Source organism: Poecile atricapillus, chromosome Z, assembly GCF_030490865.1.
Source record: "Poecile atricapillus isolate bPoeAtr1 chromosome Z, bPoeAtr1.hap1, whole genome shotgun sequence".
In the NCBI taxonomy this organism is placed as follows: domain Eukaryota; kingdom Metazoa; phylum Chordata; class Aves; order Passeriformes; family Paridae; genus Poecile; species Poecile atricapillus.
The window spans coordinates 39261138-39405316 of record NC_081289.1 but is presented as its reverse complement, the minus strand read 5'-3'; the positions used below and the strand labels follow the sequence as shown (position 1 = coordinate 39405316).

Here is a 144179-nt window from a genome sequence, read left to right as displayed (position 1 = left end):
CTGCAGTATGAATCCTCCACGGGCTGCAAGGGATATCTGCTCTGGCACCTGGAGCATCTCCTCCTCCTCCTCCTGCTCATATGATGTTTTGTGTTCTTTCTGCCTTTTCTCAAAATTTTTGTTCCTTCCTCCTCTCCCTGTGGCATTCTGCCCTTTCTTAGAGATGTTTTTTCCAGAGGAACCAACAGCTTGGCCATGTTTTGCCAGGAGGTCGGTTGGAGTCTGCTGGGATGGGCTGTGTAGCCCCTGATCTCAGAGGCCACCTCTCCAGTTCAACCCCCACTTTGACACTTACACCCAATACAGTGACTCATTTCAATCTGAGACATCATATTAATGAGATTCAGCTCACTTAACTTTCACCATTTAGAAGTTTTGCTACAAAAGATGTTTTTCTTTTTGATGAGGATAACTTCTTCACAAAGCTTTGAATTATTTTTAGCAATCAAAAGGCCAGACACATAGTGAAAGCTAGTCATCTGATCTCCTCTACAGCTGATGGAGAGTCAGTACCTTGAAAGGTACTTAAACCCCCATCTTTAGATGGAAGGCATGACCCTTCTCAAGTATGAACTCTTTCCCTTGTCTATAGAGGGTATCTTGGTGACTGAGATGACTAAACACCTCTTCATGATATATGTCATCCTTAAATTTCAAGAACATTATGCTGAAATTAACATGCAGTTCTCATTCTATATCAGCCTTTGTAGTTTATCTGAATGTTGTTATTAAAAGAAGAGTCTTACAGGTGAGGAAGAAAAGCATTTAGTAGAAACAAAATTTGAAATGGAAAGTCAGCTAAAGAGCTGGTATTCTTCAAGATGTGGCTCAGAGAAAGCCATCATGTCATCCTGCAAATCTCTGCCATCAGGCCAGAAATATAGGTGAGAGCAGCCCCTCTTCAAACCACAGAGCATAAAAAGCTCATCCTGGAGAAACCCCACCCAGAATATTTTACAAATTGTAGCTCTGTCTTTCCTTAATCACCAGTCTTTACATGTAACAGCTAAATTGATTTGGTACTCTAGAATTTAGATATTCTATCATTCTCTTTTAATCAGTTGAATATGCCTGACTAATGCTAGAATCTCAAAATAGAATTACTAGTGAGTCTTTATGACAAGAGCACCTGGAACACCTTTGCAAGGGATGCACTACTAAAAAAGATACCAAATCTGTGGCTGAGGCTCTTTCTCCCTCTACATAGATATTCTATGATTATATTTAATAACCTACATAGAGTTTTGATGATCAAGTGTGTTAAATACTCCAAAGTTTTCTCATCAGTGAACATTCAGGCCCTCTGTTGTGTTAGCCCAATACCTGATGACACAGCTTTCACACCTTCAGAATAAAGTGTTGAGTTGCCCCAATTTCAATTATAGTTGATAATGATAGCAAAGTACTTGTTTCCAAATGTTCTTTCTGAAGAGACAAATCCACAAAGCCTACCATCCCAATGTTGATGCTCCATTGATTTTCACTCTTTCCTGGATGTCAAGGCAAGTTTCCATGAACTGGTTTTCAACATGTTAACTTACTCTGTATCTTAAACAATATATTACCTTTTAGTAAAGTTTCTGTCATTCTCCCCAGGATTTAATACCACACTTCATGAATTCTCTTATAATTAGCAAGAGCTACAATTTTCACAACTCAAATTTTATTGCATTTCTCTATGCACAAATTCTCTCCTACCTGTAAGATACCAGCAGTGTTTTTTCCCCATTGTTCTATAAATATCTGTCTCACTATACTTGAGGTAATCTAACATGTTTAAACTCTAAGATCATACAGCCCCTCCAGTTAATGAAATTTTGATGTTTCTCCTGTGCTGTTGTACTAATCAAAGGTGAAGAAGAATACTGATCTATTTTAAAAAATAAAAACAAAATGAAACTTCTTCAGCTGGTGTGAATTTTCTAATGGTTTGTGTGATTTATCTCCTTCAATTTATTCTTTAGACTCTCCTGTGGTTATTTCTGGGTATACCCAGTGGTGAAATTAGTGTGCATTCTATCAAAGGTATCTGCTTCTGAAAAAAACATACAGGCTCCACTCCATTTAAAAATACTTTCTATTCCACAGCCATAGAATGTGTCACTTCTCAAAATCTTGGCTTATGCATTTGTTTTTTCAGGTTATGTAAAATACTGCTCCCTACACAGTGCCCAGGATGGTTCCTGTGCCTTAGTGCACTGGGCCTGCCAGTGACCAGCAGGGCTGTACAAATCATGGGCGAAAACACAGTAAATTCTTTTTTCCCCCATCTAATTCTCTATCTACCAGTGATCTGCAGGACTGTACAAACAAGCATTGGAAGACTAGTGACTGCTTTTTTCTTCTTTTCTTAGGATGGTGCTCCTTCTTGACTCACTCCATGGTTTCAGTTAGATGCACAATCTCGTTTTACTTCTTATTACACAGCATTTCTGTAGGCTGATAAACAGCTGTTGGATATTTTCTATGCCAAAGAAGTTCACAGCAGTGATGGGAAGAGTGTAATTCTTAAAAATAAATGAGACATTATGTAAATAAAACATTTTTAAAGCCTCCAGGCTGCAAGGTGCTATCCAAATAAGTATCACCCACACCCTCATGTGCTGCTAAAAAAAATCAGGGTTAAGTGTCAGTTTAGATGTGCATTTCAATGAGGGTTAATAGTTCCACAATAAATGACTCACGCAAAAGCATTTGTTTGGGGGCAAGGCAAGAAACACATGAATTTCGCCTCCAAGAGAGACATGTTTGGGGGGATTATTTTGCACATAAGCCTGATGCTTGAGCAAAAGGACTTAGAAATTCTCTGCATGTTTGAAAAACATATCCAAGCAGCTTAAAGCAATTTTTTCAAATACCTTTTCCAAAATACAATTTAAATAAGATGGCAAAAATTGTAGCTTTTCTTAGAAGATGAGGCATAGGACCCAGTATTTTTCCTTTGAACCCACATGCAGTTATGTGCTCTTCCCTAAATCTTTCAACTTTCCTGTTTTTCTTTCTGGTTCTCACTGAATGGCTTTCTCATTTTTATGTAAGGATTTTACTTCTTTGATGTGTGTAAACAGGATATATTTCAATAAGTGATCAGGCAGGCAGAACAGCGTATCACTGTTGCACAAGGATGGGCAGCAATGATTGCCCCCACTTTGAAAAGAATTTTGTAGTATAGATGCTGTGTAAGAACTTAGAGGCATATCCTTACACAGGCCAAGCTGTAAAATATATTTAAATATGTGGGTGTTGGTCCTGTTTGTTAGATGCCAAGAACACGAACAGGTTTAGACACTGAATGCATAATGAAAAAAACCTGTACTCTGAAGGACTGGTGAGAGGAGATACAGTCAGGAGAAGATTCCAAGTGCTGGGTGTCAGTTGAATAATAACTGCAAAAAGAGGCCCGTGTTTCCTTTCCTTTTGTGACTAATACTAGCAGGTTATCATGATGGTGGAAAGCTTAAATACACCTAATAATTTACAAAAATATGTCCATGGTACCATTAAAGGGCTTTGATAATTACACCATCTTCAAAGGAATCTAAAGCAAAATAGAGCTCATGTCTATGAGTTACACACAGAAGATAACCATGAGGTATAGCAAAAGTGAGATTATGCCAGCTGGTGAGAAAGCATAGGAGTTGTAATAAGGAAGCAGATTATACTTGAAGCCATCATGAGCTAAAAGGAAAAGCAAACCTGTGTTCAGCCTGATGTAAGGGCTCCTACTGAGCAAAGAACAGGCCAGGAGAAACCCTCACTTCAGTAGTAAAAAGTTGTAATAGTTAATCAGCAAGAAAAGTTTATGTTATTGCTATTTTCGTGGGAATGTATTGCACTGAGACCTGAAATAGCTCTTCATGGCACTCTGCCCTGCTGTCACAGACGTCTGCAAGGTTTTCCTTCCAGCAGGGCACTGCCGTTGAGAACAGACAATAGTGGGCTGTTAGCATTTTCCCCTGAAATAATATAAGCCAGCCACATCTTTCTGCTAAGGAAGCATTTAAGTTTCTGCAAAATGTGCTTCTTATCACCCAGGTGGAAAGCAGCTTTGCAGTAAAGGACCTGGGGGTCACAGTGGGCACCAAGTTGAACACAAGCCAGCAACATGCTGTTTCTGAAAAGGTGATTAAGAGTGTCTTGGGCTTCAGTAGCAGCAGTGCTGCTAGCAGGCTGTGGGAGGTGATTGCTCCCTCCTACAAAACACTGGTGAGGCCAAACCTAGAGTGTTTGGTCCTGTTCCTGGCTCCTCAGTACACAAGGAACATGGACCTACTGGAGAGAGCCCAGTAATGAGCTACAAAGACAAGACAACCCTGGAATGACAAACAACTGGCAACTAAGTAGCTTTGCCCAAATCCCATCATATTTCATGACAGCAAGAGAGTTATTTTTTGGAATTAAAAATAACTTTTTCCTTAACATTTTATAAAAAAAAAAAAAAAAAAAAAAAAGAGAATTGTCTGACTGAAAAGCCTCTAGATTTCCAGGGAAGAGATGTAGGGGAGGCAGGTATGACTATCTGAAGGAGTAATGATTTTTACAGGGCTATTAAATATTATGGCACAGGTTTGAAATAGAAGGGAGAAATGGGGTCATGGTTTGTAGTATGACTGCAGTTCTAGCTTACTAGTCTGAGCTCTTGTCCTCCAGCTCCCTGGTGCTGCTGCCTCAGCTTGAGGTCTCAAAGAAAAACACCACAGTTTTCCAGGTTGCTTGCAGAAGAACAGGCACATCAAGACAAACTTTTAATCTGTTCTGATATTTGCTACTCCTGGGAGAAGAAAGCACTTAATTCAGAGTTAGAAAGTACAACTGGAACCAAACAGCTTCCCTCTGAAGTTCTTCAGAACAGTTACCATTGCAGCTTGTTAGATGGTGACTTTAATTTCTAGGAGCAGGAACAACAGTGTACAAGTTACATGTAGTGTTGCATTAATCTGCCTTGCAAATCTGAATTTTCCTTCTCATCCTCATTTTTATGGCCCATGTCTGCTGGTGTCATGAGTCCTGATTTAGGATCCTGCTGACTATGACAAATTGTATTGAGTGAGTGATATAGTCACTTAAAGGACCACTTTCAAAGAGACTAGAAAAAGTGGTTTTAAGATCATGTTGCAAAAGCATGATTAGACAAATTCTGATGGCAAGTTGATGGCAAGATGGATGCTTCCATTAGCTGCTACATGGAAGAAACATACAGATGAAAATCAAATTATAATCAAGCTAGAATGATTTACACACAGACCAGAGATGCGAAAGCTTCAATGCTCACTGTGTTACTCCACTTCTTTCTGTGTTTCCTAGAGAGGTTCTTGGTCCAGCTACAGAACATGGCTTTACCTCCTTTGGAGCTTGTACCAAACTACTGCTGGTTTGGTTAAGGGGTTGAGTGCATCCATCACAGCTGGTGCTTCATTAATACTCAGACACAGTCCTGTCCATCTTTAAGGAAAGATGATACTACAAACTGGATTTAATTCACTCACCAAAGACAGAAAAAAAACGATAAATCCTTCATAACAACCTTCTTCTTACACTTTTAGCTCTGTTCTAATACTGTAAATACTTACTGCATGCACCAGCTAAGGGATTTTTTTTGTATTGGATCATAGTGAGAAACTTGCAAATCAAATAGATTCATGAACATTTAGAAGTGTAGACGTATCACATACACAAATTTAAGTACTTCCTTGGCAATGCAGCTTGGGTTTGTAAACTGGTCCCAACAACCTGCTTCAAACAGTTCAGCAGTACTTGATTGCCTCCTTCCTTTCAATAAAAGTACTAAACCCAAAGTTTTTAATGACATTATCTTCAATGAGACATCACAATTTTTTCCCATTGCATTTTATCTATTTAAAAACACTTAAAATTAACCAACCAAAGATTTTTGGCAGTAGAATTGTAATGAGCAATACCAACGACTTCCATGTCGATTATTGTTTAATTTATGGGTTATTTTATATAGTTTTAAAAGCTTGGTTAGCTGGCAAGTTCAATTAAGAGTATTTCAAATCAAAGCATTTTATTTCAGTTAGAATTAATTACATTCAGGGCAACAGATCTAACATGATAGAGGGGAAAAAGCCTAGATCAAGAAATTAAATGACATTTCTTCATTAAATCAAAATAATTTCATTCCGGTCTCTGTCAAAAGGAAATGTTTTCCCAATTTACTCTAGGATCATGTAGTTTAGTTTAAAAAAAGTGAGTTCCTATCTTGCTAAAGAAATGGAATGCTTAATATGGTCCGCCTGTATAGAAATGATATAATTTTGTTCACTCTTCTCTTTTTGAAAAAGAAAAATATTTATGAACATATTTCAAAATATCAACAGATGCATGCCAAATCTAATTTAATGATATGATTTTTTATTGCCAATGGCCAGGTTGTTGAAGACTAAAGTGAGTTGTCAATGTTGTGCTGAATTGCCTTATTTTACCATGAGGAATGTTTTCTATTTTGGAGTATTTGCTCTCAGCATAGTTAGAATCTGACAACACTGCTGGTGATAGCAAGTACAACTTTCCACCAGTTAGAGCACCTGCAATGTCTGAATCAATGGTTTGGAATTTGTGAGGCTTTACTTTGGTTAAAACATTTTTACTAAGACAGCCATGTAGACTATTTTGGAGGTTCTCCAACCAACACCAGATCCAAGCACCAAACCAGATATGCATTTGAGGACTGGCTGAACACTGATATCCCCTGTTACAAAAGTATTCTTGCTTTGAACGGGGAAAACGGCAAAGATTAAAAAAAAAAAAAAAAAAAAAAAGAAATTACTCAATCACTTCTACTGCTTATTTAAAAGTTCAGGCACACTTCAGGTCTGTTTTCCTGCCCTGTGCATGGTTTGGGAAGGTTCAAGAATTACGGTTGAAAGCTTCAATTCTCAGAGCAAGGGCAAAAGTCTGTCATAACATAGCCCAAGATGAATCCAAATGAAGAGCTCTCTCTGATCTACTTTCTAAGGACTATACCCCCCTTAAACAGGTTAGGGTTCAATATTCAGAAAAGGATCAGAAAATACAGTTTTCACAACAGAAAAAAGTTGGGTGATCTGATTAAGTTGCTTCTTCCTCAGTTCTGCTCATCACCTAGGATCCAAAACAAGAATTTGCATTTAGAAGACCTACAGCCTGTGGCTTTACTTTAAGGGCTGCTTTTGCCATTTGTTTCAACACTAGAGAGTATTTTATTCTCTAAAAATGAAGGAGTGTTCATATGTGCTATTTTGCAAGGGTGGCCCGCAGTCAATTTCCATCCATTAAGACAAGTGCTGTCACTCACTGTGGAATGCACATTTCCAGCTTGTCATACAAGTGAGCCAAAGGTGAAAGGAAAATAGGGGAAAAATACAGCACCACAACAGAAAATGATGACTCGTGACCCAATGAGATCAAAATATGTAGACTAAAATTGAAAAATCCTTTCAGAATAGTTGCAATTAACTGAATGATTGCTCTATGTAAACACCAGACATCAGCCTTGTGTTAAGAGTCTTGGCTTTCAGCCACATCAGGAAGGACATGTTAGTTTCTTATTTTCCTCAAATGGATGGATTATATAGACTAACCCTTTAAGTTTGTTTTAGGATATTAAGATTAATATTACAATAATATCTTCAGCCTATTACATGCCTTTGCATTGGGTTTGCATGGCCAAGTTTTGGTAGCATGTGGGCTACAGGGGCCGCTTCTCACAGAAACCACCAGAAGCTCCTTCTGTGTCCAGCAGAGTCAATCCCTGGCAGCTCCAGAGACAGATGTGCCACTGGTCATGGCTGATCCTATTAGAAATGGTGATAACACCTCTGTGATCACAGATTTAAGAAAGAGAAAAGTTATTGTTCAGATGTAACTGTGGCCAGAGAAGAGCAGGGTGAGAACACGTGAGAGGAGCAACCCTGCAGACACCAAGGTCAGTGGAGAAGGAGAGGCAGGAGGTGCTCCAAGCACTGGAGCTGAGATTCCTCTGCAGACTGTGGTGAAGACCACGGTGAGGCAGCTGTGCCCCTGAAGCCCATGGAGATCCACAGGGATGCAGAGATCCACCTGCAGCCCATTGAGAAGGTGGATGCCTGAGAGGAGGTTGTGATCCTGTGGCAGGTCCATGGAGAGAGGATCCTCAGCTGGAGAAGCCTTTTCTTGAAGGACTGCACCCTGTGGAAGAACACCACACTGCTACAGTCTGGGGAGGACTGCTGCCCATGGGAATGACTCATGTTGCAGCCATACATGGAGAAGTGTCCTCTGGGAGGTACCCCACAGTGGAAGAGGGGAACAACTCTCCCTGAGCAGCAGGAAAAACAACAGGTCATAACCCACATTCCCTTCTCCCTGTGCTGCTGGGGAATGAGGTAGAGCTGGGAAGGAGGGAGGGGTGGGGGGAAGGTGTTTTGAAAGGTTTATTTTACTTCTCATTATCTCATTATTTCATTAGCAATAAATTCAGCTTGTATCTCTAATTCAAGCCTGTTTTGCCTGTGACTGTATTGATGAGTGATCTCTCCTTACTTATCTCAACCCATGTACTCTTCATTATATCTTCTTTTCCTTGTCCAGCTGCAGAGGGGAATGAGAGAGTTGTTTTGGTGGGTGCTTGGCATCCAACCAGGGTCAACCCACTACAGCCATCTATTCCTCTGCTTGAATACTGATAAACCTAAAACACTGTAGGAATTCACTGTACCTCAGATTGAGGAAAATCTCATTGGTTCTCAGTTTCATTAGTCCATATGTCATTTGGAAAAAAAAATAAAAATATATAATTTGTGTTAAGCCTGCCCTGCATTTAAAAATTCTGTGCCTACAGCTTGGTCTTTTACACCACTGCCAAGACCTGCCCTATGAAGATGCCTTTGTACCTCTCAGTGAAAATCTTCTCTCATGTGGTGGTACAGCCAGTACAGAAATGTTTTGAGTCAAAGGAGTCAGAAAGGAATTTGTATTTATAAAGAAAGAATATTCAGTTGTTAACATAGAAGAAACATTAACTTAAATATCATGACTCAATACTTTATAAATATATGTGTGAGTTTAAAACAGATTCAGTGATGGATTTTGGAGTAATTCCTCTAGTGACTACTGCTGTGGTTGTCACTCATCTTGTTTCTGACAGATGAGACATATGAGAAACCCCTGATGTTGTTACAAATAATTTTGATGTTGGCTGTGAAGACAGTTCACTTGTTTGAGAGCACTCTGGTTGGATACATGCATTCCAGGAGAGAGAAAAAAGATGGAAGCTGTGCCCTGGGGCACTGACACTCTTGCACTTTGAACAAATACACAGTGTGAGACAAGCTGTTAAATCTCTTTTTGAGAAAGATGGACTTACCAAGAAATCTTCTTCCACAATCTGAAGATTTCAGATCTCCTTGAAGAAAAGACAAATTTCACCAAAGTATCTTTCAGATGCATTTTCGATAAAACACAAGGCAACCAACAAATAAATATTTGCAGATAATGCTGGAACTTAACGAACTTCAGGAAAAATACCTACATCTCTGCTGAGTTTTCATAACTGAAATATAAAAGCTCTGAGAAATGCTTTATTTCAGGCATCCAAACTCATCTTGTAAGAAAACACACATCAGTTCAGTCTAAAAAAATCTGTTACAATATTAAAAAATATCGTTACATCAGTAACTACTTACTAACTGAAACATATGGATAAATATACAGACCTTCTCTCTTTGTGGCAGTGTAGTACAATGTCTTAATATTTTGGATGTTTTCTGGTAACTTTCTCTTCTGAAATCATAGAACAAACAGATGTCGATTTAATACCTACCCTTCCTAGCTGCATAGAATATCTGGAAAATCCCAGCTGCTTAATAGGGGAAAAATAGCACATTTATTACTTTTAAGTCCTCATTTTTAAGACATTCAAATGGTTTGGATTCTGATCAATGAATTCTGAATATTTAGCTAAGTTAACCCAAGGGCTTAGACATTGTTTCAAGTAGCAATGGGCAACAATGACTTCAGATGACATTATTTGTCTCTACCATGCGTTTTAGTCCAACAGGAGAGTAAGCAGTAGAAAAGATATGTGATGACAATTTTAGCAAAGTCAGACATCTCAGAGGCCAGGTCAGGCCATCAGACTTCACAGAAATGATTGACAAGTGCTCGCATGGCCACAGATGGCACTGCAGGCACAATGAGTGCCATCAGGGGAACTGGAACAAGCAGCTCCAGTGTGCCAGGCTCAGAAAGCACCTCTTCCCCTTGCTGTGTTGATGCAGCTGTAAGCCCGAAGAGAAGCATGAAAGCATGCAAAGAAATAAAAGCAGGATACCAGAATTTGCATAAGGTTTGTTGATCCTTGTTACCTCTGTCTCTCTTTTCTTTGCCTCCTTTGGGCTCTGTTCTCTGTGGATATATCTTTTCTTTAGTCTCTCAGCCTTCTCTGGGCTCAATTCTCTGTGAATACAGCTCTCTATAGTCTCTTAGCCTCCTCTGGGCTGAATTTTCTGTAGATACAGCCTTTCTATAGTTCCCCAGCCTTCTCTGGGCTGAATTCTCTGTGAATACAGTTCTTCTCTAATTCCCCAGCCTCCTCTGGGCTGAATTCTCCCGGGATCCTCCCTCGTGGGGAGTTCCACTTATCTCAGTTCTCATTATTCGAAGTAAACTCTCGAGCTCGTTAGAATCTTGTTTCTCGTGTTTATTGCAGGATCCTTACAAGAGTTAACAGGTTTCTTCAGGCTGGTTACAAGGTTAATCTTTGCAATTTGGTACATTTCTTTCTTCTGATGGTACAAACAAGGCCTTGTGGCACACTTCATGTCTGATACACAAAATGGCCCCGAACTACGCAGTTCTTTTATCTTTATACCTATTTTTACCCAATTAACAATAGACACGTATATTATTTTTCTTAATGACCCAATGACCCATCACCTCTGTGATGCACTGCGGCATTTTCTATCCAATTACTAACTATTACCCAAAAACCTCCAGGAGCAGAACATGAAGAAGAAAGAAGAAGGACAAGGGACAACACCCTAAATCCTCCATCTTGTCTCCTGTTCTCTAAACTACTTTTTCACCCAGTGATTTAAGAAACTTTCTAATCTACACACCTACCTTTCTTATCTAACTTTAGCATTTGTTTTCATGTATCACTATGAAAACATGCTCATGAATTTCATGTTATATGAAATTCAGTGTTTTCTTGAATCTCAGAACTAAACATTAAAAGCAAGGGCACACAGTCTGTATTTCAGACTCCAACAGATCCTGATCCTGACCTCACCGTCATTAGGCTGAGGGAGGATGCAGAAAACAATATTCAGATGGCAGCTCGTTTCAGAAAATAATGTGGTTACATATGATCCTCCAGTTAATGAGATCCCAATTCAATACTCTGTAGTGTACCATCATAACTACGTAGTAGTAAACAAGTCCACATTTCTGAGTGCTGATAAGGAAGGCAGTGGAAATTTAAGCATCTGAATCTGTGCTGAGCAATGTTCTGTTCCAAGATGCACTTCAGTGCTGGACAGGAAAGCTGACTTTGCTATCACAAAAACATCATTCTCTTCTAGTTCCAAACAGTCATTGACTGAATGATTCAAAAAAACAGTTTATTACAAAACATTTTATATGTCTTTAGGTGTTTCTATTATTTTCAGTCAGCTAAGTAATCAGTAAGACTGATTTCCCAGTACATCAGGGCAAGTGACATTTTATTCTAGTAATACGCTATGTAAAGGTTGAAAATGAGACACTGAAAGGCATGCAGAGCTCACATAGAGACAGATTGACATCCAAACAGTTGCACATAGTGGGCATGAGAAACTCTTCGCCATTACCTGCATGTCTTCAGCACTGCTGCCATAAGCAGTGTCTGACTGTTGTGAGGTGTTTTCCATGAATGTAATTAACTGTAATGATGGTTGATAAGGCTGGATGCCTAGCTGTCATCATCTTAAAGTCAGACATCTGGTCTAAGGTACATATTTCTGTTTTTTAAATTCAGTAACATGACATCTGAAAGCAAGTCATCCCATTTAGCTTCAATTCTTTCCTTAGGGATGGCATGAATTGCCACAGGAGATGCCAATGTCTCTCCATTGAGTCTAAAGAGCATCTTTGTAAGTGGCCATTCTCATTCTAGTATTATTTAATTCATGAGTAAGGAATGTTTTACTTGCTTAGTTTTGAATGTTTAAGCTTGATGACTTGTTTTGGGTTTGATTTTGCTTTGTTCACTTGTTTCTTTTTGGGGTTGTTTTTTTGGTTTTTTTTTTTCCTGAAAGGAACATAAATGATTGCCATTGAAAATTCACATTTAAATTTTGCTAAAATATGCTAAAATATTAATATTTTCCTTCAGCAATGGGAAGCACTTTTGCTAATAGATAACAGTAAAATGTGACTATCGAGGCTGATGAAAGCACATGGACTGAAAAATGGCTGTAGCTATTTGAACATCATTACTGTGAGAACGCTAATATTATCTATGTATTACCAGTATTTTGATTTTAGATCCAGCCTAAATAAAACTTACTAAGGGAATGGAGACATGTAAAATGAATTGTTTGCTATAACAACTAGTTTAAGAGTAAGATGAAAAGTAATACAAAAATTAGTGTTATAAATTCAAAATAAGAATTGCAAACTCTCTTATGTCCTGTTCTACAGGAGAACAGGTCTGCAACACTGCCATATTTCAAGAACTTAATCAGGAGAAACTGCCCAAGTTTCTGCCCGGTGTTAAAATACAGAGTCATCATTTTACATCATGACTTGAAATTTGGTAAATCACAGAAATAATCTGTCATATTCCATCTTGTCAGAAATGTTTGTGCTGTGACCTCATATGAATGAGGAATGTTTGAAGAGCAATGAAGGGGAAAATTTACTTTGTAGCCACTCCAATTTAGGCTTAGTACATTCCCCAAACTCATGTATTTCAGGTGGTTGCAAGTATAGGCTCTACAAGAAACACCCCCACCTCCCAACTCCCTTCTCACCTTCTCTTTAGCCCTTGTAAATGCTTATTTTCACCCTAGCAAACTTGGGATTTCCTCTTCCAGATAAATCGATGCAGCTTATGTATGTGTTCAGCAAACATGGCAAACGGGTCGGCAGCTGGATGAGAAGACTGTCATTAATACATGCTGTGCAAAAGGGGGTGTGAGTACAGAAGTGAAGATCTCTGTCCATGCCACATCTACAGGATGAAGAGGGGTGTGAGAAGGCCCTGCAGATGCCAGGTGGAGACCAGCCCCTCTGGCCAGGGCAGTTGTCCAGCGCAGTCCAGACCACCACAGCGACTGTGGCTGTGGCTCTCCTTGCCTTGAGGCTCTCATGGGTGCTCCATCCTACAAACCTCAGCCCAGACAGGTGGTAGCTTGGCTTCTCTCCATGCTGAAAGAGCTCATGATAATGGTACCTAGCTGAAAACTGGGCACACAGTTGGAGTTTGATGCAAGAGAACAGATTCTCTCAACTGGAATTTCACAGTTTCACTGGACAGATAAGCTTGATAGATAAACAACCTCCTGAAATATTGTTTGCGACCTCTCCAACAGCACCCTCTGTGATGTGTGCTTGCAAACCAATAATTGCTTTTGGCTATAGAATAAAATTTGCTGAATTTTTCAGTTAAGTTAGAAGCTATGCATTTTACTAAGTCTAATTATGCCTACTTTGTTTCTTACTTATGATTCTTTCTTGAAAGGTATAAGATTTGAAAAGTTCAGCTAATTTGTTTACAACCAGATACCACAACTTTTCTTTCAAAACATGCTGGCTTGTTGTGACTTATCAAAGAAATAATGTGTGACACTCCTTCTTCATAACAAAATTTTAGCATGGACTGTTCACCATTACAGTCCATTTTCTGCCTAAAAACACCCAGATGAGTGAGAGATCATTATTTAGACATGAAAAAATTAGGCTTCTCTGTGGCTTTGACTCTTTAAGTGGCCTGAATACTCTCCCTGTAAAATTAGAAACAGTAGATCAAGTAAGAGGCTCAATTTTAAGTCCAACTTTATCCATTTGTAAAGAAATTCAAACAACATTAGTTTGCAGATTCCTAAATCAACTGGCTACAGAAGTTGTTGTCTAAGGTGTCTCCATGCTGACATCTGGAAAACAGTGAAGCTGAGGACCCAGTGGTTTCACAAAAGAGTATATGACCAATTTTTTTCTGATTTTCTGTAAGTTTGCATTTGATCTAGACTAACTGCTGTTAGAGCTTTTCTCTCTGAAATTTACATAAAAGTTTTGCTCATGAAACCCTAAAGCAATCTACTAAGAAGATCTGAACCAGTATCTCTGTTTTCACAGATACAGAAAATTAAGGCATAAGTTACTTGGGCTGTGTAATTGAACAGCTCAAGGCAGATACAAGCTTCCTGAGCATTTGAGATCTGGTTAGCCAAACCTGAAAAACAGAGTTAGCAATGTTACAAGTTATGACCCATTGTCTGGAAACCAGGCCTCTCATCTAAGGCACAGCACCTGCCTGTAATCTGCACACAGCCCATTGCCATGCTCAATAAAACAAATTAAGTGGCTGGCACTGAGGATGGCTGGGGCTGGAAGGGTCAATAACACCAGCTCAAGAGGCAGAAGCTCAATTAAAGGCAATAACTTAATGACTTGTGGCTTCTTGGTCTTTCTGTGCTCCAGATGCGCTGTGGGTTCAGCACCTGTCCCCCATGCTCTGCTCCCACCTCTGCCCTGGCATGGATAGCACAGTGCACCTCCAGGTCCCTTTCTTTTTATTAACACTGCGAATTCTGGTGCATATTTTAGGTTGTTGTCAGCCTCCTGGGTAAGGACAAATATCCTCCCTTTCCTAGCCAGGCTTTTCTGGCAAAATTCAGCTCTAGACACATAAATTCAGGTTATTTACAGGGTGCCAATTTATCTTATTTCCCAGTATAGCCAGTGAAGAAAAGACAAACAGTGGTGCCTAGGCTGCAGGATACAATTTCAAATGGATTTAACTGCTTCAACTTAGCCTTCTGGTGCCATCTGAGATGGCCTTGGGTATCTTCTTTGCCTCCAGCAGTCACTACAAGTGACCTGAGGTCCCCTGTAGATCCTGTGACATATCTGACAGCCCAATGGAGATGTCTAGATTTCTCAAAGGCATTGTAAATGACATCTGAATCATGCCTTGTGTTTTCTTTGGAGATAACTGAATCATTCTCTAGGCTCCACTAACTGCTGACTAGTTCTAAATCAACCAGCGTGGGAGCTCCAGCACCCCACTCATATGCAAATGTCACATGAAACCCAGGTTTCTGCTGCCTTGTCTAACTCTCACTGCTCTGTTATCTTTACTGAGACACATACTTGGACTTTGCTTAATTTATTCTGCTGTTCTGCCAATTAACAGTCAAGTATGGCTGCTTTATTTTTAAATAAATTTCAGGGTTCTTACAAACATTTCTTCAAAAAAAATAATAGGGCCATTAGAAGCTATCAGAAGCTGTGCCAATAGCTTGCCAGGACTGCACCTACAAAGTCTCCACATTTTCGTCTCAGAAAAAGGCTCTCTCTAGTTCAAGAGGTCTGTGTGCTCTGCTGAGCTATAAAAGTCTGCTTTTCAACCCCAATACTCTTACCTCCCACCTTTTCTTTTTCAAATTAAAAGATGAAAATCTTGGTAGTGTCTGTAGGAGGCTGGATTTTTTTTTTTCTGTTTCACAACCACTTAAGTTTGTGTGGCTCCTTTCCATCCTCTGCTCCTGGGCCAGGATGCTGCTACCTACACCAGTGCCCAAGTCTTTGAAATACTGAAGGAAATGCAGCCTGGGACTCACATCACCATTTCTGCCCATCCCAGCTCAGACATGAACTGGGACTGTGTCACTGCAGTTGGACATCCAGGGCTGAGGCAGAGCTGAGTTGTTTGATGTTGATGTCTCTCCCACCTCTGTGTGGAGGTTTTTTCCTGAAAAACTCTGCAAAGGTTATAATTTCTTCTGCTTTGTCTTTTCATCTAAGTCATTTACTTCCCTTAATTTGGAAGCAGTGTTTTCTTCCCTGGCTGCTCTTACAGTCTGTTAGCAGTAGAAGGCCTGGAAAGGGACGACCATGAAAAGCAGAATATGTTATTGGCATGGGTGTTATTTCCCCATGTACTCAATGCAGAAATCCAAGTGAGGGCAAAGTCAGATCAAACTTCCAGCTAAAGAGAGCACCAAAAGGAGAGGGGGAGGCACACCCTGCCTCTTCTCCTGCATCCAGGTCCTGCGTAAAGATAGCATCTCTGAAAACAAAAATGGACCCTTATAACTGGGAAAACATTCTCCCTGCCCAACCATTTCTGATCCAAAGTGAAAGCCGAGTGAAAATAGCCAGAAGCTCTAAGGCAGGGAAGAAATGTCCAGAAAGGGGGAATATAATTCTTTTCCTAGCAACAGCAACTGAGGGAGGAAAATATTTAGTTGAACACGGGTGTCTTTTTGAGGCTGGTGATGCTCTCCATGCTCAGTAGATCACAGCAGTCTCTGAGTGATACGGAAGCTGCCATTTTCTTAGCCTTTGCCACTCTCTGACCTAAATTTAGGGAAACAGAAAGGCACTGAATGGTGGGCAGGCATTCCAATCATTTCTAAGGGCCCAAAGCCACCAACATGGCTCAGGCAGGAAGCAGGAAAGGAGTGTCCTGCCAGCATGAAGCATTCACACTTGGCAGAAGGGAGGTTACAAGATCAAACAAAATTCTTGATGGCCCTCAAGCACTGTCTCAACAGAAAGGTATGTATGTGGAAGGACAGGGACCAGAGTTTGTGCTCAGAACTCCAAAGCTGCTCTAGTCTCTCTGCAGGGAGAGGATCTCTACTACACCTCTCCTGGGGGAAGCAGGCACCTTTATCACTCTAAGGGGCAACTCTGTTACCCAGAGCCCCCAGGCACGCTCCTGAGCTGAATTTCGGGGTCTGGGGAGCAGAAAAGATATTTTATACTCAGGAGGAGATTTTTAAAGTTAACTAAGGATTTAGCAGTACTTGACCTCCAGCATAAACAAATCTCTTTTCCCTCATGAGTACCAGATGTTGCCTGCTACCATTTCTTCTATTTCCAGGGCACAGGTAGAGCTCATTAAAACCATCTCTATGCTCTGTACAGGTTTGGTGGGTTGATGTGAGCTAAATGTCTGGTGCCCACCAAAGCTGCTCTATCACTGCCCTCCTCAGTTGGACAAGGGAGAGAAAATATAATGAAAGATTCATGAGCTGAGATAAGGACAGGGAAAAATCACTCACTGAATACTGTAATGGGAAAAGCAGACTTGACTTAGGGAAATTAGTTGAATTTATTACTAATTAAAATCAAAGCAGGATAATGAGAAGTAAAACAAATCCTAGAAACACCTTTCCCCTACCTCTCTCCTACCTCCTGGGCTTAAGTTTGTTCTTGATTCTCAATGTCCTCCCCTGCAGCAGCACAGGGACACGGTGAGAATGGGTCAGTTCATCACACATTGTTTCTGCCACTGCTTCTTCCTCAGGGAGGAGAGTCATTCACTGACCTTGGTGTCTGCACAATTGTTTCTCTCATGTATTCTCACTCTGCTCTTCTCTGGCCACTATTACTTCTGAGCAACAACTTCTGTTGTCTTCCCTTTTTTCCCCCCATAAATATGTAATCACAGAGATATTACTAACACCTCTGATTGGCTTAGCCTTATTCTATGGCAGGTTCAGCTTGGAGCTGGCTGGCGCTGGCTCTGTCAGAGTCAGGGGAAGCTTCTGGCAGCTTTTCACAGAAGCCACTTCTGTAGCCCCACAACTACCAGTACCTTGCCAAACAAGCCTGATACCACAAGAAAAGGGTTATATGGAAGGTTTGGGACAAAGGGAGATATGCAGGCTCTGAGGGAATTGGAGCATGTGCTGTTGTGACTACATCCCTTGTCTACCTTTCCCAGCCTTCTAATGGAGGAGGAAAGATTTGAAGAAATCCCTCTGAATACCACTTGCAACCCATCATCCTTAAGGTTAAGCTCAAAAGTGAGTATCCAGAAAGCTTCCACTACTTCATGTATTTTTAATAAGATGAGTGGACTGGATTCCTGGGGACAATGTTACTTCGGTTAGAGGTCTTTAATTCCAGCATCAACAGTTTTTCCTTTAAAATCATTGGACATATTCCTGGTGATTTTTGGACCTATAAGCCACAGCATATTTTTTTATTCTTCCGTCACCAAAGAGATGATTCTGAGGCTGGAGGTGGAAGTGCAGAGCTTAGCAGTAGGTTGAGTTCCCTATGATATGCCCTGTGTAAGCAGCCCTGTCATTGTTCATAATTTTTTCTCAACACAATTTGCAAGAGAAATGACAGTAATCTAAATTTCTTCTAAAATTATTATCATTCTGCTATGGCACTAAAATTCATCTGCCCTCAAGAAATGTTTCAATAGGAACCTCCATGTATAATACATGTTTTCAATTTATTATTAATGCACTTCAATCTGAATCGCAAATTCAACATGATGTCTGACTTTTTTCAAACCCGTTCTGTTCCATGTCAGCTCTTATAACATGTTCCTCATCATAGCATCTGAACAACAGACCCACAGTGCATTAAGTGATGGACTTAAAAGTCAGTCACACACTGTTTAGCTTTTCAGCTCTGCCCCAGAGGTAGAAGTCTGGACCATGTGGAACATTCAGTTTTGAGGGGATTTTTAGTTTGGTCTGATGCATGTTTTCTTTTAAAATATTTGTATGTGAGCCAATCAAAGCAGTGGCTTTAAACATCAGAGTGATGGTGATGGTGATGGTCAGGTTAGTGACCACAATTATCTTCACAGGCTTAGCCAGGCCTGCGCCCAGGACTGACAACCCTCCCCACTGTGATAAAGCACCAGTCATCCCTTGGCACTTACCAGCTCTGATCTTGACCCCAGCATGTCAGGACATTTTGTAGATGGGCACAAGCTCAAAATTAAGATGAAAGTCTAGCAATTAGCTGCAAATCCTAAGACCTGAGCCTGTCTGCAGGCTGAGCTGTGGCAGTGTAGTGCAGGGCTGGTGCAGCTCTGAGCGTGCAGCTCACAGGTCCGTGTTTATCCTGAGCTTACGCTGCGGCCAGAGATACTGGAGCAAAGCCCCAGGTGAGGGATCCTGCAGTGACAACACAGACCACTCCACACACAACCCCTGGAGAGAGGCAGGGCTTTCTTAGGACATTGCCAGCATCCCTCTTAGTGCACACAAAGCCACTGCCAGGCCACAGCAGGCTGTGCCACCAGGCAAAACTGTCCCTAAAGCTTCTTGGGTCCCTTCCCAGCACCGCCCATCTGCTCCCATGGAGAGGAGTTTTAATAGCCCAGTTACCACCTGGAGAGGACAACAACTGTGCCACGGGACATGCAGAGCCAGAGAGACTGTTAAGGGATTTCAACAAACCCCTTTGGGAAGCTGAGAAACAAGGGAAAATGAAGCCAGAAGGAAGCAAAATGCCACATGCTGACATTTCCCTTTGCAGAAATCTAAGGAGGTATAGAGAGCTTTAGATTTTAGGAATGGCTCTTTTCAGAAGCACAGGATATTTTGCTGCTGATGTAAATATTCCACTTATGACTGTAATCTTGATATCCAGCTCCTGTGTGTTGTTCAAAAGGCACCCCTCAGACTACTTCCTCAGGCAGTCAGTAAAATAGTAAAAATCCCACAAGTCATAATTTGCTACAGAAGTACAGACACTATGAGCTATACAGCAGCTGGAAGGAGTCCATAAAATACATCAAAGCATCCCTTTTGAAGTTCTTTGAGAACATGAATGGCAAGCTAGTGCTGAACAACTTGCATCCAACCATGGCAAATGTGAGATTGCTTTACTTGAAAGGAACAATCTAGCCAAATTTTCTTTCAAACCTCTGAAAAGAAAAAAAAATTCATGTGAGTAAGCATTTCAGAAGAATGAGTCTGAGCCAAATAATCATCATTCTGGCATTCATAAAACCCACTTTATTAAAGACATCAGCACATATTACTATACTAATGCAGCTATAATAACTGGAGGACAGACTGAGCCCAACATCTCCCAGCAAGTCAGAAGCAAACCTGGGAAGACCATTCAAGCACTCTAAGTTGCAGGCTTCTTGTGTATCAGGCTACATCTCCCCTTTAAAAGAGCCGTGTTGTCATCTTTGCACTATATCCCTGGGTGTCACAAAGCACACTGCAAGCTCCAGAAACCAAGGAGAGGAGAGAAAAGCAGTTTGCACCCTAAGAGTTTGATTGCGTTCTGTAGAGGTGAGCCTGTTAAAGGGCAACCAGGTTATATCTACCTGCAGGACACACACCTTCCAGGACCCAGTCCTCATCAGGTCTGTGCAAACTAAGCCAAGATCTCATCTGAGGCAAGGCATCATGAACAGATAGAAAGTCAAACTATGAAGGAAAGAAAGAAGGGAAAAAATACTACCAGTAAGGTAACAATACATTTATCACAGTGGACTGTGAAGGGGTATGCGTAAAAGCAGATCTTAGGTAAGAGATATTTGATAAGTGCTAGATAAAAAGTAAATTTTAAGACGCTGCATTCTACTAATAGGGTTAAATTGCACTCTGAACAAGGTAGAGAAAGCACAGCAGCAGCTCTTAGCTGTTGTAAAAATGCTTATAAGGGAAGAGATAGATCAGTGATCACAGCAGCAAGTCTGATACCCTGCGAGTTTCCCTTATGACTGTCTGAGGGTTACATGCTTTCCATGCCTGTGAATCCCTCCTGCCCAGCCAGCCAGTCATTCCCCAAAACAGGCCAGCCTGCTGATCACCTCTTTTCTCCAAGCTAAATTTCTGTTCATGAAAGCCAGCTGTCACTCAGGTGTTCCTATTAAATTTGCAGTTCAAAATGGTGTGAGTGTTTAAAAAATTTACCAATGTTCTATTTGTGGGAAATAGCTCTGTGATATTCTAAGGAATTGTATTTTAGTTAATAAATATTTGATTAATGCAGCCTCTGAAATATTACCTTATCAGCTTTTTCTCTATAATACACACCCTTAACAAGATTTTAAGATCAAAATATGTAGACAGTGCAATGTCTTTCTTTAGAGAGCATAATGTGGGGTCAAGGAAGCTCAGGGAAGGCTGAAAGGATGGATACTCGAGGACATGGGTAATGCATTCCCATGTGCATAGAGGCAACTATGGTCCTCAAGATCTGACAACCATACCTCCATCCACAAATCTGAGCACATGAAGCCCTCATTGCAAAACTGGGGAAGGTTTTCAGCCTCCCAGCTGCTGCTCTGCCAAAGACAAAGGAAACAGCTGGCACACCCAAGGCAGCTGTGCAGGAAGAGGTACAGATTTACTTTAGCTAGCACTGGAAAACTAGACCCCTTTAGGGATTAGGCAATACTAAGTGATGTCTTTGAGATTCTGGGTGTTGGGCGTAAGTGCTGATGGTAGAGGGGGCAATTCAGGTGAGTACCCAAGAAGTCCTTTCATGCCTCTGAGCTACATGTGAGACCAGAAAAGGTTATGGAACAACACCCTGAGATGGTGGGTTTCATTAACTGTGGATAAAGTTATGAGATTTCCCAAAGAAAAATTTTGTTGGACAAAACCTTACATATAATTATGCTAATGAATAACCCAAAGATGTGCAGTCTCCAGAGCCACTCAATATTTAATGCTGCTATTTCCAGGTTAATTTATGCTGGTTGTTTGGGACTTTGCTCCTTCTCTCTATCACTAAGAAGAGGTGACAGTCACCCTTGAAAGACAGATTCAGTTTGAAGCTGCCAGAATTTTCCTGAACTTGTTAAAGATTTCCAGCAGATATTTGTGAATGATCAGAAGGAGCTGAGTCACCTTACTGAAGAATTAGGAAAGAAAATAATTTTTTAAACAGTTTCTCACAGAAATACCTTACAAGATCTTAATCTGCTCAAAGGGTGTTACCTTGAAATCTAGATTTTGATCATAAAGGTGATTCACTAAGACACTCAAAGACATGGTTTAACCACATCTGAAGTCAATGGATCTTGCATAAGTGCATGCATTCAAGTGTACCTACTTACTCTGCTAGGAAGGGATCATTTCTTAGAATGAAGGTTTAGATATTAGCCCTGACATTCATCTCAGTGGTCTGCAATAATTTTTCTGGCAGAAACATGCACAGTGAAAAGCACTTACACATTCAATCTCAGAAGCAGGTTGCCTTACATTGGAGGGAGTTAAATGATGGACATGCCAAAACTTTACAAAAAGAATGAAGCAGACAACTTCCAGATTCGCTGCAAAAAACTGATAAACAGCATGGGGTCAGGACTGATATGAAGGAAAAAATCCATAGTGGAGGTTAAAAGATCCATGCAGAGGTTAAAAGATTAAAATTCTGGTGCTCTCACTAGAGTGTTTCACCCAAGAGAGGAAGGATGCCAAAGACTAAATATTAGAGAAGTGAGGCCTTTGGGGCTGATTTTCCTGCTCATATTGACAGCATTAAAAGCAATTACAAGGCAGAGGCTTTAAGTGGACTTGAGATGAAAATCTAAGCAAGAGTTCAAGAAGCTGAAGGAGTTCTGAAGTTTTATGACAGCAGAAGACAATGACACAATAAGTGATAGTGAGAGGCTGTTGAAATTCTATCAAGTGCCAGAGAAAATGTAATTGCATTGTGCCAGTCCCTTGACCAGGCTAATCAACCCATGTTGACTTATTTTATTAGATATTGCAAATGCCAGATAGAGCGTTTATCACCAAGATGTGCTTTGTAGATAAACTCTCAGTTTTCCATGGAGAACTGGACAACTTTTACAACACTGTGAGGAAAATTTGAGAGCAGAATGTTTCTGGATACTTAAACATACAGATAATGAAGACCTTTGCAAATAATATTAAAAATACTGGGCTACCTCCTAGGAGTGGAATTATTAGCAGGAAATGAACAAAGCATTCCCATTTCCAAAGGGCAGTACTGACTCCTGCACTTCCAGACAGGTGAGAGTTGAAAGATCAAGAGGGGCTCAGATGTCACAGATCCTTGTACTTCAAGTCCAGCAAAAAAGGACCAGTACAAGATTCTGTACTCTCTGATGAAAACTAAGCCAGAACTCAGATAAAAAGGGTGAGGCTTGGCAGAAGGAAACTGAAGAAATTAGCATCTCCATTAAATGGATTAAAACCATCCAATTAGCATCTCCATTAAAGGATTAAACACCTTGGCTGTGTTCTCAGCCCCTTGCGCCAGTGAGAGACAGAGTTCTCAGTAGTGAAATTTCTAGACACAGAATGGTGCAGCATTCCTAAATGTTTACAGAAAAAAAACAAAAAACAACACATTTAAAAGGCTCTGTGAGGGTCATTCGGGGACTGAAAAATTTTAGAGGGGAACCAGACATATTTTAGATTGACCTCAGATGAACTGTGGCGTTATGGAATGTCTAAAGGTTTGTCACATATGGTAAAATATGAGACAAGACAAGTGAAATAACCTATATTGGTGGCACAGAGAAGGCAAAAATTTTGCTACCTGAAGCAAGAGAGTAAGAATTAATTTGTTTAATCTGGTGGACAAAAAAAAATATTCTTGCTAATAAATATTTTTCTAAACTTGCAGACACTCCTTTCTAGTCTAAACACATGCTTTCAAATTATTTGCATGAGTCATAACAAAAATTTTAATGCATCTATTAGAGCATTTTTGAATTGACAAACACTTTTTCCATTGAATATTACTGGAACCTCCATTTAATTTGAGTGAAACCCATTCTGCACAGACTATGATGTGAATTCAATTCACTATTTTAATTATCCCAAAAGAACAAGGAAGGTTTAGGATTGTGAATATTTACTGCACTGGCTTTTGACAGAAAAAGTAGTGGATGTACATGACTCTAGAAAAGCAAACTTTTAATTCCCATATAGTAATTTTTATTACAGAAATGCAAGTCCAGTAAGGGATGTGATTGTTATAATCAATGAGAGATGATCATGGAGAGATGAAACATGAATCACTCACAGACCCCATGGACTCTACACTCACAATAAGCCATATTCAGTTGTGACTTCAAATGTTAGATAGTATTCCCAAATGCTATCAATATGAACATTTTTGGAGGAGGAGCAATCTTACAAGAAGAGAAGAAAAATAATTAGGTCCAATAACTAATGCCTAAATTTTCATTCATAGAGTTTAAATACACTAAAAAAATAGATTTTTTTTTTCCCTCAGATCCATTCCCAGAAATAATTTTCTGTGTCTATTTATATCCTCAAAAGCAGTAAAAGACAAAACTTTAGAGTTTAGTCCTGAATTATTACGTTGCCATTTATTTCTTTACTATTTTTCACTTTCAGAGTTGGAAAGATAATCTGGATTTCCTTTCACAGTTAGATTTCTAGGACATTAATATTTTCAGGGGCAGACGTTGGATGAGTGGATTGCAGTAAAACCTTGAGGCTCAGCATGTTATTTTTCTCTTGCATCTTTGCTGTTTTTTCCTGGTCTGCACAAAGGCACCCTCATACTTCAAAAATGCCTGCTCTTGGCACACTGCATATTTACCAGTGGCTTCTGATGTCTTTACATTATGGCATTCACTAAGGCCTTTTTCCATCAATTCTATTATTCTTAATCTTAAGGTTCAATCTTCTGTTATAACTAACAGATAGTTATTTCCTCTTGCATTAGTACTCTTCATATTTGTGCAATTTCAAAAGACAATTTCACAGGGTCACTCTGGTTTGAAAATCTGAAGGCAGATGCCATTTTGATGCTTTTTTGAGAAAAAGAACAAAAATGTGCTTGAGGCCAACCTGCAAGCCAGTGTGCACTTTCATGTGAGTTTTCTGGAAAAGTTGTATTTCTAAACTTATCTTGCTGCTGGTGAGGAATACATGAGATGTGGGAAGAAGCTCAAAGGCTGCCTGTAAAGCAATATGGAGCATTCTCAGCCCATCAGTCTGACTGATTCTATCAAATACCATTTATATCCTTCCTCTGGTGGCCAAGAGAGCTTCATTTGTAAGCATCTTCCATGTTGAGGCAGAGTGAGACATAAAACCACAGAAACCAAAGAAATATTACTGTCCTTTTTTATTTCTTAGTTGCTCCTCCTGCAATTCAACTTTGCTGTGACCATGAGCATGAAGCAACAGTCTGGGTCTTCTCACACCTGCAGAGTGAGGCCAAAGAAAGACCATGGGCATCCCATGTCAAAGGCAGGGATGGACCTTAATCTGATGCATGTTACAACTGGTCTCCAAATTTTGTAATCAGTGGGATGGTGCCAACTCTCTCCACAGGCCAGGAATCACCAGGTTCCTCACTCATCAAACCGCAAATTTACATGACATAATCTTCATAAAGTTCTGAGAACAAGCTGCACTGAGATTTGGGTAAGGTCAACAGAAAGGCAAATCTTTCTAAACTTTTTCACAGGTCCCCAGGTGGAGGGCTGGGCTTTACCTTTTTTTTTCCCTTTTGACCCCAGACTACATAGATGGGTTTGTTGACGTTGTTCCATGGAAACAACCCCACCTGTGGTTGATTTGGGGATTTTGTTCTGCCCTATCAAGTGCTCCCCTCATCTTTAATCCCTTGGGTCACTGAGCAGTGGGCAAGCACTCTATGCTCTCACGGTTCTCATATGACTTTCATCAACAAATTTCAATTCCTTAGTTTGAAACTGTGCTCCCAATCCTACTTGGCAGGAGGAAATATCTTCCCTAAAATGAGATTGGCTACAATATGAATAGAAGAACACAGAAGAAAATCTGTATTTATGTTAATTAGGAGTGGTTGAATAGTCTTTGTATCATTCAGGTTAGGTTGAACATTTCAATGACTACTGAGGTATTCTTGTGAACATGTTTGTGTATGTGTCACACATTTGCAGCAGAATAACTCCTCTCTCTGCAGCACTCACTGTCTCTCAGATCCATCCTGCATGGAGGGTCAGTGTGACAAGAGATGTTTAACCTCTGCATGCTGAAACAGGACTGATGTGCTGTTCCTCTTCAGAATGGTGAACATGCTTGCAAAGGCTGCCATGTCAGAAGCAGCTTACCCAGAAACTAAAACAGTTGCAGCAAATGTGTTAAGGACAGGTGAACATGGTCTCAGTGAAAAAGACTAATAGATATGAAAGCTGAAAGTAACTTTGTTGAAACAGAAATTGGACAAAGACTTTTTACACAAGGTACTTCTTTCAGCTTTCCATCATAAAAATTTGTTCATGATAATACCACCTCACAATTGCTTTCAGTAAGTTTGATACAAAAGGGGGATAAAGCCAAAAGGTTAGGAACACTTAACTCTGAACAGGACCCACACAACACAACTGCTGCCATAATCTTTTTATTATTGTCCAGTAAAAAGTTATGTTATCACTTCTCCACATGCTAGAAGTACAAAGTTAGTTCTAGAGAAAACTTCATCCCTCCAACATATAGCAGTCTCTGCACTCCACAAGAGAAAATCATATTTTGATAGTGTTAAATATTAAAAAAAGTTTAAAAATTGTTTCTACTTTTTATTGAAGTGGGAAAAAATTAACCTGGTGTGATCAAGATGACAAAAACACATTATGTCATTTGAGATTATTATTGAAGAGAGTTACTTTTGTTATTACTTTAGTTTTATTGCTTGTAAACAGTAAATGTGAATCTGTTTTGATGAATGACTGAGGAAACAAAAAGCAAGGAAGTACACTAATGGATATCCATTAAACTGCATTAAATTTTCTGAAGTAATTTTTTTTTCTGGGATTTCCTTGTCAACATCATTTTAGGACAACTATTATCTTAAAAAAGTTTTCTAAAGATACACGGTACTGCTTTGTGCAGTACTGCTTTTTCATCTTTGTTCCTTTTTCTCCAGAAAAAAATAAAGAATGCTGGTAAATAAATTTGTAATCCAGGGTGATTCCAGATGAGGGCTTCCAAATGCAGAGTGTGTCTGAATTGAAACCGGTGGAAGGTTGTAAAGTGCCCACCCAAAGTGTAAAGAGGGGAAGGAGCTTGTGGGGATGCTGCCCAAGAAACAGCATGGTGAGAGAGCATGTCCTGACCACTAAACACCTTTCCCCAGAGGTGAAAGCCATCCTGACACAGCTTTGCTAGATCGAGGCACAGACCCAGATTCAAGTTTCCAGAGTTGTGGCTTCACTGTGCTTTCCAGGCAGCTCTGTATCAATATGATGTGATGGTAACCAGTGGCACAACACACTAGCCCAGATAGGTCTAAAAATTCAGTGCTAAGCTCTGAAGCATGCAGTCCATCTGCACACTGCAATCACACTCACAAGCATTACCTACAGCAGTATCTGATGAGAAAGGTAACATTCCCTTTCTTGCAGGGGGAGGAGAGCATGATGACACAGGTTTGGGTTTTTTCCCTGCTAGTAAGGCATGACTGGGAATTAGTGGTCTCTGGAAGTACCTCAGTGCTCACAGGTCCTCTGCAGATTTCTCACCTGCAGCTCAGTGTGTGGCAGCCTCAGGAAGGTTATCAGCCACCCTTCCTGGTTATCAGACACCATCCCAAGCCACCTGTGACCAAAGAGATGAGCTGCTTCTTCACAGCACATGTGCCTACAAGAAAGGGCCTTTTCCAAGGCTGAGAGAACTGTTTACCCAAGTCCTCCTGCAGAGAACCTTATACACAAAGCACCTTTCAAAAGCTCCCGGGATCCTTCCTTGAATATTTAATAATAAGTCTGCTGTCCAGGAAGCTCCACTATGCCAGTGAAAGGATAGAATTCTCCTTTAGTTTTGCTCAGAATCCTCTGTGGGAGGAAGATGGTCATTTGTATTATTTTGTATTGTAATTTATTTGATGCTATATAAAATTTTTTCAGAAACACTGGTGGCCTTGTAATCCAATGAGACTAAAGACCACATGGAGTTGTGAATGTTGTGAAGCCAGCACTTGCATTTCAATGTCAGCTGCTGTGCTTTTGATGTCTCCTTAAAACTGCCTTAAGTTGGTCTTCAAAGAGAAAATAGAAAAGGAAAAAAAATAATTTCCCACATATACACTAGATTCAATAATTAAGCCTAATTGAACGTAAAAACATTGAAGCAAAATAAAAAAGCCCTCTTATTGCTTTAACACAACCATAAGCATGTTCTGGCAGTTTATGTAAATTTGAAAAACTCATGGTTTGAGATAAAGACAGTTTAATAAGCAAAATAAAAACCAACAGAATAGAAAAACAAAGCCAAGAAAAAACATCATGAAAAAAACCAAACAAAAATACTGCTCACTACCAGCTGACCAATGCTGACATACTCCAAGCAACAGCAGCCCCGGAGAGTTCCCTCCCTCACAAGCTCTGACTGCTGAGCATCATGTCATATGGTATTCTTGGACATCCCTTTGGTCAGCTGGGGGTCAGCTGTCCCAGCTGTGTCCCCTCACAACTTGTTGTGCACCCTCATCCTGGTCACTGGCAATGTAGTCTGGGATGGCCTTGAATCCTGTGTAAGCACTGTTCAGCAACAGCAAAAACGTGGGTGTGTTATCAACACTGTTTTGTTTGAAGATCCAAAAATTATCCTACATGAGCTGCTGTGAAGAAAATTAACACTGTCCCAATCAAAACCAGCATAATCCCTTAAGCAAAATGCATAATAACAACTGCATCTCTAACAACTGGGCCTCTAGAGTCCACAGCAAGCCCACAGATCCATCTAACAAACCTCGACCACACCATGTTGGGCTGGTTGTGGTGACGAACATATCGGCACCACCTTCCTTGTGACAATGCCTTACACAGAGCTTCAGGAAGAAAACAGCATTAGGACCAGAAATGCAGAGTGGTTTCTCAGTTTCCAGCTGCTGGGGATGCATGGGGTGCAAGATGGGGCAGGAGGGAGCAAAGCTGGTGGGTGTAGCGATGCCTAGGAAAGGAGGATCTCTTAACTAGGGCACCCAAGGAGCAAATGTTTTTCCATGCATGCATCCTGGGCGGTGCTCTGTGAATTCCTTCAGTGTGTAGAAGCCAAGTCAAGCCCAATAAGAGAAAACAAGGGGACTGGGGAGGAGCAAGGCAGAACATCGTGGCAAAGGGGCCAATGTCTCTGGCTGTGAGCAGGAGAGGACATGCAGTGAGTGATGCTGCACCCCACCAAGGTGTCCCATACTTGTGCCCAGGCCCTGGCACAGCTCTCCCCACTGACCTGCCTCTGCAGTGTCTGTGTCCCTGTGCAGCACAGCTTATCCCCTCCAGCCCACTCACTCCCTGAGCCGCAGCATATGAGGACCAGCAGGATTTGGCCACTGAGACTGGTTTGGGGTAGACTGTTTCAAGCCCTCGCAGCATGGTCTCCATCCAACAGATCCCTTGGATCTTAGTTCAGACAGGCCAGTGTGTAGACACCACCCAGTCCACTTCTGTCCTCCCACTGGGAACTGCATAACACTCCAAATCCATCCACCTACTCAGTGGGCAAAAACACGAACTCTTCTATCTCTGAAAATAAAATCACCTACAGCTGAGCTCCCAAAGGCATGCTCCTACAGAGAGATTTGGAGCAGATCCCCTGCCTCCCACTGCCTTGTGCCACGTGGTACAATTTGCAGCTTATACCAAGCACATGATATTGTTAAACACAGAGATGTGGCATTATACAAATATTTCTGTGATGATGTGACTACTCTGAAAAGCCATGGAGGCAAAAGGGAACGCAGAGGGGGCTGTGACATGTTTGGCACTCACTGTACAGCTCTGTTTCCCTGCCATCAGTCCAGTGAGTGATGAACACCACAAAGGGAGAAAGCAGCCTTGTGAAATCCTTGGGAGAAGGGGACATAGACACATGCTGCAGCACAGCAGCCTGGTGGCTGTCACATAATACTGCTTCTTGGACAGGCAGTGCATTCCATCTGACTCCCTAAAACTTTTGTCAGGAATCCCACAGCTTAGTATCAAGGTTTGGATACTACTACACTTAGCCCACACACCGCTGCTGGGTCCCAACCAAGGCAGCTGGCTGCAGGGCTGAAATCAGATCCAGAACCCAAAAGGGTGTTGGCAGTGCTGCTGGCAATGCAGCTGTAACACCAGAGCTGTGCCCTGCAGAGGACAACCACACTGCTCAGTGGGCTGGGCTGGGATTTTTAGGAAGGCAGTGAATTAAATCGCAGTGCTGGCCATAGACAGATGCTTGCACCTCTCAGCTCTGTGTGCTGAAACTTTTATGGGGAATCAGACAGCTGCAGTTCCAACCCCTTCCTTTAGCTTAGACATGGTAGTAACAGCCCCACTGAGACAAAGCCAGGCCCACAAATGTCCCCAGGGACCTACTGTAAACTACAGACCATAACCTGGAGCATATATATTGCTAAGCATATGCCTGCCTGCTGTTACAAAACATCTCATCTGAAAACTTGGATGAGCATATAACATAGTTTGTTTAGTATTTTTAAAAAGACACAGGAAATTCAGGAATGATTGAGTAAAATATTACTTGTTATTGCCTAAAGATTTAAATACAGATAAGTGAAACAGACTTCCTAGTAATAAGGACAATAGAAGTCTAGAAATCATTTCCTAGTTGAATGATACTGAGGACTGTGAATAAAATCTATTTCAGAGTGTCATAGGGTGGCTTTACCTTTAAGATAGCTTTGGGAGCTAGGGAAGTTGAAGCTGCTGGTGGCTGATGGAAGTCTTTCCTCCTGACCAATTATCAGTCATTTCTAAGAATTGACAGCAGTTTTAACCATTAAAAAGTGAAGTCAACTTGTAAACACCTCCTTAAGATGTAAAGTCAGAGCACTCTTGTTCTCTTTATTTCCTGGCTGTGAAAGGTACCAGAGCTCCAGCTGGCCTCCCGTTCCCTGCCCAGGCCATGCAGCCCAGGCAGGGGCTGGGCTGGGCCCAGCGGCTCCCGGCCGGGAGATGGGGCCTGCGGGGCTTGCCCCGGGCTCTGGCCGGGCCAGGCCGGTCCCTGGCTCGGCTGCAGTTTTTGCTGTGACTGAATTCACCAGAGACTGCCGAGTAAAGAAAGGAAAAAAAGCTCTGGACCTGCGGCGGGCTGAGACAGCGACCACACTCTCCAGAGCAGCCATGAAGAATCTTCCATCGCAGACAGCTCCAGCTGCTGCTCTGGCAGAGATCACAGAACTATCTACAAAACCTGGGCAAGATTTTAACCTTTTCATTACCCAGATGAGACTTGCAGATTAATCCTTTTATCCAGAGAGAGAAAGAGAGAGTAATCAACATGTAAAGAGATTTTATAAACTGAGACAGTAAAGAAAAGAAGCTTCAGAAAAGGTAGAGAATAAGGAGATGCTTTATAAGCTGAAATATTTTTCTGTTAAAGCTATGGAGATGGACAATAAGGTCTTGAAAAAACTCCTTTAATTCATGACAGAGTATATAGGGAGGAATAGAGTGTTCAAAGTGTAGATTTTGAGTAAAAAGTAGAGTAATTGTGATACAGTGAAGTGCTGGAACAGAGGGAAGCGAAAATTTGAAGCCTTGGGGGGCAATGAGAAAACTGTTTTCCAGTGGAGCTCACAGAGACAGATGAAGAAGACTTTTGCCTTTGAATAACTCATCCTTAAAATGCCATCCCTAGACTCATGGCCCATACACACCTCAGAGTGATGTGAAATGGGAGGAGTGAACTGATAAAAAGATTTCCGGGTAACTGGCATCAGAAAAATAGAAAGCTATAATAGAAATAGATTTCTTGTAGAAAACTCCATAGATTAGCAGAAGAAAACTTCTGTTTCTCTACAAAGACTGATGAAAATACTCTAGAAGGAATTGGGACTGTTTTAAACACCGAAGTTCCAATGTTTTTGTCTCTGTTGTCATGTGAACAAGGGAATGGTGGGTTAGTAGGGGATAAAAAGGGTTTTCTGGAAGTTTATTCTGATGTTCTTATTCTTGTAGTTTGTTAATAAACTTTCTTTATTCCTTTTTAAGTTCTAAGCCTGTTTTGCTCTTGCTCTAATCCATATCTCACAGCAGGAAATAAGTAATTTTTTAGTTACTGGTTTAAAACCATGACACAGAGCTTCTGTCTAGGACTAGAATATAAAACCTTTCTTGAAGTAAAGTGTTGTTGCTACTTTTGAGGGATGTTTAATTCTGACAGTAATTTACCTAATGCACCTATTTTCATTATATTTATCTTCAGATCTGAAGGAAATTCACTATTATAGTAAGCCTTAAAAAAGGGCAGAAAGAATAATGTCAGTATTTTTCGTTGTTTTTGATAACCTATGATATATTCAGCACTCCAATCATTCTGCTCAGTACTAATATATTGATTGGTAAATGAATAGTTCAGTGAATATGTGGCTGGAAAATCTAATTTCTGAATTTGGTTTCTAAGCAGTCATCTCTATCTGTTATTTTTTGGCATGTCCCTCTGCAATGGTCGAGGCACTGGACATACTCCAGTTGCAAACTGCTTTTCATTGACAGCTGTGATGCTTTTTAGACAGCATTTTGTGGTTCCAGAATTTAATGTTCCCAGCTGTGGCAGCTATACAAAAGATGCTGCAGAGAACTGCAAATTCATTCCAAGCCTGGCTGGACCCAACTGCAAAAGGCAACATCTCCAACAAGTTTTAGTTGGCTTAAAAAGAAGTCTCAGTCCTGTACTCCTCTGTCCTCGCAATTCAGGTCCAAATTCACTTACCTTTTCCCTTCCCAGCAGCTCTCATGAAGGCTACAGCTGCACTGTAATGAGGAGACAGGCAAAGGAGGCATGTGGGTAAGTCCTGAATACAGGATGGGCAGAGTTGAAGCTAGGAGAACTGCAGAAGACAGAGAGCAGTGAAGGCACAAAGAAAACAAGGGAATAATTTACATAGTGGGTTCAGTAGATTGCAGAAGGAAAAAAACCAAAACAAACTGGTAATATAACCTTTGCTTAAAGCTTCTAACATAGCCAAATGCTCTTCCAAGAAGTGTTCTTGAAGTATGCCTGGAGTTCACACAGCAGGATGGCTTCACCAGAGAATTCTTGCAACACCAAAAAATGAGAAGCCATGTGCACCTGAGCACAACCTGCCTCCCAGGCAGGCTGTGGTTGCACACTCCTTTCCTCTTTTCAGAAGACCACAACCGCTGAAAAAGAAACTGTTTCTGAGGCAGTGGAGGGGAAATGTCCATGTCTGGCACTGCACATCTGCAAGAGCAAGCAAAAAACAGTGAGAGGCACTGGAGCAGGGCCATGGTACTTCTGTACTGGCCCTCTGTTCCTGTGCCAGGAGAGAGGCAGATCTGGATATTTTTCTGTCAACAGGCACTCACAAAGATCCATTTATCAATTTGACCCGTAATGAAAGAGGTATCTATGACAAAGGTAGCATCAGCTTCTAGACATGAACGATCCATCTTCTTCAGCTGTGGGGAGAAAAACCCGAGCAGCTTACTTAGAGTTTGTACCAGGTGTGCACAGGGCAGAGGTGCTGCCAAACACTGCAGTTTTAAAAGATGAGGCACTTAAAGCTAGTCTAGTGCTGGACTTGGACTTGCTGTGTTAACACTTGGATTCAATGATCTTAAGGTCTTTTCCAACCTAAACTATTCAACGATTCTAAAATGTTGGTGATAAATGTCCTGGAAATGCCCATGCCGTAAGCCAGTTACTTCCCAAGACCTAGTCTTGCTTAAGTAAGCCAGGGATAGTTTTTCAATTCATGTTAGTGAGGTCATTTGGAACCTTGTTCAGATAATGTCCTGTATTGATTCATTTCAGTAATTACAGCTGAAACTATTAAATTTGTGCATGTGTTCTTTTCTGAGCACAGTCCTCATGCTCTTGAGGTCTCTGATTGCTCCATTATTCAGAGATTTAAAGCATAGTTCTCAAAGTTTAAGTAGAGGTTTAAACACGAGTAACTAAATAAATTTTGTTGCTGTGATTTCGAAACAAAACTATGAGGAGTTTCAGAAATGTAGAATTACAGTCAATGTTATGACACTGACATAGGGAAAGCTGTGTCTTTTTTATTTTCATTTGGTCACAGCTTCACCTGGCAGATTTCATAAGAGTGCTCCTTCTACCCCCACCCCCTTTCCAGTGTTCCAGTTCAGAAAAAACCCTGATTTTTTCTGCTAGAAAAATGCAAAAAATTGCCTCTAAACAATGACATAATCTGAAGACTTTCAGACTGCCAAACTGCGCTGTACCAAAAACATTCAAAGGCATGAAGAAAACAAGATTTTTGTAAAACCTTGGTGCTTCATTTAGTCACAAGTAAGGAAATCCCTGCAAGGAACTGAAAATCCATTCTATATTTAGCATCAGCTTAATAGGATAATATGGCTATGGTTTACTGTTCTTCAGATTGATGGAGTTTTGCATTGTTTCATTGAAAAGGCCAGGCTTCTTTAAGAAGTCTGATCTAGCGACTTTTGCAAATAAGCTGTCTTAAGGTCAAGGAGAACAACTTCCACTTTCTTCTTTTGGTAGTTCATTGTCTTTTGCAAGCCTAATACTGCTCTGAGGAGGCAAACACAAAATTATCTGCTTTCTGTGTTTTAGAAAGGTGCCCATACCATTCTGCAAAACAAAGAGTTGTTAAGCTACAGCCATCTTTTACAGCTTCAGTATTTCCCAAGAACTATCTTCTTCTGCATCGTACAATTCATATTTACATTCCTGTAAGAATCACATAATTACTAAGTTTGGAGAAGACCTCTAAGATCATCAAGTCCAACCATGAACCCAGCACAGCCTTGTTCACTATATTCCCTAGTGCCACATGCACTACTTTTAAATAACTCCAGGGATGGTGATCCCACCCCTTCCCTGGGAATCCAGTTCCAATTCCAACTTAAAATAGTACTCTCCAACTTGCTCTAGTATCTTATCTCAAAATCCCATTTGAGGAGAAAACTGAGAGCTTCATGTGATAACAAAATGCAGCTATGCTCTAACCAGATGCAGAACTTGAAAGGAATGAATCCTAAAAGTTTCAGAACAGCCTAGCTATGCCCTAGGTTTAAACTGATCTCCAGTCTTCCACCTGCAAATAATACAGAAGATGTTAAATGAAATGCATAACATTTTTGTGCCAAATTTTCAAAAAGTGTCCACCTCCAACTTCTTTTTTTTAAATATGCTAGAATACTGCCATCTGCAAATGTGAAGCTGTGAAAGCATGAATCTGAAATCTGTCAGCTGTTCATCAACATGCTGGTAATAAAAAAATGCAAGTGACAGAAGGTTGGGTTTTGGGGAGGAGGTTGCAGAGGGCGGGGGAATCATGCCTACTTTGCCAGAAGGCAATGAGAAGCCGCACCTAGACCAAACTTGGGATGCTTCTGCAGGCTGTGCTGCAGAGCCAGGAGCTCTGCACCACTCACACCTGGCTGGAGACCATGCCAGCCTTGCCATGGAGACAGCAGGTGACAGATCCCTGTCTCTGGGGCTAGAAATTAGACACCTCTGCAGTTTCAACATGTCCCAGGGATAGCCACTGAAGTAGGAGAGAAATGCTTGTAAGGGCACGCCAGCTACATACCCAACACCCGGCACTAACAGCTCAGTATTTGCCCTCAAGCCAACTCTTGACTTTTGAAACCCACCATTTTTAAAGTAACTTTTCTCTTGGTTAATTAATTAAATAAAATTGATTTCCAAGAAGAAAATAATGTATTATAAATATACTTAAAATTCTGATAAATTTGACCTGAAAGAAACCTTTCTGCTTTTTTTGCAATTTCTTCTCACTCACTCACTCGAAGGCTCTATTATGGAATTGTTCAAGCCATTACTTGTAGTACAGCATTTTAATAAATCAATTTTCTCTTTCTAACTGCAGTTTTCTATTCCAATTTCCTTTATCTGACTTCTGCACCATTTTTTCAAATGATAAAATGCTCTCTTTCATACAGTTAATTCCTTCTTGACTTTTAAAATTCATATTTCACATAACTATGCTGGCAAGTTTGCTGATGATAGATTGATCCCTTCCCACAATAGTTTTCAGTTACCCATCTGAACAGATTCCTTAAATTTTCTTCTCCTTTGGCAACTTTAATTTAATTCAGACCTTTTGTAAGAGAACTTTTATGAGTAGTAATTTTTTCACACAGGAGAAAGTCCCTTGATTATACAGGATTATATTATTTACCATTAGCTGCATGCTTCTTAGCAATTCTGGCAACAGTTTGCAGTATAGAGTAAAAACTCATAATGCAATGTCTCAAAATTTGCTGGAACAACATTTTCTCAGTGCTGAATGAGGCCTCATAAGAACAAAAACTGCCTTCAAAGTCCAAACATCCCATAATCTGCTCATCTCCACAACACATAACAGCTTTTGATCTCTGCACAAACCCCGCTGTTGTATTAGTTCATCTTTCAAAAGGATGCTCATTTTTGATGTCTTCACTTCACAATTTTAGAAGGCAAATGAGTAACAGCATCTCCTAAATTGTCTTAGAAGCTGCATTGCTTGTAAATTCACAGTTTGTTTTTTAGTTTTGACTTCTAACCCTTAAGTAATACTCACAGGAGGATTAAGTAAGTTTTCAGACTCCTAAGTCAAGCCCAGAGGTGGCCACAAGCACCCTTTGGTGAGTATTTGCCAGAATACCCACATAGCATCTTTTGCTTGTACCAAAACTCCTTTCTCCTGGTGCAATTTTGCTTCTGATCATTGCATCTACTTTCCTTTCAAAGGTGGCCAAAAAAGGAAGTGAATGAGAATGTGCAGCCCAGTCTTTGCACTGTATCTGAGACATAGGAACTGCAGCACCCTGAAGAGTGAAGTTTACATTTAAAGCCTTCCTCAGCCTGAGAAAGTTAAACCTTGGCATGTCACCTCTCATAAAAATGCCCTTTTCCCTCTTCCTGGGCCTAGAAACAGGTGAAGAACTGGAGGGGCTGGTGATTAAGCCACCTTTTTCCTCTAAGAATAGTTAGATTTGGATTATAGTTTCAAAACACATTAATAGTAATTAGACTCACCATCAGCTTGTCCTCCAGATGTGTTTTAAAAGAAAGTGTTTAAACATGGGCTTGCTTCTCTAGCAGAAAGATAATACTGAGTCCAGGATATTCTGGACCCAAAGTCCTGTGTTGGTGGAGGTTCATCCAGGCTCCTTACCATTCAGAGACAGTAGAAGACATCAGACACTATCTGGCCATTAGTACATCTACAATCTTGACCAACAAAATGCACCCCCTTGTCTGCATCCCACCTGGGGATCACCCCTGTCCCTGTGAAGCACTGAGGAAAACCAGACACCCCTCTCTAGGTGCTTGGGCAGGCATAACCCTGGGTGACTGAAGCTGGCTGTGAGCCTTGTGCTGGCTGACCACTACACCTCTTCTTTCCTTGGCTACTGCTCACAATCACAGTACAGGCAACTTTTAACCCTTGGGCAAACTGCACAGCGAGCTTTTTCCTGACATACCGCTGTAACACATTTTCTAAAATTGAACACTTGTTTTCTGATCCTGTTTCCTGGAACCTTTCTTACATTACAGCACATATGCCAAAATACTGTGTTCAGCCTCTCAGATCATTTGTAAAACTGTACTAGCTACCTCCCTGCTCTCAAACAATCTGCTTGTGTATTTGGGGGTTTCTGGTTGCCACAAATACATAAATACAAATATTAGAAGCTCTAAGCAACCATTTATCACCTCCTTTTTAGGTTGACTTCAGACCAGGATGCGACAAAACTCCCATCAGACTTAAAATACCCAGCCTGGCCAAAACTTCCACTTGAGGCATAGGGTCATTAACAAGGTGATAAATTTTCAATTGTTGCAGAAGCCAGCTCATGCTAGCTTTTGAATTAGCTCCTCATGCACTCCAGGAGGCTGGTTTGAGAACTGGGACGGCCAATAGCAGTCAGGGGACAGATACAGCTAAAGAAAGCTCATGAGCCAGTTCAGAAGACATGTTCCAAGTTCCTCCCCAGGTCTTTTGCCTTTTATTCTCCAATTCAGGTATTACATTTCCACTGGTTTCCACCAGGATTGTGCATGCACCTTGACATGTTCACAGAAGTTCCACGATACAGAGTTTCACAACTGGGACAGGTCCCTACAATCGGGACACCAGAGTGACAAAACAGATTCTGGAGAATTTCCCACTGAATAGGATGGAGGGAACATAATTACCACATCGTAGCACTACAATGTCTCATAAACATAGAATAGACTAGATCCATTTACCACAAAAATCACAGAAAATAACTTATCAAAGAATATATATTTTATGTAAAATATACATTTGTAGAATATAATTTTAATACAATTTTTATACTTATTAATGTTGGGTTTGCAACACTTTGAATTAAAAAAAAAAAAAAAAACACAAAATATTCTTGCTGCCAGAATTTTATTTCTGATAATACTTATAGTTTGAGGTAACAATGAAAGAAGACTGTGTGCTGTGAACAAAGTCAGTGATGTTTGTCTGCGGTCACATTTTTGTTATTAAAGTGAAAAGTAAACTTAGGACTTGGCATGTACACTAGAATTCATAACAATTTAGGTCATGGCAAACTGAGAAAGCAAGGACTTATGCAAACCTACTCTGTTCAAATTTGTGACTTTTGCAATATATGCCATTAGTATGACAGAAGTCAAGACAGATGTAGTTTACATCACTATCATTATTAAGCGCGTGTCTTTGTATGATCCACAGCACAGCTTCCTGCAGGAACCAGGAATAATAAACACAGGGGTGTGGGTCTTTGCATGGAGCCTTAGCAATGATGACATGAATTCAGCTTTCCTTGATACAGATAAAAACTGATATTCCATGCACACGTGTTTTATTTACACTGACTCATCAACAGTGACTAGTCACCCCTTCCTCTGGCAGCAGTAATTATCAGCGGTCTTTCATCTTCTTTAACAAGCTCTACTTCTCACGCACAGTCTCAGTGACCTCCTCAAGGTGTGAGTCGTTTATCAGGGTCCATTCAGCAGCAGCAGTCTCTTTCCAGTACAGTCCTTGGTATGGCTAAATTCCATTGTCCCTTTTTCAGCAGTCAAAAATCCATGATAAATTCTGTACAACACTGTAGTTAATATAACAGCAGCACCAGATATTATATTAATTCATTTGCTAAAAGCTGTTTGCAATTATCTTTCTATTGACAATATTTTACCAAAAGTAAATCAATGTACATCTCTAAATATCAGAAATGTATACTTTGATAAATACATTATTGTACAAGAATTCTGACATGCAGGTCATGCTATTGGGCTTGGCTATATACAGAAGAACATGTTACACGGTCAACAAAATATTTAATTTCTTTTCCTAACAAAAAAGTAAAACATGACAGGTATTATTCAACAATTTCAAGGATCACTTAAGATTTCAGTCATTATGATCTTCCCTGTGTAGTTCTAAAACTCTACAGTTTAAGGGTAATTTTTCCTCACCAGCCCAGAACCTCAAATTTGCCATTGCATTTGTCCTGTTGCATAAACAGAGGTTAATATTGAATGAAAAAGCCACTAGAAGAGATACAGGTTCAAAATTGTAACGAATGCTGGTTGCTAGGAGGAAGATTGATGCAATAGGCAACCGGTCAGTGCTGAAAAGCCGCTTGAAAAATCTTAGGAGTGCACACGAGTTAGTCTAGACGATACTAACTGCACTTGAAAAATATGTATATTTCTATCTATACACGGATGTATAGTCCATATGAAAAAAAGAGAGAAGGAGGGAAAGTGCTCTTAGTTCAACTTAAAAAAAGGGGGGCATTTTAACAGTATCTCTGTGCTTTATGGAGACAGATGGAGAATACAAGGAGACAGGTTGCAAAACAGACAGACGAACAACATAGAGGACAAAGCACCTCAACACTGACTGAAGAAATTTTTGAAGCCCATGAGCCAGAGGTATAAGGCTGGTCAAAAACCCGACTTGAGAACTACTACCCTCTTACAATGGTAAAAAAAAAAAAAAAAAAAAAAGCCCCCAATAATTGTTTCAGTTTTACTTGGTACTCAGCTTCTGAAAATGTTGAAGAACCCTGGAGTAGAGAAAATACTACAGTACCAAGCAGCACTTGCTAGCTTAAAATTGCAAGTCTGGATGGCGTTTACCTTTCTTGCATGTTTTGTGCCTTCCCCAAGCCATTAAGAAAGAGATCTGGCTTCTGCTTGCGTGTAACCAGTAATGACAACCTCTTTGCAGTTATCTGTGTGCAAACAACCGGAGACATTCAGAACTCTGATACAGCAATCCAGTACCGAAATAAGTTAATCACAAAATAAAGTCGTTTATAAACAAGTAGATAGTTAAAAAAATAAAGGAAAAGGTTAAACAAAGAAAAACAATCCCACATGCAGACCAGTTTATCAGTGCTTTCATTTCAGCAGGATGGTAACAATGTGAGAACACACATCCAGAGCCCTCTGTGGTCTCCACGATCGGCAACACTGCTTGTCAGGTGATGGAGACAGGATGGTCCATGCAAATGAGCAGACCCTTCAGAGCAGACATCTTCAGAATGGATTAGAGTCACAAGGAATGGAGGTTCAATGGAGTTACTGATAATTACTTGGAAGCACATTGTTTTAAGTAAATCTCCCTGAAAATATGCTTATTTATTGAATATACTGGACAAGAGCATCCACTAACTGTCCTTTTATTGCCACAGGAAAGTAGGACAATGTAGTAGATAAAAGGAGAAATGCTACCTTAAGTAATCTTTAAAAGCCAAGACAAAAATCTTCAGCTACCCAAGTGGCTTTTCTTACTACTGACAGTTGTATCATGCAGGAGTTAGACCGTATTTGTGGAGCCTATGCTTAATGCTACATTTATTTCCAATAAGTGGTAAACAGTATTTGATTTAATACTATGTAGCCGATTGATGCCATCTGGTTTACAAGATGGAAGGGATGGGAGACCGAGAGCGCCTTAGAGGACAAGGTGAGCTGTAGGGTGATGTTACTGGAGACAGTCGCAGAGCATTGCCTGTCAAGCCAGCTATGTTGTTTAAGCTTCGAGATTTTTCATAGCCTTGTATGAGAAAATGCACAGACATCAGTTGAATTCAGCCAAAAAATAGACAAAGACAAACAGTACAATGTAATGTAATCCAAGGAGCTACCGGGGGCTCAGAGGGAATCTGCCTGCAAAAGAACTCAGTGCTGAGACACATTACTACCAAAAGATATTAATAAATAAAATTATTTACAGATTAATGCATCTACTTTCTCCAAAAAGAATTAAACAGACCACCACACAAGAGGTCTGACCTGCTCTTCCACATCCCATCTTGCACTTAATATCCCACTGTGGGCTTCAGCAGGGTTGCACAGAGAGCAAGATAAAGGATCCCACCAGGGTGACTGAGCTATCTGGCTAAGCATAATCAAAAACCCATTAAGACAAACTACAGAAACTGTTAGAATTAAAAAAAACTCTGCTAAATTCAATTCTTAATAAAGTACAATTTTTTTTTCTTTAAAATAAACCAGAAACCAGATCAATTTTATACAGTATGTGTAAATCAGTTTTGCATTGGACTGAATGATAATATAAGAAGCTTTATCTTCAAAAGTATTAACCCTTAGGTTTTGCTTCTAATTTTAAAGACTAAAAAGACAGAAGAGTTGGACATATTTGTAAATGGCTCCTGAATGGCAAACTTAAAATATTGAATTTGTGCTTCTTTTCCAGATGTTTTGAATGAAATCAGTGGTATTAATCCATATAAGCGAGTAGTATAATTAATCATTAAATGAGGCAACCACATAATGCTTCACAATTTGAAGGGAACATTGCACTTCAGAAATTTCTGTTCACATACACTGTGAGCTACCTACTTTTTGCCACTGTGGATTGTTTGCACTTTGTAGAGGCAACAAAAAAACATTGCTATTCACTGCATCACTATCTTCATATTCAAGTATTTTCAGCAGCTGCTGAATAATCTAATTTGCTAAGAAAAGTATCTCCTCATTGTCCTGAAGACGTCAGCAATGAAATACAACCAAGATTAAGCCAGGCAGGACCTTGCTCCTGAAGTACATGGGTATGTGCTTCAGTGCAAGCGCTGCTTTCAGTGGCACTACTTTTTCCTTGAAGACAAGTATGCATTTAAGCATTTGTCAGGTTAAGATGTTCAGCTATAAATTGCCTACAGGGGAATAATGAGACTTTTTCCCACATAAACTTTAAAATACCAATGACAATAAAACTAAACACCACATGGAATGTTGCAATTTTTTTTTTATTTTTTTTTTTCCTGATGGAAATGGTTACTGGCTCAGATTCCAGATCTCTAGGTTAGAAGAGAGTTAACGGCATCTTTAGGAAAAATCATATCTTAGGCTCTCCCCTTATGACAATTAACATGTTTCTTACTACTGAGACCTGCATACTGTAAAACTATACTTAAAGCAAATGTATAACCTCATGTCTGCTAAAACATTGTGCAATGTTCTCTCCAGATGGCAAGGGCAGACTAGACTGTGATACTACACAGAATTCTGATACATTTCTGAAACAGCCTCCAGTTTCTGAGATTTTATCAGTATTTACACAGACTAGAAATAATTATGTTTGAAAAGGGAATTAAAGAGAAGCACAATGCTCGTGTATATATTTAAACTCCCTGTAAACATAAAGCTTATTAAAAAAAAAAATCAAAATAATCAGGTAGCTTTTTTACACAGAAACTAGGAAAGCAGTTTTTAAGATTCTTTTTCTTGCTACTCTTCTAATGATAAAAGGAAAGAACTGATAGAGGAAGATGGTAAAGATTACAAATAAAGTAGAAACTCCTAAAAAATGAAAACCAGATACACAAGATGAATAGTGAGAAATGCATGATCCAAAATCAGTACTTTTCAGGTATTTTAGTGGATCAGCTCTGAATCAGTATCATTTTGGAGACGGAGATGCAAAAAAAGCTCAGAATAAATTATAATGAACACAACCAAGAATCAACCAAGGAAAAAACAAACAAGAATGTACCAAAAGAAAGAAAGAAAAAAAGGGAAAAAATAAAATGTCAAAGTAGTAGACTTGATGTGTGAATGACATTCAAGCATTCAAACCAATTTGTATATTACTTGAAGATATTTTCTGCTTACATGCTAACTTCCCTACTCTGTATAAAATACACTCCAAAGCCAGTGGCTAAAACATTTCAGCCTCAATGAAGATTATCATCAGAGCCAGAAAAAAGAGCACATTTCTCATCATAAAACTGTCCATTCTGAACTGAAGCCCCAGTTTTCTAGTAAAAACTACAAAACCATTTTCTTTTAAATCTAGATTTACAAATTAAAATGTTCTAGGATAAAATAGGTCTCACTCTTAAATAAATGTCTTTAGTAGCTGATGGGTAACTTCTTTTATTATTTCTGATCTGCTCTAGTCATGGTTACTGGCATAACTTGCTGAGTGAAGTCAAAAACCTGATTATGCAAGATGCCATGGCAATCTGCCTTATCCAGGTGTTCTTGACCTCCTCAAGGACTCTCACCATAAGAATTATTTTAAATTTAGTTGTTGAGAAGACAGTGAAACATACGCTCAGTGGAAAATGTAGTAAATCTGTGCAAAAAACATGCTTGCAATGCTTTTTCATTTAAGATAAACATTATATATAGGAGTACACAGAATGTCCGAGAAGAAAGTCATACTCTTTGCAAATACTGTATCATGGTTGCCTATCTGCCTTCACAGGTTTAACCTACTGAGCTCATGCTTTGAGGTGTAAAAAGAGCACTTGCAGAACAACCCAAGAGAATTCCTTTGAGAAAAAATAAAAAATAAAAAAAATGTCAGGCAAAAATGTTTGTCCAGTGGCATGGCTATTTCACATGAACTCTGAGGTAAACAACCGCACTTTAGCATTCAGGAATGCAAAATCTGTCAGAATGACACAGATAATAGAATATAATTTGCCAAGAAACAAAAGCAGTTCCTGTCTAAGGAAATGGCAAGACTACCGCTGGCATGCTGATCTTTGGGCGATGTCCTGACGTTAGGTTTTCAGCCACAGCCAGGTGTGGCCTGCTGGGGTAGAAACAATCAGTCCTGTGGGAGATGCAAGTACCAAACAGTTTTGCAAACCCCACCTGGGTGCTCCCATCCTACTGAGCAGCAAGCAGTCAGAGTTGAAGAGGCTAAATAACTAGAAAGGCATTTTTAACACCTTGCAAGCTCAAGCATTGTTTTACTACATAGCTGATTTATGGCTGGGGTACATAGTCATCCTCTAGTTTCAGTGGTGCATTGCCAGGAAAAAAAAAAAAATCTTTTGGCATTTTAAGCTCAGAATTTTATTTGAAAGAAATCTAAATAGCATCTCAGGATATGCTTTTTTGTGTTCAGAAAAAAATGTTCCTTACTTCTGACATGTCAACCTTTAAGGAGTATTCAGTTGTAAATTTTATCAGGTTATTAAGAGCAGACCACAGTTATAATATGATTAATATATCTTTTAGAATGACAAGTTATATTGAGTGATGAGTGGTTGAATGAGCAAGGTCTGAATTGGAGGCTTTCCCGTAAGAGATTACAGACAAATGAAGAGACAAATGAAATGAGGGTCCAACATCAAGCACATTTTTTGAAGACTAAAAGGGATGAGTGTTTCTGAAAGGAAAAGAATGACTAGGAGTAAAGAAAAAAAGATACATTGTGAGTACAGTCTTTCCTCTTAGAGCATTGTGCACATCATTTTACGCTAAGATTGTTTTTCACAAGCACATTGCTGAGTAACCTTTTATGATCTAATGAAAGAAGTCCATACCTTTCCTGATCCCTCCATCAGTAGCACACGTGTAATCACCTGTTGTCAGTAGGAAACATGTTCCCCCTCTTCTGTTTTTGTCTCTTGTACTAGAACGTCTGATGGGAGGGAGCCTTTCACCAGGTGAGAGTGGCTGCTCACTTCCTGCACTGTCTTCACCTGATAACACTGGTTAAAGCACCATGCCCATTTACAGACAATAATGAATGAGGAAATGAGACATCACAAAGAGCTTACGCTGAATGCCAGATATTCCCATCACTCAAAAAGTAGATATAAAGTAAATCATTAGAAGAAAACAAGATTGCAATTCATCATTAATCAGTACAAAATGGCAAAAGATACACATTTTGTTCAAGAGCAAATGATCTTCCGACTTTCCTGTTCTTCTTCTAAAATTTGTATAAAATTAGATTAAACTATTATGAATTAAGAAATAATCAAACCAAGGCTGAGTTAGTCACCTACTCTGGACTGTAACTTGTCAGCATACAGTCAGCCTTGGATATTTCAAACACTTATTTACTATTTTGGCTATTATTTTTGCTAAACGAGAGGTCATGTTAGGCATTTTTGTTTAGAATATATTGTTTAATTTTTTAAAGACAAGCCCTCATCCAAGGGCTGTATTTTCAACATTTGGCACTATACAATGTTTAATAACACACTTAACTTTCATTTGCATATTTATTACACTTGCACTGCTTGTCATCGTAAGTACCCAATATTAAATGCTGTCTCGGTCTCTGTACTTTGTTTTGTCAAATGGCAAAACTTCTGCCTCTCCTGATTTGTCACTCCCAAAGGACTCTCTTTTAAAATTATCTACCATTTCAAATTCAGGCCACACTTTAAAAATCCCTTCTCAGTACAGCACAACTTCAGCTTTACCTTTGCATGTTAAACTGAGGATGTTTTGGTTTTTCTCTGAACTGGGAATGCAAAGGGCAGAATTCAGCCTTGAAGTTTTGCACATAATTCATAGTGACTCTAATAACATTCTCTATCAGAAATAAAGCTACAGTGCATGATGTGAGCGGTGGCATTACTGAAAATAAAGATAACACTTTAAAATGGCTCCTTCTTGCATGTCTGCTTTCTCTCTGACTTCAAGGATTATAACCCCTTGTAAATAAAGCTGTAGACACAAAAAAAAAGTGTCTCTTAGTGAGAGACATAGTGATCACACTGAGCCTTCTCCATTCAGAATACCTTTGGTAGGACCCGATGGCATGAAAAAGCTGTTACCATTAACACTTTAAAGATGTTATCTCTAAGTGGGTATCAGTCAAAACACTGAAAAACTAACTATATTTTACTGTCAGTCTGAGTCTTTTCAAGCATTTCTACCCTTTTAAATATATTTAGGATTTCAAAAAGCTGCGTTAACTTTGTGAACAGTAACTCAGAGAGTGAAACAGCTTCTTTGAACGTAAATGTTATTTAGTAACAGAGCAACAGACCGAAGAAGGATATTGTTCAGAGACCGATTTTCCAGACTCTTCTTTTTAAAAATTACTTTTAATTTAATTTAAAAATAAAAATATTTCAATTACTGAATTACACCAGTCATGAGTGGTTTTGCTCTTATTATTCTTTAGCAGCTTTACAGCTGCAGTCTCATGACCAGTATGTGAGCTTTTTAAACAGATTGTGTTTGGCTTAAGAATAAATATGCTTAAGAAACAAAAAAAAAAAAAAAAGTCTTGCTGCTAAACTATTTAATTATGCTAAGAGGTAAAATTTACTCTTTAATTGCAACAGGTTTGGAATATGGAGCAGTGGCTTGGAGGGACTGAGGCTGTCATTTGATATGCAATTTCACTGAGTAAAGCACAAAATACTCCTTATTCATCATTTGGAACTCTAACAAATAAGGTAATAGAAATCACAAAAATCAACTGTAATAGCGATGATGATGCTAAGGGCTGCCATTTTCTTTTTTCTTGACAAGATTTACATCAGCTATGCTACTGTAATTTAATGAATAGTAAATATCATGCAACGTCTCATCTAACACAGATGAAGGAGATTCTTTTAGCCAGGGAAGCAGAATGCCAAATGGAAAGAAAACTAGAAAGAAAATTTCTTCCTATTTCCTTTGAGTGCTGGGCTTTGGATGTAAAGCACCTGCTCCTTTTAAATGACTGCTTCTTTGTAGGATCTTGCTTAACAGGCCACGATGTGGCACAGGCAAAGCTGACACAAGAGACAGACACTGAGGCAAAACACCATGGAGTCCAACAGGGTGGGACACGGTGGCTGCTCAAATAGTCACAGTCATGCAGAAAAACAGGAAACATCCATACAACGCAACAAACAACAGGCAAAAGAAAAGGTTGATATCATCAGCAGGAAAGCATTCTCAACAGAGCAAGCAAAACTGTATAGACCAGCTACATAGAGGTTTGGGAACATCACTATACCTATTTTGTCCTCTATGAGACTGACACACGCAAATGTTGGAGGGGAGAAGGGTGGGAGCTACATCTTCTCCTGGCAGAAAGACTGGCTGCTTTCTGACCCCTACCAAACATACTGGTCTATAAAGTGTTTTCAGAGGACATGCATTTCCAGTGGGGTCCTACCTGATGATCTGTTGTGTTCCATCAGCTGGTTGTCCTTGCCCAGGCAGATGTCACCCTGCGTGCTATTGCAGGCCATGTTCAAGTCTGTCTTGCAGAAGGTGGGTGAGCTGGCTTGAGGAGCAGGAGGGATATGCTTCTTTCTCTTCCTTGGCAGTTTCTGCTTTGCCATGGCCAGGGAGTAGTACATCCCAAAATTGTTAACTATCACAGGCACGGGCATGGCTATGGTGAGCACTCCTGCCAGTGCACACAGGGCTCCCACCAGCATGCCTGACCAAGTCCGTGGATACATATCCCCATATCCCAGGGTGGTCATGGTGACTACAGCCCACCAGAAGCCGATAGGGATGTTTTTGAACTGTGTGTGTTCACTCGCTGACGGGTCATTAGGCTGGGCTCCCACCCGCTCTGCGTAGTAGATCATAGTGGCAAATATCAAAACACCGAGGGCCAGGAATATTATCAGCAGCAGAAATTCATTGGTGCTGGCTCGCAGAGTGTGGCCCAGCACCCTGAGGCCCACAAAGTGCCGGGTGAGCTTGAAAATCCGGAGGATCCTGACGAACCTTACCACCCTGAGGAAACCGAGCACGTCCTTAGCAGCTTTGGAGGAGAGCCCACTCAGGCCCACTTCTAGGTAAAAGGGCAGGATGGCCACAAAGTCAATGATATTCAAGAGGTTTTTGACGAATTCAAGTTTGTTGGGAGAAAAAATAACACGTACTAAAAATTCAAATGTAAACCATACCACGCAGACTCCTTCCACATATGTCAGTGCAGGATCTGTCTCAATCTCATACTGTAACACAGCTTCTGTCCCATTGATGACCTGCTCAGTTTTGTTTATAATAGTATTGAAAGCCTCATGTGTTTCCAGGCAGAAGGTTGTGATTGAAACTAAGATGAAGAACAAAGAGGCAAAAGCGATGAACTGAAACACAAAGAGATAAGAGACATCAGAACCACAAAGCTCTTCACATTAATACAAATGATGTCTGCATTTATAGTAAATTTTTTATTCATTCTTCCCCAAATGGCTAGCTAATTCATACACATAAAAATTACCATCTAGGCCAGAGGAGAACAGCAGACATCTCTCACATGCAGGTGAGGAGTCCAGGAGCAGGAAAAGTCTTGGCAATGGATGTCATGACAAAATGCAACTCATTAGGAAAGTGGCAACAAATCCTTTCAGCTGTGCAAAATTGTCTGAATTTGATTCAGTTGCCAACATTCTTTACAAGCAGTCCCTGTACACAACAACCACAGCAATACTTAAAGATGTCCAGCTCTCGCACAGTGGAAAATAAAGTTTTGAGATTATGGCTCAGAATTCAGACTTGTCTTGAAGAGCACCTCAGTGCTCTTGGATCTAGGAGCAGATCCAAACACTGAGCTTCCTTTAGCTTTTCAATGATTTACAAATACAGGATATTTACTGATAGAAAATGCCTTCTGTTACAGACTGCAGGTTGCATAGCCTATTATGTATGTAGTCATCCATCACTGATTATCTTGGGCAGCACTATAAGTAAACCTTACAGAACCTCACACACTGTGGTGGCAGAGCTTTGCCACAGTCTTAGGATCCACAATCCTGCTAATTAGCTTACAAATTCAGGGCAATCCAAACAAAAAGAGAAATACAAATTCAGTTCTAGTAGAGGCACGTGAATTGATAAAATACAGGTAAATAACCTGGAAACAGCCATCACAAAAGATTGGTTAGGACTTAAAAAGCATATACTGTCTGTTCTTCTATTCAGCCATCACAGTCAAGCATTGAATAACAGAGAACATCCAGGACAGGATCTCAAAAATTAACACTGAGCCAAACAGCTAGAGCAGGAGACAGAATTTCTTACACTGAGGAATATACACCAAATGAAAAGGTGTTTTGAGGTCAGTTGTTCCTTTGCTATAATGGTTAACTTCTTTTCAATGACATTAAAGCCGTATTAGCTAGCACTCAAACAACAGTGGTGTGGTACATAAATTACAATATATTTATTTTGAATTTTCATCTTAATAAACATTTTATAGCCAATAAATTTATAGCTGGGGGGAAAAAAAAGCCTTCTGGAAACATGAAGATTTTTGAAAGCATTAGGTGTCCAAGGAGGCAAAAAGATGCTTGAACAGGTTAAAAATATCTAGTATTGAGTTACCACACTAAAATCATGAATGTCATTGGGAAAAATCTAGTTGCAAGGCAGACAAAATAACAGCCATAAGCAGGAATGCCTCTGTTCTGTCACTTTAATCCAGGATACAGCATTGTGGCAAAACTGATTCTATGTACTTTAGATATCAATGACTGAATTTAGTATTAGCATTTAGATTTAGTGTTATGTGCCACAGGAACCCATTTGGGCTCATACAATACTGAATGCTTGTATTTTTCTAGCACAGAACACTGGTTACACAACAAAATATTGTCTCTACAACAGTTAGAAAGAATTCCTTTTTTTCTTTCTGGAAACAAGCCTAAATTTGCAGTGCAGGTCTAGCAAATTTATTACATTCAGATTCACGAGATGGATCTATGAAAAATCCCATATAACTACCTATATCAGATATTTGAAGGTTAGTTATGGCTTCCTTTCCTCAGCCAAGGGGAAAAAACTTATTACACCATACTCTACAATTGCAAATACTCTAAATCTGTTGCCTTTCAAAAAGTACTGACTCAGACTGAACGAAACACTTATCATCCAGTCTGGACCTCTAGCCACAAGCTAAGCAAACAATCTCACACTGTCTGATTTTTACTGAATAGGCTTTTCTGCCTTTGCCTTAACTACAAAATTGCTGCATGTTCATAGCTCACAGCACCTGACATCAACATACACAAAAGAGCCTCAATCTTGTGTGAGACAACTAGAGTCAGCAAATACAACCAGATTTATACAATCTAAGTGAATTAATCTCAGCAGATATTCATAAAACTTCTAGAGAGATAGAGAATTTATCAGACTCTAAGCCACTGGTGGGCTAACAATGACCCTTGGGTGTCTCCTATAGCATTCTCCAGAATCCTTCTACATAGTCAAGGAAGGAAAAAGCAAGCAAATCTTTGCAGGCTGAGTCACTGAAGCTGTCAGCACTGTAGTTTGTAATTTGGGAGGGAACTTTTGACAGAAAAAAATATTAGGAAACCCCCTCAACAGCAACACTGGTGATTTCAGACAACTGTGATTTATTTTTTTTTAATTTTATTTTTTTGTCTGAAAATAAAACAAAACTACATTCAGGCTAACCAAAGTAAAATTTACCAACAACTAAATAATTTACCAACAACTCAGATATAATAAGGATTAACTGTGCATTTAACAGTGCAGTAAACCTAACAGTATGTAAATAATTACACTGCTTTCTGGACTGTATTTCAGAGGCCATTCAGGTTCAGAATCTTTCTAAAAAAATGCCAAATACCAAGAGAGTAACTAAAGGTAGAACTGCCTGACAAGCTATTTATTACTGCTTTTCTAAACATTGACACTGCATTGACATTGCACTTGCAAGGCAGATTGAAATTTTTAGCTATGCACCTACATTCAGTGTTTTATTATCCCTAAAGGTAAAAGACATTCAGTCATGTCCAAAATCTATCCTAAAGACAGTCATCTTCCAGTGGTTAGAACAAAGACAAGAAAACACCATGAATCTGGCGACAGATTTCTGGGTAAGCCTGCAATAAGCATTCCCAGAAATGTAAAACACATGTAATGTACACAATTTGCTATGCATACACATGCCATCACTGGTTTTGAGCAGACACACATTCCTTTTATCTCTCATTGTGCTTGGTTTTAAACTTCTTAGTACAGGACAGAGCTTGAACAGCACCTAGCCAGAGAAAGCCTCATACACAAGAGACCTACAAGGTTATTGCAATAATCAGAGGATTCAGAGAACCTGCAAGAAGCAAATGCAAAGACCAATGCAAGCACGAACATTTTATCAGTCAAACAAAAAAATGCTTAGGGATTAACCTTATATTAACAAAGATGATTCCTTAGTATTATGTTACATAATACCAGGCAACATGTTGAAAAGTCTCTAGCCTGTTTTTCATATACATCTGTAATGATAGAAACTAAATGAAGTCATGTGCTGTCTCCATTTTATGCTTTCCCTCTCCTTCATCCTAATTCCAGCTTCTCCAAAGTAATTAATGACTAAAAATACATCCATTTTTGTCATGTGGGCAAGCACCACACTTCAGAAAAACACAGTACAGATCTGAACTCACAAATTCTCTGGTGGATGTAACCAACCAAGTTCTAATCCTCAGCCGTGCAATAGTTCTTCACAATAACCAGGGTAGCACACACAACTTTTTTTGTTTCCTTTCTTCTTTTATGAAGCAGAAAAATCTAAAAGGAGTTAGCTTGATCACTAGTTCAGAAAGGTTACAGCAAGAGACAATTTTCTGTTTGAATCATTACCAACCTTTCACTGTGAAAACTTCTGAAAACTTTGTTTTTGACTAGCTGCAAGACAAGTTCAGCTTTGGTATAGAGAAAAATAGCTTGTTCACCCCCTTTTTTAAACCAAAGATTGCAGCCCTAACACAATTTTTGAGTCTTCAAAAAAAAAAAAGCTGAAGAAAAATTTTCCAATAATATCCAAGTAATCGTGATCTTTTTCTTATTTTTTAAAAAGGGTTTTTTAAGTAAGTGCTTCTTGTTTGCTTTAATGGATGTAATAGAATTAACTTTCGTCGTTTAGGTTTTTTTCCCTCCTGAAGGAACTATTTTCCTAAGTGACAGAATGACTGTAGAAACACTCTGGGGCCACCGTTTTCAAAACTGAAATTAACACAAATTGAATTAATAAAAAATTCCATCCATTTTTGTCAGAAGAGAGCAGTTAAAAGTTGCAAAAATATTCAGTATGCAATGCACAGCATGTAGAGCATCCCTCATTAAGCAGTTAAAGCTCTCAGTAGGCTGCTGATTCCCTCTGCTCGCAGTGTGAAGACACTGTGCACCCAATTTTGGTCTTGTGTGTCAGCATCACACTTTCAGACAGTAGAGATTCCATCTCCTAGCTTGTCTAGTTGACAGGATCACCAGCCAAGCTCTGTTGCTAAGTCCTACTAATGTTCACAGTAAGTGGATTAATCATCTATAACTTGATCTTCAATGAAGCACATAAATCTAGAGTGTGAGGTGCCTGCAGATAACTGGTCGGAAGTAGAAAACTTTATGATTCGTACTTTGAATTCAGTGTCTCATGGGGGACTGAGTATTTAAACTGAGAGCTTAAAGCAATTTCAAAATTGACAACCAATTCTAGAACACCAAATTGAGCAGTCTGTGGATTAGCAGAACTTGTATGAGTCCGACGTCACATTTTACCTTGCACAAAGCTCCTTAAGTGCATTGAAAAATGAAGTTCACTAGAAATTGTGGCTGCAAATGACCTGGCAGCAGTCGTATCTCATAGGCCAGGTCTGGATTTCACAGTCGGAAAAGGCAGAAGGCCAGAGGATGCTGTGGCTCACATCTGACACACACACACACACATTTTCATTTCCAAGTAAACCCAGACATGTGACTGGTCGTTGTCCTGGGATGGAGCCAGGGCCTTACTGCAGTCATTCCAGGGATCAACAGCTTAGAGTCCGAACAAAGCAACGAGGCTGGACATTGACCTTTGCACCCAAGTGTACTATACATATCCATAAGATCAGACTGATCCTACTCCATATTTAAAATAAGTTTCTTCTTTCCATCCCACACCCTTAAATAGGCCATTTCTACACAATTATTTAGTTCTCCAAGATGGACAGGTCAAAGTCAGTGAAGAGGTTAATGCACAGCGAAGTGTTAATAGTCACAGTCATCCTCACTTCTTGCTTCACATTTAAGTTTTGAATAAAATCTCTCACCATATTTCAGTGTTTTCCCATAAAAATTTTGCATCTGGTCTGGATACTTGTTCTGGGGTTGGACCACAACCACAACCCCCTCCTCTTTCAACTCCCCTCATTGTGTAATGTATATTTTCTAACGTGACCATTTAATAGCAGCTCTTAAGATTCATTTAGTTTGAGTTACATCCCAGGACACAGAAGGTTTGCCCTTGACACACTTGACAGTGGAAAAAGAAAATGACTGAATATTTAATAAGACCTTGAAAATACAACACTTAATATTCTCTAATGCAGGTACCGAATTGCCTTTAAAAAAATAAGATTAAAACATTGCTTTAAATAAATTTCCTCACAGGCACATTATGAGACTTAATACATGTATGTTGCTAAAACTTAAAATGATTTTTAAAAATCAATATTCCTTCCCACCACACTCATAGACTAAAAATACAACTATAGAGCATCCAAGAAAAGAGACTGTGATAGTTTTTTCCTAAAGAAACTAACTTTGATGGCTTGCTCACTATTGTAACCAAAATCCTGCTCTCATTACAAAAGGTTTACTGAACAACTTCATTTTTCCTGACCAAAACAAGAGTAGAGGAGTTTCCACTCCTGGGTTCTTTGCTTTCCCAGATCATTCGTGTTAACCAGAACCCTCAAAACAGGGTAACTTCTTTAGGATAACAGAATACTTAAAAGGAAAGCAGTCATTTTTTTTAACACCGTACTCATTTTGATAAATAAAAAAATTCCAAACTTTGGAGATTTAAAAATTATTCACAGTGATGTCTGTTCACATCTGTTAGTTTAAGCCTTGTCTTTTCATATTTCAGAATATAATATAAATTTTTTTAAAAAATTAACTGATTCAGTTTCTTCCTCTTACTAACCCTCTGACTACAAAAAGTAAGCTGATCTATGCATTACATGCATCCACTCTCATTGACTGCAAGAATTTAGTCATATATATATGCATCACAAAATTGTATTTTAAAAATTTTCTTCACATGTATTTTAAGACTCATTGATCTATTTCTTAAGCTAAAACAGTTAATAATGGTTATACCAAAATTATATACCCCCACCATAAACATTATAAGCTGATATTGATTTTTTTGTCTCTCTCAAGGTTCAGAAAAAAACCTTATTTTATCCTGTAAAACTTCCATAATTTTTTCCTGTAATATTCTCCAAAAGCCTTTTATATTCTCCCAGGAATTCAAACTGTCAGCTTCTGAAATCCCCTTAGTTCTGTAGGGGGATTGAATGGGACCCAGTTAAAAAGGGAACAAAGCCAAAATCATGTACTGTTTCTAATCAGTCCCAACTAACTAGCAATGCTGATTTTTTAATCTTGTTTTATAGCTGCTTAGTCACATAAAACCAAAGTCTTAAAAAAAAATCCCATAAAAAATCCAATAAATTTGAAGGATTTGGGCATTCAATGAGAATATGACTCAACTGTGAATGTTACTTATGCAGAAAAAGAAACTGCATTTGTAAAGTACATGGCATGCTTCACTCAAAGTAGCAACTAACCTTGGCAATGCAATCACAGAATTAGATACCACTTCCAGCTTTAAAGAGTTCTTTTTGTTTAGATTTGACAGATTGTCCTCATTTCTGATTTCAACATGATAGATTTTTTTTCCCTCTGTTTAATTCCATCTAGCTATCAGGAGACTGTTAAAATCATAATGTGATTTCAGAATGAGCTCTTGTGATGAATTTACTTCTCTATATAGTTTAATGTTCTGTGTGGCAGAACTTGAACATTAATGCAATTTTACATAAACCCAAATACCTCACCAAACATACCATCAGTCTCTTCACAACTCTGTTTCTCAAAGCTGCTATTCTTCCTTAGCTGTGAGTTGCCTTTGGAAAATTATCATTTCATGAAAAAGAAAAAAAAGGAGGCAAAGTCACAAGTTTTTATGGTGTGATGCATTTTCAGTGCACTGTATCTGGATATACTTAGTAAGAAAACAAACACCATCAGAAGCTACTAACCAAACTACTGGCATTTAAACTATAAACTCAAGACAAACATACTATCGATTTACTTCACCACTCATAAATCATAATCTCTCACATTATTTCTCCCCAAAGATTAAGGAATTGATACAGACATAGCATTTTAAATTAACCACCAAAGGACAAACAAAAACATGATATATAAAATATAAGACCAATTTTATGTCTCTAAAAATCTGTAAGTCATCCTCCATCTGGGGAATAATGTGGAATGTCAGCATTAAAGTGGTTTGTTTTTTTTTTAATGTCTAAATTAAGATTTAACAGAGCTAGCAACCAAACAGCCTTAGCATCCCAATTGGGAAACTCTGGCCATTATAATAACAAGCCACAGTTAGAAGAGGCTCTGCCAATATTTTTGTTTTCATCCTACAAAATATAAGTCTACTCTTTTCAAATCCCCAGTCAAGTTCTAACTCATTTTTACCCTCTCCTGCTAACAACATTTGGCATTCAATTTAGCAGTTAAAGAGCTGCTGTTAGAGCTCTACACAGAGTCATAAATGAATGAAAAAAAATCTTCATGTCAATACACTTGTACTGATACACTGTCAAAGAACAGCCTATAGCTAATGTCCAATGTGTAGATTTATAGTGCAGCAGTATTTACAGCTGAGAGTGGCTACTATCTGTATGCAGTAGTGAAAACACAAATGTTCTCTTGCTTGCTCATTCGTTCCTCATTTGTTATAGTTTTAAAAAAACTGCTGTCTTTCATTACCAGCTGGAGCACAAACAAAAAGGTTAATAATTCATCTTCCCATATTCAGAAATCCAGGCAAAAAATTAAGTCACTCTAACTAAGCTGTTAGGTAAATCAGCAGTTCTAACACCAGTTTGACCCAGATACATGTCTGACTCAACAAATCTTAGTCACATCCACATTTTAAAGCAGATCATAAAGAAAACGAGTTGCAATTGTTCTGCATTTTAATTGCATGTAATTCACATATATCTTTCTAAAGAATTTGAATTGAAAACTTTTGTAAATCAGTCAAAACTTATTTACAAAGCTACCCTGATTTAGATGTGTTCTGCTCAAAATGGAAAACTTTTTCCTCTGCCAAGTAACTGCAAAGAAGACTTGAGAACGAATTTCAGTGGCAAGACCACACCTCCTGCAGTGGAATTCCCAGGGACAGGACTGATCTGCTGCCCAGGACATTTCCTTGTACTCCATCCCTCACTGCCTACCATTCAAGAAGATTACTAATTTCCTAAATGACCAGTGTTGTTTCCCACCAGGCAAATCAAAATCATCTGACTTTGCTGCCCCATGGAGCAGCTAAGTAAAACATGTCATACCAACACACAACATACATTCCACTGCATGCTATTGCCTCTTGAACACTCAGCAGAAGTCCTTGAACAGAAATTTCGTTGCCTCCAGAAGCTTCTATTTCCATTCACCTGAATTTATGAAGCTTGCTTCACTTGTGATTTTTCTGAGCTGTGACAATGGCAGCTATGTTTTTGGTTTAACAGCTAGCTGTGCGCATTATTTTAACTAGACTTGGCATTTATAATCTAGCAATCATTTTTTAAAAAGGCATCAGCAAGGCTCACTTTGCCCTTGTCTTACTGAAAAGGTCTGCATGGGTATGTGGCTTGATAAGCAAGCCACTGCCACTCATTCATTAAACATTGCTATAAATCAAACAGGCAAAATATTTATAGCAGCTGCAAAAATGCAATGGATGTTCTTCCCAGAGTGAAAGCAAAGGTGAGAAAAAGAGAAATTCACAGCTTGTATTTTGGTCTCGAATAAGACATTCAGAGGTTTCTTATTACCGAAAGAGCATATTCCAAAATGAAGCTAAAATTTTCTGAAGGGAAGAAGAATGCAGATTTTGAAGCCTGCATTTCAGCCAATCCCAAATTTACATAATGTGTCAAATAGCCTCTCTGTTTGCTTTGTTGCCCTTCTCTAGACTACCTGCTGTTCACATCATTACAGGAAAGATTAGGCTCTGGGACCTGGCAACTTGAAATGCTACACAGGCAATATCTTTCTGCATTTGATTTATCATGAGAAGTTCTCATTTGGCTCAATGGGTCAAAACTGGAAAAAAAATCTTCAGTATAATACTATTTATTATTAATAGACTTTTACACCCAGGCAGACAAATGGAGAAAAGAAAGACATTCTTAATATAAATTAATGAAAATTCTATTATAATGTAGTTTGCCTAGTACATAAATCTCACATCCATTAAAATTACAGAAACATTTTCATCTGTATCATCTCCATCTCACTTAAGCACTCAGGCTCATTTATGTCTATGTTTCCTCTCACTGAAAACAAGTCTGATGGCCTAATTTAAAATTGTACTTGGGTGAATTTAGAAGAGATTTTGAGGCTTGACATCCATTAAGATTTGTCATAGAGCCCATCTCAGCTTTCATCAGAGAAGCCTTTTAACCAACTCATGTAACCTCTTTTTGTTGTCTCAAAGCTAATCAAAACATTCTGGAATTATTTACTAGCTTTCCAGGCCTGTGTCTTTCCTGAGCACCATAACAAGACTTCTACTGCAAGTGCTGGAATGAAAACTACCAAACTACTTAAAAACTGAAGGGACGGAGCCTTCCAAATAGCATTTCCAAGCTACTCAAAAGTGTATGTAAAGTCCTCAAACCACTGATTAACAGGTCCCCTTTGACTGGAAGCTTTTCCTTCCACACACTATTTAAGGAGCACTGGGTTAATTTTTCATACCTGCACCACAGTAGTAAAATAGATTTGATAGTAATTGGTACCTTTGCTTCATTATTGCAACTTAGTTATTATGGGAAAGCAAAACCATAAGGAATAGGATACCCAGACTGTGGTATTGCCTAACCCTTAGGTGCTTGGTAAGATAGTCCTAGTGAGGAGCTTCCAATGGAGCAGGCTCTGTGGAGTAATCTAGACTTAATAAAAGCAAATCATGAACACAGAAACTTCAGCCTGTGGCTTCTGACAGGAACTGTTGCAATCCCGTAGAGAAAACCTCTCTGTCATTTGCACTAGCAGGAAAGCCAACAGCAGGAGTAGTTTGACTGACTCATGGCACAGCACAAAGTTCCAAGACTCAGCAGTCTCCAACTCCCTGGTTCTGTCTTGAAAATCCTCTATGAAGTACAGATTTATTTATTTTTTTCCCCCCTTTAGATGTCCAGAGTTTTATCCTTTCTGCATTTCCAACTCCAGGGTGTCCCTGCCCTGGTACTTTCTGTCTCTCCTTCCCTCCCTTTCTCAGCCCCAGCTCTGTTCCTCAGGTTCACTGCTGGATCCCAGAATTTCTTCCTCTCTTCTTCTGAGCAACCTGTTCTTACCTTATCTGTATATCCATGTCCTATACATCTAAACATTCTTTATTTTCATGTGCAGCTCTCTTTCCAGAGCTGATGTGCCTCCATTCTTCCAGGCTCTCCAGGCCCCAGACTCGGCCCTCACTTCACATGCTACCTGCCTGTTTAACCCAGACCAATTGCTCAGTCACTCAGTTTGCCCAGCTTGCTCAATCTCTGTATCTTTCTGCCTCACTCCACATTTCTGGACCTTCAAGCCCTTGTCCTTTGACATAAATCAAAACCACCTTCCTGTTTCCCATCTCCAAAAGTAAGAGATCTTCCTTCTGCTCCATTGCTGATACCACTCCATGGTCCCCTGGTCCAGCCACTCACTGTCACGTGTCTTTTCTCCTCATCTCGCAACCTCATCAGGATTTTTATGCCAGCCTACGCTCCCTGTGCAGTTTCTGTGACTTTTATATTTGTATCTGAAGAGCACACGTGCATGGAAACTAATCTGATTTTTCCAATCAAATTACTGGTTACAAATTACTAATGAAAGATATTTTTTTCTTTCAAACCTGGTTTCACTTTGAGGTGAAAGCTTCCTCTCCTGCATCAACTAGATTCTGAGAAAATGGAAGGGAACATATATGCTGACGCTAATTTAAAAAATATATCTTCTAATATAATTAGAATAACTCCTCTTCAGAGAAATATTTACATCTTTCTATAGTTTAATCACTGGACAGTCTATAAAATAGAAACAGTATCTCATCTTTACCCTTTTCCTAGGCCAGACAGGACAATATCCTTGCAACTCCTTCATGATCTCACATGACCCTCTGAAAAGTCTTAATGTTTTTTTAGAAATAAATCTTCTAGATACCTAAATCAATGCACCTTAACACTGGTACAGCTGAAGGACTTGGAGAAGAATTTCAGGCCAGAAGGGTGTTTACATGAGAGAGGGAACAGTAAGACTTTTAAAATTCCTATACTTGATATATGTGAGTATGTTTCAAGTTCACAACACAATCACATAGATCAAAGCTAAATTTAGAGACAGTGAATTATTCATTGCAACTCCAGTCAGCTAGGCTTATCTGGACCCTGAAGAACCAAGCATATCACCCCAGACAACAGTAGTTCACACAGACATGTTTTTTTCAGACCTTTCTTTTGGCTTCACAGTGCAAAAAAATAGCATTGATCAACTAGAATCTTGTTGAAGGTTTTCTGAAAGATAGGTAAATAACTACATGTAGCTTACTTCCATTTTTTAATACATTAAAATTCCATTTATCCTTGTCTCCAGGAATGTAGAAGTGACAGTTCAATTGAACTGAAAAAGAGAATGTAAGAAAGAGAAAAGCCACTAGTGCAACAGTTATTAGGGTACTCAAACAACTGTGACATTCAGATTTCATTCTCTGTTCGAAGCAGACACTTGAACTGAGATGAAAGATAATTCAAGACCCTCCTCTAGAACCTGGGAGAAGCATATGAAAAAGATTACACAAGTTTATGAGAGGGATTATATGACACTGGGCCTGTGATAAAAGAGGATTGGACACTGAGACCCAAGAGACTCCCCAAACCCCTTGTCTCCATGAATATTTTCAAGTATTTCCAAATCAAATTTACACATTTATTTAATACATAAAGTCCTAATCTATTGCCATTGCAAGCATTAGCATCAACTCTGTGAATAGCACCATTTCAAATGTATTCCTATTTAGTTTAAACATTCTCTTACAGCTTCATCACCTGTTTGCCCTAGGGACTGACACTAATACTTACACTCAGGGCTGGACTAATCAGCACAAGGACAAATACCAACAACATTTTGTGTCATCCTGCTGAAGATACCTTTAGTCAAAGCTTGTTATTGATGAGCAAAAGCTTGCTAGCAGCAGAGGGGAACCGTACAGGACTTGCTTTGTGACCTCAGGAAAACCCAGGAATGAATTCCTGTGTCAGACCTGTCAAGCCACTGTGGCATATATATTTCTTCACAACTAGGTGCTGATATGGACAAGAGCATTCATCCCAATCCAGTAGGCTTCAGAAGAAGTCTTGGGATGCCAGGGAAAGCTACTGTCTGTCTACTGCTTATGACAACTCATCTCTTTGAGAGGTATAACAGTTATTTAGAAAATAAATATCTTTATCCTTTTCCTTGTGATTCCAAACACCACTTATTTTTTAACTTACATTATTAGCTTACTTATGAAAAAATCAATACTGGAATACACACAGTGGACCCATTCCAGAATCTTTTAATTACATTCTCCACACAAAGGAGTATGGGAAGGCATATAAACTTAATGTAATAAAAACCTGGATGTTCTGGATGTCCAAAATTCACCCACAGTAAAGCAGCCAGCAGTAAGAAGTACTCTGATTATCATGCATGTGTCAGAGTGAACACACCACTGAGTTGGCTGGGGGAGATGTTTTCCTGTGCAGCTAGGGTTTTGGGCCAGCTAAAGGCAAAGAACTCTGCACTGATTATCTTCACAATGGGCTGGTATTTTTATTTATTCATTCTATTTAGTTATTATTTGGGCTGGTGTCTTTCCAATGATTCTCACAGCAATGAAGAGCAACATTTGCAGCATTCTGTGGAAACTTTGCATTGAGGGAATTCTCTAGAGAGCATTTCTGTGGTGAAACCAGGGTTAGGAAATCCAGAAGTAAAGGAGATATTTGACATATCTGGAGATCTTGTTGATGATTATGCACAAAGGGGACCATGGGAGAATGAACTGCTGCCACAGCCAGGCAGATTATGCTCACTAGAGACCTTTTGTGAATGTAATCTGCAAAAGGAGTGGCACGCAATGCTGCGCTGAGGCACATTTTGCAGTTTCTATTTCCAGTTTAAGGTCTACATGGGATATTTACTGCTGGCACTTTCCTTTCAAGACTGGTTACATCTGCCTGCATACTTCTCTTTAAAAAAAGAGCAGGTTACATGTACATGGAATCGAAAGTGCTGTCGCTGATGAAATATGCATGTGACATACCAGCAGAAGTTGGCCACTGGTGGTGTTTATGAGGCAAACCAAAAGAATTAGCAGGATGGCAGTGTTCTAACCAGCCTCCTAAATCCTAAATCCACTTCTTGACCATTAAGACTCTTTGTTCCTTAAGATGTCCCTTCAGAACCATAACAAAACTGCATTGAAACATCAGCTGTGGGGTTTGTCTGGGGGGAGCAGTTCTTTTTGGACTGAAACTACTTGGACAGATGATGACGATGATTAAAATAGTTTAATAAAAGCTTATCATTTTCAGTGTTCAGGATTACTTTGCCAAGGAAGAGCAGAGACACATTAATAGACTGTATGTAAGAAACCAGAAAGACTGTGGGAAACAGAATAAAACTTAAATGCATGGCAGGATTCTTTCTAATTTACATCACATAGCAGAGAGTATTCCATTTTAGGAATAAAAGGCTGATTCTTCCTTTACTAAAGGAGATGCTATCATATAAATGTTATCCCAGCCAGACAGGTATTTCCCCTACCCTCAACAGATGAACAGCTCAGAACAATTTATGATTTTGTGAGCGAGATTTACCAAGTATTCTATGTTTATATTTGCAGTACAGGTTACTTATACATTACTGTGTTTGACCTACAGCTTTACATCAGGCTGCTCTGGTGCATTTCTCTCAGTGCAAATATCAATTTGGCCCCTGGGGAGAGACAGAGGGTGACTGATGTCAGGTGAACAAGGTACCAAGGTTGAGAGTAGCATCCCCACCCAACAAATGGAAGAATCTTGAGACTCAAGAATCTTTCCCCATAAAAAAGGGAATTTTTAGCACTGCAATAAATACATTCATCTGATTTCACAGCAGCACTAGTGACTCCCATCTGTGAACACAGTCCTCCTCTTCTCTAGAGGAAAACAATGAAAAGAGAAGGTACTCTCTAAATTAGTAAATAAATAGAGTAAAATAAAAGTAAATAAAGAGAGGCACCTATACAGAATAATTTTCATTCTCCCCAGCTCAAGTACTCCAGAAAGATCCATGATACCACTAGTACTATGTGGGCTTGGATTTTGAATCTCATGTGCCTATAGTGCTTCCTGATCCTGAGCTCAATTCCATCCCACCATAGCAAGAGCAGGCTGTTCTCAGGCCACAACACTATTACAGATTGTCACAGTACCAAAAAGGACTATTTCTAGCTTCCTCATGTAGAACAGAGATGAAAACCATCAAAGTTCAGATAAAAATAACCTGTCTCCCACATCTTCAGTCTTCCCAGACCTTCAGGCCTCTCACTTCTCTGTCATTGCATTCATTTCATCTAGAAATGAAAAACTCCTAAACTGTGAATGACATCCAGTTATAAGTGAGAGTGTTTGGATAAGTCATTGTGCTTGGGTTTAATTTTTTTCTCTTGGTCCTTCACCTTCATTCATGTGAAGCTGAGCCCTCGATTTCTGCTCCAGTACCACATAGAGTGGACACAAGAGCAGTGCCCAGTCAGAGCCATTAGCAATTCCAGTACATTTCCAGCTCACAGTGACCATCTGGAAGGACAGCACACTGCATGGCATCCAGGGTCTTTCACTGCCAAGTTCTTGTGCAGACACAAAGCTTCTGTCTCAGGCAATACAATAAATGCCCTCCATACCTACAGACATGAATAACGCTCTTCTAGTAATATCTTTCTTTATGTTGAATGTGAACGTTGATGAAGTCTTAGTGCATGAATAAGGCACTTAAATATTTTAAAACTTTCTGTGGCAGTGGATCTTCCAAGAATGCTGAAAACTGTCAAACTTCTTCCTCCCATAAGTCTCAATATATTTCTGGGTGGGAGGACATAAAGAAGTGTTATACAATATCTGGCAATATTCCAGTTTGAAAAATCATAATGCCTGGTCAACTCCCTTAGTTCTAGCACATCATTTGCACACTGCTACTTCAATTTCTAGAATAATGTCACCTGAGAGCTGAAAAGTTGTTATTAAGACAAGAACTGCTCGTGAAATTTTCACTGGGGATCCCAGTCTTTTCAGGAGAGAATTTAATTTCTTCTCTCCCCTGTCTCAGCCCCCACAAAAGAGATTTCCTACCAAAAAAAACCAGTATCCATGGGTCTAGATGCTCATGGGGGAGATGAAAGACCATGTTGAAGTCTCTAAAGGGTCAATGTGTGCCCAAACTACAGCCTTGGACTGATGAGAAGTCCCCCTTCCCTGCCTGCCAAAGGGCCAAACAAACTTCAAATCCCAAAATTTATTAAAAAAAAACTTTTTTTTTTTTCAGTCAGCCATAGCCATTATTTTATCCCAGTTCCCAGTGAGTAAGATTTTCTAACTGCAACACCCCAACATACTCTCTCTCATTCTTTCCATCTCTTCTTTTTGCATCAAGCACCATCTGAAGTGACAGACAGGCAGACAATGCACCAGCCTTTTCAAATCCTACTGGGAAACACATGTGAAAGAGAAGTATCAAAACCATCCAAAACCACACACAAAATATAATAGCACACAATTAATTAACCTGTCAAGAGAGAAGCAGCCATTATTGTTCTGATGAGCTTTTTTAGATTGTGGGTTGTTTCCTCTTGCCAGGTGCAGCTGCAGTGATAGCAGGGGGGAACTCACAAAAATACTATACTGCCAGTCGAGAACAAAAACTGGCCTTCAGACAAATGAACGAGGCCAGGCACTCACTTAATAGAAGAGCATCGCTCCAGAAGAAATCAGACTAAGCAAGGGTGAGCTCTTTGTGTGGGCTTAGGGTTTTTGTTTTCTGTTTTGCACAGCTGGCACCAATACTATTTCTATTAAAAAAAAAAAAAAAAAAAAGCTATCTGGAGCTCAAATGGAACCAAATATATGTAGCTATTCAGGCTCAACCCTATGAAATACCGAGCACCTCCTGCAGTGGAAATGGGATACTCACTAGTGGGAGAGATGAGCAGAACACAGGACTGGTCTGGTGAGGGCTGTTTCTCCAGGCTGCCTGTAGCAAGCATATGAACGTAGGAATCCAACAAAGCATCTTTAGCTTTATGGAAAATAAACCAAATAGAACTATCAGTTTCTTCACTTTGTTTCAACCAACACTCTTGGGCTTCCATCTTCATTTCTGCATGGGATTTATAGCAAACTTTCTGTTCCTTGTTCTAAAGCTCATGCCTTGCTGTCACAGCTTCTGTAAATTTTTTTCTCTTGATTAGCATTTCACCTGTTTCTTTGATTATATAATGTCCTAATGTGGCTCTCACCATTACTTACGTTACCAGATACAGCTTTCTCTTTTGGCCCAGTCTGTAAAAATCTTCTGGGATTCAGAAAATTCTCTATGTTACATGAGGTTAAATCACTACCAAGATTAAGAGGGTTTGTTGAACGTGGCCATTACACAATAACAAAATACCTTAGTACAACACAATGAAGTTTCATGCTGTTGGAATGGAGAACAGAAACAAGCCAAATCTCATAGAACTGGGGAAATGAGAGAGTAAGCAAAAAAAAAAAAAAAAAAAAGTAACCTATCTTGACAATGTCAGACCACCTGAGACAATGACTGTGCAATTCAGAGTATTCAATGAGGCACATGCTTAAGAATCTTGCTAAGATAGCAATAGGCACATTGATTTTGGTAATGTGATGCTGACTCCATAAGCTCACTCAATGTGCACAGACTGCTGCTGTACTGGTCTGCACCTACAAGGTGCAATAAAGTTATAGAGAACCCATAAACCAAAACAACCATTGCTCAGAACAGGGACTTTAAGATCTTTCTTTCAATCCAAATAAATATGGAAAAATTAATGTCATTTCAAAGTACCCAACAAATACATGCAGTACAGGCTTGTAAGATATGCAGACACACAGCAAGATGCTGATCTATAATTAATAATAATTAATTATTATTCTCATACACCTTTACCTCAGAGGTAAACTTGGAATGAAGTTCAAAATGGTGACAGGGCATGGGAGAAAGCTCCAGTTCTCCCAAGTCCCATTAAATACCTCCACTAAGCTAATGGTATGGTAAAAGTGTTTATTGAACTAAATCTGGATGATATGTATGCATCAAGCCATTGGAATCTACATACCAAACCAGCCAAATTTAAAGTACTCAGTTGTCACTGTAAACCAAGCATGAGTGGATAGGTTGGTGTAACAGAAAACTTACCCATCCCCAGGGCACTTTTAAGACTATAACACTGCCTTTTTAAAGATTACTAGCTGGAATGACTTACAGGAAACAAACCGTTGATGCTATTTCTAAACATTAGTTTCATAAAGTGAGTCCTAATTTCTAAGAATAGTGCTAATAATTATGGCACATAATGTAGCTCAGTGCAAATGAAAAAATAAACACAGCCTTATTCAACCTCTGGTGATATTCTTATCTTAGATACAACAGAAGCTGATGAAATGCCAGCAGAAATGTTTTGAATTAAAGGCTTATTAGAAGACTCATTTTGATCTTCAGCGTGAATTTACTCTAAACCTCAGGCTAGACTTGAGAACTCCTATTATATGTGGGCTAACTAGATCATGGAGGAGACAGGAGGAATTCCCAAGTTAGGAGTGAAAGGAAGGTTCACATACTTGATACATAAAAATAAAACATTTTTTCAGTTCAAAGTGCTCTTATTTATTTTTTAGTAAGTTATGTCAAATAGGGTGATTTATTTCAGAGGCTTGCTGCCACCATGCAGCACTGAAGGAGCACTTCTCCAGAATTTCCTGTTTCTCAGACACATGTAATTTGGACAGTTGGTCTAAACCACAGATAAAAACACAGCATGGCATAGATTTAATTTTTCTGAAAGTCTTCCTGTTCTGGGTGGTTTTGTGTGTGTTTCAATATTCTATGCAATTCCAACCTATTTAGATTTTCAGCCTACATTCTGACTAAGGAGAAAATTCTCAGAAACTAAGAAAATTTAAAAACCAAGAAAAGTTAATAACCCATTTCATGTTTTGACTACTTTAACAGATATTTTCTTATAATCACAGAAAGACAAAATAAATCCCAGGCTTCAAAAGTTCATTTTCTTAACCTGGTAGACTCAGGAAGGAGTAAAGAAGAAGGAAGAACCCACCAGGATCTCCAAACACTAGATATTGGAATGAAACATTAAAATAGGAGCCAGTCTACCAGAGTCAACATGTCAACAAGTGTGAGCTGGAGGCTGCCTTTAAATGAGCTGTTCTTAGCCCAGCAGTGTAGATGTGCACCACAAATAACTGTAATTCATTGTCTTCAAACTGACCTTCAGTCAGATGATTATTTACAGTTTATGACAGAACATATACTCTGATCACTAGTACCTATTTAACATAATTAGCCCTTCACACGTTTTGGCAGTCACTTGTGCCACAATCAAAACCAAGCTTTCCTAAACATCAACCACCTCCCACAGAAAGACTGGGTTTAGATACGTAGTTTAGACTCAGACCACTAACTGTGTGTAGCTGAGATGAGATGTTTTTAGTATTGCACAGGCATGTCTGCAGGTGGTGAATTAACACTGAAAATCCATGAGGAAGGAACTGATCACAATTACTATAACTGGAAAACACTGAATGAAAGAAGTTTTTCCATCTGTTGGTGTAACACTTCTGGGAATTGCTCTTGTACACTGGGTAACAAAGGACAGAGAGAAAGAGCTGCTCTTTAGAAGACAGGATCTCTCCCTGGCAAACATACATAACTGAAAATATGCCATTGCTGTGGGCTCCTCTGTAACTTCCACAGCATGCTAGATCCTCTATTCAGGATGGTTTTAGAGTACTCCTAAAAAGAGATCACATTTTCACCAGGAACATTAAAAAATCAAATTATCTTTAACACGACCATGCAATTGGCAATTAATTTGTTTGCCTTCCTAATGAAAAGGTAAATAAACATGCCATAAACATTCAATCTGCAATCTTTCTCTCTTGCCAGTATGTAGTTGGTTTCTCATAGCAACAACAGCCGTGCCATTGTCAACAACAGGCCACTTGAGTTACTGCAAGCCTGGACTAATTCCAGACTGCAGTCCCTCATTATAGCCGTGCCGCTGGTGCCAGCTGGAAAGGCTTGCTCATGGTGGTTCAGCAAGCCAAAGGGCAGCAGAGAGCCCCGGGCATAAAGTCCTAGTCCCTAGTGAGAGGTCCCAGTCCCTCTCAGCTTCCCTGGCTCACCTCCCTGGGATGCTTCTCCTACAGGGATGCAGGAACAAGTGGAGATAAACTACATGTGCTCCAGAAACCACTGAGCAGAAATAGCTGTGCAATAGTGAAAAACAAGGGCAACAGAAACCCAAGTCAGTTCAGCAATTTTAGAAGTCCAGATTCAAAGTGCTGTGTCAGGAACAGCACCTGACCCACTACCATGATGGTATTAAATCTTTTATCTTGTAGCCCCTACTATATTCTTCCTTTTGGCCATCAGTCATGCAAAGTACCTGATTTAATTCTGCAGATTATCAGGCCATTTATTGGTGAAACAATAATCTGCCCATGACATTCTCCTTAATATCTAATTGACCTTGGTCAAACTTCCAATTAAAGAGTCTTCCTTCATCAGTAAACTGTTTATATATAATGTTTTCAGCATAACAGCATGTCAGTGAATATGCCAGCAGTCACTAAATGCAGGTTTCATGCTCCACACTAGGTAGCTGTTTGTTTCTCTGCCTATAAATTTCATAGCAACTAATAATGCATGAAAGCAGCTAAATAGGAGGAAAATTGTAACAATATGAACTATAATGAACATTTTATTGCATCTTACATTGCCAGTGTCTGGAATTCTGGAAATATTACTGATCAAAACACTATTATTTCAAATAATTGCACATAACACACCAAATTATTCCCTCTTAATATTTGACTATAAAAGAAACTGTCCAGATAAACTACACACAGCATTCTGGAAGACATGGATTTAATCAGAAATCAATCACCATATGTGCCCTCTGAATTTAATAACGAAGAACTGTCAGTGCAAGTTGCAAATTTCCCAAGTTAGATTTCACCATAGTTACTAGCCTGTTAGAAAAATACAAAATATGATCTTAAAAATCCCTGTAACCAATTGACTACATGTGTCAACTTGCCTTGAAAGATTAACTTAATTATGTAGAAAGGGAGAAACAGAGCTTGTAGGATTGGTGGGATTTAAAACTCTTTGATGTATGTTTCTTAAGTGCTGAGATAGGGCAGTTGAAACCACATATAATTCTATGAAAATGTGCTTTGAAATTCTTTGAAAATATAAAGTGCTACACAGCTGCTATTACAATTACTGTATCTAAAATGTCCCTGCACAAATCATCTTTGAATGGCGAATGTTACAAAATCCTTAACCAGGCTGGAAGTTATCTCAAAGAGGTGTTTTTAAAGGATGTTTTCTAACATCTTTTAAGTTCCTGCTATTGTAGAAATAATAAATCTCATCAAAGTTAGTGGAAAATAAGCTTGCATTGAAAATCCAGCACATGCCTATTTTTCTAAACTGGCATCTATGAGCCAATTCCTTCCTAGCTAAAAACCTCTACCCTTCTCACGTTCCCAGGCTAATAAGGCCAAATTCAGAGGTAATAGTCACATAAGACCATGTGACTTACAGTCCTCAAAATCATCAAAGCTATGATATAAAAGAATCCCCTTATCTGTCCTCTGAGCTTGGAGGTGTACAAAATTACCAGCTGACTCTTTGTTGTATCTTCATAATTTTCTAGGAAACATATGTTCTCCTCATTCAGAGCTGCCTCACTTGGGGAATTTTAAGGTCTAGGTTCTGCTTAAGCTCACTGGGGCTCCAGAAAATAGATATATATCTATAATAGATACAGAAATATGATTATGGAAGATCAGTCTGAACAACTCTGTGCACATCAACTTTTGAAAGAATCCCTCCCATCTTCACCTGTAATGTACCTGGGATACAAATAGCATTGAAACAAACTGATGATACTTCATATTTGGAGAGCAGATTTCTTAAGACAATAGACTGATAGTGACAGCAATTGTGCTTAGAACTATTAGGCTTCAGTTACCCTAGTTTTGAAGAGTGGGAGAATACAGATGTAAAATTTACATAATGTGAGGAGAATCTGAAACACAGAATTACAGGATTACAACACAGGATTTTATATTGGAGAGAAAATTCAAAATGCTTACAGACTTGTAAAATTTCATTAAAAAAAAAAAATCAGTGAGATTATTTTACCTCTGAAATAATTTTGCTATGACCAGAATGCATCACATTCTTCAGATATCTTTGATAGTCCATTAATTTTTTTTTAAATTTCAAATCAAAATGTTTGCCTCAGATCTTGAAACACAACAGAATTATTTCTGCTTCTTGTATTTCAGACTATAGCTATACAGTAGCTATAAAATTACATCCCAAGAAATTTCTGCTAAGTTAGGCCATTAAAGGGAACTGTAATATAAGAGCAGGTTTTAAAATACTTTTTCCCAATGTATTGTTAAAGCCACATCAGAAGAAATTTTCAGCAAGAGAATGACATTGCAATTTCATCAAGAAACAAAGTGTGACGCCTTCATTTGATCTTGAGATACACCCTGTTTGGTTGAATGACTGGCCAATTCTTTCTGTTTAAAAGCAGGTACACAACCTAGAGCAGAGAAACAATCAGATATCAGTAAGTCTAAAAATGAACCTCTATCTTAGAGCAACAATGCACTGCAATGAGCAAAACTTCTTATTTCAAATAAAAATTGAGAAATATTTTGCTCTAGAGAAACAGTGTGCAGGAAAGTTTAAGAGAAAAGTATCTTTGATACAGTATGATTTAAAGAGTGCTTATAACTCCAGGGAACAGTGACATTTCCTGTTACACTAGTAAAATTCTATTTAACAGGGGCAAACCTGGATTTCCTGGCTATTGTTCAAGCTAGACATCATGACTCAGAGAACATGAGTTCTGAAGGTCTCCCTAGAGACCTACCAACCAGACTGGATTTTCAGAGATCATTGGAAATTCAAGGGTGTCTTAACACACACACTCAAGTGAAACCTTTCTGAAGACTTCAGGGCTGAAAGTGGGCTCATCAGAGTCACTGAGAGCTGCCGAGAGCAAGAGTGACTCCAACACAACAAATCTTCTCCACTAACATTAGCAAACCATCACAGCACACCTCTTCTGCATTTTTGTTTTAAAAACTAAGTAACTGACACTAAATAAGGTGAAATGATTTTACTAACAGGAGGTTGGGGTGACAGTTTCCCTCCCACCCTGTGCTACACAGCCAGGTGTAGTATCCTTGCTAGTCACATATATCAATTTTCAGAAGAATGTCTCTAAATCACTAAAACTGCCATCACATTTTCTGCTTTACCCAAATCTTGTCTAATCTGGCTACTTCCCACTCTGGCTACAGAACTACTAACAAAGCCTAATTCTCCCTCATATTCCCAAGGTAAAAGTGGCACTGAATTCAAAGATAAGAAAAGTAATTATAGACCACACAATTTCTTCTGTGAGAATAAACCAAAAAAAACAAAAAAAAAAACCTTTCTTTTTTTAAAAAGATTCTTCACATTTTCTCCACTGTTTCAATGTTTAGAAAATGTACAATGCTACATGGCTGCTATTACAATTACTGTATCTAAAAATAAGCTATTAAGGTATCATAGAAAAACTAATTTAGGAAAAAAACCCATATGCCACAATACTCTAGCTCTATAAAAAATGCACTCTTGAATTTTTTTATGAACTTGCTTCACAAAATACATATACACACCCAGGATACACAGAGGCCAACGTTAGCATTCCCTTTCAAAATATCTGATAAATGAGTCAATAATATTCACAACCAATTTCCTGTTTCCTAAATGTGCTATCATTACCACATTTTCCCAAATTAGATATATTTTACAGTAACATATTTTGCATTTCTTGTTTCAGGACTTTATATGCATGTAACAACAGCAAAAATAAACAGATGAATAGAAAAGAGTAACCACTTTAATATACCCACAACAGGTGGATGATTATTTTGTTGCTTGGTGAACTTCTCCTGTATAAGAAATATCAACAGGTATAAACGAATATAAGCAGATTTATAACCATTGAGTGCAAGCATTAATTGAAATGACATCTCTATAGATTGAAAACTTAATTTTTCAAATTTCTGATCTTAAGAATCACTGATAAATGCATCTATTTATACCCCTAAGTTTTCAACATATGAAGAGAAAACTTTGACTTGTTCCCTGGCAGATGTACCTTTAGCCTCTATGTTCTCTTTTTTTGTCCTAGAACATATAAGAAAAATAATAATAATGAAAGCTCAAAAGAAGCAAAAATTGCACTGCAGATTGCTCTTTAAATCTTCAAAGCTTAGAAATTATTAGCAATTAGGAATTAGAAGCATTTAAGTTAATGATATTCAAGTAAAAATCAAATATTTTTGACAGCCTTTGAAGGTATTATTTAACTTCATTCTCTAACAAATAAATATGCTTTTGTATAATTTAAAAATATCTTTGATACTTTCTTTTGGTGTTTTCACATCCTTGGCCTACACGTATAAAGACTGCATCTTCCTATGGAATTATGAATGCAAGACAAAGCAAGGCAAAACAAAAATCTAATAAATGCTCCTTGGTTAAAGGAGAAAATCAAAGCAAAAATTCAGTACCTTTCCCTCTTGCTTCAGAAGTAAGAGTACAAAAGAAAGCAAGCACTCTGTTTTCTCATTTGATTCCACCAGTAAGCCTCCCAAGGGGAAAGGATGTCTGAGTCATGAACTAATGCCTTGGGAGTTCTCAGAATTCTTAAAGTATTTAGTTGCCTTACTTTCCTCATCCTTCCTCCCTAGACATCACATAATGTTAAAAAACTGCCTGAGTCCTAACAGGCAGCTTTACATGTGAGTTGAACTGCTACAGCTTTCATTTTTTGCCTTTATACCTACCAAATTTTTGCCCTTATAAATACCAAATAGGGATTAATTATCAATACACTGTAGAGACCTAGAAACAACTTCAATTTAGGGAAGTATTTTCCTACAGCAGTGGTGCAACACTGTTTGGTTTGACTTTTAAATTTGCTTTCAGATAATGACAAGTTCTTCAGTGGCATTAATTTTCAACCCTAAAGTTAAGCTCTCATACATTTATAATTCCATTAAATTTTTTTCTCTGTCCAAGAAGGCTTATCTTTATCTCCCTTGTATGGATTGTGTCCACCTCCTTACAAATATTTAACAGTAACTAATTAGACATAAGAAAACCAGGTGCCTTCCTTTTGCAGATCAAAAAATACTCAAATTGTGCTTGCCCTTGAGACTTTATACACCAAAAAGGCTCTTCGAACATGCTAAATGAACAAAGATCAGAAAGTTCAGCTCAAACTTCACATGAAGAGCTAAGATATTTGCAGCATGCTTCGTTGGCCTACTTATTATTACTTTTCTCAGGGTTGGTGGGGTTGAAGGAGGCATTTCTGACTGACCACCAAAACCAGCAGGAAGCCAATGGAAAGGAAGAATTCCATCAAACTTATTATCATATAAAGTGAAACGGCATTCCTCCCTTTGTTTCATCTGCCATCACTCACTAAGAGGGCAGAGAATTCTCTGTATTTCACTGTTCAAAGCTCACAAGATGATCATGACAATGCTCACCCTCAACCTTCTCAGTATTTTCCACCTCTGCAAGTCAATTTCTCCTCATCTTCAGGCACCTTCCTCTTAAAATATGGTGGGGGGAGAGTAGAGGAGAGGGAAACAATAACTATTTTCCTAACATTGAACAAAACCCTGTTTTTTATACAGCCCTCTCCAGAAGTGTATTCACCTTGCAGGTCTTCTCAATGAAACATTGGGATTGTTGACAGTCTAGGAGCTGTGAAGAATTAAAAGAGGGTCAGAGAAGCCAGTAACAAGAAAAATTGCAGCAAAAGGGGCACTGAGTCATGAAGCTGGAGGGTGTAACTATCAGTACAAGTCCAGTACTGTCATTTTGAAAGCTCGTACAATGAGCAGTCAGCAGCTTGGGTAGTGAAAAGCACGTCCCATGAGACAAGCACATGGGAGGTGAGGCACACTTCAGCCCACAGAACACCTACATGATTGCCCATGACGTGTCAGCATCTGGCCCTCAGAGCTCATTACTGTGGCTGAGTAAGATAATTTAGCAGTAAGGTTTACACTTCACAGCATAGGAACAACATGGGCATGACACCAACTGGAATTCCTTACACAAGAGACCACGGAAGTCAGGACATTGCCACTCTGAGAACATCCATTTGACTAAGGAGCTGAAACTGAAGATGTTAGATGGGCAAAAGTGAAAGAAAAAATTAAAAGGAGGCAGAGAAACATTTTTGCCACTGACTATAAAGGTTACATATAATATACCATTAAGAAAGAGTTTCAAAAGACAACAGATGGTTTTTGCACAATTTAATTTCTGCTAGACTCTATTGTGGATATATCATTCAACTATTGTTCCATTAGACGTGCAAACAAGGAATAAAGGAAGGCATTCCAATACTTGCTTTGATAGCATTTCCTTTTTGGTACTGAAATGGTTGCTTTACATAATTTCATACTCCAGTTGACTCACTATGATACTCATTATGAAATAAACTATGAAATAATGAGTTATAGAAAACACACATTTCTGCAATGGTCTCAAGACGTGTTTGGGGCTAGCCTGTTTAGAAGGCTTTGGCCTTGAATACTTTCTTCTAAATTACTGGTTAAGGTATTGACATACACACAACCACAAGGATTAGAAAATTCTGTCTCCATTCTTTCCCCATACCCTCTACGTGTAAAAATTTATAACATGTATTTGAAGTGACAGGATGTATACCATCTCAAAGTAAATCATTTCAAATTACCATCTCTGTACAGCCATGCATACAGGCATATTTCTCACTTCCAAATAAACTTCTCTATCTTCCAAAATAATACTTGCAATCCTAAAATAGTATCCCTTTCTATAGGAAACAATTTTCTCTCTATGCCTCTACTGTATTAAGACAGATCCCACAGTTAAAAAAGTAGAAAGCAAAGAAGAAATGCTGCTGGCTGATCTGAAGTTACCAAAGAATATTGACCAGGATGGACCCGTAATTTCACCTATTAGGTACTTCCCAAGTATACTCTGCAACCTATACAGGCAAAAGCAGTCTTCCTTCTTAGCAACAGATACCATAACATGCAAAAAAGTCTGCTATTGAATATGGGGAAGAAAAGAGACAGGAAGCTGCATAGTTTTCTTCACCTCCTTCTGACTATGTGGGAAGAGCTGAATCTGTTGTGCTCTCAGCTGTGCTTCCAGCAGGGAAGGGCGCAGTGACCATCCCCTCACCTTGGACAGCGGCTGAAAGCCACAGTTTATTTTTAAACACTTTAATAATAGAAGGCTGAAATAACCTTCTGAGGTCTGAGCCGGATCCAGCATGCACATTTGATGGCACGATAACTCACACTGCCTGCACAGCTAGTCAGAGATACTTTGAAATAAACTTGATTGAAGTCACCAGCCAAGTGCTAGGTGTGTTTTGAAGGCAAACCCCTCAGGCAGTGGCTTCTCACTTCTCCTCTGCCCAAAGCACTGGCTCAGTGAACAGGCTCTGAAGCAGTGGCAGCCAAAGCACAGTGACTATTAATTGCAAACAGCAAAAGCCAGGGGACAGGGAAAATCTCAGAAGTCTCCAGCATGCGGAGCTGCTAAAGGAGAAACATGAAATAGCTTTAGGTTACATTATTTCTTCTAAAAAAGCACAGAGAGAGCAGGTACCACTGAACCACTGAAGGAAAAATGGATAAACGCGAGAAAAAGGTCCCGTTTGTACTCAGGTCATTGGTAGCAACTTGGTTTGCACAAGATATATGACACTACATATTTTGTGAGCAGAGGAAGGCTTGTTAAAAAAAAATAAATCCATATTTACAACCACAAAGCAGGGCAGTTCATACTTCGGGCTCGTCTGCTGTTTTATAAAACATGTGGATACCAGTTAACTTTCAGCCCCTTCCCTCTCTACAGAAAAGAGAATTATCAAGGAATCACTCATTCTCTTTGCATACAACATAAGGCTCCTCAGAAGAAGATCCTCTGAATTTGCCTGTGTTTTCACCAGAAACACTGTTTTTCTGACTTAAACTTTCCCAGCTCGGGAACTTCTTAAGTCATTCATTTCCAAAACCAATTCACAGCACAGCTGCACAAAGCTTTGTGGCAAAACTGTAAAGGGAGAAAAGTCAGGGGGAGAATGATGAGTCCACCTCAAAGCAGAAGTGCCACAGGCCAGTATCACATATGGCTTCATCTGATAAACTCTTAGCTGTGGTTGGCTATTGAAATGCCTGTGTTTGGGTGATGAAATCTCCTCTCTTCCCTCACAACTTCATGATTAGAAGTGGAAAATAGGTTAGCAACCAAAGGGTGAACAAGAGTTTCTGCATTAAGAAGCTGCTCCTCTCTCACTGTAACCAACCTGTGCAATTTCTATGCCTTTCCACAGAAACACACATCCTGAAACATCCAGTGATTGACAAAAAAATTATCTATTTTCAGCAATAAAACTTCCAGCAATGTTTACTAGAATAATCAATCTTTCACGGCACGGAATGATCCGTACTAGTTTTGCAAAATACGGAGTTTGTTATATTCCTTTTATTGACAAGGGAATGCTGAACACTGTGTCTCCCCCTACAACAAGCACCTAAAGCCAGTGAAAAAATTATAATTGTCAAAAGGAATATGACAGAACAGCATTCATGAACAAACAAATGTAACCAGACTTTTCTCCCCTCCAGGATAAACCAAATATGATTGTGACCAGGAGTCACAGAGGCCTTAGTCCTGATTTAATGCAGTGAAAACATCATTATCTTACCAGGCGCTAAGCAGAAGAGATGGAAGGACAGAAAGCCACAAACAAAATCACCCTGAAAACTGCACAGGGCAGGGCAATCATGTAGCGATTTTTAAAAGACAATTATCCTTTCCTCTTCTTCATGCAAAGGTATCTTTCCTTAGGTCTGCATGTGGGGAGATAATCCATACTCACACAGCTCCTTTGGGTTTCAGTGCTAGCTGTTAACACATTCAGGCCTTCAAGTGGGAGATGGACAGCTAAATCTGCACCTTTTTTATTTTACTTCACACCACTTCCAGCATCTAAGGCAACACCTTAAAGGTTGTTGACTTGCCTTAGCTGTGCAACTGGAGATGGGACAGAGGAGAGAAAGACCTTTTTCGTGATAATGAAATTCAGTAAAGCCTTCATTTGCATCAAACGGACTTTTCATTGATTGAATAAAGAGGGAATATTTAAAAAATCCAGCTAAACAGCTTATTCCAGCAATGGAAAGTGACAGCATATGCACACATATAATCACATGGGAAATAATAATAGTACGTCCCAGTGCACTGCATAGCATAAGAAAGCCAACTGCCTAAGGGATATGTCAAGAATGATTTATTTGTATACAGGGCTCTCTTTCCATGCGTCACCTCCTGATTTCTTCAACAGAATCGCCAAACCTTGGTGGAAAATAGCGATAGCTTTTTTCCCTTATCTAATAATTTGAAAATAACTTAAATAGTACTTTAAGAGAAATACAGGATCTTCCTCAGTAGCTGAAAATTTGGAGGGAACTGTTTAAACTACTTTGTTTCTAACTTATATTCACAAATGTAATATGATAAAATGTTTACATTCTACTAAAAATACCAGTACTTTTATTTGAAAAACACATTGCTAATTCAGAAATTGATGGAGGGCTTTGCCTTTCTCTTCCTGTAGATGTTATCTCATGTGACTTTCTGTCTTGATATTTTCCAGCTTTCATAATGTGATTGCTTTGCTTCTGTATATCCATTATATTATTTCAAAACAATCAGATGTATGGGTAATGTATCCATGCATAATAGTCAAAAAGTTATTATCTTCTCAAAAGACTACTCTCTCCTAACTATCTTTTTCTTTGTTTCCCTCATCCTTCATTGCAACTTCCCTGAAAAGTTTAAAGGAACCAGAATCTATGGGACAAAGAACTGAAAAACAGACAACGTGAGGAGTGGTAACATCTGGCTTTCCCTGTAATAATTTCTTCTGGAAGAGAGTGGTTAGTCAGAACTTTGACAAGGATTTAGCAACACTGTCTGCAGTATGAATTTTTATCCAATGCACAGAAGCAAGGTGCTTATGAAACAATGGTACCTCATTCAGTCATGTGACAGATGAGTGAATACTGTGCTTTCAAATGTCCAGTAGCATTAATTCAAGTAGCACTTGAAATGGTCAGAATTCTTCCAAAGGTAAAGGCACTGATGCTGAAAAGGGTCCTAAGTGTTCCCATTACATCCTCCTGTGTTCTACCAGCCACCAAAGCCCTTAGTAACACAATTTCTAGACTTACTGAAATTTTGAAAAACATACGAGTCCTAATCAGATTTTCAGGCGACTTTTGAAGATCAGTGAGCTTTAATTTTGGCCTGGCAAAGTCTGAGAAAAATTAAGAAAAGCGCTATGAAGCAAGATGACCTATTACATAAAAGCAATGAGATAATGCATCATTATGGTGAAACAGAACAGCCTGCAAGAATACCAAGTCAATCTTACCACATTCAAAAGACGGCCTGTATGAAACACATCTGTTGGTAGCATTGAATGGAATAGATGACAAATGCATTGAACAGCTTTGTTTTCACTGATTTTCTTGTTACTTTTGGGGAAATAAGGACAGAGATTATACACAGACTCATAAAATGACATAACATTGATCACATCTTGATCTAGTCAATATAGATGAATAGAAATGTTCAATTCTTAATTCCACACAGGATTTTTAAACAGACTGCATTTGGTATTCTTGTTGATGATCTACCTACATTGTGCCAGAGACACAAGCAAACTATTGCTATTGTTTCCTTGACAGCATCCAAATTGCCATCAAAGGAGTTTGTGGTCAGTAGGAAAGAAAAAAATTATGAGGTGAGATGCACATGTGTCCTAGTCAAAGGGAAGGAGCACTAGTGCTCCTCTGTGAAGTGAGACAGGTAACCCCACAAGGAGTTACAGTCCAAGTGCACACAGTGAGCACACAAGGCATGTGCTGCAGCACAGAGCATAGCTTATCCACGGGGGAGCTGCAGAGTCTCCCGATTCCCAGAACAGAACATAAAGGCTTGCTCAGCAAGGGAGGAGGTGTGACTTACCAGAAAACTAAAGGCAGAAGAAGCACAGCAAACAGAGGAGGATATCATCAAGTCATTCTTCAGAGAGGCAGTGCTGGAACATTGCTCCTTGGATGTGAAATGTATTGAAAGGTAGAAGTGGGAATCTCTACATAAGCACCCACATCCAAAGTACTTCTAACATTACCTTAACATATATGACGCTGTGTGATTAGGTAGTGACATACTTATTAAAGCATTAACTATTAGTGCCATTCTCCATGCTATACCACAGAAAAGAAACCAAAGATTTAAACAGTCATTCAGGTTTACTGATGAGCTAGAGTTGTGCAAGGTAAAGGATTTCGCTTTCCCTACAGAAAAAAATACTGTATTCATTTTTCATCAGCCAATTTGCATAAAGAACAACAAAAGCATAAACAATAATCATGCATTTTATTTTCAAAATGTTATGGCCACAAGCTTTTCTTGCAAATTTCATAACCTGAATTATTTTATACCCATATTAGATGAACAAGACAGGGATGACTATGCATTACATAAATTACTCTAGATAAACCTCTAGAACAAACTATATGTTCTGAGCTAATGCTTTTTAATCACAGGCCTGCATCAGCAACTAGAAGAAGTCAGCCAACTGGAGATAATGACTGGGATAGGTGTCAGAAGACAGTGCCCAAAAGTCACCTTGCTTCTTGGACTGCAGAGGCTGAGCTGAAAACAGTGAGAAAACCTTCCCCAATCCCCTTTAAAATGTGTGACATGCTGAGACCAGCAGCAATTTATTTCTGTAGGGTTCCTGATACTCTTTAGTCTCACAACAATCAGGCTGGGGTATGTTTTGCCTTCTTTCCATACACCCAAATAACCTGAAAAGGTTAGCTGAAAGCTTGAAAATAAAATAGATGCATACAGCTCTCCTAAACATACAAACATCACAGAGATTATGCCAAGGGCTAGCACTATAAATGCACCACAGTCAGGATGCAATCAGGCACAGGTTTGCTTTATTCAAAACTGAAATGTCACCACACCATGCAAATGTGAATTTATCATGAAGAGAGAGGTAGTCTGAGCAGCATTAGTTATGCTTAATAAGTCATATCCCACTCTCTTAAGCTTCTTTTAAGAGCTTGGGAGAGACATCTGTTCATCTTGTTATTTGACCGCTACTAAGCAGACATTAAGGATTTGTAAATACTCAAACATACTGCAGTTAACAGTTTCTCTAAATATTTTCATGAACTGCCACCAATTCAGAAGGGTTCAGAACCTACAATTCAACTAAGTTGTTTATCTCTGTAACTACCAGGAGTCATCAAAAGTAAGGATGTGCCCACCCAGATCATTACCTAAATGATTTCTAGGCTTTACATTCAGTTTCTTTGTTCTTAAATTTATATTGTCCTTGTACTTTAAAGGGCTTTTTTATTTCCCTGATAAGGATGAAATATTTCACATAAGGAAGAAAATAAGCCTGTATAAAAGAGACATTTCTTAGCAGACAAGCAAATGTACAAATCTTACAACTCTTATTACACAGGAAGATGCAAATTAACATGTCATATTCATAAACTACTTGTGAAAATAAAAAGAGGAAATGGCCAATTTTTAAGAAAGACCTTATAATATTTGCCTTATTCAGAAATACCAAAGTGAAAACCTCAATAAATTACTTAATACACATCCTAAATATATGAAATCCAAGGACCTTCTGCAATCATTTGTGGTAGTACTGAGTCTTCAATTGCAATGACAGCAGAATTTCACTAACTCCAAAGTGACAAGTCCCTGCCCCAAGAGTTTTTCACATAAATCAAATCCAAGAAATTAGTAATGGCTTAATTGCTTCAAAATTTTTGATTAATATATCTATCTGATGGAAGCATATGACAAATTTCTGAAAAGGCTTAGAGAAAATACTATTTAGTTAAGTCATTATAAAAATACAGTTTTGTGTACAGTTATTTCTACTTGCATCCGTATGAATAGCCAACAAGCCTTAATTAGTTGCAATTTTCACAGAGCATGATCTGCAGGGACACTGGAGTCATTTTACATTACAGCAATTAATCTGTTAAGCCCTGTAGCTTTATGCTTCAAAGGTACATCGTATCTCCTACTCAAGCAGAAGGGAAGGAGGTTGCATGGATTATGTGAAATTAAAACAATTACACAGTAGTTGATTCTTTCTCTCTCTTTAAAATCACCAAAATTACATAGAAGTATATACACATTACAGTTTGTGTGTTATAAATAAATATGTGTTAGAAATAAATATATGCATTACATAGAATTTATACACACATAGCCACTCACTCATTGATAAAGCCAACATTCCTTGCACTTTCAATGAGCTAACATATTCAAAAACAAGAATGTGGGCTCTCCATGCTCATTCTGAAAACATATTCCTAGAACTTGTTTACATTAAGGTTGGCACTACGAAAATTTGCCTTCCTCCCAGCTACTTAAAAGTAGGCTTTTTCTGCAGTTAGGTAGAGCAAGGCTTTTAGAGTGCTCTAACACAGCATTTAACCAACAGGTCCTGCCAAACTTTCTTCCTTTCCATCCTTAGACATCATCAGTGAGGTGACACTAGAAGAGTATCTGGAAGGATTAATCTCCCCTTTATTCCTATAACTAATTTTATGTGGAATCCAAAGGGAGGACAATTAGCATACACAGGATATGGCAGGTATTAATCATTAAATGCAGATGCCTGAACCATAGATATCTAAATCTAGGATATCTTAATAAACAGCAGAGACAAATAAGCATTCTTAGAAGACACAGTATCTTAGCCCAAAGGGTTTTGTTCTGCCATTGCCATTGCAGAATGTCCCAGAACATGTAAACTGTTTGACATACTCAGTTCTATGGAGAAAAGCTGGGAGAAGGGGGAAGATTTGCTGGAGATGTCCTTTCTCTGTATGTGAAAGGTACATAAAGACAAGAACAAACTGATGTGAAGGAACAAACTAAAGCAGTGCCAGGAAAAATTTTACATCCATAGAAACACCACAAAGGGCAAAGCACAATCTAAGTCCAGGGTGGTTTAACTTCAGCAGCTGCAGAGGTTCTTCTCTGTCTCCTCAAAGGAAAATTCAATACAAACACCAGCAACCACCAGGCAATGTATCTGCTAGAAGGAACTGAGGATTAGAGATGATAAAGAAATTGAAGCCATTACCATTTCCTTCCATTTCTTAGCAGATGGACATTTTGGGCCTTATTGTGCTCCAGACAGGACCAGAAGAGCCAGATAAGGACGGTGATTCCATAACACTCCTCCCACCAAGTAATAAAGCCATGAACTATTTTGCCTTTTCATCCTGCCTCACAACTACCCTATACAGCCACAAGACCTGAGTGATAGGCACTTTGGGTGCTGATAAAAACCTTAGCTTTCTTATTTTTATGAAATGTGTTGTTAAGACATGCTCTTGTGCAATTTGTATGCTAAAGTTACAACTGCTCTTCTTTAATTGTTTCATGAATTCTGTGATTTCTCACTTGCCTTTGGACCCATGCCATAAACCTCAGTGCTGGCCTTGAACCTCTCCCAAGGCACTGAGCTATCTGGAAACTTCTCTGCTTGATGTGACTTAAAAGAAAAAAAATTCAATAGACATTTTAATAAATTACTAGTCTTAAGAATTCATTTACTGAAACTTTTATCTTTATTCTTTTAGCAAGACCAATGCAGGTAAGAACATAGCCAAACATTGTGCATCACAATTCAGGATGAAATGCTCAAATTCAGTAAGTAACCATGCAATGGTTTCCACACTGATTCCTTTTAGCCTGCAAACAAATGACTGAAGGTCAGTCTTTTCTTATGCCATTAAGAAGAGAGGAAGTACACATGGAAGCTCAGCAACCCAGTTTAGTTTTTGACTGGATGCACCACATGGCTATTTTAAAAAGAAATAGAAAACACTTCTTGTTAAAACATGGAAGTGCTCACAGTCCTATTTTTTTCCACAGCACTTGAGCAAGGAGAGGGAATTATTTCTTAATACCTGCAGTATTTTGCCTACAGAGTAAAATGTTGTCACTAAGCTCAGCTGAGATTACTCAGAATATGTGTACTTTCTTAATGTTTTTTTCTCCCTGGACAATGAAACAGCTAGACCCATACAAGCTCACAATCCTAATGATTCTTACCAAAAATATCAGCAGAGCCAAAACAGACATTTTCATGGGCTACAAATTATCATTGAACCATTTTTTCCAAATTGATTGTATATATTTTTGCTGCATCAACTCCTAAATCTCTTTAGGCTGTCTGACTGGTATGTGGCTTTGCACTAGCACTTCACTCCAAAATACCACTGATTTTTCAAAAGGCTTGAGTCTGTATGAGCCTGCAGAGAGATGGACAAATATGCTAATAAATACTCATTGAAATAATACTTAGAAATTTGTCTTTAAAGTGTTTTCTTAGGAAAACAAGCAGCTGAAATGAAAATTGTAAAGTCTTCATTCATTTAACAGGTCTTTTCAATTCAGTTTCATTGTTTAGATATTTAGATGTGAAATCTGTCATGGAATCTGCATAGTCTGTAGGCTTATCTGAGGGTGAACTAAGTAGCTGGCATGGCAGAGCCTCAGAAATATTAAGATGGTTCTTCACACATAACATTTACAGCTCATTAAATAAAACTTACAGAAGAGACAGAAAGTCACAGCTTCCATGCATAGCCCAAGTCTGAGCCTTGAAGCAGAATTTCTGCTAAAAGTAGCACTACCCTGCCTGTCCTTCTTTTCTTATTAGAAAGATTTTCTAGCTAGCAGAAATCCCCAACAATCATGTGTTTTGCTTTAAGCTCAAATTCTCATGGACAACATCTCACTTTGAGTCTAACTTTAGCCAAGGGTTACCTTCCTTGTGTTCTAGTCAATCTTTGATTATTTACCACAAGGTTGCAGGCAGCATCTTTCCTCCAGCACTTACTGTCCTTACGAAGTGCAGACAATTAACATTTGCTTAGGGGACTTCAAGAGAGCACTCAGTTGTCCCCTTTTGCAGTAGACTACAGTTCAACTAAATACCAGCCCTCAGGAAAGCTTCATAAAAGTAAATCCTAACTAAAACTTTTTTCCAAAAGAAAAGAAATTATCTAGTTTTGTTTATAGGCTTAACAGTGTTTCAAAGTCTTTCCCATCTAAATAAAAGGCTCTTTCACACCCTCTGGCTGAAGGTGGAACTGGGAACTTTTCTGGAAATGGGTCCAGAAATTTGCTTTGACTTTTCCTGAAACTGTGGTCAAGACCCAGACACAAAATAGTTCTCCCTTTTTCCTCCTCTGAAAGATTTCCCCAAGAAGGAAAGCCAGTGCTAAACAAAGAAGGGAAGTGGCTGCAGAGAGGGCTAGCAGCAGCTAGAATGACTAAAATGTAACAGGCTGCTGAAAAGCCATGGGAAAAATCCCAATTGCTGCAAATGGGCTTAATTTTGAATGAACAGGGTCTAAATCTCAGATGTCAAGTTTTTCCAGCTAAGTCATGCACACACCCAAGTGACTGATCTTCCAGCCAGGAGAGGTGTGCAGGTAGGGTTGCACTAGGGAACAGGATGGATTTGGGTTAAAGAACTTGAAGTACCACAACAGCCAATCTCACATCAGGAGTAGAAAAGCAGATACTGAAGGTTGCATTTTTCACAGTATAAATCCAGGTAAGGCTAAAATACATCCTTGGCTGTTTGAATATAAATCTGGTTGCACATAATACAAGGGGAAAAAAAATCAGTACTTTAGGAGAAACACAAATACTTTTGTCAAATGTCATTCTGAACTAGGGATGCCTTCAGGAAAGCAATATGCTGGATGAGGAATCCTGGATGAGGAATTCTAGATCTAAATTACCAAGAGCAGATTACTCTTTAGCAGTCTTTGGAGAGTGGTGGAATTTCAGGAAGGAGATTTATCTTATCCTTTGGAAACACTTTATATGGACTGTGGTGAGAGTGCAGACACTAGCCAAACACAGACAAATGATGTTTAGATGGATGATGGATTAGGCCAGGTGAAGAGAGTGGTTTATTCATTGACCATTTCCACCACCAGTAGGAAGAGTAACACGTCAGTGACCCACATGCTCAGCACTGGACAACTTATACACACTGCAGGAAGAAACTGTGCATGGTCCCCAGGTACAAGCCATGTAATACGAGACATTAGGAATTCAATATCTACAAGACAAATTTCCACTTCATTTTATTTCTAACCTGTGTGTATGTGCATCATCATTACATCATCATCATCACCACTATCCCAAAATTATTTACAAGATGTTTATGCATATGACATTCCTATGACCATACCTGCTTCTGCTACATAAAGAAATGTAGAGCTTCAGGAATAGCTCCCAGAAGTTGTAATGAGGGTGGAATGATGAATTATCAGAAGGTCTAAAAGACCAAAGTCAGCTGCTTTTTTTTTTTTTTTTTTCTGGGAAGCCCAATTAAAATAAGGGAGCAGAGGATCTTCTCAAGGAAGTTCTTTCTGAAAGGTTTCATGGGTTTCAGAGATACCATAAACAATTTAGTTTGTTTCTGAAGATGAAACTTCACCCTGGAGAATCCAGGAGAGCTGGTAACTCCCTTCAGAAGCCAAGCTGCTGGAACTTCAAATAAGCCAGACACATCCTGTCTGCCCATGAGGCTAACAGAAACATGGTGAAATCACTGGCTCTCCAGCATAGGTAACAACCTTCTTTACTGAGATAGCACCAAATGTTGTTCAACCCACTAGGAACAAAAAGGAGGAAGATAATTGGAAGCCCAGATGTCTTTCAAGCTCAGTGTCAATCTGTTACTGTAGTTCTGAAAGAATAGGCAAAAGGTTTTTTACTAGCCTGACATAAATTGCTAAGAATAATCCTACTCCCATTCATAAAAAAAATTCCTGCATTCTATTTCCAATAGCTGTCACCCAGATATCTGCCTCTTAATTTTTGCTTTTAAATAGTGGGGGGAAGAGAGCTTCATGAGAAAGCTGAAAATCTTCCCCTGATGGATCTCTTCTAAATTTCTCTAGAGATGCATCAAAAAATGTAACTACAGGCAACTGCCTAGGAGTTTAGATTATCATTCAGTTAATTTTCCATGAATATTCATACTGGATGATGCATATGGTGTTTCAGATCTTTCTGCCTGGATAGCCTTCTAAAGTTTTATGTAATACAGTATAAAATCAGCGTGGTTTAACCCACACTTCATAACAACCTTTTTTAGGACAGGGTCTCTAGAAAGTATTTTTAACTTGCATTATTTCCATTTAAGTAATTGCTTTCAAAAGAAAATCCATATAAGAAACCACATATGACTAATTAATAAAAACTGTTCTAGTCAGACAATGACCTTTCTGTAAAAATAAAGATTTTTATGTGCAAATAATCCTTTTTTTTTTTTTTTTTTTTTTTAGGAACGACAGCTTTTCAAATTCCCATTTTGAAAAGCCAACTTGAAGTTCACTTGTTATGGTTCTTTTCCAAAGTCACTAATAAATGGGACAGAAATAAAAATTTTTAAAGCCAAAGTTTGAAGAATTTAATTTTTTCTTGTCTCAATTTTTAAGAAATTTCTGTCTTCTGCACATTAAATATAAGTAAGAGGAAAGTAAATAATTTATTTCAACTAATTTTTTCATAAATGAAACAAATGTCCACAGTTCTAAGAGTAGAAGGAGCAGAGACAATTAAATATTACAATATTTGTTAAGTCATAGAGCTTCATAACACCATCTTTAACCTATTACTTAGACTGTGATTCTTTACTTGATTCTGATTTAGTTGCAGTGAGCAACTTAGCTCTGGTAAGACAGCTTTTTGCATCTCTGAAGCAACCACTTTTATCTGGGCAGGACTGTGAAATAGCTTTTGAAGTTGCATGCAAAAAGTCTAAGAACTAACAAGCGAAGTAGGTAAGACATTAATAAAACAAGTAGCTAGAGAAAAGCCCCAGATACACTTGATCAATTTTGTCTTTAAGAGTTGACAATGTGGAAATATACAAAACTACAAGATGTGTAGGGATGCCTTGTGAAGGACTGAGATTAGTGTCTCAACAGATCTAATAATCAAAATCACATCTTCTTTCTTAAAAAAAAAAAAAAAAAAAAAAAAGACTGGCACATTCACTCTGATTGCCACCATGAGGCTGGGCCAATTCACTGGACTAATTCATTCCTGTCATTCCTGTTCTATACATTGTAAGAAATGCAGACTGTATAACCTAAAACTCATTCAAAATTACAGCCAGCCATGAGGGAGGCATCATTTTTTGTATAGAACCATTAAGGTTGGAAAACACCTCTACAAACATTGAGTCCAACCATTAACCCAGTACGGCCAAGTCCACCAACAAACCATTTCCTCAAGTGCCACATCCATGCCTCTTTTAAATGCCTCCAGGGATGGTGAGTCACTCACCTCACTGGGAGACCTGTTCTGGTGACTGACAACCCATTCACTGAAAAACATTTTTCCTAATATCCAATCTAAACCTCCTCTGGCCCAACTTGAGGCCATTTCCTCTTGTTCTATCACTGGCTGCCTGGAGAAGAGACTGACTCCCCCTTGGCTACACCCTCCTTTCAGGTATTTGCAGAGAGCTATAAGGTCTCCCCTGATCCTCCCTTTCTCCAGCTTTCTCAGCCACTCCTCATCACACTTGTGCTCCAGATCCTTCACCAGCCACACTTCTACGGACTTGCCCCATCACCTCAGTGTCTTTCTTGTGCTGAGGGGCCCAAAACTGAACACAGGACTCGAGATGGAACCCCACCAGTGCTGAGTACAGGAGGAAAGGGTGGAATGAATTTGGTTATTTCTTGGTTTTGAAATCTACACTGATTTTGTATTCAGAAGGCCTGCACTTTGAAAGGTTGCTCATTCCTCTCTCTTATGTAATACCTTGCAAACAAGTCCCCTGAGTTCTTGCAAACTTGAAAAGAAATGCTAGAAGAGTTTCCTTTCTGGATCTCAAATAACTTTCTCCTTTCACAAGTTTTATGTATTCATATTTCTTAGCACAGCAAAATTAGTAACAACAATAATACGTTATGGATAAAATTTTCAAATATACAGTGCTTGTCTACCTTGATAAAAGCTTATCATTTAATTAAAAGAAGGTTAATCCTGGTACTTTCAGTATATTTTCCTAGATGAAGAACTAATTTGGTTTCAAATTTTTCTTCTCTGCATTTTTTCCCAGAGAGGTTACTCATGGCAAAGACAGTATCTTCCTGATGACTGATTTTCCACCAGAAAAATACACACAGTATTTAATTTTCTTTTCACTAAGGCTATAAATCTTTAGAGACACTTTAGTAAGTAACATGCATCTGATTAATTCATTATTCACTTTTTTTTTAGCTGTTTGTTTCATTAGCATATTGGCTCTTAAATATTTTACCATGGGACAATAAATGTTCTATCCAGAATAAATAAAAAACAATGGTATGCTCAATCCTAATGGGATAGTTATTTTATAAAATATAAAGTTGCTTTCCAGTGGAAAAGTATGACTAGTTGAAGACAACTGTATTGAAGGATATTTACTTCTCACCATCCCCTCTAATGTGAAATTAAACCAGATCCACATTTCAAAGCCAAACACTTTTTTTAAATCATCTCAACCAAAGTATTTCCAAACAACATCAGCTCCCTATTAACCCAAACAAATCATCTCTAGAGAACTCTAAAAGCATTTCCAAAATTAAACAGGTAGGATAGCCAGGAAGAAAAGACCATCCATTAAAAATCTGTGAAAGTTAGTTAATTCAAGGGTGTCTAAATGAGCTTTTTAAGTCCAAGCTATCAGCATTTCTAAGTTTGACTTTATCTGAAAATCTAAAATAGTTTATATTTTTAGATAATGCCTGAAAATTATTGCTGTTGCACATCTCTGATACATATTCCACAAACTTTCAGAGTTGGAATGAACTAAATATAGACTTTCAAAGTCGTCTCTCTTGTGTGATATGAAAATTACGTTAATTTCTAGTTTTTTCACTATTTTTTATGACTTATAAAAGTTATAACTTACAAAAATGAGCCATTCAATAGCTTTATGCTCTAGATAAAAAAGTAAGTAGCATGGTAATCAAGTCAATTTAAATAAGGTAAATTCTCATGTTGAAAGGAATTTCAGTTCATTTCATCTGACACAACCGCTAGCCTCTAAAAACTCTTCAGCCTTGAATTAGCTAAGTTTTCCTGTACACCTTCATCATGCCATTTTACAGACCTGGAAAGAAAACCATGCAAAAATATTAAATCACTTCTTAAATCTTCTGCTAGAGCTACAAATAAAGATCATTCCTGATTCTTATTTCTTTGTTTTAATTATAAGCCATTTCCTTTTCCTTCTAAAATGATTTTTCATTAATATAAATACCAGCATTTTCAAAAGTTCTGCCTTATTTCTCTTTCACTGTTAACATCCCAGTTCACCACCAGCTTCACCATTTCTCTGTTTAGGGAGACAGGAGTAAAAAACAACACAACTATTTGATTTTAGAAAATGAGTCTGAAGTGCAGTGATTAGAAGTAAATTGTCTCAGTGTGCAAGGGAATAGACTATCTTAAGGACATAAATCCAAATATTTTAATATAGCTTTCTATATTATTTATATAATTATATTATTTATAATATATTTCTATATTTCTAATCTGCAGATTTGACATGACTGTATATCTTTACTAACTAGTAAGTCAGCAACAGCTACATCAAGAGGCAATTAGTACATGTCAAATCTACCAAATTTCACCTACCACTTCTGTCTAAAGTATAATCAGTCAATATAAACTTATTTAGACTATTTTGCCTTATCATAAAAATCCTTTACAGTAATATTTGTAACCCATTTATTGCCTTTATCTTTATGGAAAGTGCTCTGCAAGAAATGCAAATGTCAAAAAGCACTTATCTGAAGCCATTACATTGAATCCTTGCCTGCCTCTATAGGGATAAAGACAGTGCAGTGCAGTCATGGGTTTTTGTGAGGTCACATTTAAGAATGGATTCATTTTATTTTGCTAGAGACCTCAGTCTTCAGATCCAGAATACTTCTACATGTGGCCTGACACCACTGAAACTAAAGGCAAAGATGGGTCTGTCTATTAAAGCAGGCTGGGTGTTCCCACTGAAAACACAAAAGCGATAGTAGTAGAAGTAGAGGGTAGTATCATCATCATTATTATAATTTTTGCTGTTGTTTTTACTGTTATTTACACTATAAACCTGTAATACTGATCAGTATATTTTGACCTCCTCTATATGCTCCAGAGAGGGCTTAAACTATGCCAGGTTTAAACTTTTATGTGACTGCATCACATTAAGAGTCATTTTTCTGGACACATGAAGTTAAGACTCTAGCTCTACACAGTAGTCTTATGTTTTTTAAAGAAATATGTTTGTTTTCTGTAAGGAAATAAAAATATTTTTCATAGATGAGATTAAATATTGGCACACAGGGTACTGTTCATGTGTCATTTTTCTTTCAGCTATAGGAGCATATAAAAATTCTACCCACAGACAAAAAAAAAACAGTAAATTATGCACCACATAGATGTTTGAAAGCAGCATATTGCTTTGATACACAGGAGAGACCTTTAATATACCAGATCACAGTCAAAAAAAAAAAAAAAAAAAATTTGATTGTAAAGGCAAAGCAGCAGTAATGAAACAAAAACTCTGCATTTCTACTTGGCCAAAAACCTCAATACCAAAAAATATAATTTAAGAACTCCATTCATACTTAGATCATCAAATCTCTTAACTGCTAAAGGAGATGCTCCAGAGAAATGAAACTGATTGAGCAATTATATGCACTATAATGAGCAAGCAGAAGGGAGGAGGAGAATTTGCTTGGGCTGCCTCAACTTTTGCATGCCCTGACTTTTGAAGTGCGCAGGCCTCATGACTTTCTTCTGCAATCACACTCAGCAGTAACTCTGAGCGTGCCTCTGGGGCTTGTGCATCCCTTTGAAGCATCACAGACCTTTTTGGTGCATGGCATTATTAATAATTATTTCTGAACAATCATATAAATTGCAGTGTATCTCCAAAAGGGACAACTGAAAATAAGTTATCTGCTGCTATGCACAGACTTTTTTACAACAACTCAACAAATTTCATCTTACAGATCAAGATGACAGGAGCTTACCCTTTTACTAATCTGATCTTATTAAAAGTTGCTGGTCAGGTCTTCCCCTCCAGCTCAGCGCCTGTACTGGGGAGGCTCTCCTCAAAAAGCACCTGTGAAAATATTCTCACAAAAGATAATTAAAGCTGAAGCACAAGTAGATTTTTTGATAAAAATATAAGCAACTGAAAAAAATGGAATTGCAATGAAAAAATTACAGACAACCTAACTGCAGGCTACAGCTATGAGTTGTTTTGGTTCTCATTGTGTTCAAAGAAACTGAAATGATTCTTTGTACTCTGAAAAACTACAGTGTTTGCTGTTAAATGAAAAGAAGGCATTAAAAAAATATGCAATAAGAAAACACTGAAAAAAGAACATGAGGCATTTTAGACCAGATCAAGGAAGAGCTTCTTATCTTCTAAACATGTCTGAGTCAGTCATAAATTCTTCAATATTTTGTCTATCTATTCTATATATTTTTTTCCTAAATGGAAAAAATATATATTACTGGTTTTAAAAGAGGGATAGAAAAGCTGTGAAAATGAGAACTGACATCTAATTGACTTACTGGAACTGAAAACTACTGTAAAAGAAAAACAGAAGAGAGCAACTCTTCTTTCCAAGTAAACAAAAGGTCTGCTCTCACGGCTTTTTCAGCTCAATAGCAAATATGGCTGAGATGGGAGCAAATGAGAGCAAGTATGCTAGTACCTACTCATATTTTTATTTTTTTTTATTCTTTTCCCCCCAAAATCCCAAATGGAAAGTTTCCACATGGCACAGTAACAGGTGCAATGCAAGAACGAGTCAACAGTTTCTATTTTGGGGTGGGTTTTTTTCCTTTGTTTGTTTCCTTTCCACTTTTACTCTGGCAAAAGCAAATCATTCATCATTAGAAAATATCCTATGCACCAATGTCATAACCCAAACGCCAATTTTATGGCTCTTGAGGGACGATAGAATTCCACTCTATAGGAACATTCATGGAAACAGTATATATATAAAGTTTGGGACAAAGCAGGAAGTTAAAGCCAGCTTCCAAGGTACTTTCTACAAAAGTTCACCCAAGTCTAAATATACACAGAAATATTCTATTTTCTGTCTCAGAATTAAGTACAAATTCTCTCCACAAACTGTCCATTGAAGAGCATCAACATGATAAATTATCACAACATTATTTTCAACATGCTATGCACAGCTGAAGAGAAGGGATTTGAATAAAATATCTGTCTCAGCTTTAATTACAGTGTCATTTCCTCAAAACTGTAATAAGGTTAATTTCCGCAAAGCAGTTTTCCATTTTTTCCCCTTGCTTATTTTATCTCAACAGCAAATGCAAAATTAAAAATTTCTTAAATCAGACTAAATGTGCCATGTTTCAAAAAGATTTAACAAATCCTATTAATCATTTCTCAGGTGAAAATTAAGAAGGAAAAGAATAAGAAGAAAACAAACTCAACACAAAAGAAGAAGTTGTTCTACTGTAAGTGTTGGAACTGAACAGGCTTATTTTAAACACTGTAAAAGTACTGGAAATGTAATTTTTTCCTAACTATAAATATCACAAAATTGCTTGGAATGAAGGTACCTCTGTATCTGGCACATTAGCAGAATGGTTCACACATCTATTTTGGATGTTTCATCCACCTTTTTATCCTAAATCCCTTGCAAACAGCAAGTGAAAAGGGCTCTGAACAGGCTTGAAATACTCTGCTCACTTTAGGAAGATTTAAGTCTGAATCATCAAGCCTATGTTTTGGTTGAAGGTCCTCCTTCAACCAGTACCAACCAGGGAAAACCACTCGAAGTTTGGCTTTTTCCTCATGTAAAGATTAGAGGGCTACATCCCTTGAAACAAACTGAATAAACAAAGACAATTCAGAATTTGAGGCTGAGCATGAACTTAAGCCCCAAGCTAACATGCCTAAAGGGACTTCAAAGCTTAGGCATTACAGTATAGACTGCCACAGACTACTGAAAAATGTATCACACCCAATAAGATGGTGTGGATATAATTAGTATTAAAGTCAAGTCACCAACAGAAGAATGCAGGTGGTCTTGGTGCCTGAAGCTGACTTCTTGAGTTAAGTTACTGAGGAAAGCAGTAAAAGAGGTTTGCATTAAATACAGAAAAAGAAAACATAGCTGACTTGTAGCTTTCTGCCTCCTAGCAAAGCCAAAAGATGAGGAAAAGAAATAGATTTTTCAAGGTGAAATTCTTCAGGAAAATTTCAGGAGAAAGGCTTTGCAGCAAAACCTAAATAATGCAAGTGTGAACAAGGCAGACTTTGTGCCACTGTTAGAAACAGAGAGGAGGTTAAGGAGGAGTCCAGGTTTGGGGGGAAACCTGTAGCTGCTTGCTGGAGTGAGTACAGAACTGTTTATAGTGTACAGACTGGACGTACTGTGTGCTGATACCAGATGTTACCTGACTGTGGTCCATAGCTCTGATCCAGAGGGCCAACTCTGCAGACCCTGAACTGGTGTCCTTGTACTTCCAAACTCCTTAATGCAAAATCTGCTCTCTCTGATAAGGGAGATCGAGTGTAAACTGTAATGAAAAACATTTTTATTTCTGATGCATTGAGCATTTCATGAAGCTAAGTTAAACTAAAATTTAAATTTACTGTTCCCTGCACCCATCATCTGGGACATGTAGTCACAAACTGTTCAAATAAAGGTTCTTCTACTGCTTCATCAAATTGAATAGAGGTGTTTTTTGTTTTTTTTTCCTGAAGTAAAATGTGGCACAGTAACTAATAAACATCACAAAACCTCTTACTGGCTAATTTATTGCTCCTGGGGAAAATCTACACACAACAAACATTTTTATACACATGGTTATTTTCTATTTATATTTAGGTTTTGACTAAATGCACTAATCACATTCTAAATGGCCTGTTATGAAGAGAAGGATTTTTATTGTGTCACTGTCAACATAGAGCAGTAAACTTCTCAAATACACAAAATTCAGCCCTTGCTTGTCTCCTGCCCTGTTTAAGCACTGTGCTGCAGCATGTTGAGGCAGACATCATTGGTCTCTGATGACTCTTACGCACGTGATGTGAGGAAAATTGAAGTTTCAATATTATTTTTTAATCAAGACTCACAGTCAATCAGTAATTTTGACTGAAAATTTTGAACATTACAGCAACCTAATGCTTGTGAACAAAACAAAATCCTCTTGCTGCAGGAAATGTCTCAGCTGTTGATCACTCCGGTATTACTGTATAATGGCCAATGTGGAATATTACCCTGCTGGGTTTAGATTACTGCTAACGTAGCTGCAACTTAAAAATAAGGATATAAACTTGCAAAAAAGCACTTATACAGCACAGAGGTTAGAATCATAGAACCATTTAGGTTGGAAAAGATCTCTAAGATCACTGAGTCCAACCGTTAGCCTAACACTGGAGTTCACCACTAAACCACGTCCTTAAATGCCACTTCTACACCTGTTTTAAATGCCTCCAGGGATGGTGACTCAACCACTTCCTCAGGCTGCTGTTTCCAATGCTTAACAACCCTTCTGGTAAAGGAATTTCTCCTAACATCCAATCTAAATCTCCCCTGGCACAACCTGAGGCCATTTCCTCTCATTCTATCATTGGTTGCCTAGAGGAGAGACTGACTTCCACCTGGCTACAACCTCCTTTCAGGTAGCTGCAGAGGGCAGTAAGATCTCTCCTGAACATCCTTTTCTGCAGGCCTCAGCTTTCTCAGCTGCTCCTCATCAGATCTGTGCTCCAGACCCTTCCCCAGCTCTGCTGCCCTTCTCTGGATTTGCTCCAGCAGCTCAGTGTCTTTCTTACAGTGAGCAGCCCAAAATTGGACACAGGCTCAAGGTGTAGCTTCAACACTGCCAAGTACAAGGGGACAACCACTGCCATGACCCTGCTGGCCACACTATTTCTAACACAAGGCCCAATACCATGGAACTTCTTGCTTACCTGGGCAGACATCAGCTCATGTTCAGCTGCTGTTGACCAACACCCCCAAGTCCTTTTCCACCAGGCTGGTTTCCAGTCACTTTGCCCCAGGCCTCTTTGCTGCATGGGGTTGTTGTGACCCAAGAGCAAGACTTGACACTTCCCACACTTCCCCTGCTCAAGCCTCGTGCAACTGGCCTTAACCCATCTTCAAAACCTACCCTGCAGCAGATCAACACTCCCACCCAACTTGCTATCATCTGCAAAGTGACTGAGAGTGCACTTGATCCATCCCCTCATTCAGATCATTAGTAAAGGTATTAAACAGGTCTGGCCCCAACACTGAGCCCTGGGAAACTCCATGAGTGACTGGTTACCAGCTGGATTTATCTCCATTCACCATCACTCCCTGAGCTTGGCCATCCAGCCAGTTTTTTACCCAGAAAACTGTGCACCTGTCCAAGCCATGAGCAGCCAGTTTCTCCAGGAAAACACTGTGGGAAATGCTGTCAAAGCCTTTAGTAAAGTCCAAATTGACAACATCCACAACCTGCCCCTCATCCATTCAGTGGTCACTTTGTCATGGAAGGAGATCAGGTTGGCCAAGCAGGACCTGCCTGTCATTCACCCGTGCTGGCTGGAACCCCCATTTGTTCTGCACATGCTGGTTGATGGCATTCAAGATGACCTGCTCCATGACACTGAGGTCAGGCTGAGAGGCCTGTCATTCCACAGATCATCCTTCCAGCCATTCTTGTAGATGGGCATCACCGCTGCTGACTTGTGCTGATCCTACAACAATCTGTAACTGTCATTGGGATTTTTTAAAATACATTTAACTGGAGTTTTCTCATGCATAATCTCTTACTAACTGGATAAAAATTGCTCTATCTTGTTTCCAAGCTACACAATATTGCAAAACAAAAGATGATTCTATTGTCCTGTTTCAGATTAGTCATTACTTTTCCTTCTATTCTGGCCATAGGATGCTCTCATTACTTATTTGCAGAGTTTCAGAGCTGTATTGTGGGAAAAGCAATAACCAGGTCATCCAGCATATCTCCCAAATATAGCACTGACGTACACAGTGAACATGATATAAAGGCCACCCTGGTCAGTGGCAATGTTGGAAACAATTTAGATCATCAGCTTTGTTCTTCACTGCTGAATGTTCATTTGGGAGCACAGCACCAGAAGCAAGGCATGCAAATGGCCCAAACAAGGTGCACCAATTTTGTCTGAAAGCCATTCAGAGTAAGAAGAAGCTGCATCTATGACGAGATGATCTTTCAAGCTCAGCAGAAGTCAGCCCAGCCTAGTGGTTGATATTCAGCTGAGCTCTTCTGCTTTTTATTCGGACAGTGCCCATTTCTGGCAGATGGCAGTTTACATAATGATGACAAATGTGAGTGAGCAGCTGTCATCAGTGCTCATCATTTATGCATCCTGCAGTATCAGCAGAAATATACTCCCTTTTTGAAGGGGGGGAAATATTTCAAATCCCCAAAATCAACACCTAAAATCACTCTCTCTGGCATAAAAATAGCAACGGGAAATAGTAATCACCAAAAAGTAGTGACTGGAGAACTAGGAACAATATATCCTTGACTATTTTGGGAGCTACCAGAGTGGCTCAGTTTTACAAGCTGCCTGTTACTTGTCCTCTCCTGTGGCTTATCAGTCCCATTAAAAAAAAAAAAAAAAAAAAAAAAAAGCGCCTGTGTAAGTATCTTCATTTCATTTCAAAGCAAAGCTTTTTATCTTAGCTCTAAATACCTTCCTAAAGCATTTTGTAAGATGTGGATGACAAATAGATAAATTATTCTTCCTTTCAACTATTATTCTTCAGACATAATAACCTCTATCCTGGTGGTAATACACAGGTAACTGTTAACATTGTCTTTGATGCCTGCAGGAAAGGGCATCTGCCTTTGCCCTTAGCAGTGGAGGAAATGGTTTATCATTCAGGCTCCCTCCTAACAGCCACATTTCAGCTTTTGCTACAGCTCTGCAATCATACAAGGTCAATGAACTGTCACTAGTGTATATAAAAGCTTACCTTATCTCATCTTTTTAGTTTCTGACTCTCCTGCACCATGAAGAAGAGGATCTATAAAACTAACTAACTAACTAATTTGCTAATAGCTACTATTCCCGTTTTTCTTTATGTGCTGGTTTTTTTCATTAAGTTCTCATGGCTGTTAACTCTTCATGTTTACAAGAAAACTCACAGTAATTTAACAGATTCATTCTGCCATCTTAATTATTGCCTTTTACTACATTACCAGAGACTCTTTAAATAGTTCCTTGTACTTTGGGGTTACTACTTTGAAATTGGGTTGGCGCAGTGTCTTTCAAAACAAAAACCGAAGACGATTTTTAAAAGAATCTTGCATCAAACTTTGTCCAGATACAAAAAAAGATGCACATCTCCTGTCTGTATGTAAAGTAAATAAAGTTAGGTGACAGCCAAATGACACACCTGTCATCTGCTGCTTCCTATCTTTTCCAGTTCATTCCCTTTAAATCAAAAAAAGCCATTGGAGCTTCATATTCTGTCTCCCAGAGCATTAAAAAAATGAAATTTCCACTGCCATTTCAAGCTGAAATGGGTTCCGACTCAATACAATCTGCAAAATTTAAATTGGTGACAATACACTTCACATATTTCTCTAATTTTCTTCTTTAATCATCCATTAGCAGGCAATATGAAACTCTGCTTTCTAATTATATTTCTCAACAAGCAGTTGTTTCTGTTATCAAGTTCCATGAAAATGTGCTTGCTTTCAGCTGAGAAAAAACTGTTTTCACCTAAATTTATGGCCTTTCTGGTATTGTTTTTTGTTTGTTTGTTTGCTTGTTCCAAACCTAGTCTGATTCTAGATGGCAGGTTTTCCACCTGAGAGCCACAATGAAGAACAGGTGTACTTGAAAGCATAGTTATCAAATTGAAGCAACTGTAGTCCATTTATGTGTAGGACCCATCTCACCCACATAAGACATTGGTTCATTTGCCCATTAAAATGCAGGAACTTTATAAGCTATAAGTTTGCATAATTCATAAGCAAACAAATTCCATCTGTCTTACCTTCAGAGACAGTGTTGATTAGGGGGCACGGAGTAATACTCAGTGGTGCTCAGTTTATACTCTGCTGGTATAAACATATCCTGAGGAAAAAGCCTAAAGGCTTTGAAGATTTGTGAAGATTCAAGCTTATGTGCAAAAAGAAAAGCAATCAGGATTTGAAAAACTGCAGAAGGACTCAAGGAGTTCCTGCCTAGCTTGCAATACTATGACAGAGCATTTAATCCTCATAACCACCCTTGCATGAAAGGTAGGTGCACACACAGAGGGGAAAAAAAGCCAGAAAAAGCAGGAGTGCAAATGGGAAAATGTAGTCACTTTGTGTCTTTCTAATTGCAATGCTCTTCTTTCCTGATGGATCTGCAAAGATCCCGTCAAGAGAAGCAGTGCAGGCCCATTTGTACAGCCTTCTTTTTAGACTATGCAAACTGGAAGAGACATAGTAGGTTCAGTGAGTTTCCTGTTCCAAATACAGCTCAACAACACAGTACCTCTTCAACAAAACCTTCTCTTCTCTCCTCCAACTGCTCTCTGTGTAAAAAACCACATTTTATTACACACAAGGCACAGGCACAAACTATCCTGAACTGTTCTTAAGCATGCACTAAACAGTGACTCAAATCCTCCATTTCAAATGAGGAGCTATGGATATTGCACATACTTTCTGCGTGTTTTGGCTTACTCCTTTTAAGTTTTAGAATACTACTGTACATTTTAAGACTTACAGAAGGAGGACACCAACTGATGACAAATCTTCAGGTGGTATAAACCACCTCATAAGTCTCATCCATTGACTTCTGACACCTTCAACAGCTGTGAATTGCACAGGTGCTCTTGGCTGTCCCACTGAGTGTGCTCTGCTCCAAGGGACCACTCTGCAATTTGATACCAGCTACTAGCTCTTCCATTCTCTTTAAAAGACTGTTGTTAGTGCCCCTTACAGAAGATCTCCTGGCCACCTCAGAATTACAGCTGCAGATTGATTGCCTGGTTTCAGCATCTGTACTAAATAAATGTTGGCAGCTGCTGAAGGGTTTCCTTTTCTCTGCCTCCAACAAGAGTGCATATAGATAATTTCTTTATTATTTCTGAGCAATCATTCCATTCTAGATACCATGCATGTGACTTGACATCTGGGGAACTTTTACAGGCATGTTCAGTTACCTTCCCTGGTATCTTGCCACAGAAATGAGAACTCTGATTAACAAAGAGAAATGAGAGGGAAATATAAGGTAAGCAAATTCATGGGGGGAGGAGGGAGGGAGGGACAGAGGGAAGAAAGAAAACTTTTTTTAAAAAATGAGGGCATAGTGCAAAAGAATCAATGAATCAATAGTCCTTTGGAAGAGAAAAAAACCAAACACAGTATTTTAAAACTGCATTACAGTAATTTGAATGGATGTCTCTCAACAAGCAGTAAAATAAATTCTAGCATAGTGACGAAGTAATTTCCCAGACAAAAATGATCATGCATTCCCCCTAACATACCTATAGACTTGAAAGAAAATCTGTATGTCAGCAAATTTTTCCAGCCTAAGGCTTTCCTCCTCCAGATCAAACAATATGATCCATCACAGCAGCACTCTACACCACAGGTAGGAAGAATTCTTTTCTCTGACCTGCTTAGATGATCTACATAATTAAATTCATAGCAATTGTTATCAACCTATTGTCTCTGCTTTTACTGTTTCTCATCTGACAAGGGCTTACACAGCCAAAGTCTTTTCTATATCTTCCCCCTATGCCTTCTGATTCACAAAAGATATTATTTCTACCTGTAAATCATGTTTCTCTTCGATCTGTGTTCTAGCAGAACTACAACAGCCTGAACACCAAAACTAGGACAAACAACTCATATAGGACAGCTTACTTCTCTCCAGCTAGTTGCTGTCAAAAAAACATTTGCCAACATCCCAGGTTTCTGTTTCTCCTGTCAACTCAAGAAGGTTACTGAATGTTACAGTTCCCAGCAGGAAAAAAGGTTCAAACTGTATTTAAATATTGAAATTCGGTATTATTGTTTCAGAACTCCCTTTGTCACAAACTGCCCCAAGACTAAAGAAACAGTCATGCTCTGCATCTTAGCTCACATCTCTTCCCTTCACAATGGGAAACTCCACCTGATGAGGTCTGCCTCAGCAATGACTGAGTTGATGGGAATAATTTTAGAAGGTTTTTGGGAGATTAAATGCTGATTCATCCATATGAAAGCAAAGTACACACAAATAAAAGCAGTAAACAACAACACCCAGCAAAAAGTCTTATATGTCTGATACATAGTTACTTTTCATCTCATAGAATTAAATATTCATGAACTTTCCAAAGCTAGCTGCCTACTACTCAGGAAAAACTGTTAAATATGTAGTAGGATGATACGCTGTGTGAGCTTCACACACTTAGAAGATGGCTTTAGGATTTTCATGTATTTCACAGTTTTCTGCACCTCGGTTCTTTGCCAATGCCTGTCACAAAAGGCATTATATCACATGGAAAACAGACAAAGAAGGCTGGTGAACTTCCTCTCTCTTTCCAACTCAGGCAGAAACACTGCTAAAAGCATCAGAATCTATGTCAGACAGCAGGGCAAAATGCAACTAATTAAAGCATTTCTTTAGAAGATAATACATACTGTAAAGCAAAAAATAATAACCATATTAGGAAATATAAGCTGGGAAGAAAATTTTAGCAACCCTTTAGTTTGAAAAACTTACAGAATTAAGTATCTTCATCCTAATTCTGATGAGAATTTCAATTGGACGAAGAATGCAGGAGAAATCTGCACTTCTCCCATTACAATCTATTATCTAGCCATACATGAAGGCCCATGATAAATACTTTAAATAAACTGGTCATCCTATCAACGTCCAGAATGATCTCTGGCCCCAGGGAAAGCCCCAGGAAGGCCTGGCTCCCCCTCAGACCCAGTGAAGGACCAGCCTTGAGAAGACCCTTCCCAAGGCATCAGCATGTCCAGCTCTGCTAATTCACATCAGCTCACAGCACACTTCTTTTTCAGCCCAAGAGCTACTGTGATGCTGCCTCCCATATCCCAAAAAGTGAGAGAGCTTCCAAGAGTTCTATAGTCAGGAGTTAGATGGTACTGTGGTATATTGCAAACCTTCTGAAGGCAGCAGCTTTGTTTCCAAACACAGCCTGGACACAGCCTCCATTCAGAAGGTTTTGAAGCAGTGTTTTATTTCTTTAAACAAAAGAAAATGTGTTTCTATAATAAACACTCCCATAGCTCACAGACAGGTGATCAATACCATTTAGGTAAACAATTCCTTCACTGATGTACATAAAAGAGCAATCATCAGTCAACTCTTTTAACAGCTGCAGCCTATGTAATAGCAACATAAGTTTAAAATAACTCATTAAACATGGAAATCTGTTTAAACGTCTGAAACCTACTGAATGAAAAGGTACAATATTTGTGGACTACATCAACACAAAGTAAATTAGCAAATGTTTAAAAGCATTAAAAATTTTAATTTATAGAAATTTATCTTTTTTGAGAGAGATACACTCAGGACTAAAAGCACATTTTTAAAGATACATTTCATGAGTGACTGGACTGTAGCTATAGGAACAAAAGATGAAGCATATGCCTGTTCATTTTAAATTTTGGGTTTTTTAAGTGCAAAATGTAAGAAAAGTACTTCAAATTGCTGCCCAATAAATACATTGATGTAAAAAGTGAAAAAAAAAATACTCCACACTGATGAACAAAGTATCTTGTATCACCTTTGTAAGTATTTCCTACACATGAAAGTTGAGGCCTTTTAGAACTGAAAAGAATGAGATATTTTTCTATTTGTATTTTTCCAAAAATAAAGTTTTGCACAAAGCAGTGTTCTGTATTATATTCTCCACTCACAAAAAAAGACGTCTAAAATATTAATGAGATCATAAAAATCAAATACTCAGGAGACAGAAGTACCAGACTCGCTCCATCTCCATTCACAGGAACAGAACATATTGCCACCACCATCAATCCTAAGCCCACAGGTCAAGTAGCCAAGTGTTACTATTGCAGGCAAGTAAACAGTAGGTATCTATTTTATTTTGGTTTTTTTTAAGATGTGACCCTGTGTTGCTGCTAACAAACATTTTACAATACCATTTAAAACAAAACAATCAAAAAAAACCTCACAGTTCTGTTCTAGAAGAGACCTAAAAATCAAAGTGACCCAGACCCCATTTTACAATGGAATTAAGATGATAACAAACCAACCAACCAACCCACCCGTGCTTGACTTTAATGCCTGGGTGAGAATGCTCCCCCACTTTTAACAATGCTGACATGTGAACATGACAAAATGTTCAGTGATCAGTGACATACTGGTACTTCTCATAGCATCAACAGATACCACCACTTTTCCCTATCTACCTTCTTTCTGACACTTTTGTATGCTTAAAAAAAAGTAAAGAAAAAGGAAAAAAAGCGAAAAAAGAGAAAAAAACAACAAGAAAACACAAACAAAAAAGAAAACCCCTAGAAAAAGAAAAAGTAAAAAAAAAAAGAAAAAAGAAAAAGGAAAAAAAGGGTAAAAAACCTGAAAAAAAAAAAACAGAAAAAAGAGAAAAATTAAAAAAGAAAAATTAATAAAGAAAAGAAAAAAATTATAGAAAATAGAAAAAGTAAAAAAGAGAAGATATACAACAGAAGGCCTAGGGACAACTCCAGTAAGCTGTGGGAAGTGACTCAAACACAAAGGATAGAAATAAACAGTCAATACCAATCATATCTCTTTTGGGTATATCATAAAGCTGGACACCCAAGGACTCAGACTAGTTGGTTCAATTTCTAGCAACTTCATCACCCAAATGCATCCATAAATTTACCAAGTTCTACCTTCAATAATTTCTCTTTTTTGTTGGATGGAATGAGTTCTCTTAGCTTCAGCAAAGCCTAAGGTAGCCTAAATCAACACTGATTTTGCCATTAGATTCCACAAAAAAAGCCATAGTGCATAAAAACAGTGATCAAAAAAGAAAGATAAGGATATATAGTTTTTCCTGGCATCTGAGCATTTATCTCTTTTAAGCACTGGTACCCATGGATGTACTCTTCATGAAAGATCCCCAGCTATCCCCAGATGAGCAGATATTCAAGGAATGCCTGCTTTTGCTGACTTCCTTACCAACAGAAAGTTTTCACTCTCCTCTCAATATTTACACACATGCATGTAGAGTCCTGGCCTGCCACAAGGGACTGTGTTGAAGTGTAAGGGCTGTTTTCAATATACTTCTGGTACCTCTGCTCTTTGTAGCCATTTCCTGTAATCCCAAATCCTGACACAGAGTTATAATCACACAGCAGGCAGTTTAAAGGACCAGATTTTCAGGCTCAGCAATGAGACTGGTTATAATCCAAGGCAATGCCTCATGATACCTAATCATATACTCTGCAGCTGTCGAAGAGAGGGGATTTTTATTTCCCAAAAGAACTGTAATTATCCTTCACAAAGCCTGCAGACTTCTTACGGTACAACAGCCGCAATGTCCTGTTGCCTTAACTCTCAGACAGTCTGAGTGTATATGTTCTTTTTAGGAAAGAATCATCTCAAAGCACATATGTCCAACTAGAGCACCAAAAAATTATTTATATGAAGGCTCATGCCCCTACACAAATCTGCAGGCTTAAAACAAGCAGACCATGATATTTCTACCTAATTCTGCTATTTCCTCTTTAAGTAATTACCAAGCCATGATTTCTATTTATCTGAAAAGAGAGTACATAAACTTTGTTCATAATGTTGTTGGAGATGCAGAAGGATTCCACAAATAAATATTTTTCTTTTAGCGAAGAACATGAACTAGTTAAATCAGCAAACCATGTGTTTAAATGTCTTAATAACAGAACTATTTGTTTTCCACTGAACTGGCCTCAAATTTGACATTTAGTTGGAATGAAACTGAAGCTGTTTCTCTTAACCTAAGCACTTAGAGGAGACAAGCCCTCACAGCAGCGTTTAATTCTTCCACCATAATGCAAAGCCTTCCAGAGGAAAGACAATGTATGGAAGGCTGGGGCTGTGTGCTGGGGTGAGGCAACACAGCAATCCACAGGATTCACACAAGCTTTGAACCCAAGCCAAAGTCATCAAGAGCTTTCTGTCAAAGCAAATCAATTAAAACCAAATCTTTTTATTAATACACCTTGTCCATGATATTTCTGAGCAGAAAAAATGTAGTGACATCCTGAAAAACATGACTTAAAACGAAGCACTGACATATCCTAAATTGTTTGAGGACACAAGTAGCACTGTGATAGCTAAATGAGTTTGAAGAACAGTTGTAGTAGCTTAGGAACAAAGAGTAGAGAGTAGTGCTAATAATAAGAGTAATAGTGCCACACAAAAATTTATCAAGACAATAAAATTTTTCCAAAGATCACAGATGGCCCCAAATACAAGAGATCAAAAGGCCTGAGCTTTGGAAACAAACACTTGCAGTCTCTGAGTCTAGTCTGCTTTAAATTGTTAAAATTTTCGACATAACAGGGAAATAGCTCAGCACTGAAGAAACTGTAAACAAAAAACATTTCTCATTAATCCAAGATGGGTTTCTATTGCTAGTGTGCTGTGCTCATAGTTCAAGCAGATTTATTGAAATGCTGCAAAACAGGAGATTTCACATGCGTTGCTCAGAGTAGGCAATTATAAACTCATGAAGGCTATACAGGATTTAACAGAGAAAAATGCTCTCACCCTTTGGTATGGCAGGCAAGATTAATAATATTCTTCCCCATGTTGTGAAGTAAACATCTCGACTTTTTCTCTTCCATGCTGTATTTCTTCCTTGCTGGAAATAAAATACCCCACTATCCCACCAGCTGAAAACTATAACCAGCTGCTTGTGCAGTAAGAAGGTGCTGCTTCCTCTGAAAAAGGAATTCACCTTTCTTCCAATAGAGCCAGTGTTTGTTTATTTTTAATGAGTGATAATTTATTTTAAACACTGAAAAATCACACCAAATGGAACATTAAGAATACTAATTTCCCATATCGTCTTAGAAAAAAACTAGATCTTTATCTTAGTGCTTTAAGCCTCTCCGTACAAAAAGTTTGATGCAGGTAATCACAATGATTCAAGCCAAGTTTAGGGCAGTCCCAGATCAGCCATGCATCAGTGAAAATGAACAATGTCAAAAGCCTGACTCTTTTCATATGTGCCCAGAGACAGGACAAAAGGAACTGGCACAAATTGGAATATAGGAAATTATGTTCAATGCAAAAAAATGCATTTTACTGCAAGAATGGTCAAGCACTGGCACAGGTTGCCCAGAGAGGTTGTGGAGTCCTCATCCTTCAATATACCCAGACATTACTGAGCAACCAATTTTATATTTAAAATAATCATTTTTAAATTACATATTTAAAATAACCATATCTAAAACAATAATTTCATCACACTTCACAAAATTAAAATATTCTCCCAAGACGATTTTCCACTGAATAGTCAAAAGAATAAATATTTTTCAACATCAGACCCACAAGCAAAAACTTAAGAATATGAATGTCTATCAAAAGTTTAGCCTTGGAATTCTTGCATACAAAACTGAGACTTTTTTCCTACTTAATAAAGGATAATGATACTGAGGGGAAAAAATCCTGAAATAAATTAATAAATAGTCATAAGAGCTTTCTGGTGCATTCAGTAAACAGACAGTTTCTATTGTTGTGTAAACAGTTTCTCCACTAAACTAACAACTATCCATTAGATCCAGTTTACAGCAATTTACAAGATGAATGATAAATGACTATTGACCTCTGTCAAGCAGAAATCACAGAGCAGTTTAATAAGATGAAACATTATTGGCATTCAATACAAATTGGCACAATTTCTGGGTTTTCTCCTTTGAAAACCACAACTCTGAGCCATGGAGAACATCAGCAAAAAGAACCCAGAGTATCATTTAATTCTTCCTTTGGAATAAAAGAAGTCACATGTGACAGCAGTTTTATTTATTGCATATAGGATAAAGACAATCAGGTGATATTCCTCTTAACTCCAGAAGTGTGGATGCAATAGATCCACAATTTCCCTTCCCAAATATTTCATTCTCAGACACTTCAGTGCTGAAAAATTCCAGTCTATCCCAAATATTTACATCTGATCCAGACAAAGAAAAAAAAAAAATACAACAACCACAAATCAGAAACTCATTCTGCATTCAGAACACAAGCATATAAAACATGTGAATTATAATGTGATCCCTCCTGCCATTTCACTGGAGGTAGTACTCTTTTGACATGTTTCACAGGCCTAAAAATAATTTTTAAAATGGGCTAAGAGGAATCTCATGCAGTTCAACAAGACCAAGCTGTAGATGATGCACTTGGGATGGAGCACCTCTCCTATTAGGAAAGGCTAAGAGAATTGGGTTTGTTCAGCCTAAAAAGCAAAGACTTCAAAGTAGCCTAAATGCAGCCTTCCAGTACCTGAAGGGAGCCCACATGACAGATAGAGTGAGATTATTTACAAGAGCAGGGAGTGGCAGGACAAGGTGCAATGGTTTGAAACAGAAAGAGGGGTGTAGGCTGGAAATCAGGTAACAATTCTTGACTGTGAGCATGGTGAGGCCCCAGAACAAGTTGCCCAGAGAAGTTGTGAATACCCCATCCCTGCAAGTGTTTCAGCTGGATGAAGCTCTGAGCAACCTGGTCTAGTAAAAGTTGTCCCTGTCCATGGAAGGAGCACTGGTACTAGATTAAGATCCCTCCCAACACAAACCATGCTACCATTCTGTGACACTGGGAAGACCAGACCATTTGCCTCTGTATCAACAGAGGGCATTCAGTACTCCCTGTACTTGGACCTAACCTCACTATTTGTCTGCAAATGGAAACCTAACAGACTCTAGGCTTGAAGACAGTGATTAATAACATTAATTTACAAAAAAAGGATTCTCCAAGACTTTCACCCATTCCAATAATCCCATCAGCTCCAACACATCCAATAGTCTTACTTTGCCTCATAAAGCTCTGTGGCATCCCAACTGACATTCAAATGTGACAGTTTTAATTTTCTGTTGTGTCTTGACACACTTGGCACTTTGCATGTAACATTTCCACCTCATGGGGAAAAGACTCTGGCATGGTTGATCAAATATATCATGTCACAGCAACTTGCCTTTCTCTCTCTCTCTGTTCCATTGGCACTTCATCTGCTATTAAAAAAAGAAGATAATTTAGAAAACCCCAAATACCTGATCTGATATAGTGGAAGTTTAATTAGACTTAAAACTAATTTGAAAGTGTCAGCAATATCTTTTCTGAAGAGCGTTTAGGTATACTCCATTTAATAATAACATGACATGAAGTAAGTAATGAAATTATGGCCGTGGGAGTAAAAATTGTTTTAAAAGAAAGACTATTACTCATACTAAATACCACATGTTTAAGTGACTGGCATTGCATTAATAATTATAGTAGTTATCACTCTTCATTGAAGAGAAAAGATATTCAGATTACTAGCTCTATTTAACAGAGCAAAAAGAAAGACAGATTTAACAAATGTTATTGTAGAGTTGGGGTAGGCATCTGCTAGCCTCTATTTCCATCATCAGTAGCCAACTTGTCATGAAGTCACTAAAAATATGGCTAAATATTGTTATTCATACTAATGCACTTTACTGATAAAAGCCCAGATAGATATAAATAGAGAAAATTTAAGAAAAATGCATTTTTCATCTCATTTTGTTCTTCTCACCTTATTCTATCTATTCTAAATATCACAGACATTAAGAAAAAATAAATGTTTATTCTAGTTTCCATTGTTTTATGGCAAGTAGAGTTTCCATGTAGAAGAGATGGACATAAAAAACCCTGTTGTTTTAAGTTCTATTTACTATCAGTAATAGATAAGCTAGAAGTGCTTTTACCTTGGCAGACTCCTTCAAATAATCATTTACCATGATTAACCTGGTTTCCTCAGGCTTGAACGATCTCTCTAGTGCTTTTCCCACTTGCCCATTAGACTGCTTGGTACTCCTTAAATGCCAGAAACTCATGATCAAACGAATCACTGCCTTGGATATATCCTGTAACTATACAAAGAGCAAAACACCCATTTCTACTAAGAAAATTAATACAAATCTATTGTATAAAAAAAGCTATTGATTGCAGGCAATGCAATCTTGAATTCACTGGTGAAAGATCAGGTTCTTCTAAAAAGAGTGGTAGTTTATAATCATACTAGAAATGCTATGAAGCAGATTCTATCTAGCACTCCTAGAAAATTGGCCTGGAGCTGCTTGCTACTCTTGTTACTCCTGGGACGGCCAGAAGGAAGAGCAGAGGCGCCGCATTTGGCCCTTTCAACCACACATACACGCTTCTCAACCAGCCTTTATGCTCCTTCCTTACCACAGCAACTACTGCTTCTCCTTCTCTGAAGAAGCCTCCTCAATGCAGAAAACAACCATGAGGTTCATTTTGCTCCAAAAAGTGCTCCCATGATGGATATTCTGGCAAGTCAGTTCAAAAAGTTCCTTATGAGGGCCGCTGCTCCCTCTCTACTGTAGGTCCAATTGGATTCAATATTTACCAGGCCAATTATTAATCTCTAAGGCAGCCAAATCAGCCAATAAAACAGGACATAAAGATCATGTTTCAAACCCCTAGGCAGAAGACCACAAGCTGAATTATCACACTTCCCATTTCTGCATGGCTGTCAAAATAACCCTGGCACTGCTCAAACTCTGGGCTCATTTGAGAAATCCATATATCTGGTCATATAGCTATCAGGGGTGCTTGATACTTTCAGGGCTTCTTTCCTCCTGCTCCTCTTCTGATTGACTCATTTGCAGCTTTGATCATTCAAAGACCTCGTTAACCTTAAATATTCAAAACACATGCTTTCATTAGTTTAGCATTTCTTTCTACCTTTAGCAGAATTGCTCTGTAAGGAATTTTTCTACAACCCTGTGACTACCAGGGAAACATGCTGTTGTATCTCCCCAGTCAAAACCTTTCAGCAACATCAAGAATGTAGCACTCTTGGTAAAACATCTGCTGGAGACAGTTAACCTTGACAGTGCTGTGAGCAAAAATATTAGTAACAAAATGAGCCTACACGGTGGGCATAAGTGTCTGCTGGTGTTCCTCTACAAGAGGCCTTCACCTCAGACTCTGTCCATCTTCATTACTCTGTCAAACAGATCACTGATATTGATCAGTGATCAATATAGTCATCACTAACTCATATTACAACTCATACTACAGAGACTGAGAAACAGCACTCAGTACAGCCAACATAAGGACTGGGAAAAATTGAGTTAATAATAATAAAAAAAAATTAAAATACTTAAGCATTAGGATTTCTTTTAGTAGCTACTCCTTCCCACAACACAGCTTTCATGTCATACTTTTATAAAAGGCTCCTTCCATGGGGAACACAGCATTACATTCCTCTTGTATGAAACCACCAGCAAGTTGTACAAAACCTTTCTCCTCAAAAGCTTATTTACCCACAACCATTAACAACTCTTGCAAATAACAGTTTCAATCTAAATTTCTGACTTAATCAGAATGTTTTCACCTTGGTGAAAAATTACTATTTACTTGAAATAGCATTTCTCCTGCTTTGAGCTTTAAAGTGAAACAGTCATTCAGCCTTTGGTAATGGGATTGAGACTGGTGAGCTTCACTAATGAAGCCAAGTCAAAACTGAGTGCTGTGCGAAAGACTTCATAACACTTGCAAAGCGAGAGCACATAGGCTGGAGCTCCTAGTTTTCCCACGTACAGGAAAGGAAAATCCTTCACTGTACGTCCACAAAGTTCTCTAGAAGAGGAGAAAGACTGACACAGATCTGCAAGCTGCCAACACACCAGCCAGGTGGGACTAGACAGCAGAATGTCACACCCCTGGCACTGAGCAACAGCCCCTGCAGGACAGCTGCCATTCACAGGGCAGGGACAAGCCCACACCCTTGGACAGCAGCTCAGTGACACCTGCACAACCACACTAACCAAACTCCTCAGTGTAAAGAACATTCACCATGGCACAAATTACAGGAGCATGTACGAATAAATGTTGAGTAGGCATTCCAAATGGCAGAGATGCCCTCTAAAGTGGTATTTTCTGGTTTCTGGTAGAGTTTTTTCCCAGTGGTGTCTGTTAGGTTAACACTTCCTTCTTTAAGAGGAAAAGCCCTTCCCTTGTCTGCACACAGTCATACTCCATTAATTCAGAATAGTCGTTGTAACAGTGATAGTAACTTGTGATTTCTCATATTGAAACTTCTGTCATTCTCCTCCACTGAGAAGACTCTAAATTGCTAACATGTATTTTCATCTTATTTATACAAAGAAATTCCATTCCCTTTCTGTTGGCAATTGGGCTATTTTTGTTAAAATTCACTTATTAATTCAGAAGAACAAAGCTCACCTTAGTAAGTTATGCACATTAACAGCAGTCTATTATCCATGTCGCCTTCTTATTAATCAATTAAGTTTAATGTCCAAACTTCAAAATGAGCAGGAGACATATTTCTGCATAATGAACTCTGAGAAAAAAACCAACAGATGTTCATAAAGTCTCACTACATTTATCTACACAGGCTTTTAATCAATTATATTCATGTTTATACAAGAAATCTCATCTATATTTTTCTAAAATTTGCCTCTACTTGAGCCTGAGATTTAATGAGCTCATCAAGACCACCAACCATACCAGGTTTTGGGTTCTTTTTTAAATGCTTTGCACATCTCTTACTTCTATTGGAATTCTTAGCCCAGATTACCACTTTTCCTTCCCTAGGACAACTATTATTCTGAAATTAATGAACCTCCTCCTCACAGCCACGCAGAAGTTGTCTGAAACGTGCATGTCTCGGGCACTCCGGTACATGTTTCAGGCAGCCTGAACCCACACCACCTTCTTCTCTGACCCAAGCGATCTGTCGGTTTTGCTTTGGGTGTTTGACATCCAAGTGTGGTTTGCCATTTAATGCTGCTACTGTAAAAGTCCTCCAGAGAGCTCTAAATTCTGCCTGTTTTCTTCTTGGTTCCCCAGAAAGCCTTCATGCCAAACCAGAGACAGTCACTTCAACAATAAAAATAATGGACTTCTCAATATGAGGAACACACAGAAAAACTAAACGTTAAAAGAGATCAGTTCCTAATAGACATTCTTCTGGTTTTATTTGCAGTTTAGATTTTTGGTTGTTGTTTTTCTTTTTCTCTCAATATCAAAATATTAAAACCTATCTTACAATTTTTTTATGATTTTTAGTGAAATTTCTACTGATTATGACATTTCAGAATTAGTAGCTGATTCAAAAAAATTAAAAATGCTGATCTGTCCCATTATTTCTCCTTCCCCAGATCTAAATTATCAAATAATAACAAGACTAAATTTATGAATACATTCTATCTCCCCTAAGCTGCAGTTTGTACAAATTTATTACTAGCCAAGTAATAAATATTACCCAACATTTCAGCCACCTATCATGCATTTGAATGTACTTCCAAACATAAAAGACACTCACTACTGGAAAACATTACAGCCCCAATTCAGAAAAGCATTAAAGAGCATTAAGAAGGCATTTTTCTGCATAAGCACTAACAACAAAAGGCACAACATCAGAAGGCATGACAAATTTGGAAGAAGGAACAGTTGAACAAATATAAAATATGTAGAAGATAAACTGGCTGGTGTCAAGGTTTTGGAGGGTATTTTAGAAGGCTTCTGTGCATATTTTCAAGTTTTTCAGAACTTACTTTCAGATCTTACTTCAGGTAAAAATCTTGCTGCCATTTTCCATGAGAAGATAGATCTCCCAATAAAAATGAAGTATTTTTGGCACAGGCGCAAACTATAAATGTTTCTATTTTCCCTCCACTTATTTAGATCCCTCACCGGATTATTTATATACTAGTGCAAGTCTTTCATATGGATTCCAGATACAGAGGTAAAAATTGGCTGGCATCTTCTCTTATGCTAAACAGGCTTGTAAATCTTTATTTGTGTGACAGAAATCGTAAGTGATGACTCTGAATTTGATATGGCCAAAACAATAGGATGCTGCACCTCCTTAGTCACCTTTCAGACTTGTGAAAAAGCCTAAAGCTTGCTTTGTGACTAGAAACCCTGGAGCAGGGAATTCATGACTGCACAGACTGCAGAGCAAAAATGTTCCAACCTCCCAGCCAACTCTTCCTGGTGAACTACTGCTCTCTTCGACATCCCTATTTTTACACAGTTATTTAAATATGAACACAACTTCAGTCTCCATTGCTTGACTCCATAATTCTCTTAGCTCACAACACTTCTCTCATAGGAGTCATAGGGAACTACTTTTGTCACTTTGCTTTTAGCAGCTACACACATCGACAACATGGAGTAAGAATGCTTTTAAAAATAATTAATCAAGACAACACAAAACCCTAGCCTATAATTTGAGACCACTCTTATTCTACAATCCACGGGCAAATGCACATTTCTCAAATTTATGTGACTAGAAACATATAATCTCTTAATTATTAACAATTTCTACCATTTTCAAAACTCCAACAAAGTATGATTGCAATTAAGAACAAAACATAAAACAAACATGAATGGGAGGAATGAAGCATGGATTTTCTCATCCAAGACAATTATTTGTTGTTCTATAACTGTCCGGCTACAGAATTGCAATTTGAACTTCAAATCCTGAAGCGTTTTGGCAACTCCACAGAATTTGGAAAGATGCAAGGAGACAGAAGCAAAGTAAGTCTTGGTGTTTTATGATCAGCTCAGTATCATCACAATCTGTTCTGGCTAAACTAAAGCACTGAACTAAAATTAAACTAAACCTATACTAAATCCTCCCACCTCCGATTTAATCCTGCTATATTTTGCTCTCCTTGGTATGGGCACTGGAAAAGCTTACCCTTTTTTTGTGGCAGCCTGTTTGAAGTTCCCTATGTCTTTCTATGTTATCCTGTTCCACGTCTTTCCATCTTGGTTCCATAACAACAGACATGCTTAAAGAACAGGGGTTATGAAGAAAAGGTATACTTGCATTCCTAGATGACTTGATCACAGTAAGTCATTACATTCTTCTCTGGTTTCCATCTTTCCCCAAACACTGTTATCGATCATCAGTTCAGAGCAGTTCAGGCACACTTGAGAACTTAACCAAGCTATTCAATGAAAAGATAATACTCAACAGGAATTTAGGCAATGATAAATGACTTATGCAGCAGATGGAATGAGGCTGGCCCATCCACTGACACAAAGGCCCTGGGGACGAAAAGCACCATCACTAAACTACTCCTGTTCCTGGATGTCACCACCAAGTCCTTGAGAGGTGGAACTTTGCTGTTGGGCCTGAAGAGCCTCTCAGAAGGGGTTCACCAGGAGGAGGGCACTAACAGCAAAGCTCAAGGGAGAGAGCTTTCTGTAATCTCAAGAGGGAGGAATACTGTGGTGTGCTTACAGCCCAGGGTAATATAGACAGGGTTTTTTTTATTCTTCTCTGGTTTTTGTTGGCTTTTTTTTTTTTGTCTGTCAGCTATTGTTGAAAGGGAGTAATCAGGAAATATTTATATAGATGTTCAACTTCAATTCAAGACACAGTTTTTGTGCCTACCAAGAGTATTCTATTTTGCAGAAATACAATAAAAATCTTGTAAACCACAAAACAGAAGTCACAAAGGTTCTATAGTGATGTCTTCATAAGACTAGAATTTTATAATTTAATTAATGAAAGCATTATCTCTTATGATATCAGTCTACCTGAATATTTAGTTTTAATCTTAGTCCTTAAACTGCAATCTTTGAAATTAATGGACTTACATTTTTTATAAGATTACATTACAAAATAAGATTTTTTTTATTTTAATGTGTTTATCAGTTAAAGGGTTGATCATATTGATGCTTCTTTGGTTAAATCAGGGCTTTAGCATCCATTGAAGCAAATGAGATAGTTCATGACTCTTCACATTAATGTTTACCTTGCCTGACTCCTGACTAAACAAAATATTACTTTGGACCCAGAATTAAACATGAGCTCTGCAAGAGCCAAGCCTTGGACGTTTGTATGTCCTCAGGTCAAAATCATGAAACAGGAATTTCTCTGTCAGATCTTGCAGTGAGCATAAACATTTAAAAATGTAATAATTCTTACTTTACTTGGGAGCAAACTTAATTAAAGAAATACATCAGTATGAGGTTAATGTACCACATAAACATCCACCAGCCAGTAAAGCAGCAAACCAGCTCTCATAACCCATCTCATTTGCTAGAAACTATAATAAAAACAGGAAACAAAAGATGTTGAGGTGATGCTGAGCAGCTACACATTGCATAAACAGGTGAGGGTCCCACTGGCAAAAACTGTTGCTCTGAAATTTAAATCAAGAAATCTTTTTCATATTTATGACATTTACAATGACATGTAGACAAGCAGTCTCCTAGTGAACTAGGACAGTTTTCTCTGAAATGGTTCAAGTCATTAACTGAAGTTAAGAAAATAAGTGTTGGCTTCCAGCTTCTGGAAAAACAAAATTGCAATAGGGAGCTGTTCTTCAGAAGCAGTTTTTCCATGATAATTTATTTATTCTGGCAGTATTTGGAGGGCAGTTCTTGGTCTTTGACAGAAAGTCTGCATTTGTACTCTACTGCTGAACACTACTGAGTAAACTACCAGTGTACACATTAGTAAACCTCAATAAAAAGTCAGCCTGGACGGATAACAAATCATTCTGATGCCCACAGCAGTGTTGAGAAGGCAGCTTAATATATAATGAGAAAACCAGGGTCATCTTTACAGCTCCACCTTGTTATTCTTCATTTAATCACTGAATCTGTTCCTTTCATCTACTCAATGACTTTGAAAGTTACAAGAATCATCCCACACTTCCCACAGAGGTAGATCAGATATAATCCAAGGAAAGGGAAACCCTTTATCACAAAATAATACACAGTATTCCCAAATGGAAGCAGTTCCCAGCCCACAATGGGATCCTTGCTTTTGGTATCACCAGTAACACCAGTTACTGAATCCATTGCAAAATTTTCAAGGACATGTAAGGACATCAAAAACTAGTAACTACCTATATGTCTATATGTCTATGCCATGCAATGGAGTTTGGTGAACAAACTGTGGAGGCAGCAACAGCCCTCATATTCTAAGTGAATAGTATCACCCAGCACTACAATCTCATGTCTTAAATATACACACAGGATGGTGTTACTGCTGAACACGGAATTTTAGTATTCCCTAATTCACTGTGCTAACTGTACAATTTTAATAGGTGCTTTTTACTGCAACTTCCACATTTAAGGGCTATATATTGTGATTATACACAATATACAACAGATCCACAAGAAAGTATGCGTCCATTACCTACAACAACAAAAAGATCTTCTGAAGATCTTGATGTTTCTGTTCCCCAGGGATACAAGAGAGAGGAAATTATATAAAAGCTGTAATTGTATAACCTACCAGCCCACTCAACACAGAGGGCCACATTCATTTCCTCAAAATGAACAGGGATACACAGTAATGCAAAGGAGACATTTAATGAAGAAGAGGGCAATAGGCAAAGCAGTTCCAATAGTTTCTTTTATCAAAAATTAAAACAGCAGAACTAGAATTTACAGTTAGGGAATTTTTCCAGCTTCATAAAATAAAAAGTAACTAAATTGAGCTACCACAATGCTCAAGCATAAGCACATTGTGCCTTCCACTTGAACATCACTTCAGCACTGCTGAGCAGGTGTGTGTCTACTGCAGCTCCTCTCAGGCTTCCTGCTGAGCCCCTGCTTTACTTTCCCTTTCAACAGAGACTATGTAACTCCTTCCATGTGATGCAGCCATCCCAGCCTCTGCTCCCTGGCTTGGAAATGTGGAAAGTGGGGCGTGCCAAGGGGAATGGAAATCACCAAGATTAAGTAAGAGATTTAGAGGTCTGCCTCAACAGGGTTCATGCAGCCACAGCACACCCAAGATAATTCAATGGCTCTGTTGTACATTTGAGGGGCACAGCAAACGAGGAGGGAATTCAGCACGAATGTGAGGAGTGAAAAAACATCACTTGGTGGTTACATGATGTTATAAATTGCAATAAAGTATGCTGGCAGCTGTTGCAGTTCTTCCACACTAACATTAAGAAGACAGGCTAGAATGGAATAAAGATGATTTTACTGACTTGATGAAAAAAAGAACATCCAAGCTCCCTAAAATATGCTAGACTTTGATGAGGTGGCAAACTTGACAGTGAGTTGCATTAGGAACTCATTACTCTCCCTACCAGGGCTCATGCTGTGCAATCCAAAGCACAAAAGCCAAATACGTGCAGACATGTGGCAACAACAGCCTGCACATATATGGAATCTACAGCTGGAAGAGGCTACGGCAAGGACTGGAGAAACAAAAGTACTAAACACAAGCAATGAGTGTCTCAGAAGAAGGTAAGAGTCAGTTCAACCTGATTTCACTCAAATACTTCAATTTCAAGAAAACCATTGCATACTGAAAGCAAGTGTGCCTCAGACATCTCAGGCAGTCAGAACCAGAACTGATAGCTCAAGGCATGCAACACTGGTTTCCTAAGATATCTTACGAGGGTCAGAACACCTTCATATCACAAGTGACCTTTACAGAAATCACAGAGAAATTTCTCCAATTTAGCTAAACTGATTTGCAAATTAACTTATTTACATCAGAGATAGCCTCTAGTTCATTCTGTTAAGTGGAAGAAAATTGGTTTGGAAGCCAAACTAAGCTAAATGAGTACTGGGTACTCTTTAACTGATTGAAGCACAGTCCTAGGGCTTGCTACATGGATTTAGGCAAATCAGCTTTAGCAAACAATTTAGTTAGTACAGTGCCAATTCTACATTTAGACCACAAATACAATTTTAACTTTGCACAATGCTTACTTCACACTAGTAGAGCTCATAGGAAAACAAATGCAGTCCAATGAAGTAGAGAGCACAATTGCCCATTTCAGTCACACATAGCAGGATTATATTTGAAACGCTCAAAAGAGAATTTATTGTGCCAAATGAATGCATCTCTCTCAGCTATTTTTAATATTTTATTATATTTCTTAATTCAAGGCCTGTACCTCAAATTATTAAGAAGATGGGGCACTTTGATCCCTAATATTAGGTGCACTGAATTGCACCTCCAGGAGAAATTATATAAGGAGAAACTATATACCAGAACATTTGAGACCTTTTCAGGCTGATTTTGTGTAGAGGATTCTGTAATAGGGACACAACGGATCTGCGGATAGGATTAAAAACTAGATGCAGTTTTAAGATGGTTAAGTCTAACTGTGTTTGAAAAGAATAATATTGTTCATTATCTTTAACAGTTCTGAGCTGTGAACCTATAGAGATTTATAGGGTTTTTTTTAACATTAATAAAATGGAAAAAGAAGGGGGTATGGGCTTTGCCCATTTTTTCTGCATTACAGGATCAGATATCTGAACGCATGAGATGCACTACTGGCTCTACAGATATAAAGACCCACACTTACTGGAAGAAGCCTTGCTGATGGATCTTTCTACAGAGGAGCAATGGTTTACCTAAATTTAGAGTCCTCAAATAATAAGGAAAAGAAAAAAAACAAGCAGAAAAATAAGTGAATTAGAAAAAGTAGAAAATAGCCTGAAGAAAATTAGTTTCTTCCAAAATGTATCAAATTCATGAAATAAGGGTGATGATGGCAATTCATATGCTTGAATTAAAAAAAACATTTAAGAAAAATCTAAATTTAGTGGGGAAGTAGAACTGTCTGACTGTGCATATCTAGGCAGAGTTTTCCTTTCCACACAATTATCAATAAGGCATTCTAAAGTGAACTTCTGATGAAGGGTGTCATAAAATCATCATTTACATATACTAGTTTTCAGATGGTTGATTGTTCCATTTCTTCCTGTTTTTTCCAAAAAAATTCAAATTTTCCTGAAGTAGGCTGATTATGAACACAAAGCAGTTTATCAAGACTGTCTGACATTTTAATTGCCGTCACTTATAATTCAGGAAAAGGGCTATTACAAATCTCCAAGCTTTGTTTTTCATTTTTACTGTTCTTCCTCTCCCTGGGTCTTCATCTTAATTGAATGGCTATGTAAGTCTCCTAAACCTAGTAATAAAAATGATAAAAATATATCCTAGAAGTAGAGTCCTTTTTTTTTTTTTTTTCCTTTTTTTTGGTGGGGGGTAAACTTACAATGTGGCAATAAGAAATGGTTTTATTTTATATACGGTATTTATGATTTATAATGTCTTTTCATATTCACAGCAACACAGAAAAGGTGGTTTGTTTCATCATTCACTTGGCATGCCTCTCTAATTCTGATACTGTGTAAAGAAGTCATGCTTTTAAGTAATCTAGAGCTGGAAGTCCTTTGCTTGGCTGTAGGAGTCTTACTTTATTTTCAAGGGGAATTTCAGAGTGAACTGTTTCTGCTGTGGATTAGTGCCACAAAAAGTGGAATCATCATCCTTACTATCAATGTCCTTTCAACAACAGCCCTAAAATAGGTTGTGAGATGGAGAAAAAGCCTTCATTTGAGTATATCAGCTCACAATGTATAAGACAGCCCCTTTAGGATAATTTTATTCAAGGCCGTTTTGTAAAAGCTAATGAGTTTGAAATTAAAAATAAAATTCTATGCCACTTAGTGGTTTTCCTGAATTTCAAATATTAAAGATTTATCTTAGACTCTCTTCTTCCTACATGACCTATTTTTTGCTTTCCTGTGAACTGAAATAAAAAACAACTCAGTGTTCAGTTTTCTTGAAATTCACCATTTAAATAATATTCTTAATATTGCTACATACAGGTACACACACAACTCAGATAGTTTGCCTAACACCTGAATGCCACATACGTTATATATTTTCAGGCATTTAACTTCAAAATCTCTTATCTAAAAAGCTACAGATACTGCACAACAAGCACCATGTTTAATAGACAGTGATTAAGAACAGCAGCAGAATTGTGAGCTATGGACTCTCCAGAAATTAAAAAAGCAAATGCATGTACAGGACCCCATTCTAAAGCTCACAGAGGTACACAGAAGTTTTTCCATTCAGATAAATCTTCAGAGAGATTCAAAGTAAACTCAAAGATTTAATATATTGCTTTCCAAAAGTAAAAAAAAAAAACCTGTATAATTAAACCTAAGAAGAGTGTGACTTTGTACAAATGGACATTGAGGCTTCTCCCTGCCCTTCTCCTTTCTCTTCACCTGCCAATACTTTATTCTAATCAGCTGAAGAATTTCCAAGGACTGTAATAAATGCAAATATTTCACCCTACAAAATTGTTAACATGTATTATTTCTTCCCTAGGCAGCAGAATAAAACAAATCCAGATGCAACTATAACCAACACAACCTACATTTCAGGGCATCACCAGCTCCTAATTTCTAATTTATTTAATTTACAGTCTTCAAACAAAACATCCCTGCCCAACAGGCCTTTTCTCACTCTTGACCTTTCTTTTAAGTGAAAGAATGGCACCTAAGTGCCATTTCAAATGCATCACTTTTCTTCAGTATCCCCCATTAGATTTCTCCTCCAAGATCCTCTCTCCTCAAGATCTTAATGCATTTTCTACAGATTGGTTTCCTATTTATAGGTGCACTTCCATCCCTTAGCACACTTAACTTACCAGCCTGACAGTGCTCACTTTGCCCAGTATTCCCTGCATGTTCTAGGAAATCCTTTCCTGACTCAGAGATTGCCAGACTAATGCAGGAAGCAGTGTACTTCTTTTAAGCACAAATAGCCTTGACTCAACGGAACATTATGAACTCCAATCTTTATGAAAAGCAAGGTATTTATCTAAGTAAGCCTTGAAAATACTTCCATTTATTAGGGTTTTCACTCTGATAATTATCACAGGAGTCAAGGAGAGTCTTTTTAATAACTAATGCCAAACTCAGTGTAAAATGCACTGCAAATCATTCTCATGGCTACCAGCTTGTAGCTTTTTAAGGGCCAAGAACTATTTTTTTCATGTTAAACTCCTGTAATGGAAGGTTTGGGTTTTCTTCAGATATGCAGTGAACATGAAACCAGATCTGTCCTTACATTCCTGGTTCAGAACCAGCTTTGCCAAATTCAGAACACAAAACATCACCACAGTACGTGAACAAAAGAGTATGTGTGACGGACATGAAGTTATAGTGCTATAAATTTTCTCTTGACAAATACTTTACAGTTGGTTTACGGACTGGGAATGTGCACTGAATTCTAAGGAAAATGTTGCATGTCAGTTTAAGTTTTGACATTACTCTGTATTAGGCATCAATGCTGAAATCCAGGCCTATATCACACAGCTATTAACAACAGACAAGAAAAGCCTCAGAAGAAATCCCAAAAACATAGCCATTCTCTGTCAAAGAGAGAGCAGGCAGCCATCATTTCAGGTAGAAAAACAAACTGAGCTCACTTGTTTATCCTGCATCTTGTTTGTTCCAAAGCAATTAACTGAATGAAGAAATCACTTGCCTGTCCACGATCGGAGCAGACTTAAGGCTTGCCAACTGCCGTCTTCTGGAATTAATTCAGTCGATACTGTCACATGCTTTAAGCACATCCTAAAATCTTGGCCAGGCATAACTAAATGTTAGGTTTGTTTTGTTTTTCCCCAACAGGAAACACTGCAGTTAAACTATTAATGTATTTCCTGTAATAATTCAGTATAGTTTCCCTAATATATATTTCCTGATATAGTGACTCAGTACAGATTCCCTTTGTGAGGAAAAAGGAAAAACAAAGAAAATCAAAATAGCATCATTAGTGGCCCCAGGAATCTCCAAAACACTTCAACACTTCAATTTTTGATGGCAATGCTCTTCCTCTCCATGGCTTTCACATTAGGAAACAATTCACATTTCTGATCAATAAGCAAAATGTTTGGCTTTGTTTCACAATAAACTGTTAAACAACACATTACACATCTTGTTCATGAAAATGCATTCACCATATATAGGACAAATTCACCCATCTCTACAGGGAGAACTTACAGCTACAGCTCTTGTACATGAAAAGCAGGACACAAAGATGAGTGTTATTTCAGAATTAAGGATTAATTTCTGTTGAAAAAATGTCATACCAAAATTTACAGTAACTCAATTACAACACCGCTGTATGCTTATACCGATCTATATAATTAAGTACAAATTATTAACCTATTAAAAAGCAGCAAGGAATAGCAACTAGCTTTCAGTAACTAATGCAAACGCTCCTGAAATATAAAATTAGGTGCTACCATAAGTATTGATGACACTGGCCATGCCCTTGGAATCTTATCCTCTTTTTTTTTTAAAGCCTGATAAAATGCATCCCCTAGAAAGCAGCTCATTCAATATACTTATCATTCTAATATACTGCAGATCAAATTGATAGATCAACTGTAAAAACTGAAAAACATTTTTCACTTTGAGACTTTACATTCTGTTGTGCTGGAATTTAACTGCAAAAGGCCAAATAGTGAAGGTCTTTGCAGATATTCAGTGAACAGTACCAAATTCTACAAACTTTTTACTTAAAGAAATTTTGGAAGAAAAACTATAGCAGACCAATATGTGCCAACTCCCACCTTAATCCATTATTTTAAAGGTCTTTTCTACTGTTCTATGATTTTAATTCTATCACCTTGGGTTTACATCCAACAAAGCAACTATTACTAACACGACTGAAGAGTTTTCTTCCGTGTAGACTTTGCCTCAGTTTGCAAAATCGTCATGTTTTCTTACTGAAGTCAAAATTTTATTTTTTTTCTGTAGCCTTCAGGTGTAGGATATAAGCCTTCTTCTCTGAAAACACTCTTCCAAGTCTGCTCTGCAAACACTATTATCAATATATTGAGGATTTCCTCTCGTACTCATTACTGCAAACATTCAAATTACTACACAGTTGCACTTCTACCATAGATCCACTGAGTGGAAAAAAAAAAAAATCCAACAGAAAAGAGAAGGAAAAAGGGACCATTAAATGATTATGTATGCTTAAATTTTCAGCCATACAAACCACAAAAACAATCCTCAACCTTCATTAAAAATTACCTAAGCTCTCCTTTGCACTGTATGTTGCAGTCACAAACAAAAATACAATTCCCTCTTTTCTAGAAACTCTGTTATTTGAGCACTAATTGTTCTTTAATTTACTTCTTTTTATTTTCTAAGGTAAGAGAGCATTTGTATCTTCACAGTTTACAGTCAAGGGTGAGCCACAGAAGACATAAACTTGGATTTCCAGAACTTCCTGCTAGCACTATAGGCTCCTGATCCCTCTTCACTCTCAGTGTCCCTCCAAGCCTGACCAAATGAGTTCATCATGGCATAATCCCTACACCATTCCTAGCTCTCACTGCATAATGACATTCTGCATCTTCTGCTTAAATGCTGGTTTCATGGTTTTATGCTTCCCATTAGTCAATAATCCTCACAAGAAGCAGAGATGTATGAACTTAACTTGAACTGATCCTCTATTCCTTTCAAAAAATAAGATAAACAAAAAAACCAAGTCAGATTAATAATAAAACAGGCTGTAATGCTTCAAAGATGAAAAATCACTGTGTGTGTTATCAACATGACCTGATGTAAATGATTGCCAAATCTTGTCTTATTTAATATATCCCCTTACTACAGCTAAAGGGAAAACTGCATCCCTGTAAGACATGACTTTCTTAAAATGTCTTATAAAATATTATAAAGAATTAATGTTTTGACAAACAGGGATAACTTTATTCAGCCCTGAAGTCACCGAAGAGAAAGCAGTTCACAGAAAATAACATGTCTTAAGTTATGTAACTCCTTCAGGTTTCCCCCATATTTAGTGAGATAAAATTTATAAAGAATGGAACACTACTCCTGTTATCAAACATGATTAATTACTGTACACCAATTTTGTAATACAAACGCAGATCTAGTAAGATTGATCCTAAAAAACCAAAATATTCATACAGTTCACAAAACTCTACTCAAACTTACAGCCAGAAGCTGAATTAACATGTAAAAGCAAGAGCACTGAATTAAGTAATGAAATCTAGGATGCAGCCTTCTTCATTAAAATCTTCAAGGACAAATTGGGAAATCAAACTAAAAAAAAAGAAACTAAAATTTTATTGACTATCATGACTACAGATTACAACCACCTGTGAATTAGTTTATAAATGTATGTGTGTTTGTGCATGCACATACATCTATATACACACACAAAATATTTGCATCCACATTTGTATATATATATGGATAAGAACACCTGAAGTCTGAAAGCACTAGGATCCCAAACATCCTCCCTCCTGTCTCACACTCACATTTCACCCCATTTTGGCATTTCTTCAGTGCATACAGTTGTCACACTGTACTTGTCTGAACAGTAGAACTGCAATGAAAAATTTAGGTCACACATTTTCCTTTAGCATCCACTTTTTCAAAGGCTTTCCCAACCACAGACAAGTCTTGGGTTTCTGGAGGCAACATATTACTCACAGTGTGATTAGGAAACTGTAACAATTACCTTGTTATTTTAAAATTGCTTTGCCAGTAAACAAGCAAAATAGGAGTTGCAAAGATTGTTCATTATACTTACCAACACACACCTCCTGATCCCTATTTGCAAGGAGCACACAAACAGCAGCAGTACAAAACAGGATTTTAATATTTCTTCACATTTTAGAAAATTAGCACTTCATATTTGAAGAAAGCAGGTATAATTTCAAAGAGGAATGCCTTCATCTCACAAATCTGTCAGGACTGCATTGCCAGAGAGGTTGCTCTAATGAAATACAAACCCAATATAAACTACATCTGCACTTCTCTAGAGACTAATGGGTACATTTCTGCTACCAAACACTAAATTTAAACGTCTTTCAATTGTTGAGAATATAAAGTCATTGAAATTTTGCAGAGTTTTCATTTCAGTAAGTGAGGCAAGCTATCACACTTTCAAAGAAAAACTGCTAACACAGCTACTAAAGTAGTATTCACAGTAGATAGGTACCTATAACTATCACTGCATTTCAAGCCATAGCAAAATGGTAAATTTTAATACAAAAGCATTGGAAAGGGCAGTCAGTGACAGTGCAAGATGCCGAATGCAACTCAATGCAGCTGAAGAGTGAAGAAACAAGAACCAATTCTGAGCTTTTAATGATAGTTTTAAGAGACACTCATTGCTGTCACAGCTCCTGGATGGAGGTGCAGATTGTACCTACTTGCAGTAGCTCTTTCAAGAATGTCATAACCTAGTCATTAGGGAAGTAATTTTGAAAAGATCAAAAGATCAAAGCTCCCATCTCACAAAAAGATTAAGGAAATGGCAATTGGAGCAAGAAGTTTAAGTAGATAAACTTGCAGTTCATAAAAACCCAGCATCTTCCATCCTTAAAACAATCAATGTCAGTCAAAAGAAACACACATGCAACCCGAAATATCTTTGCCAGTTTTAAAGTTTGGCTGGTTATATTGTGACAAACCAAGACAATGAAAATATATTCTTTGCTTCAGTTCGTAATGGCTAATCTTTTCCCACAATGTAACTTTCCCTGTTATTAAATATCTATTTTCATATTTAATTCTCCCAGTTCATTTTTTTCTGCTATCAAAGCACCAACTTAAAAAATACAATGACTAACCAAGGAGACCTTGTACCTACCTGCAATGCATCAAACCAGTTCTGTTGACCATTCACAGGTCACTGCACTATTAGTTTCACATGCCTGTTTTGGAGACAAATGACAACCCCAGCCATTTGTTTTCCAAGCTGCACAGGCATATCACCTAGGCAATCAGGAAAATAAATATGTCCTGCTATCAAGAGTCTCAATTCTCAAATTTGAAACTATATGCAAAGTCTCTAATACAGACAACAATAAAATTCACTGGCCAAAGGATTAAGATGCCTAAGGTGCTTAAATCAATTTAACATAGACTATTAAATGAAGAGATAATGAGTTATACAGCAAAGCTGATGTTCAATACCTACACTGAAATCCTACCCTGTTTGATTTCTACCCTAGAAAAAAAAAAGTTTATGTCATTTATTATATGTCTTTTACTATATACACTTTTGGTTTTAAACCATGAAAATATGAAGCAACATCATTGTTAAATAAAATTACTTGATTTTCCATTGTAAGGGGAAGAAGGTAAGGCTGGAAAACCAGAACTTACCTCTTTAGAAACAGGATAGATTCTTTCAGCAGGAAGGGTACTACAACAATCATCTAGTCCAACTGCTTGACCACAGCTCAACCAACAGTTAAATCATGGTTTTAAGGGCATTGCCCAAATTCCTCTTAAACACTGACAGGCTTGGGACATTGACCACTTCCCTAGGAAGTCTGCTCCAGTATGTGACCACCCTCTCAGTAAAGAAATGTTTCCTAGCGTCCAGCCTAAACCTCGACACAGCTTTGAACCCTTCCCACATCTTGTTACTGGATACCAGGACATCAGCACCTCCCTCTCCACTTTTCCTCCTCAGGAAGCTGTAGAAAGACAAAACTCCATCCCAACTGAGTTATTTATAATTTTTTTAATAATTTTGCAGATCAAGGGAAGAATGTTCAAGGTGCAATTCAGATGTGTTTTGCATCAATTACATCCTAAAATTCAAATGAAAATCTCACAGTAGGTATCAGATCCAGAATTGCAAATGCAAGGAAATTTATTTCCCAAATGGGATCAGAAACCAGGAAAACAAATAAGGTTCTTCTCCAAACCATATCTGGATTAAACTTAGAAGACTGAAAAATTCCTGTCACAAAAAAGACCTCTGTAAACACTTTTGATGACACTGATAAAAAATATCAAAGCTATCTCTTTCAACTTTTAACAATTATCCTGTGAAAACAGAGATACTCCTGAAACCAATTATTAAACATAATTGCCATTCATATTAGTAAGATTACCAACTGCCAATAAAGACTATTGCTCACTTGAAAAGTTCAGAGGATTTTTAAATACTATGTAAAAATAAGGACTATTGAAGACATCTCCTTTGATATTGTCTAACTAAAGAAAATTCATACCCAGACATTTGTATACTTCAAAAACATTTTTACATTTTCCTGTAAAAACTTTTAAATCTACTTTAACAAAAACATTAAAGGTCTGCTATTGCACAGGCCTTATATAAAATATTAATTACTACATATTTGACTGTCCTCAATCTTACAGCACACAGCATATAAAAGCCTAATATATTTTGTGGAGGTTCAGGGTGCTGCTGGGGATGGTTAACCTCTCGCTCAGCGCTGCAGCAGGCACCAACACGTTCTCCTCGCAGAATTGTTGGGAGCTCAGCCTGTGCTTGGCTTAATGGCAACAACACGTACCCAGCGCTTCACAGCACCGTGCCACAGCACCGTGCCACAGCCCCCTCTTTCAGCTCCACTAAATTTCATCTTCTCCAATGCAATTCTCTCTGCCATTAACTGAGTTTCAGCATTTGATTTCTGCTGCACTAAAATCCCAGGTACTATCAGATCCCTAATACTGGAATAGCCTTGAGCTTTTGTCACAGCATGCATTTTACTGGGGTGAAAGACATTGCCAAAGATGAATTATTTCTCTCAGGATAAGGATTAAACAGCTAAAAATAAGTTTACTGTTATGTATCTACTATATCTTTAGTACTGTAAAAATTATCCAACCCAAATGCACAATCTTCAGGGATACCCTTTTATGAAGACTAGGCAAAGTAGAAAAACGTAATTCTTTATGCTATACATTAATGAAAATGTAAGCACTTTAAACTATACTTATTTAAAACTACACTTATTTCAGAAACAAGCCTAGATCATACTGCATGTCACATTTCATGCATATTAATGAACTCCACCACATTATTCTGCAGTGGGCTAAGAGACTGTTCTCTGTTTACAGCGTTTTGCTGGAATATATCAAAGACCCAACCTAAGTTTCACCTAGAAACACTAAGAAACTACAAAAGGCTGTCTGTAACAAGAAAGAACTGAATTATCACACTACTGTAATAATTAACCTACTGGTAAGAGGACCAAAACCACAGCAACATCACAGATTTTTCAACTTAAAAGCAGCAGGGGGAATAACAACTCACCAGTATAATACATAATTAGATAATTTGATTTTTTAAGCTTCAAGCCACCACTTCAGCCAGGAAATCTGTGAAGCAAATCACAAATCACAAGAAATTGTATTTCATGTGATTAGATGGCATTCTATTTTTAACACTTCTGATTAACAGATGGAAGTGGCGTTTTTCCTTCAAAACTGCTTCAGTCATCATGAAGTACCAACAAATATGTTAATTAAACAAATTAGTAGAACAAGAAAAACCCAAAAAATGTGTGAATTCATGTTGATTCTCTACAGCTATTTCTACAGCATCTGACAAAGTTACCATTTAGTTATATCAACATATACACATGTATACCACTATAGGGGAAAAAAAATATGTACCAGGTCATCGCTACAACTTGACTCCTTTTGATCATGTTGATGATCATGTTCACCAATCTGAATTTATCCTACTAAGTCCTTGCCCATTACCCCAACTGAATATTTTGTTCAGCAGAATAAATTATTTCTGACGTGTGAAATATTCTCATGTGTCAGCCCTTGCATCAGGGAAAAGACTCTTCGCAAGTAAGAGCACACAAAAGCAAGATTGGACATAGTTCCCCTATTAGCTCTGCATATAAAATTACTGAATAGTCTTGCTTAGCATTTCTTTAAAATAAAATATTCCTTTGCAATTACTGATTATTCCTTTGCAATTACTGATTTATACTGGTAAAGTGTGTGCTTGTGTGTCGCCCTGAAAACTCAGCTTTTGAGCTTACTAACATAGTTTTCTAAGGACTTTCCCAGGACAGTAACTGTAAACATAGATATGTGTACATTCTTTCTGTTACACGTCTTGTGATGGACATCTCTCATGGCCAGGGCAGTGAGAAAGTGTTATCCTGACCATCCAATCCCTGGCTGTGGTCAGAAGCCTATAAATCCTGGGGGGAAAAATAAACCCTGCTCTTTCTTTTCACCACACCTCGACCTGTGTCCATGTGATCTATTCATCTTCAGCGGTAACACTTGTGAAAGAACAAGAGTGTGTAAAGGAATTGTATAACTATAAGAAATACACTAAGTAGACTGACAGCTGATAACTTGATATTCTGACTATTACTATATCCATATTTTATTTGCTTAACTAATTTACTCACAATTACAAAAAAAAATCAAACAGCCAAAACCCTGCAAAAATCCCCACGAGTTTTTTATACTGAATCAGTATGTTTATGTAAACCATGCTGACAGAAGTGAGGTCTAAAGAAAGACCTCTCTTCACTAAACCTGAAAGAAAGGTTTAGTAAAGAGAATTAAAAGGTAACACACTACCCCCATTGGGTGCTAAATACAGAGAGCATAAACCTTCTCTTTCCCGTTCTGGCTGAAGGAAACTGTCCTTCCCTAAGATGAGACACAAATGTGAATCACAGGATAAGCAGGAACCACCTCTGGAGAAATGAACAGTGCTGAAATAGCACTTGATAATGCGAAGAACTTGTTTCTTCCATCTTAAAGCTATTGGACATCACTTTTATAAGAGATTATTAAAATACTAAAAATGCGTAGAAGAAGCCTTTCCTCTTCTCTTACTCTTCTACCCCAATTGCAAGGCACTTTCATAGGAAGAGAACAATCACGTTCTGCCAATGATCACTGAGGCAGAGAAGGACAGGAAAATTTTACACAAACTTCTCTTACAGTATATTAAAGTCTCTACAGTGAAGAATATTAATCAAGGATATAGAATTTGTCTGAGTTCTGAACTTTTTTTGATTATAACTTAACATAAATTCACCAAATGAAGCAAAAATGCTGATTTACTCACAGGGTATTGATTGATATATTTACTTTGGACTAGGTACCAAACACCTTAAGAATAAAAGGACCTTGAAGATAACAGTTTTCTTGCATCGCTTATTTCGCATTCTGACTGCATCACATGATGTGCATGATAACATGATTCCTCATCTGACAGCAGTGCTGAAACCTATACAATATTCTACCCAAGTTGTGAGCTATTCCTCCCACCACCATCTTAATCAGTTTGAGGATAGATTTTCATCCTCAAAGCAAACCATTTAAGTGTTTTATCACTGTAAACAAACATGACAAATACTACATTCCATATGAACTACATAAAAAAAGAGAACATTGTCTGCCAGATTTCTCAATTAAAAATAGTTCTCACACTGTTACTATATTGGGCTGTGTCTAATTAGCTGATTTCCACTTCCAGTTACACCAAAGGAAATTCAACCTAAGTCCATTAACCAAATTATTTTAGTCACTGAAAGACAATCTGGCTGTATGCATGGGCACATACCTAATAGCATCTATTTCTGAAATGATAGGACAGATCATCTCTGTTTCATTTATGTCAGAGCCATGACAAAATCCTTTTCCCAGATGAATAAGTGACAGTGAGAAGGCTGTTTTCAATGGGAAGAGGAAGCGAAGAGCTGGCTTGTTTCCATGGAAACACTAGCAGCATCAGGCAGAACAGCTGTAGAGGAAGAGGCAGAAGTTAGGAAGGCAGAAATCTTGCTGATTTTACCTCACTGATATGTCAGTACCATCAGAGACCATCTACACTTAGGGTAGATCAAGCTAGTTGATTATACATCATGTGTCAAACTAGAATTTTCAATTAGGAAGGACTTTTAAAAGCCAGCATGCCAGAGTAAATTAATAAGAATTATAATGTGATTCAGTCAGCTCTTGTATACATGAAGCTACAGAGTCTATGAATATCTTTAATGGCAATGCATTATGACTTTTGTCATTAAGAACACATCTTGATGTGTCTTTTCTAGACTAGCTCCCATAGTATAAATGCTTCAAGCAGAATGACTGTTTTTCACCAGTTTAATGTAACTGACTATTTCTCCACATGTAAATAAATTCAGTGCTTTGATTACCAACAAAAGGAATACCCTCTTTGAAGCATCAACCTTAACCATTTTCTTTGTGCCATTTTCAGACAGATGACTGCCTAACTAATAATTGAATGGTAAAATCTAAAATATACCTGCTTTCCTCGTTGAATAAAAGACAGAGTAAAGATTTCCATTTATGTATTAAAGGGTTTCCTATCAGTTAAGAAAGCAAACCTTTGCTATTCACTATTAATCTACAAACATACATTCTGAGATTAATGTACCTCACCACTCCATTCACAGTATTTCAGATGACTGCAGCAGTGTTGTTTCCACCAAAAATAAAACCTGTCTTGCATCAGAACAGGCAAAGCCCTAAAAATATAACTCACTTCAGTCATTCACCATAGTACATGACAGGCTTCCTAAATCAAGGCTTTCTTGACAGGTATCAAAACAGGTATCTAGGCACCTGGAGAAAACATAAGCAAATCACCAAATAAAGACATAAGTTATCTTTGATAAGAATGTTCTTCAACATAAATTTCTGTATCTTTAGCCTCTCGAGGGAATCTGTAAAATCATATTTTTCCCCTCTCTCATCCCACTCATTTCAGCTGATTCTTCACATCACCTAATGTTCAAAGCTGGTGCAGATGCAATGGGTCACTGAAAGGAATCTCTGACAATTTAACATCATATAAAAGCAGTAAAGGGGAACTTTATTACCCTCCAAAAATACTACCCACTGCTCAAATACAGCTCCCCATGTCATTATGAAGCACCACCAGTATTTTTAAGAATACTTGCAAGATGTATCTTGATACTTAGACTGCAAGGCTTTTGTGGGTCTATTTGCACTGCAGTGCATATATACTTACACCAAACTTGACAAATACTTGCTAATTAGGATTTCTATTTCCCTGTAAATCAAGTAATTATGATATTTCCTAGAGATAAAAACCATAGCAAGGGGGCTGTGTAAATTGCCTTCAGCTGCTGCAAACAGCAGTGAGGGCTCAAGTGCCCTGGGCCATGCTGACCCCTGCACTGCTTAACTACCTCACATGGCAGATGCTGTCCCCTTACCCATGAACAGATTTACAGTCTTCTCAAAACATTAACGATATATAGCTATGGATCTGGTGAATTTCAGGGCTGTTTTTGCATTCCTGCACTCAGTACAGGAGTAATCCATAATCCCTAGGAAAAATCAATTACAAATACTAATTACTTCTTTAAACAGCATCATTTTTCAACTATTATTCAAAAGTAAAAATGCTTTAGAGGTAATTACTTTGAAATATGATATCTGAGATGAGCACTGGCATTCCAGTTCCTGCTGGACATCTGCAGACACTTTTTGAACTCAGCACTTAATATTGCCTCTTGCGCTTTCTTACGAACCGCTTAGGTGGTTTTTTTTTACTAAATTTCACTTAGATGTTGCTTTTTGGGTTTTTTTTTTCCACTGAAGCAAACAAGTACCTGGCACTTAGAAGCCACTGGACACCAAAATAACTTACAGATATTAACCAACAAAACAGTGCACACATTTCAGTCAGGTAAGAATTAGGTGTCTGTTTCAGAGACATTTAAACCAACGCACAAAGATTCAGTCACCCAGCACTCCTCCTCCTATGACAGCACCTTATGCCAGTAGATTTCCATATCTACATAACAGCATTGTGTCAAACAGCCTTTTGTGAATGATCATTCTATTACGAGTGGAGTGAAAGGAGTACGGCTGCACTCTTTAATTTCATTTCACGGTCTATGAAATCCAAAACGATCATATGAAGACAGAAATAACATTCAGACCTAACTCCTGAACTCGAGAAGCAAAGGAAAGTGTTGCAGGTTTCAAAGCAATCATATATACATGGATTACATTTCATATTTACAAGCCCCGTGTTTAGTAGATGTCGCTATCTGACTCCCAGATTGCACGCACTAAAAGTTGAATTTTTTTAGAATCTCAACTAAAGTAAACCTTCTTGTCAACAAACTAGTTCCACTATTTATATAACATCACTGGATGGTCTTGCTAGAATAATCTTGTGCGTGCACTATCCCCGAAGAGGTTACCATGGCAACTTATATTTGAATTTCTATAAATTTCTATTTTTAGAGATCACACTTTTGAATAAAGAAAATCACAAATATTAAGTACCATTTCATTAACAGAAAATATCCCATTTTTATCAACATCACAATTCCCAAAAAAGACACTAGTGAACCTAAATCAGTAATGCTAAAAGAAAATAATTACCACAGTTCTTAGGGAAGTTTGCCACTGAGCAGCCCCACCATAATCTAAGTGATGTATGAGTCAGTAACTAACACTGTGAGGCAAAGATTGATGTTCACAGAATTTTGTCTTGATTTCCGTAAGCCCAGGACTTCACTCAAATGTTTTTAGAGTTAGTCATCATCTCAGCTGACATAAAACAAGAGTGTATTTGCCAGAATACTCAGAAAATAAGGGCTCTTGTTTCAGGTGTGGAAAAACATAATGTCTCAGTTCCAAATGAAGGTTACCATCACCTTAAATTACTGTGTTTGAGAGTGCTTACTAAGTGCATGCGAGTCCTTAAATACAAATTCACTTTAATGCTTTAAAACTCACCAGAAATTCTCAAAATTGTCTCCCTACCTGCAAGATCAAGTACAGATCTTCAGAAATTGAAAATACAGATTTAGACGCGGTTGTTACGGTTCTGACACTGCCTTACTCTGGCTGCCCGGGTTTGAAATCAGAATAAAATTTTTAGAAGCAGTTAAGAAAGGTAAATATCTTCTAAGAGATTTATATTGCTGTGTTGCAATTTCCTACTATAGTGTTAATTACAGTATTCATTTTGCAAACTTGAAATATCTTCACACAAGTCACTAATGGTTCAGGATGACCTAGAACAGATGGAAAATTTGGAAATCAAGTACCTACAGGTTCTGTCAAAGACGGGGCTAAAAACCCAACTGCAACTCCAGGGCACAACGGCACGCCTACCTTCCTATTTCTCCTGGTATCTTCCATTTAACATTTACTCCATACTTCTCTCAGTTCTCCAGCAAAGTTGAGCAGGAAGATTCTCTGTCATAAAAGCTGCAGTTTTGACACTGTCAGCGACTTTCCTCAAGACAGTAGGTGAAAGAAAACCTGCAGGGCAATCACCACATACAGCAGAGTCTGTCAGGTAACTGACAGAGAAATTTTCTTTGGGATTCAGACAGCTGAGGTGCGAGATGTGGATGTGTCACTGATGAGCAAAGAGACACTTCTGGTAGCTTTTCTTCAGAACCCATTCTTTATTAAAAACATATATTAAGAATCAACTGGAGCCAGCTGTCGAGGGAAGACATACTGGTAGGCAACCTTCAAAAACATAAACAATGTTGGCACTCTGCAAGTGACAGTAATAACTGTGAGGACCTTTACTTTCTGTTTAACTTACCTCAGTAAGGTCATAGGGTGAGTGGGCAGAAACTGCAGCATGACACGGGGTACAATTCCATGAACTTCCTGAAGTCACTAAACCACACACTTATGTGCACATCTATGAGACTGCCAGCGGAGTAAGTGGAACTGATTAAGAGATTATACCCACCATAACCACACTTTCTGCAGAATGAGGTTTAGCTCTGAATGCTTTGTGGAAATCCTGATAAATACACTACAAAATACTTTTTGCCATTTTGTAATCAAACATTTCCTCTTATGAGTCCTTTGTCCTGTATTGCAGGGAGGATTTGCTGGTGGTTGCTTTTCTGGTTAAATGAGAGACACCACTGCATGTTTCTCCCAAAGGAATTACAACCATTTGTTCACCCCAAAGCCCTGAGTTAGAGAGCGAACCCGCATCACCACTGACAACTGCAATGAAAAGACAGAACTAAAATCCAGTCATCAAAGTGTAAAGTAGTGAGAATAAAAATCTAAAATCCCTAAAAATCCCTATCTAAGTCAGAGAAAGTCAGTATGACCACTTACTGTCCTGTCCCCAGACCCTCAGTCACTGAGGCAGTCAGGGTCACCCTGAGAAATCAATGGAGGAAGAGCCAGGGTGACCCCCTGTCACATTTACTTTGTGGAACCAGGATTACCACCAGCACAGACAGAGCAAAGCTCAGAAAGGACTGAGGTCACTCTCCTGTATCACTGTCACCACCTGAGCCTAAGCCCAAGACCCCAGGCCAGCTGCCCCGGCCCCAAAGGCACCTTCAGGCAGGCGCTCAGGGAGGATGAGGGTGCCTTGGGGCTGTTCCTGCTCACACCCACACACAAACAGGTCCACCCGTGAGTCACCCCCTCCACACCCCCACACGGGCCAGGGGTGACTATGGCTTCCTCGCAGGCTTCTCGGGGCACAGCTTCCACCTCACCCCCGTACACTCCCACGGGAAGGATGCCGGCACGGCGGGACCCCCGTGCTGCCTGACATTGCCTGCAGATGCGGAGGGGACAAGCATCGCCACCCCACGTGGACCGATGTCCCCCCTTGCAGTGGCCCACCACAGCATCGCTCCTGCAGGCACACCCCAAGCGGGGCGAGCTTCCCCGCGATGCCGGCTCCCGCTCGGGGGACCCCAGCAGCCCCTCGGCCTCCCCAGCCCCCGCTGGGAGCGCCGGCCGGCGGCGCTTACCCTGGCGGCACGGGAGGAGTAAGGGTCCTCGAAGAGCGCCCAGACCCGGGGCTGCAGCCGCCGCCAGCGCCCGCCCTTGCCCTCGGCGGCCGCCCCCACGTCCTCGATGCCCAGTCTCTTGGCGGCCAAGTCGTCGTCGTCGCCGTCGGGGGGCGGCTCGCCCGTCAGCAGGTCGGGTGCCTCGAAGATGTCGAGGGCCTCCTCGGCGTCGCGGTGCTGGCGGTAGGTCATCCAGCAGCAGGGCTCCACGTCGGTCTCGTCGATGCCCCAAAAGGCCAGCTCCTCCTCGAAGAGCGGCCCGCAGACGTCGGCGGGGCAGTGCAGCTTGCCGGTGCGGTAGTAGTTGAGTACATAGGCGAAGACCCCTGGGTGCCGGTCGAAGAAGAACTCGCTGGCGCCGCCGCTGCCCCGGGGGCTGCAGCCGCTGCCGGGCTCCGGGCAGCCGCCCGCCGGAGGCGGCGGCGGGTTGGGGGGCGGCGGCGGGTCCTCGCCGCCCGGGGACTCGCTCTGGGACTCGCAGGCGAGCAGAGCCAGGCGGGTCCCCGGCAGGGTCTTCAGGGTGCTGCGGTAGGTCTCGTGCCGCGTGCCCCCCACGTTGAGGATCACCCTCTCGTTGTCCTCGAGCTTCCCCATCGCTCCGGGTGGGACATGACTGGGGACAGCGCGGGAGGCGGCGGCGGGGATTGGGAGGGGGGCGCGCCGGTCGCTGGGCGGGGGGCAGCCGGTCTCCGGCAGGTCCGGGGGGGGACGAGCTTCTGCCTTAAACGCAAACAGAAGAAATCGAGGAGAAGCCCCACAGGCACCACCGTGGGAGGACCGTACCCCGCGGTCACGGCCTGTCCCAGACCCCTCCCAGGATCTCCGGCGGACCCGCGCTCCGGGGAGAGCCCTCCCGGCCCGGCCCGCCACCCACCGCCGGCCTGCTCCGCACGCTCCTCCGCGGAGGGCTGCGCCGCCTGCCCGCTCCGGGCACAGCTCCGGGCTGCCTCCCGCTTCCCCTGGAAGCAGGCGACCGAAATGGCACTGCTGCTGCTTCGACCGCGTATGGATCCGCCACCGTCCCCACCCCCTTCTCCCTCGCGGGGCTGTGTGAACCGAGCTGATGGAACAGAAAGTGTACGGTTAATTATTTAATGGGCATCTATCTTTTATTATCCTAACAGCTTAACGAGGGGGAAAAAAGAAGGCTTAAATATTTTTCTTCCCCACCCCCACTGTGGGAGGGAGGAAAGGGTTGCTTTTTGAGAAGAAATACCGTGCACCCCATAAGCGCAGGCAGCAGGCATACTCTGGGAAAAGCTGTCTGCGTGGAGCTCGGCTCGCTACTTTCTCAGACAAATCGCGAAGGCGAGCGCGCATCTCGGGGAAGGGCAGGTGGGATCAGCGCCGCCGCGGGTCCCCCCGCTCCCCTCCAGCCCCGCGCTCCCTGCCGCCGCCCCGCCGCTACCTTTGCCGGAGCAGCGACAGCGGCTTCTGTTCCCGGGCGGGCTCCGGCCCCGGCCGCTCTCCGCGCCGCCCTGCCAGGCGAGACTACTTGTTGTCGGTTCGGGTGTTTCTCCGCGTTCAGGTGGCTGTTTCGCCTCCCTCTGTGCTCAACTCCGACAGGCGGAACAGCGGCTCCCGCCGCCCGCGCGGGGATCCCGCTCCCCTCATTCCACAGGGGGGACGCGGCCGTTCCACGCCGGGGCTGGGAGCGGGGAGCGGGCGGAGCGCAGAGCCATCAGCGAGACCGGGCACCGGGACGGCCGTGATTCCAGTGGCGCTCCGCGAAGACGAGCCCAAAGGTGAAATCGTACCTCATTTGGGGCCGCAGCTCCGCCCCGGGGCGGGGGCAGGGGCAGCCGAGGCGGCCCTACACACCCCTCCGGTCCCGCGCTACCAGCCCGGCGACAGCGAAAACAAACACTGCATCTTTCCGAAAAAGACACCACCTCCGCTCCTGATACATGGACATTTGGCTGTCTTAAGTAAAACACGCGGGAAGGGTGGGGGGCTGAGAATTGCTGTTTTTTCGGAGAAGTGCCGGAAAATCAGCCGTAGCTACAGGTGGCTGCGGAGAGGAGCTGGCCAGCCCCCGGGAGAGGGTGGCGGAGCGCCGCACAGCCCCGGCGGGCGCGGCGCGGAGTGCGCGGGGTGCCGGGGCACCGCGGCGGTGGAGAGGGAGGGCCCCGGCTCGGGGAGCCCCAGAGCCAGCTCTGGGAGCCGGCTTAAGGTGAGGCCACCCGGTTTCCATGTCGGCTAAGAAAAATAAAGAGCAGTGGGTGCACTTCAGACTTGGTGCACTGCATAGGTGTGAGGTTGGGTGTGGCAGAGGGGATGGAAGTTGAGAGTCCCTCAGTATGAGGGAAACCAATGCCTGTGCACTATAATATATGAGAGAATCCCATGTCTCTGCCTCCAAGCCGGCTGAGTTATTTTCTACAGCCTACACTGCTGCCTGGTCCAGCCCCAAAGAGAAGATATACATGAGAGGTGATCCCTCTTCCCCTTCCTCAAAAGAAAAAAAGTCTTCCTCCACGCAAAGGGTATTCCCTGGCCTGAAGAAGGGCAATGAGTGGAATAATGGTATCTGAAACGTACTCTTTCCACATCAGAGCCTTCGGCTGGGCACTTGCTGGCGTCTGGAGGGCAAAGCTCTGCTGGAAGCAATGCTCTGAGGACACTCTGCTTAGACCAGATTGCTTTAACCCAGATCTGTCTATATGTGGCATCCATGATGTAAACACAGGCTCCCAAAGCAGCAGCAACTTTAAGAAATGGGTTCTGGAGACTTTCTCCAGATATTCATTTTGAAGTTCCTAAAAAAAAAAGAGCAAAATCTATCCTGCCAAGGCAGATATAATCAGTTAGCGAAAACCCTTGGAACCAAAATTAATATTCAATGACATAGTTGTAAATGCAGTGGAAAAGATTCTACCATCCTAATGCCACCTATGGTTTCTCACGCCATACTTGATTTTCTTTGCAGATGGGATTTTTCTGAAAAGGGGACATAGAGAAGGAGTAAGACAAAAGGCATATTCATTGTCTTCTCTCTGACCTACAAGAGGTTTCTGGAGAAATGCAACACATTAAAGCTCTGCAGTGTTCATCCATTATGGAAGACCATAGGGTGGCAGTAGCTGCCAAAACACTACACAAACTGAATCATCACAGAGTACCAGGACTTCCTTCTGAACTGTCACCATCTGCTCAAGTCCCACATCTGTGCCCAAGTTAACAAGCCGACCCCTCCAGAAAAAAAAAACAACAAACAAAACAAAAAACAAAAGCCCCAACAATAACAAAATCAACAAAACCCCCCTGAACCCTGCTAAGCACCCCCCTAAGAAACCCCTTACAACCCACCCAAAATCCTAAGAAACCTGAGACTAACAAGGATGGCATCTCATAAATGAAAGCTTTACAGTCATACCTGTAATGCCATCGCCATGAAAAAGGCATTTATTATGAGCAACTGGTTGACACTTCAGACTTGTGAAGCACGTGGGGGGTTTTATTGCATGGCGAGAATAAGCAACAGAATTTTTCTAAATGGTAAGAAAAGGAATGGTCTCTTTCAGAATATAATAGTCCTTCAGTCATATAAAAATTTTCACATTTTATAACTTGTCTGTTACTAAATATAATGCTGTTAATTTCTCTGTGTGTCATTCTTCCTTGTAGTTTCATCATGTGGCGGACTTCTCAATGAAGGATGAAATTATGTTAGATGCTGACTTTCCAGAGCTGAAATTTTCTTGAATCACAATATTCTACATAGACATAGTGACAGTTATGAATTAATTTCCTCCCTACAAGAGTTTGACCTGAATTTTTGCACTCCTCAGTGCTTCCAGTAAGAGCGAGAGCATATGTAAGAGAGAGAAATGTGTATGCTGAGTGAGCTTTACCATGAAATATGTCTGCAAAGGGGACAAAACCCCAGCAAACCCAAAACCTATTTACACATGTGCTCAAATATATTAATTTAAAAGGTAAGTGGAAAGATTTTTGTAGCTCAGAATTTGGGGCTTTATTTGAGGATCTGTGTTGAGCAATTCACAACTGATTTTCCCTGCTGGCTAATAATTCCTTTACAAAGGGAAAGATCCTATGTCATGGTTTTAACCAGCAAAGCAATAAAATTAGATATAAGGATCACTATGAGAAACCCAAGGCAAATTAGCATTTTACTTATTAGGAGCAATCATTCTTTGTGCAAGCTTGAGTACTGTAATGCAAAGTCAATGGGTTAACTGTCTAACAACAAGAGTAAATGCAAGAAGGGATTTGTGCAAAAGAAAAATAAATTTGAGGACAAATACCATGTCCCTCAGCTAAAGTCATGCCCTGAATCACCTTCTGCAGGAGATCTGTCCCTGTTAACTAGTGGGTCCCCAGGAAGGTTACACTGCCCAGATAACATCTGCCATCCTGTGGAGGACATGAGAGGTTGAAGCCACCAAGTTTTTCTAGTCTATTTTATATTATTCATATATGCTGTAATTGGGAAACAAAAAATAATCAATTTTATAATCAAAAATTATAGCTGAAGACAGTGCAACAGATAAAATATGATCTATTTATATCAATTTAGTTGATTATTAAGTAAATTAATTATTTTAAATATCCACTGTTATTAACATTTTATTAAACTTCTACTTGCTGCTTTCATGTATTTTGCTATTTTCCCTTATTATTTATAATCATCTCTACTATTTACAATTACATGTACTAATTCATTACATATCTTGCAGAACATGGCAGCCATATGATACTGAAGTACACTGATGATCTATCAGAATCTTACTCTAAAACTGAAAAAAACCCTGAATTAATAGATTAAGTAAACATGTCTTAAATAGAACTGTAAGGCACCATGGTGTAGTTAAATTGGGTGAAGCTCAAAACAAAGCTAGCAGAAAGTTGTCATTAGTTTTAAAGTCCAGTGCAGGATTGCATTTTTAGTTAATACAGTTGAGATATAAGCTTGGTTTGATCAATAACACAGAATTACTGAAAAAAAGTTTTATTGTAGAGAAATATAAATAAAATCAAGATTGGATAAGACAGACCAAATGTGAAGGCTATGATGAAGTCAGCCTACTCTAAGTCCCACACTAGCAGGCAGGAGCCCTCCATATGAGAGGCTTTAAACAGACAGGTATGCTTCATATGCTTTCCCCTAGATTTCAACTCCTTGTGAAATGCTGGGGAATGCAGTGTCTCTCATTAAAAAATGAAACCCTCGAAAAGATCCTTGTATATTACATTTATGAAGGAAATTAAAAATAGTGAACACAAGACTGGGGTCTCCTGAGAAGAGATGACACAGTAGAAAAAATAAAAACAGGTGAGCACTAATTGCATTGCCTAATTAGGAATCCCCAGTATGACCCAGGCTACATGGTTAAATCCTTGCCTTCCCTAGTGGTGGGGATGGAATTCTAAAGTGTATGTACATTAAAACTGGCTTTGGGTTCCTCTATTCAAAAGAAGGGGAGAGTTTGGTCTGGTAAGGGTGAAAATCCCCCACCTCAGGATTGTTTTGCCTGGGGACTACAAGAACACACACAGGCAAGTGCAGCCTTTCCAATAGATCACCTCTTCCAGGCTTATAAACATTCTGATCCAAAGTACCTGTTCTCACCTGCTTCTCCCTTAGACACTCACCGTTCAATTTTGATTCCACTGTTCCTTTAGATCAGGGGTAAATTGCACATGGGCTTTACCCAAATGCCAATAGCACCAGAATCTTCAAGTCACTATCTTTTTCCTTCAGGACCCTGGGGTGTCCTTTGCCTCCCCCAGAACTAATGCCAGAGGTATTAGCAATGCAAAATGGTGGAAAGCAAGATTACTCACCTGTTTCTGCTATGATTCAAGTATCTTTGTCAGTGCTGATTCACGTTTGTGGGATGCAGATTTTCTCAAGAGGTCTAGGATATTACATTCTGCTTATAAAAGGAGGTATTGCCTCAGGCTCTGTCCACATTTACATGTTTTAGTGTCCAGTGGTAAAGTAATTGAAATGAAGTTTTGACCTATCCTGAAAATTTCCTTTGTTTTCAGGTAAGGGTCAGTGATGTGTTTTCCTGCTTCATAACTAGCCAGCACATGATGCCACTTCTGAGGGTCTGGCACCTCTCAGCAAGACAGTGCCTTTGTAAAGAAAGACTCATTGGGCAGTGAGAACAGTACTGAGCTCCTCAACAGGCACTTACTCCTTAGTTCAAGTGTAAATACATGGACTGAGCTTCTTCCAGGTGCTCTTAGTACTTACAGAGACTGGAAGAAACAAGTCTTGGAATGTCAAGCACACAGAGTCCCAAGAGACAGGAAAATGATGCAGTAGCTCCAAAGAGCTCTCAGCTCAGGTACAAGCTTTCCTCATTCAAAAGGAATAAAGCTTTCTGCTTCTATTTGGGAAGCACAGAGAGATGGAAAATGGGGAAATGCCAAAGCCATGTATCTTACAGCATGGCCAGCAGAGCCAAGGTAGCCTCCACCAGCTTTGAGGAGCTTCTGTTTCCTGACAGTCTCATGAAAATTTTGGGAAATTCTACTTCTAAAATTTCCGTGATTTTATATTTTTTATCCATCTCATTAATTTTAACTGAAGTTTTTGGGCAACACATCAATAATAAAACTTTGTGTCAGTATAATGAGGACCTCATCTGGTTGCAAGTCTTAAGCATTTACATCATATAAATAATAAACAATCACCTAGATTGCAGGACAATTAGGTTTCTTCAGCTACAGAAGAGCGTGCTCTGAAAGAACTAAACGCGTCTAAACATAAGAGCCTTATTATCTAATTTTAGCAGTCTCCTCAGAACAGAGACCAAAAAAACCCAAACCAACCACAACAAGAACCCTAAACAAAACAAAAACATCTGAAACACACTTTGCTCTGAAACATCTGTCATTTTCATTTCGTTGGCAAAGACTGTATTAAGAAACAGCCAATTTATAGGGGACTGTATATGTACCACTGAACAACCTTGCAAAGAAATTTAAAGTGATATTTAGTTTCTAAGTCTTAGAAGTGCTCAAACTGACTAGGACATATTTTGACTCATAGGGGGAAAAAATGGAAAAGAGACCTTTACACTTTTTTTTGGTAAATTAAATAATCTATCATCCAGCATACACTCTATCTACAGCCTAATTGATATTCAAACTCTTATTGAACAGCTAGTCTGTGTTTTTAAAAGATTAGGTCCATTCAATAAAATATTCTGGAAGCAGTCTTATGTTTCAGTAAATGCTGATTTTTACTAATCTTCTAAAATCACTTCAAATCTGATACACAATCTACGTACGACAGTGATTTATTTGAGGAAGTCAGCACACCCTCCCTCACATGCTACCAAAATCAATGGAAACACACTATAAGAACTAGAGGTTTTCAGGTGACTGGCATTGTTATGCCTAGTTTCTGTGTTTCACCAAAGCTCAACTGGAAACCTCATCTATCATCTCCTTCCTTCCCATGACTAGAAATCTCTATTCCTTTCACTAATCTTTGGGAAGAGACCATAATACACATGCCTCAGGAATCAGGGATATGCTTTAAGAGATCATCTTCTGAAGATGTTTGCACTGATGGTCATTGAGGCAACCCTGAAGCAGCAGCAATTTAATTGATTATCAGTGTATAGAGGATACCTCGTAATAATCATTTTCTGCTATTGAGTCAAAGTTTAACAATTTTGTTTTGTAACACTTTTGTCTTCCCACTGTGGATAGCCATAGTTTTCCTATTAAAAAGGCAACTCCAAGAGTTCAAGGCACAGAAGTCTCCCAGAGATCTTCACTAACTGAGGCAGGCAGATTTGAAATCAGATGCCTGAGCAATGCGGAAAGCAAAGAGGTTTCTTCTTAGTTTCTGCAGTCTCATATGGCAGACCCAATCTCAGTGTATGCAAGCCTGATTAATTTTGACTGCCTCCATTCAGCTGCAGTTAAGTTTTTCCTCTCCTAATTTTTTTCGTGCTACTTTGCAGACAAGATTGCCCAAATCTGGACTGAGCTGTCTACTGCCATGGAAACAGAACAGCATTCTCAAGAGATAAACACTGCATCTCCTCTGCTTGTGTTTCAGTCTTGCTTGCCAAAGTTAGAGGTGCTGCTACAGATTTCTGCCATGACCCATAAACCAGAACCATTACCCTACCAGACAGGGGAGAGCCAGTTAGGAATCACCAGATCCACTGCAGGTAGCATCATCAGCATCATTTCCCCCTCAGAGACAAGGTGCCAGTGGGCCTTAAACAGCTGTGCAAGGTCATGCTGAGCTGAGAAGTCTTGAGAGAAACAGCCTAAATAACTGTGAGTTAGTAGCTCTTCCTAGTATTAGTCAAATAATACAAGGTTGTAAAACTGCAGGTTTCTCCGTGTCTTTGAACAAGTTAGGTTACATACTTATTCAAAGAGTAAAACCACATTGGTTACATCAACTATTACACTTAGCTGTCAGAGAATATGCCATGTTTGTGCTGATCTTGTAAAACTTTCAGCAACATTTGATACCCTTGAGGTCTTTTCCCAATTTGTTTTGAACTGCAATGCTCCAGAAGATGTATGTCTTCCTTAAAAGAAAAAAAAAAAAAAGAGCTGGTTTGGACCAAGGTGGGATAGGTGCAGGCTCAGGGGCTGATGTTGCAGCAAATACTGTTGAGCACACCGCCTGGGTCGGGAACAGGAGGTACAACACAGCAAATAAAACACCAGCCCCTGGCACCTACCTGTACTGTGCACGTGGTGTAAGTGGAGATGTGCAGAGATGTGCCTGGGCTGGAGGAATGGGGCCATCAGGGCAGCAGAAGTCTTGTCTGAGGCCTTGTACACCTCCTGAAGTAGGAACTCAGAGCAGAGACAGGTGTTAGGTCCTGGGCTGATCTGATCTGTCCAACCATAGAAACAAGGAAATGGGCATCAACCTCTAACATTTGTGTTCTACAGGAAGAGTGAATACCTGCTTCACTTCTACTAGTCACTATGGTGATTTCCATAAACTTTTACATATTCAGAAAGAGAATGATATGTGCCTTAAAGTTCTGGAAGGCTCTGCTTTTCCTTTGGAATAAGCAGGCAGCCTAAAGAGCGTGACAGCACAACAGAGGTACCCTAAAGCAGCTGCCTAAAGCAGCATGCTCCTACCAGGGACTAACCAAGACTAACACAACACTCGTGACACCTTTTCTTGAGAATGGGTTGCTGTAACACCTCCCCCTCCCTCCAACTTGAAAGCACAGAGGCTAAAATGTCCTGAGAGTTTAATACCCCTTTTTAAGAAGACATTTTCACTTCAAGATCACAGCGCATATGCAGCAGCATGGGTAAATATTTCCTATCAGCCTCGTGGGAATTCAAGGTGCCAGTTTTGTAACTTTCACCCTTCTACTTAGCTTGCAATTCAGCCTTTAAGAGGTCTGGCAGAGAGACAGAAGTCAATCTGCCATTGCTGTAGTGGGGAACACCATTTAAATATGCAATACTGCTGCTGGCAAGGTATGCACAGGGAAGTCCCTTGCTATCGTTGTGTGTCATTCAGGTTCTCATCTGCTTTTTCTCAAGATTAAGGTTCATAACAGCACAGCCAACAAAATCCTTCCTATTACATTTTTTTTTTTGCAAATGTTGACTGTCAAAATGGAAGGAGCATTCTCATATCATGTAATGATTGTTTTTTTATAAAACTCTATGCAGCCAGGAAATATCACATGGGAGATTCAAAGGACCTCTCTAAAAAAGATGGGCTTCTAATGCTCTGCTTGCAAATTGACTAAACAAAAAAAAGAAAAATCT

At 39.0% G+C, this 144179-nt stretch overlaps 1 protein-coding gene across 2 annotated transcripts; it reads right to left on the bottom strand.

Moving 5' to 3' along the window:
* Positions 1 to 37847: 37847 nt before the first annotated feature.
* Positions 37848 to 135103, bottom strand: LOC131572689 (potassium voltage-gated channel subfamily C member 2). Of its 2 annotated transcripts, none has more exons than XM_058825951.1 (4): positions 134385 to 135103; positions 47278 to 48208; positions 44690 to 44857; positions 37848 to 40111 (listed from the first exon to the last, which is right to left on the bottom strand). In XM_058825951.1, the coding sequence occupies exons 1-4, from the start codon at positions 135015 to 135017 to the stop codon at positions 40050 to 40052; spliced, it is 1794 nt and encodes a 597-aa protein (XP_058681934.1). In that variant the 5' UTR covers positions 135018 to 135103; the 3' UTR covers positions 37848 to 40049. The 2 variants fall into 2 exon arrangements, with proteins under 2 accessions (XP_058681934.1, XP_058681935.1); XM_058825952.1 differs by lacking the exon at positions 37848 to 40111 and adding an exon at positions 40688 to 40938.
* Positions 135104 to 144179: the final 9076 nt, after the last annotated feature.

Bases quoted from the DNA above. Each gene is read 5' to 3' on its own strand.
- LOC131572689 (XM_058825952.1), bottom strand. From the start codon at position 135,017: ATGGGGAAGCTCGAGGACAACGAGAGGGTGATCCTCAACGTGGGGGGC. The intron at 48,209-134,384 runs GTAAGCGCCGCC...TTTGTGTTTCAG, and splicing joins ACTCCTCCCGTGCCGCCAGG to TTCATCGCTTTTGCCTCTTT. The intron at 44,858-47,277 runs GTAGGACCCCAC...TGCTTTAACCAG, and splicing joins GGAACACAACAGATCATCAG to TGTTATCAGGTGAAGACAGT.